At 45.0% G+C, this 144,179-nt stretch overlaps 1 protein-coding gene across 1 annotated transcript; it reads left to right on the top strand.

The window, feature by feature from the left end:
- The first annotated feature begins 42,618 nt into the window (after window positions 1-42,618).
- On the top strand, window positions 42,619-107,850 carry LOC115458282 (insulin receptor substrate 1-B-like). Its single transcript, XM_030188146.1, has 3 exons — window positions 42,619-43,988; window positions 62,465-65,164; window positions 107,779-107,850. The coding sequence occupies exons 1-3, from the start codon at window positions 43,631-43,633 to the stop codon at window positions 107,784-107,786; spliced, it is 3,066 nt and encodes a 1,021-aa protein (XP_030044006.1). The 5' UTR covers window positions 42,619-43,630; the 3' UTR covers window positions 107,787-107,850.
- Window positions 107,851-144,179: the final 36,329 nt, after the last annotated feature.

The following is a 144,179-nucleotide window of genomic DNA, read 5'->3' as shown; positions in this document are numbered from 1 at the left end:
GTCAATCCTGGTCCCCCCCCCTCCTTGGTTTGATTTCCCTAAGAAAAACACGGTTGTAAATCCAAGAATTGGATTGGAACAAAACCAGGACCCCCCATCAGCCTGTCAGGGTTGACCTGGGTCATGCGGTAGCTTTACATACACCTTTGGCCTTAGGCATATTAGCTCTCCCCATGCACAAAATCCACAGCTCAACACAAACATCAGTACAGACAAGTGTATCAGAGTCTGTGTGTATATACACAGTGCCGTTTGTGCAGCTCTGGCTGGTCCTGCCAGGTTCTGGGTGTGCTACTACAGGCCTGAAGCATTTACACCCAAGCACAACCTGTGGTTGGGATCAGGTGAGAGAGATCCTGAGGGTTATAGATAGACAAACAGACACTGTCAAGGCAATGTACAAGACTCATAGGGACCCTCATATTCTCAGCTCCGTTTTTGGAGAGTTCGGTGCAAAACAGAGCTTCTGTTAAAATCTCCCTTTCTGCAAAACAATGTATTCATTAAGCCAGAGAGGCTTCAGCGTTGCCACTGGAAAACTCTATCGCTGTTGCAGGGGGCTCAGGGAACTCGGATTCTAGGGCCAGACCCTGTGTCATGAAATGAAAGAGAAGGCTGCCTGTTGCTTCCGTGGACTTTATTCCAGCGTAGATTGTAGGAGCTGGGTAAAGTCCACACTGAACAAACAAGAATGAAGCAACACTGTTACCTGTTCCCGGCATCTGCAAGAGCAGCCATTCAAATTACTCGTGCTATTTGAGGTGGCACCAGCCTCTGGCCATTAATCAGAAACCAGTGGCAGAGAGAACCCGGGAGCCATTTCCAGGAGACGGGGGACACAGAGCCTCTCATGTCTAGGACTGAATGGCTCAGGGAATGAGTGCGAAGATATGAAGGACAATTCTAGAACTAAGCGTGCATGATTACACGTCCCTTAACCCCTGGATTCTATAACAATGCACTCAGTTTAACAAACTAATGAAAGGGAGTGGGGCTTGATATACTGCCTTTCTGTGGTTTTTGCAACTATATTCAAAGCGGGTTACAAAGTATATACAGGTACTTATTTGTACCTGGGGTAGGGTTACCATATTTTGTCCCCCCCAAAAGGAGGACACATGCCCCGCCCCTTTCACGCCCCATTTCACACCCTCACTCCGCCCCCTGTCACATTTTCCCCTCCCCCCTGTCACACACCCCGTCACCCCCCCTCCCTTTACCTTACTACTGCCCTGGTGGTCTAGTGACCTCTTTGGGGCAGGAAAGAGCCCTCTCTTTCCTGCCTGGAGTGCTGCCCTGCCTGCATCCTTCCTGTTCGTGATCTTGGCGCCGATTCAAAATGGCCGCCAAGAGTTGAAGTCTCGCAAGGTCACTTCAACTCTCGGCGGCCATTCTGATTCGGCGCCGAGATCACCAACGGGAAGGATGCATGCAGGGCAGCACTCCGGGCATGAAAGAGGGGGCTCTTTCCTGCCCCGAAGGCGGAAGAGGTCACTAGACCACCAGGGCAGTGGTAAGTAAGGGGAGGGGAGGCTAGCAATCTGCCCATTTGTCCAGATTTCTGGACAAACGGGTAGGCTGGCGAGCGGGCCGTCTGCCCACCAGCCTGCCCGTTTGTCCAGAAATCCAGACAAACGGGCAGATTGGCAAAACCTGCCCGGTTGCCCGGACATGCCCTCAAAAAGAGGACATGTCCGGGTAAATCCGGACATATGGTAACCCTACCTACAAGAGCACGAAATCAACATTGATCTTATCAAGGCAGACAGAATCTGGTCCTCCTTTAAAACACCTACAACCGACACAATCAAAACACTACCAACAAAATACGCACATGCTGTCTACTAAACAGCTGCCCCAACTACAAGATCAAAAACCCACCAGACTGCTTCATTAAACGCTTCACTGAACACACACAATACATGTTCTCGATGGGTCATTTCCCCTCCGATAAGGGCAACATTATACTCACCCCAATCCCTAAAAACACCCATAATAAGATCAGTGACCTTACAAACTATAGACCAATGGCTTCAATACCATTAATGACCGAAACGACAGAGGGTCTAGTAGCAGAACAATTAGGGGTCCTATTACTATGATGTGCTGAAAAATGGACTGCGGTAGTGTAGGCGTGGGTTTTGGGCCGGTGTAACTGCAGGCACGTTAATGTTAGTTGTGCCGATACCAGGTTATACTCGATTTCTTAAATGACTCCTGGGCACCCAGGTGTCGTTATCCAATACACTCCTATTGCATGTTATTGGCGCACCTAACTGGAGGTGTCTTGTTATAGAATTTCTCCCACAGGCAGGGATGCCAACAGCCAGGACGGGCCCCGGAGCAGAGAAGTACACAGGCCCCTATATAGGGGGGTCCAGAGCTGGCATAACCTGGCAATGGGTTGACGGGTCCCCATGGGTCAAAAACTTAAAATTACTAATTACGATAATTCAAATGTAAACATGTTCTCTTCCCTCACGCCCCCAGATTTGTGATGATACATTATTGTTGAAGGGGCTGCAGCCTGTGGGTGGCTCAGGACCGAGTGCACCAACTCCACCAAGTCAGCAGTTGCCGGTGTGCAGAGTGTCGTAGATTGGCAACAACCAGTTGTAGCTGCTGTCTCCATAGGATTCATGTAAGGACCCGACATTGCACGCAGGGTGAGATAAGGCCCTGGCGAGTCTCTGGTCTCAGGACGGACCTGCACTGCATGTTTTCACATTTTAAAAAATTATAGTTAGGTGCAGTGGCCTGGGTCCCGGGGTCCCAGTACCTCACTGCCCCCCCCCCCCCCGTTGTCAGGCCTGCCCACAGGGCCTTTCACCTCTAGGACTGGGGTCTCAGGGGATGGACACAGGAACATCGAACTAGTCACCTCTGACTGGGAGCTCAGGGAATGGCTACAGGTACATAGCCAGTCACCTCTAAATAGTTCAGTGGGTACAGGGATACAAAGTCTATCTCAGGGGATGGGGATGAAGATTGTGAGCCTAATACCTCTAGGACTGAATGGATGAAGGGATGAGCAAAAGGATACAGAACCTGTCACAAGAAAAGAGAGATTCTTTAGATTCTGACTGTCCAATATGTACAGTGCCTTACGTGTAATAGCATAATGGAAATATTACATAGCAGTAATAGTAGAGGGACCTTCTTAGAAATAAAAGTCAGGCACTGTTCTCATCCTAAGCATACCCTCTCTCTCTCTCTCCTGGTTGCAGCATTCCAGCCCTTTGAGATATACATATGCTGTGCTTGGCACCTGCAATCATTTCAAAATGTGCGCATACACACACACATCTATTTCCCCTTCCTACCACCTCTCCCCCCCCCCCCCCCCACACACTGTACAACCACAATGAATAAAGGTCACCTCATGCTTTTAACAGAACATCTGCAATAGGGAATACGGAGTTATAGCTGCATCTTGTGCGACCCACCCACCAGCTCGACCCACCCCCTGCCTTGCCCTCTTTGCCACTGCTAATGAATGGAGACAGTGGGCTCAGAGCAATTCTTGTCCCTCTCCATATCTGTGCCCTGTGTATCTGCACCACATGCACAGCCCTTGGTACGGTGCCGCTTCATACTCAGCACTAAATAGCCTTCAGTGTGTTTGTTTTGTTAAATCAGCCTTTTTTTCCAAGGATACACAGTCCCACATGAGGGTGACATTGCACAGTGCCATATCAGGTTAGGGATATTGGATGCACTGAATCAACCTTTCCGCTTTGCACTATCTCTCAATTAACTTTCAGACTCCCGATAATTAAACTCAACAATTGTGACCAACCCAACATTGACCATCCCAGAACAATCTTGCAAAAATGCATAATTGAACACTATCCCCCCCCCCCCCCAATTCTATAAATGGTACCCAATTTGCCTGTGCAATTTAATTGAATAATGAGACAATTAGCACCAATAATCAAGAGCTAATAATCAATTATGAGTGCTAATTGGGAACAATTGAACTTACGTGTGCATCTTGCTAGATGGTATTCAATAAAGATGTGCCTGCTACAGCAACACAAAAGAGACGTCAAGTTTTTCTAAAGCTCCGCCCAAGGGTTCTACAGTTAGGAGGATTATTTTGGTTAAACTTTCCCTGTAAACGCGTGGTAAAAGTTAATTCAGTTAAATATATTTTCTATGAAGCAATTCAATTGAGTAATTTTCTAGAGTCTAAGTTAGCTGCCATACCTAGTCAACAATCTGTGGCTTTGCTTACATCTACTCGGTAAAATTAATAGGACTAGGCATATTATGATTTCTCGTCTATTTCTAAGCTATGTACTTATAGAAAACGTCTCATGGAATTTTACCTTGTCTCCCTCTATATTGTGGACTTGAAATGGGCGAGACAGAACTTTATTACCTTATATGAATTTGTATTGGGAAAAGATGTATAATTTCTTCCATTTTTTCCAAGTCAAGAGTTCTTGTAAAAAAATTGTTAATACTTATAAATAAATAATAATAATAATAATAAAGATGTGCAATAGAAAAGGGTGTGTGGCCAGTGTTGTATAGTAACTAAGTAAATGTATCTAGTTACTATACTTAAGTAAAAGTTACAGTTATTTGACTTATAGAAACATAGAAACATGATGGCAGATAAGGGCCAAATGGCCCATCCAGTCTGCCCATCCTCGGTAACCACTAACTCTTCCTTTCCTAAGGGATCCCACATGCCTGTCCCACACTTTCTTAAATTCTGACACAGTCTCCATCTCCACAACCTCCACCGGGAGGCCATTCCATGCATCCACCACCCTTTCGGTGAAAGAGAATTTTCTTAGATTCCTCCTAAACCTATTTCCTCTTAAATTCATCGTATGCCCCCTCATTCCAGCGTTTTCCTAAGCTTAGCCGGTGGTGGGAGGCGGGGCTGGTGGTTGGGAGGCGGGGATAGTGCTGGGCAGACTTATACGGTCTGTGCCAGAGCCGGTAGTGAGAGGCGGGGCTGGTGGTTGGGAGGCGGGGATAGTGCTGGGCAGACTTATACGGTCTGTGCCAGAGCCGGTAGTGAGAGGCGGGGCTGGTGGTTGGGAGGCGGGGATAGTGCTGGGCAGACTTCTACGGTCTGTGCCCTGAAAATGGCAGATACATATCAAGGTAGGGTATACACAAAAAGTAGCACATGTGAGTTTATCTTGTTGGGCAGACTGGATGGACTGTGCAGGTCTTTTTCTGCTGTCATCTACTACGTCATCTACTATATTTGAAAAAGACTCACCTCCTACTACTACTACTTAACATTTCTAGAGCGCTACTAGGGTTACGCAGCACTGTACAATTTAACAGAGAGACAGTCCCTGCTCAAAGAGCTTACAATCTAATAGATAAGAGTGAGACAAATATAGGACAATCAAGCCATTGTGACATCACTGATGAGGTTGGCTCTTAGGCATTGGTGGAATGAGGCGTTATGACATCACAATCTCAGCTCTGGTTAAATCACTGCTATATGTAATACTACTACTACTACTTAACATTTCTAGAGCGCTACTAGGGTTACGCAGCACTGTACAATTTAACAAAGAGAGACAGTCCCTGCTCCTGTATATTGACGCCACTGAGGTAGTTAAATGGCCCGTGATTGAAGCCTATATAGGTGTGTCCACTTAGTTGGTACCCTTGGCTGATGAGGCCTTTTATTTAAAACTTTCATTGTATCTATTTTTCAGAGAAGGCACAGATAGTCTTTCAGCCTATTTAAGAGCATATTACATATTTTAGTTTCGCAAATAAATAAATAACATCAATTTAAAAGAATTCCATAGGCTAGCTGCCTGATATGAAAATAGAGACACAAACAGATTTTTTGATAAATTACTCAGAAACTGAGAAAAAAAAACAAAGAAAGGCTACGAATGTTATTTTGTTATCTAGATAGCGAAATGCATACCAGAGATGTCATGTATCGAGGAGTTGTTCCTGAAATGATCTTAAATACCAAACATCCTAATTTAAACAGAACCCTAGCCTCAGTGTGATGAGAGAAGGAGTTATCCTGCCTGATTTTTTTTAAAGACAAGATTGTGCGTATTGCCACATTTTGGATAGTCTGAATTCTTCTCAACAATTGCTCAGCTATCCCTAGATACAGAATATTACAACTGTCCCATTTACTTAACACGAAAGATTGAACCACCAGTTTAAACATATCTTCCAACCGCCATTCCCAATTCTGTTCTGACTTAGATACCGACCTCATCATTGGTTTTACTTATCCCTCCTCCCCATTCCCCCTCTATGCATCCCATCCTTCTCTTCTCCGTCTCCCCTTTATTATACCCTTCCTTACCCCTTTTCCCCCAACTTATACTATCCTATCTACCCTATTTTATCCTAATCATACATTATCAAACTTAACTTATCATACACCATTCAAGCTCAACTTCATAATGTTTCACTACCGTTTTGAAATTTCTGTTATAAGACTTTGTATTTCGAATTACTATGTAAGCCGCATTGAGCCTGCATTGTGTGGGAAAGCGCGGGGTACAAATGTAGTAAATAAATAAATATTTTCTGATACCTTTCAGTTTTCTCATTACATAAAATGAGCTTCTTATGAGAGCATTAATCTGATCTTCCATAGATTACCTTTCATCCAACACCACGCCCAATAATGTTTTGTCACTTTTACTTGTAAAGAAGTACAGAAAACATTGGTTACTTTTACTTTTACTGAAGTAATAATTTCACCAATTTTTACTACTTTTACCTAGTTACATCCGATGCTTGCAGTTCAAAGTAAAAAGTAAAAGTGGAAGCAAGATGTAAATGATGATTCCTCAGTAAACAAAATAAAACAGCAAAATCCAAAACCTCGTCGCACAGGGTCTCGTGCTCCTAGGGGCCCCACATCTCTGGCACATCCGTCCTCCTGTCTCGGAACACCTCTCTGCTCTGTACCTTAATGTGCATCCACATTTCAGTAGAGAGCATCAGGCAGCGGCAGCGATTTTCATATCCTGTCAGCTGCTGAGCCCAGAGCCTCCTCGCTGCTGTGTCCCTCCCCCTTTTGATGTCACTTCCTGCTTCCGCAAGGGCGGGATGCTGCAGCGAGAAGGCTCTGGGCTCGGCAGCTGACAGGATATGAAAATTGCTGCCGCTGTCTGCCGTTCTCTACTTAAACATGGTGGATGCATATCAAGGTATGGAGTGAGGTGAGGTTCTGACCCTAAACCTCCTTTTAAACTGATAAATTATGGCTTATGGTGGCGAGTGCGGGCGGGGGAGCCCACTGAACTGGTCTGCACCGGGCCCCGCAATTGCTGAGACCGGCCTTGGCAGAAGAGAGGGATAAGAGTGCTGGGTTTGGGCTGAAAATGAAGAAAATGGTTACTGAATGTTCAGCAGGTGACAATTAGTCACTTTATATTAAGGATATACCCTCCCCCTCACTATTCTCCATATATACAGTGGTGGAAATAAGTATTTGATCCCTTGCTGATTTTGTAAGTGTGCCCACTGACAAAGACATGAGCAGCCCATAATTGAAGGGTAGGTTATTGGTAACAGTGAGAGATAGCACATCACAAATTAAATCCGGAAAATCACATTGTGGAAAGTATATGAATTTATTTGCATTCTGCAGAGGGAAATAAGTATTTGATCCCCCACCAACCAGTAAGAGATCTGGCCCCTACAGACCAGGTAGATGCTCCAAATCAACTCGTTACCTGCATGACAGACAGCTGTCGGCAATGGTCACCTGTATGAAAGACACCTGTCCACAGACTCAGTGAATCAGTCAGACTCTAACCTCTACAAAATGGCCAAGAGCAAGGAGCTGTCTAAGGATGTCAGGGACAAGATCATACACCTGCACAAGGCTGGAATGGGCTACAAAACCATCAGTAAGACGCTGGGCGAGAAGGAGACAACTGTTGGTGCCATAGTAAGAAAATGGAAGAAGTACAAAATGACTGTCAATCGACAAAGATCTGGGGTTCCACGCAAAATCTCACCTCGTGGGGTATCCTTGATCATGAGGAAGGTTAGAAATCAGCCTACAACTACAAGGGGGGAACTTGTCAATGATCTCAAGGCAGCTGGGACCACTGTCACCACGAAAACCATTGGTAACACATTACGACATAACGGATTGCAATCCTGCAGTGCCCGCAAGGTCCCCCTGCTCCGGAAGGCACATGTGACGGCCCGTCTGAAGTTTGCCAGTGAACACCTGGATGATGCCGAGAGTGATTGGGAGAAGGTGCTGTAGTCAGATGAGACAAAAATTGAGCTCTTTGGCATGAACTCAACTCACCGTGTTTGGAGGAAGAGAAATGCTGCCTATGACCCAAAGAACACCGTCCCCACTGTCAAGCATGGAGGTGGAAATGTTATGTTTTGGGGGTGTTTCTCTGCTAAGGGCACAGGACTACTTCACCGCATCAATGGGAGAATGGATGGGGCCATGTACCGTACAATTCTGAGTGACAACCTCCTTCCCTCCGCCAGGGCCTTAAAAATGGGTCGTGGCTGGGTCTTCCAGCACGACAATGACCCAAAACATACAGCCAAGGCAACAAAGGAGTGGCTCAGGAAGAAGCACATTAGGGTCATGGAGTGGCCTAGCCAGTCACCAGACCTTAATCCCATTGAAAACTTATGGAGGGAGCTGAAGCTGCGAGTTGCCAAGCGACAGCCCAGAACTCTTAATGATTTAGAGATGATCTGCAAAGAGGAGTGGACCAAAATTCCTCCTGACATGTGTGCAAACCTCATCATCAACTACAGAAGACGTCTGACCGCTGTGCTTGCCAACGAGGGTTTTGCCACCAAGTATTAGGTCTTGTTTGCCAGAGGGATTAAATACTTATTTCCCTCTGCAGAATGCAAATAAATTCATATACTTTCCACAATGTGATTTTCCGGATTTAATTTGTGATGTGCTATCTCTCACTGTTACCAATAACCTACCCTTCAATTATGGGCTGCTCATGTCTTTGTCAGTGGGCACACTTACAAAATCAGCAAGGGATCAAATACTTATTTCCACCACTGTAAGTTAATGACTTACACTGCATAACTTTGTATTAAGGATAAAACACCCACACCCTTCGCTGTCCTTGATACACGAGTATTTGAAATCACCTCAGAAGCCATCGCTGGTGAACTTTTCACAGTCTTTTGGGTTTTTTTTTTTCCTGGCCTGTTATTTATATGCAAACATATCTTGTTACAATGATAACACGCTATCCTGCTCAACCGTTCATCAGTCCTTGCAAAAACTTTCCAGAGGCAGTGAAATTTATCAGCAACAGACATGATGCAGCCACCTCCCCAGAGCTGCAAAACAACAGAGAGAGCAGGAGGCCCTGTCTATGGCAAAACAAAACCACCCAAGCTTCGAGGAATGAAAAAAATTGACGGTTTAAGGAACCAGACGGACAGATAGAATCACCTGTCAGGGGTGAGCTGGAAGCTAGGGATGATTTTGAGCTCTCAGGTTCTAGATTTGGGGAAACCATCCCTAGTTAATAATAATTAATCAACTTACCTCAAAGAAACACTAAATATGAGGCAAGAACCTATCTCAGACTACACCTCCCAACTTGCAAAAAAGTGATCTACAAAACTGTCCACTCTGCAGACTTCACTTACCTAGGAACCAAATGGCGGAACTCCTTACTACCCAAAATAAGAAATATACAGGAATATACTAGATTCCGCAAGATCCTCAAATCGTTCCTATTCAAACAAACCCTCACAAAGAACAACCGTATCTCAAACAACTAATTATTACCTGAATTGGTTATTACTCTATTTACCATTAACTTTCTCTTTGCTTCATGTACAATTTCTCATTCATAATAGATTTTCTAAATGTTAAATCCATAGCTATCCCAGTATGTTTATGATATTATATTGTAAAATTGGATTTTTACAACAAATTACTTTCTTTTGCATTATTCTTTATGTATCCTATACTGTTTACAGTGGCGTAGCAAGGGGGGGGCGGTCCGCCCCGGGTGTCAGCTCAAGGGGGGTGCTCCCTGCCAGCTCCCCCCCCCGGGTACAGCACAATGACACCCCCCCCCCTCGGCGCATCAACACCCCCAGACCCAGTGCCTACCCTCAGCTCAGTCCAACCAGCTCCCGCACCCTACATTTAAAGAAATTTCGGAAGCCGTGGCGAGGCGCAGTGCCTTGCGCCTGCATGTAAAAGAAGTGTGGATTGTCTCATCGGGCCTTCCCTCGCTCTGTCTGTCCCGCCCTCCGCTGATGCAACTTCCTATTTCCGCAAGGGCGGGATAGACAGAGCGAGGGAAGGCCCGATGAAACGATCCACACTTCTTTTACATGCAGGTGCAAGGCGCTGCGCTTCGCCTCGCCACCGCTTCTGAGAATTATTTAAAGGTAGGGTGGGGGAGCTGGTTAGACGGAGTTGAGGAGGGTAGGCACTGGGTCAGGGGGGGTGTTGATGTGCCAAGGGGGGGGGGGGGGTGCAACGGCGAACCGCCCCGGGTGGCAGCCCCCCTTGCTACGCCACTGACTGTTTATTGTAAGCCACATTGAACTCAAACTTATTTGGGATAATATGGGATATAAATGTCACAAATAAATTAATAAATAGTTCCCACCTGCACTTCTTCATATTACTGCTGAGAGGATAGGGATAGGGGTGCCTAGGCTGTGTTGCTGCAGCCAGAGTCAATTTAATTATTACAAGGTGTTTCATTCCTGTGGGATGAAGACAGGTCTTTAGATTTTAGCTAACATTGTAAAGAATTTTTTTAATGTTAAATTGGAATTATGAGTATATGGAAGCAGTGGGGGTAAAAAAAAACAGGACTCACCCCAGCTGTGGGGGTAAAAAAACAGGACTCACCCCATTTGTCCCTGGTATCTTAGAGTCAGCTGATGATTCAATCCACAAGCCGTATATTAATTTATGTATTGCTGACTTTATGTTATTATGGAGTAAATATTCAGCAGACAGCGATGAGGATTTTTCTGGCCGCTGGTGTCATTATTCCTGGATATTCAATGCTGGGCCATGTCCTGGTTTATGCTAGGGCTGCCGAGAGACTGAGCCGGGCCCGGGGCAAGGCCGCCTCCGGGGCCCCCTTCCCCGCCCCCCAATCCCTACCACTGTCGCCTCCCTCTCCTGCTCTCAGGCTGCCGGTGCTATTGCTATTTGCTTGGACAAACACACAGTATTAACCGCCCTCAGTGCAGAACTGGTGTGCTTGCTCTAATTAGTGCCCTTTGCCCTTCAAATTTGCATATGATTAACTTCCTGCATCAGTGAGCAAAAAATGGCTTTACGGATTACGTTTCTATTAGAAGCTGTTCGCTCTGCCATCAGCACACGGCTCTCTGCATTGGCCCCGGGAGTCAGTTGTGGTTTTAATCTCCCTTGTGTCTAATTTCAAGGTATCTAAGCAAGAACTACAAGTGTCACAGTGCATCAAGAAGAATAAAATCACAAAACTCATCCTGTTTATAAGCCTACAAATGATAAGATAAGATGTTTCCAGATTTCCTCACCAGCTTGTCTGATATCCAGGCTATCCACAGACTGGGCTGGCAACCCAGGGGAGCCTGGTTCAATCCCGCAGTTGCTCCCTGTGATTTTGGGAAAGTCGCTTAACCCTCCGTTGCCTCAGAAACAATTAGGGGCTAATGCAGAAAGCCTTGTGGTAGAACTGGCTTAGTGTACATCTCTACTGTGACATTACTGACAAAAAAATATATATATATCACAGCATGCAAATTACTGCCATGTTAAAATTGTAGTAGTAATTTAAGCTCATTTCAAAATGTCAGTGAGCAGTGATTGGTTCACACACTGACAGGAAGGGTGACATTAAAAAAAAAAAATAAAAACACAAGCTGCCAGCATCTACATCATCACCCCTCCCCTCCCTAAACAAACGTCCAATGCCTGGTATCTAGCAGCACCCCCCACCTTGTCCCCCTGGCTGAATAATAAATTCTCTGGTGTTTAGCAGCATCCCCTCACCTGACAGGACCCTCCTCCTCCTGTACCTCAACTAAAAAAAAATAAAAAAATTCCCTGGTATTTAGTGGCACCCCCTACCCAGCTGACCCCCCTCTCCAAGTTTTACCTCTTGCTTCAACCTCCAGCACCATCTTGAAAATGGTGGGGGCCAGTCTGCCATACATGGAAGTTTTTCCCTTATTTGGTAGTCTATGCCCAGCTTACCAAATTAGGGGGGGAAATCCCTTCTTTAGCGGGCTGACCCCATTTAGTGCATCCCCAGGGTGCAACAGGCAGGAGTCAGATGCCATTATTCAAGATGGTGGTGCAGGAGACAGGAGTGAATGAGCCTCTTTTAAGTTATGACCTGGGGGTGGGGTCAGGAAGGCCTGGGTTAGGGGTTGAGTGGGTGGAAGGTGCAACCAGTCACCAGGGAATGGCTTTTTTTTTGTCAGGGGAAGGGGGAGGGGAGTCATGATGGGTATGTATGGGGGGGGGGGGACAGGGGGAGGGGGTGCCACTTCATACCAGGGATTTTTTTTAAGTAGTGAGGAGGAAGTTGGGGGGGGGGGTTCCCTATGCACTGGGATATATATATATATATATATATATTAATACAGTTGAGGGCGACACTATGCAGAAAGCTATGAGATGAGTCAGGGAAACTATCAGATGACAGGGGACTCATAGGTCAGGAGAGGGGCTGATGATAGACAATTATCAACTCTTCTACGCTACCTTGCACCTGGCTCAAAATTTGTCATGTTGTACGCCTGTCTAAATTCACTGTACTATACAGTGCACTGCAGCAGGATGCTTAATAGGCTCATTATCATGTATTTTAATGTGGTGTGTGACCATGCTTTCCATGTGAGTTAACACCCATGCTCAACCCCTCTCTGTATTGCTTGGAAGGTAACATGGGCGTATAACACATGGTAGCCATGTGGTTGGGCTGATGGTAGCTTTCTGTATCCACTCCCCACATTGTGAGCCCTCTAGGGGCAGGAAAATACTTTGTGTGCCTGAATATGATTTATCTTGAGCAACTACTGAAAAATCCACAGCTAAATCCAAATTTAAAAAATAAATATTCAATAGGAGACATTTGCATAGAATCTGGCCTAAGACATGGGTAGGCAACCCCATGGACACAATTCTATGATTCCCTGATGTGTCTGTTCATATATATTTCATTGTAAATAACTTCACTCTATATTTGAATTAACCTAACTTGAATTAACTACTATTATAAATTCAGATCCAAGGACAATAATTACCTGTTATTATCACTTGCCTTTTTGATGTTTAATTGTTATTTTATATCTTATTCTCAATTTGTATAATTGTTCTTCTTGTAATGTAGCTTGCACTACAGACTTTGTAAGCCACTTTGAGCCTGTGATCAGTGGGAAAATGTGGGCTATAAATGTAATAATAAATAAGTAAATAAATATTTGTTTCTTCGGCGTAGGTGGCTATCGCCTCACGGCACTATGTAAGCCACATTGAGCCTGCAAATAGGTGGGAAAATGTGTGGTGCAAATGTAACAAATAAATAAATAAATAAAATCTGCTCAGATTTTCACTGTATCCCTAATGAATATGCATGAGAAAGATTTGAATGCACACTGTTTCAATAGTATGCAAATGCATTGTAACAACAAATGAATCTGCTTAACTGGATTCTGTTGGGTACTTGTGACCTGGATTGTCCATTGTTAGAAATCAAATCTGGTGTAATAATATATTTTACACATTTTATTTAACTTTGTTTTGACTGTTTTCTATATGTCAGTCATTATTCCTCTGATTCGATAAAGGTTGCAAAACATTGCGTGTACAAAATTAGGCATGGCCCAGATTTGCACGTGCGATTTGATAATCAGCCAATTAGTGCCAGTAATTGGCTATTTAACAAGCAATTATTGGCACTAAATTAGATTTAATTGGGGATTATGCGCATAAAGTTAGGCACGGTAATTTGCGTACGGCACGAAAAAGGGGGTGTGGAAATGGGAGGGTCATGGCCATTTAGGAGCACATCAGGGGCGTGGTTTTGAGTTACACACGTAATTATAGAATAACGCTGCTTTGCGCATAAATTTAGCCGTGGGCGTTTGCACCACATTTTCGATGGTGAAAAGGGCGGCACCTGAACTCTTGTGTGACCTGTCAGCTAAAGCAATTATTCTATAAACCACACCAGACTTTAGGCGTGGCTTGTAGAAAACTGTTTAAGCATGTTTTTTCTGCCCCATATATAGACTCTAGCCTTATATTTTTTATTTTCCGTGCAACGCTGGGTAACCTGGCTAGTATATAAATATATTTATACAGAACCTGATAGATAAAGTACATAAATAATGTACTTTATCCATCAGATTCTGTATTGTAGAAAATCTATAGAAAAGAAAAATAAAAAGGCAAAAAGGCTGCTTACTTATGTCAGATATACAAACACAAAAGCAGACTAAAATAAAAACAATAAAATAAAAATAAAGAGTGAATCTTTATTGAAAACAATACCCGACGTGGCCACGTTTCGCTCTCAGGCTGCGTCAGGGGTAAAGGTCTATGAAAAAGGGGTTCACAATGTACCCTTATTTTCCTTTTTTTTAAGTAGAGAGGTGTGGTAGCCGTGTTAGTCCACTCTTAAAGGTTATCAATAGCAATCAAACAAAATGGAAAAGAAAATAAGATGATCCCTTTTTTATTGGACATAACTTAATACAAGCCCCCACTCCTGTGGTCCAACACTTTACAAGACCAGAACACTGCACCAGTGATTTCACAGTAAGAATACTGAAAGGTAATTTTAAAACAATACAGGAACTAAGACCTTTGAAATAAGAATGATTGAATATTTTAACACCCAACAGACATGACTTAACAAGGATCTGGGTTTTCTAACCCATTATAAACCATAAAGTTGTATTTCTCTGTCTATTTCTCTGTTTATTACCCTCCTCTCACCTACCAACACCCATCCTGTTAGAATATCAATGAAATGCTTTGATGTCCCCATGCATACCCCCACCCTCCCACTCTGTCAGACTGTCATAGTAATGCTGGAATGTTTTCACTTATATACACTGTCAGCTAGCACATTTGCTTATTTCCGATCTGACGAAGAAGGGCAACCTTCGAAAGCTAATCAAGAAATGTATTAAGTTATGTCCAATAAAAAAGGTATCATTTTATTTTATTTTCCATGTTTTATTTTGTTTGATTCCTATTGATAACCTTTTAAAAAAAAAAATATACCTTTCATCACGTCTTGATGCTTAGTTTGTCATCACCGGAACTTCCTGTGATGACAAACTAAACTAAGCATCAAGCCATGATGAAAGGTATATTAAAAAAAAAAAAAAGGAAAATAAGGGTACATTGTGAATACCTTTTTCATAGACCTTTACCCCTGACGCAGCCTGAGGGCAAAACGTGGCCACATCAGGTATCGTTTTCAATATTCATTCTTTATTTTGTTTTTATTTTAGTCTGCTTTTGTGTTTGAAAATCTATAGAATCATATCTATGTTAATTGAATGTTCTAAGGCATGCTTATTAGGTGTATCATTAGTACTATGCTAATATTGCATTAAATCTCTGGTATTTAAATTCCAGTGCTGTTAAATGTGTATATTTTTTATATTGTTTCACAGAATTCTATTATTAGGTTTCAATTTATTGTTTTCAAGTTTTCCTCATTTATTGTATTTAACTTATTCTTGGCTATTTTACTATTGTTATGCTGTTAACAAAATTGTAAGTTTTATGTTAAATTGTACCTGCTCTACACCGCCTTGGGTGAATCTCTTCAGAAAGGCATAAGTACATAAGTAATGCCACACTGGGAAAAGACCAAGGGTACATTGAGCCCAGCATCCTGTCCACGACAGCGGCCAATCCAGGTCAAGGGCACCTGGCAAGCTTCCCAAACGTACAAACATTCTATACATGTTATTCCTGGAATTTTGGATTTTTCCAAGTCCGTTTAGTAGCGGTTTATGGACTTGTCCTTTAGGAAACCGTCCAACCCCTTTTTAAACTCTGCTAAGCTAACTGCCTTCACCACTTTCTCCGGCAACGAATTCCAGAGTTTAATTACACGTTGGGTGAAGAAATATTTTCTCCGATTTGTTTTAAATTTACTACACTGTAGTTTCATTGCATGCCCCCTAGTCCTAGTATTTTTGGAAAGCGTGAACAGACGCTTCACATCCACCTGTTCCACTCCACTCATTATTTTATATACCTCTATCATGTCTCCCCTCAGCCGTCTCTTCTCCAAGCTGAATAGCCCTAGCCTCCTTAGTCTTTCTTCATAGGGAAGTCGTCCCATCCCCGCTATCATTTTAGTTGCCCTTCGCTGCACCTTTTCCAATTCTACTATATCTTTCTTGAGATGCGGCGACCAGAATTGAACACAATACTCAAGGTGCGGTCGCACCATGGAACAGTTAATAAATCCCAGTAAATAAATAAATAACTAGGTTGCCCAAAGTTGGGCCCGCAGTTTTGAGTACGGATCACCAGTCCGTGTGTAAACTAAGTAAACAATTAGGCGATAACAGTCAATTGTTGTTGTTTACAAGCACTTAATTGACAATGATTAGGACTTCTGTGCAGATCTGCCCTATGCCAATTCTATAACATGTGCACCTAAATTTCATAGCGCTCAACTCCATATGGGGCGTGGCCAAGGGAGGGGCATGGGCAGTCCATGGGCGGTCCCAGAAATTAGGAGTGATGTTATAGAGTACCTGCATTTCTGTGCCTGCCTTCAGGGGGGCGTGAGCATTTACATCAGCTTTTGGCAGGCACATATGTTTGCACCCAAAATTAGGTGCGATTTGACCGCTAAGCTGGTATTCTATAAAGGTCATTCCATGCAGAGCATCCTTTACAAATACAGTAATACCTCGGTTTTCGTTGACTTCGGTTATCGTCGGTTTCGGTTTGCGTCGATTTTTTCCGCGAAAAATTTGTCTCGGATTTCGTCGGCGTGCCCACGTGACCTCACTGCTAATTTTGCGAAAACAATGTGTTGTCCTGCTCAGTGTGGCGTTGTTTCTCGTTGTGTGAACATCATCCCGCGCGAGTGCTAATACACAGTGTTACTAGGTACGGTGAAGGTGCGAGTTCATACAAGTCTGGGGCCGAAAAATTTGTGTCTGAATTCAAAGATTATGTAGAGGCTGAAGGATTCATCCCCCAACTATGATGAAACTGGCCTCTTTTGGAAGAAAATGCCAAAGAGGACGTTCATTACACAGGAGGAAAAGGCACTGCCAGGACATAAGCCTATGAAAGATAGGCTAACTCTTTTGTTGTGTGGTAATGCTAGTGGTGATTGTAAAGTGAAGCCCTTACTGGTGTACCATTCATGAGAGAGATTTTGAAGGGTTTGAGCCTTCCCCTGATGACCCTACACAACATGTGGTGCAGTCAATTGTTGATTTAGGGAAGTCCATGGGTTTGGAGGTGAGTGCCATGTTAAATGTTCATTTATTCTTTACATTAGTCTTTTATATTCATTTTATATTAATTTCTTATTGTTTTTAGTATTAAACACTATATTTATTCTCTATAAAATGTGTTTTTGGTATGTATTTTGGAATGTCTAGAACGAATTAATTGGATTTACATTGATTCATATGGAAATAATGGTGTCGTTTTTTGTCGGTTTCAGAGTTCGCCGATTGTTTTCGGATGGATTATCAACGAAAACCGAGGTATCACTGTATTAGCTTAGCACGGATCATCCTAATGCCTATCTCTGGGCACTATTTACTGAATTTCTCCCTATATGTATTGTGGCATTGAACATAAGAGTAGCCATACTGGGTCAGACCAATGGTCCTTCTAGCCCAGTATCCTGTTTTCTAAATATTGGCCAAAGCCAGGTCACAAGTACCTGACATTCCGGAACCCCAGTAGTAGCAACATTCCAGAACCCCTAATAGTAGCAGCAGTCCATACTACCAATCCCAGGGCAAGCAGTGGCTTCCCCCTGTCTGTCTCAATACAGACTATGGACTTTTCCTCCAGGAATTTGTCCAAACCTTCCTTAAACCCAGATACGCTACGCTGTCACAATTTAAATGCTATAGAGGGAAGATAGGTATGAGAGGCATAGTAGTGCTGGGATTGGAACGTGAGGCTACACATTCCCCTGCAATGTTGACGGCAGATACGAGTTGAAGCCTAGGTTGGCAATTCCACACTCTTAGCACGGAGGCACACAGGGAGATTGGCAGTAGTGGTGGGACTGGAATGAGCCACTGCAGTTTTCATATCGGTTCCTTTGAGGTTCAGTAAATATTTTCCCCCTCCCTTTTCTCTCAGGTTACTTGCCTGGCATAAGTCGGCAGTGGTAGGTCTCTCAGCTGTTCCGATGGCTCAGGTCAGACAGAGGTTAGAGAAGTAACGAGAGGGTAGATCAGAGCTTTGTTGTGCTATGATTACAATGGGCAGCCCACTTATGGTGACAGCCCCTGACTTTGTCCTTCTTATGCAAAAACTACTTGTCTAGGAACCAAACTCAAATGATGCCATTTACTACAGAAGAGAATGGATAAGCTTGTGCTTACAGAAGAAAACCTTGAACATGTAAACCTCACTAATGAAAGAGCTTCACTGGCTACCCATTGAACAGAGGGTACAATTCAAATCGATATTTATCAAATTTAGGGGCCCTTTTACTAAGCTGCACTAAAATGTGGCAGTAAAATGGCTGTGTTTCCTATTTCCCCCATTAAAGGCCACACACTATTTTCCCAATAAGCACATGGCCATTAGCGTGTGAGCCCTTACAGACATCGAGTTTGTAGGTGGTAAGGACTCCTGTGCCAACCATATATGGCAGGAGTGGAGGAGTGGCCTAGTGGTTAGAGCACCTGTCTTGCAAATCAGAGGTGGCTGGTTCAAATCCCACTGCTGCTCCTTGTGATCTTGGGCAAGTTACTTAACCCTCCATTGCCTCAGGTACAAACTTAGATTGTGAGCCCTCCTGGGACAGAGAAATAGTCAGTGTACCTGAATGTAACTCTCCTTGAGCTACTATTGAAAAAGGTGTGAGCAAAATCTAAATAAAGAAATAAGATTCTGGAATCTTAAAGAGTGACAAGATTCCATGCAGAATCTCAAAGAGTAGCGACATTCCATGTAGAACCCCAAAGATTAGCAAGATCCCAGAGTGGAGGAAGTGGAGGCGTGGCCTAGTGGTTAGAGCACAGGTCTTGCAATCCAGAGATGGCCAGTTAAAATCCCACCACTGCTCCTTGTGATCTTGGGCAAGTCACTTAACCCTCCATTGCCTTAGGTACAAACTTAGATTGTGAGTCCTCCTGGGACAGAAAATTTCCAGTGTACCTGAATGTAATTCACCTTGAGCTACTACTGAAAAAGGTGTGAGCAAAATAAATGTAGCTACACTAACCAATTAGTGCTGGGCATGCCTACCTTCTGCCTGCAATGCTAAAAAATAAGAAGTATTTTTTAGCACATAGATTCCAAAACTACTACGGCATGCCTGACTGTGCCCCATGATACTGCATATTACCGCACGGTAAACACGCGCTAATGCTTACCACAGCCTTAGCAAAAGGGCCCTTATTGTCTCTTTGTATTGCTGGTTCCTGCCGCTGGGGTTATGGGTTGTGGGTACTGGTCAACTGGGGAGAGGCAATTGCCCCTAGGCTCTAACCAGTGATGTTCCTAGGTTGGCTGCTACCCGGGGCAGTTTGCCGCTGCATCCCCCCCCCCCCCCCCCGGTGCATCCCCCCTACCAGTAAATCACCTCTTCCCCACCACCTCACCTCCCTCCCCCAAGTGCATCGCTCTTACCTCCTGGGGGTGCAGGGATCAGTCACACGGCTGTCAGCTCCGCTGGTTCCCTGCCCTGGAACAGGAAGTTAACGTGAGAGGGAGCAGGGAACCGGTGGAGCCGACAGATGTGTGACTGCTCCCTGTACCCTCTTTCAGCGTGCTCCCTTGGTATGCCACTGGCTCTCACTGCCTGATCACAAACATGCTCTTCTTCAAATCTGTCCACCAAAACCTGTCCAGTTCACTGTAGTCTGTTGGTGGTGGATGCCTGGAATGCCCTTCTGCGGGATGTAGTGGAAGCAAAAATGGTAAGTTCAAGAATGCTTGTGATAAACATAAAGGATTCCTATATGGAAAGAAAATGGAATCAAAACAACTTAGCTGAGCTTAAGTGGCCAGGGCCGCCGAGAGACTAGGCCGGGCCCGGGTCAAGGCCGCCCCGCCTCCGCCCCCTGTCACTCCCCCCGCCGCTGCAGTCTGCGGTCTCACCTGCCTGCCTCCACGGCTCCAGGTCCCCTTCATTCAAAGCGGCAGTTGCAGATCACGTCTCTTCTGGCCTTCCCTCCCTGTGTCCCGCCCTCGTCTGATGTAACTTCCATTTTCCGTTTTCCTTGGAGGCCCGGGTCCAGAGAATTTTGCCCCTCCTGCCCCCCCCCCCTCTCGGCAGCCCTGTAAGCAGCAAATCCAGTAGTTGGGAAGTAAGGCTAGTGCTGGGCAGACTTCTACGGTCTGCATTCTGATTATGTCTAGATAGAGCTGGTTGGGCTGGAGCGGCTCCGATGGCAAATCCGGTAGTTGAAAATTAAGTCAGTGTTGGGCAGATTTCTACAGTCTGTGCCCTGAAAACGTCAAGGAAGCTCAAGATCAAGTAGGCATATGTTATCATATCATATACTAGGATGCTAGGCTGCATATCCAGTAGAAGAAAGGAGGTGTTAATGCCTCTGCATAAGTCATTGGTGAGGCCCCATCTGGCAATTTTGGAGACTGTATCTTGCTAAGGACATCAAAAGACTTGAGGCAGCTCAAAGGATGGCTACAAAAATGATATGGGGCTTGTGCCAAAAGATGTATGGGAAGAGACTTGAGGACCTGAATACGTGGAGGAAAAAAGGGCTAGCGGGCTATGATACTGATATTCAGGGCTTTTTTTTGAGGGGGTACTTGCGGGTACTGAGTACCGGCACCTTTTCCAGTGTCTGCTAAAATTGACCCATGGACCACAAGTTTTAATGAAAGAGCTCAGGCTCAACACACCAATTCTGCCTTGTCATAGATTCTGTGACTGGTTGCAGGGGGCCTGGCTATTGTGGGGTGGGTCCCTCAGTGATCACCCCACCCCTGAAGGGTGGCCTGGCATTTGAGTACCGGCACCTTTTTTTGCTAGAAAAATTGCACTGCTGATACTTAAATATTAATATGCAGACTAATCTTTCTCAGAGATGGGGAAGCGATAGAACTAGAGGTCACGATTTGAGGTTGCAGGGTGAGAGACTTAGGAGCAATGTCAGAAAATACTTTTTTCACAGAAAGGGTGGCGGATGCCTGGAATGCCCTCCGGCAGAGGATGTGAAGACAAAAACAGTGGCATAATTCAAGAATGCATGGGATAAACATAGAGGATCATTATACAGAAAAAGGATGGAATTCAATTAAAGCACAAATGATCTCATAGCTGGAGTGAGCTATGACAGCAGCTTCAGTGGTTGGGAAGTAAGATCACTGCTAGGCAGAGTTCTATGGTCTGGGTCCTGTAAATGACAAAAACAGATCAGGATCAAGGCTGGAGTGGACTTCGATGGCGACTCCAGTAGTTGGGAAGCTGGACTGGCGCCAAAATTGGCAAGGAAAGACGGAGATGTGAAGGGGCATTTTCGATAGGACGTCTAAATCCAACTTTGGATGCTTTGCTGAAAAGTCCAAAAATCAAACGGTGAACATGGCCATTTTCCAACTAGAAAAACGTCTTATCTTTTTGTTTCAAAAAATGGCCGTTTCCTGGATGTTTTTAGACCTTTTGTGTCCAGTGCGTTTTTCTTTTGTGACTATTTTCTAAAATATAAAAAAAAAGTCCAAGGAAAAATGCACAAAAACAAGCCCTTGGGATGTATTGGGGGGGTGAGGGAGGGGAGCAGCATTCTTAGTAAAGTGGCCACACAGGCATCCTAGCAGAGCAGTGGGTCACTGCAGTGCACTTCACATAAAATGTACCAGATACATATCTGATATTACCCCTTTATATTGTACGGGAAGCCCTCCAAAACCCTACTACTGCTACTTATCATTTCTAAAGCGCTACTAGACGGACGCAGCGCTGTACACTTGAACATGAAGAGACAGTCCCTGCTCGACAGAGCTTATAATCTAATTAGGACAAACAGGACAAACAAGAGAAAAAGGAATATTAAAGTGAGGATGATAAAATAAGGGTTCTGAACAAGTGAATAAGGGTTAGGAGTTAAAAGCAGCATCAAAAAGGTGGGCTTTTACTGTACACCACCACTATAATCCTTATGTCTGCAGGTGTCACCTATACATAGGTACAGTAGGTTTTGGGTGGATTTTGGACAGCTCACACGTTCCACCACAAGTGTAAAGTTAAGAGTGGGATATGGGCCTGGGTCACCTTTCTCTACAGTGCACTGCACTGACCACTAGGCTACTCTAGGGACCTGCTTGCTACTCTAATAGGACTGGCTATAACATCTGACGCTGTCATAAAGGCTGGTATGTACTCTTTCTTTCACATCTTTGGGCAGTGGGAGGGGGTCAGTGACCACTGGAGGAGTAAGGGGGGGGGGGTTCTATCTTAATCATGGAGGAGTGTGGCCTAATGGTTAGAGCACCAGTCTTGCAATCCACAAGTGGCTGGTTCAAATCCCACTGCTGCTCCTTGTGATCTTGGGCAAGTCACTTAACCCTCCATTGCCTCAGGTACAAACTTAGATTGTGAGCCCTCCTAAATGTAACTCACCTTGAACTACTACTGAAAAAGTGTGAGCAAAATCTAAATAAATAAGATTCTGGAATCTTAAAGAGTGACAAGATTCCATGCAGAATCTCAAAGAGTAGCGACATTCCATGTAGAACCCCAAAGAATAGCAAGATTCTGGAGTGGAGGAGTGGCCTAGTGGTTAGAGCACCAGTCTTGATGTCCAGAGGTGGCTGGTTCAAATCCCACTGCTGCTCCTTGTGATCTTGGGCAAGTCACTTAACCCTCCATTGCCTCAGGTACAAACTTAGATTGTGGGACAGAGAAATAGCCAGAGTACCTGAATGTAACTCACCTTGAGCTACTACTGAAAAAGGTGTGAGCAAAATCTAAATAAATAATCCCAACATCTGGTCATTTAGGGCACTTTTTTATGACTTAGTTGTCATTAAAACAGGTCCAGATCAAAACATTCAGCTTTTAACCCTGGATGTTTTTGCTTTGTTCCATTATGTCAGAAAAACATTCAAGTTCTGGGAATGCCCAATTCCCGTCCCCAACACGCCCCCCTCTTTCTGATTTGGATACATAGAAAAACATCTTTAAAATGTGTTTCAAAAATAGCGATTTGGATATTTTTTGCATGAAAAATGTTCATCTGCCGCTTTTCTATTTCGAAAATGAGCCCCTAAGTATATCAGTGTTTAATCATGAAGACACGGAACCTGTGCAGAGTGCCAGATTCCATTCTGTCCATCTCATTGGGTAGACTGGATGAACAGTGCAAGTTTTATCTGTTGACATTTACCTCAACATCAATCTCATATTTCTATTCAGCACTTGGGTTAAGTCAAAATATTGCAAAAATTCTCAAGCTCTCCCAGGATGCACCAAGGGTTGGTTCCTCACAGATCAGCATTAACTTCCACTGACGGGATGCACCCTTTTAGTCCCACAATACTTCGAGGATACCATTTTCCACACAACTTACATAAGTAATGCCACACTGGGAAAAGACCAAAGGTCCATCGAGCCCAGCATCCTGTCCACGACAGCGGCCAATCCAGGCCAAGGGCACCTGGCGAGCTTCCCAAACGTACAAACATTCTATACAATCAAGCCATTGTGACATCACTAATGAGGTTGGCTCTTATTGGTGGAATGAGCCACTATGACATCACAATAGGTTAAATCACTGGTCTATGTAATAAAAGTGAGCCAAGTAGAGGACATAAGTACATGCCACACTGGGAAAAGACCAAAGGTCCATCGAGCCCAGCATCCTGTCCACGAGAGCGGCCAATCCAGGCCAAGGGCACCTGGCGAGCTTCCCAAACGTACAAACATTCTATACATGTTATTCCTGGAATTGTGGATTTTTCCCAAGTCCATTTAGTAGTGGTTTATGGACATGTCCTTTAGGAAACCGTCAACCCCTTTTTAAACTCTGCTAAGCTAACCGCCTTCACCATGTTCTCCGACAACGAATTCCAGAGTTTAATTATGCGTTGGGTGAAGAAAAATTTTCTCCGATTTGTTTTAAATTTACTACACTGTAGTTTCATCGTATGCCCCCTAGTCTTAGTATTTTTGGAAAGAGTGAGCAGACACTTCACCTGTTCCACTCCACTCATTATTTTATATACCTCTATCATGTCTCCCCTCAGCCGTCTCTTCTCCAAGCTGAAAAGCCCTAGCCTCCTTGGTCTTTCTTCCCTTGAAATCTTTAATTCTTGAACTGGGCTCCTCCAGTTGTACAGTGTAGCATTTACAACAGGAAAAGGACAACCTTCAGACTCTCTTTCGTCTGTAATAAACCCCCCCCCCCCATCTTTTCCTCTGTTAGGCCAAGCTGGCCTATGAGACCTCATTTCCTAGTCAAGCCTAGTCAGCCATGAAGAAAAAGCAACTAAATATTTCTCTACAGTCCTTGAGCCAAAAAGAAAACTGAAACTTATTACGCAGTCCTCCGAAACACAGACAGGAAACATCCATTTCTTTATATGGACACTTTTGCCTATTCTGTATTACCTCATATCATTACACGTGGAGGGGCATTTTTGAAAGGGAGGTCCACGTTTCGATTTGGACGTCCTTGCAAAATGTCCCGATCCAGGGGTGGGGGAACCTGTATTTTCGAAAATACTGTTAGGGACATCAAAATCCTTAAATTTGGTCGTCCTTAGAGATGGACGTCCCTAGACATGGTCGTTTCTGATTTTCAGTGATTTTCAAAACCAAGGACATCCATCTCAGAAACGACCAAATGCAAGCCATTTGGTTGTGGGAGGAGCCAGCATTTGTAGTGCACTGGTCCCCCTCACATGCCAGGACACCAACCGGGCACCCTAGGGGGCAATGCAGTGGACTTCATAAATTGCTACCAGGTACATAGCTCCCTTACTTTGTGTGCTGAGCCCCCCCCCCCAAACCCACTACCCACAACTGTACACCACTACCATAGCCCTTACGGGTGAAGGGGGGCACCTAGATGTGGGTACAGTGGGTTTGTGGTGGGTTTTAGAGGGCTTGCTGTTTTCTCCACAAACGTAACAGGTGGAGGGGGGGGGGGGGTATGGGCCTGGGTCCGCCTATCTGAAGTGCACTCACCCACTAAAACTGTTCCAGGGACCTGCATACTGCTGTCATGGACCTGAGCATGATATCTGAGGCTGGCACGAAATATTTTTAAAGATGTTTTTTAAAGGTGGGAGGGGGTTAGTGACCACTGGAGGAGTAACGGGGGGTCATCGCCGATTCTCTCCGGCGGTCATCTGGTCAGTTTGGGCACCTTTTTGTGCCTTAGTCATAAGAAAAACAGGTCCGGGTGAAAACGTCCAAATGTTCGTCAGGGACGTCCTTCTTTTTTTTCGATTATGGGTCAAGGACGTCCAAGTGTTAGGCATGCCCAAGTCCCACCTTCACTACACCTCCGACATGCCCCCTTGAACTTTGGCCATCCCTGCGACGGAGTGCAGTTGGGGACGTCCAAAATCGGCTTTCGATTATACCGATTTGGATGACCCTGGAAGAAGGACGTCCATCTTCCGATTTATGTCGAAAGATGGGCGTCCTTCTCTTTTGAAAATGAGCCCATTAGTATAGACTAGGTGTAGGGGCTCTAGAACTTACCCCTCTCAAAGTACAGGACATTTTGAGAACCTCGCTACACCTATATACCATCCCTCAGCGTCGTTCATTTCATCAGGCACTGTTGGTGATAGCTACATATACACATATTAATTTGTTTCTGTAACTACATGGACAACTTTTCATTGTAAATGTCCCGCATCACTATATCCAAGTTACGGTTTTCAATGTAATCCCCGGCACTAAAGACAATTTACTTATATAAATAAGTGAAATCCTAAGGAAGGTTTTGTATAGCAGTAATTACTATTTCTTCAGAATATAATGTATAGACGGGGGAGGCGGCAACCTGGCTAGAGGATTGGCAGAAACTTAGAGCTTGGGTTAGAGAATCAGAGATTTTGGGGACTGAATAGGAGAGTTGGACGTAGGGGTTGGGTGGGAGAATGGAGACATAGAGGAGCCCATAGGTATTTACTGATTGAATGGGGTGGGAGGAGGCAGGGCACAGAAGGGTAGGGAAGGGTCATGAGAAGGTGTGAAAGGGGGAGATAAGAGGCAGTGGAAAAGGATGAGTCTGTGAAGGGGACAAGAGAGGGTAACAATTACTGAATAGGGATAATGGAAGGCTAGGTAGGGAATAAAAGTCAAAAGAAAGGGGCTTGAGGCAGGGAGGGGATGAGTGACAGGGAAGGAGCTAAGAGTAATGACGAAATGAGAGGCAGATGAAGTAAATGAGGAAGGGGAGGGGATAGGTGAAGAAGTGAAAGACAGAGAGAATGGAAGGAATAGGAAGGGGTAACAGTGGGAAATGGAAAGCTCATAGATGAGAGATTTTCAATGGCTGGAATATATCAGCTTTGGAAATGTGAATCTCTAAAGGAGAGGAAAATATACTGGATAGTGTAGATGGGCAGACTGAATGGGCCATGTGGTCTTTATCTGCTGTCATTTTCTCTGCTTGTCTCTGTATTTCCTCTGTGTAATAACAACAACAATAATACAGGTACTTATTTTTCACTTCTTACCAAAAAGGTTTAGAGCAAATTATTTATTTATTTATTTATTTATTTGTAGCATTTGTATTCCACATTTTCCCACCAATTTGCAGGCTCAATGTGGCTTACATTTGCCGTAGTGGCGGTTGCCATTTCCGGGTAACAAAATTACAATAAAATATCTCTGAAACACATAATAGTCTCTTTATAATGGAAATCACTAATCATTACAAAAAAAAATCTCTTAAATAAGAAAACTTTCAGAATTTTCCTAAATTTAAGATACAAAGCGGTCCTTTTAGTAAGATGCACTAACAGATTTAGAATGTGCTAAATGATAAGTACATAAGTATTGCCATACTGGGACAGACCGAAGGTCCATCAAGTCCAGCATCCTGTTTCCAACAGTGGCCAATCCAGGTCACAAGTATCTGGTAAGATCCCACAACAGTACAATACATTTTATGCTGCTTATCCTAGAAATAGGCAGTGGGTTTTCTCCAAGTCATTTTAATAATGGCTTATGGACTTTTCTTTTAGGAAGCTATCCAAACCTTTTTTAAAACACCGCTAAGCTAACAGCTTTTACTACATTCTCTGGCAACGAATTCCAGAGTTTAATTACACACTGAGTGAAGAAATATTTTCTCTGATTCATTTTAAATTTACTACATTGTAGCTTCATTGCGTGCCCCCTAGTCCTACTATTTTTGAAAAGAGTAAACAAGCGATTCACGTCTACCCGTTCCATTCCACTCATTATTTTATAGACCTCTATCATATCTCCCCTCAGCCGTCTCTTCTCCAAGCTGAAGAGCCCCAGCTGCTTTAGACTTTCCTCATAAGGAAGTTGTCCCATCCCCGTTATCATTTTTGTCACCCTTCTCTGCACCTTTTCTAATTCCACTATATCTTTTTTGAGATGCGGTGACCAGAATTGCACACAATATTCGAGGTGCGGTCGCACCATGGAGCAATACAAAGGCATTAAAATGTCATTTTTGTTTTCCATTCCTTTTCTAATAATACCTAATATTCTATTTGCTTTTTTAGCTGCTGCCACACTCTGAGCAGAGGATTTCAACATATCATCAACGATGATACCTAGATCCCTTTCCTGGTTGGTGACTCCTAATGTGGAATGCCGCATTACATAGCTATAGTTCGGGTTCCTTTTTCCCCCACATGCATCACTTTGCACTTGCTCACATTAAACGTTATCTGACATTTGGATGCCCAGTCTCCAAGTCTTGTAAGGTCCCCCGTGTAATTTTTCACAATCCTGTTGCGATTTAACAACTTTGAATAACTTTGTCATCAGCAAATTTAATTACCTCACTAGTTACTCCCATTTCTAGATAATTTATAAATATGTTAAAAAGCAATGGTCCCTGCACAGACCCCTGGGGAATCCCACTATATACCCTTCTCCATTGAGAATACTGATCATTTAGACCTTAGACCAGTTTTTAATCCACAATAGAACACTACCTCCTATCCCACGACTTTCCAATTTCCTCTGGAGTGTTTCATGTGGTGCTTTGTCAAATGCCTTTTGAAAATCCAGATACACAATATCGACCGGCTCACCTTTATCCACATGTTTGTTCACCCCTTCAAAGAAATGTAATAGATTGGTGAAGCAAGATTTCTCTTCACTAAATCCATGTTGGTTTTGGTCTCGTTAATCCATGCTTTTAAATATGCTCAGTAATTTTGTTCTTTATAATAGTCTTTATCATTTTGTCTGGCACCGATATCAGGCTCACCGATCTAAAATTTCCCAGATCATCTCTGGAACCTTTTAAAAAAAATCGGCGTTACATTGGCCACCCTCCAATCTTCCGGTACCATGTTCAATTTTAAAGACAAATGACATATTACTAACAATGGCTCTGCAAATTCATTTTTGAATTCTATCAGTACTCTGGGATGAATGCCATCCAGTCCAGGCGATTTGCTACTCTTCAATTTGTAGAACTGCACCATTATAACTTCCAGGTTTATAGAGATTTCATTCAATTTCTCTGACTTTTCAGCTCTGAATATCTTTTCTGGCACTGGTATCTCTCCTAAATCTTCCTCGGTGAAGACCAAAGCAAAAATTCATTTAATCTCTGCTATGGCTGTCTTTCCTGAGTTACCTCTTGGTCATCTAGTGGTCCAACTGATTCTTTTGCCGGCTTCTTGCTTTTAATATACCTAAAAAATTTTTTTTACTAAGTATTTTTACCTCCAATGCAATCTTTTTTCCAAAGTCCCTCGTTGCCTTCCTTATCAGCGCTTTGCATTTGACTTGCCATTCCTTATGCTGTTTCTTATTATTTTCAGTCGGATCCTTCTTCCATTTTCTGACGGATTTTCTTTTAGCTCTAATATCTTCCATCACCTCATTTTTTAACCATGCCGGCTATCGTTTGGTCTTCCTTCCTCCTTTTTTAATACACGCAATATATTTGGCCTCAGCTTCCAGAGTGTTATTTTTTGAACAGCATCCATGCCTGATGTAAATTGTTGACCTTCACAGCTGCTCCTCTGTTTTGTTTTTTTTTTACTGTTCTTCTCATTTTATCGTACTCTCCTTTTGAAAGTTAAATGCTATCGCACAATCATTAGCGCACCTTAGTAAAAGGATCCCTAAAGGCTCCTCTGTAATCATGGGTGGTAGGGAATTCCAAAGTTTGGCAGCCTGATATGAGAAGAAAGCAGTAAAGACTCTGGTGTATCTAATATTTTAACTGCTGGGAAATGTAATAATAGACAATTGTTTCTACGTAAAATTCTCAAAAGGTTTAAAGAAAAACCAAACTAGAAGCTAAAAACTAAAGTAGAGGTAAAAATCTGAGATGTATTAATTTTCCACAAATGCCAGCTGAAGGCGCCTAATGAATCTGTACTACCAGTATCTAGAGCTTACTATCTCCCATTGGCGAAGAAAAAGGGATGGGGCAGCGTATGCACCTTTTTTGGAAACGGATAGTTTGAATTTAACAGATTTTCTTCAAAGGTCTGACTCTAAGGGGTCCTTTTACTAGGCCGCGCTAAAAAAGTGGTCAGCACTGCTGTCAGCGTGTGGATTTTCCCGTGCGCGGCAGCCGCTTTTAGCGTGGCAGTAAAATGGTCGCATTCAGGGGTATTTTTTGTCGAGCGGAGAACTGTGAAGTTACTATAAAAATAACAACGTGACTTGACGGACTTCAGGAAATTATTGAAAAACGTACTTGTTCGAAGAAACTTACAATACGAATCATCCTTAACGATTTGATTATTCTGTATCTAAACCAACCACTTTCTGATCCCTCTGAATTGATTATATTAATAATATTATCATTATTGGTCATTATATTTTACCGCTTTTTATTATGTGTTATGTAAATCATTCTACAAACATATCTTTCGTATTTCTTACATAGAATTATGTTAAATTAAAACAAACCTCTTATACTGAGTTTATCTTGTTGGGCAGACTGGGTGGACCGTACAGGTCTTTTTCTGCCGTCATCTACTATGTTACTATGTTACTCTGTTCATAATTATATCTTTTGCAATATAATGTAAGCCACATTGAGCCTGCAAATAGGTGGGATAATGTGGGGTACAAATGCAGCAAATAAATAAATATATAAATTTGTAACTGTCCCAAAACTAGCCCTGTCACCAAGACCCTGAAGCAGCAGCACGAAATGCTGGCCACCGTCAGCTTGGAGCAAGGGGGCGAAGATAGCACGGCACAGCACGTGAGTTCACGGTGCTGACAACAGAAAGTACCGACATTGAAAGATAAGTGTCTGTATTTGCATTAAGCAGGAGTAAATGTATCTGAGTGAAAAACAAAACCAAAAAAATAAAAACAAAAATATTATTTAAATAGTAGGAAGTTGACCTCAAGTGGAAGGTTTTTTTCGGCCGATGATGAAGGGAAGATCATATGGATCTGGTTAGCTCTTTGAGGCCTTTTTTCCTTCCAGAGGTTTGAGCTACATGATCCACAGACAGTGGGAGTAGCATTTGTATAAATATATAAGCTAACCAGGACATTTTCAAGTTTGTGGAAATTTTTTGCACATTGTATTCTTGCGAGGTTTCATTTCCACACCCTATTAGGTTCATATTTTTTGTAACAGCCACACGTTAATTTCCCCATTAGCACATGGCCGTTACCGCCGGAAGTCCTTACTGACACCTATTTAGGAGTCGGTAAGGGCTCCTGCGATAATTGGGTAGTACGGTAATGTGCCCACGCTACCCAATTAGCGCAGGCACAACCTACTCTCAGCCCCCAGACAACATCCCATGCTGGAAAATAAAAAATAAGCAGAACATTACCACAGGATGCCTCAGCACGACCTGCCCTAGGTGTTCTTTCAGGGGTCCTTTTACTAAAGGGTTGGCATGTGGTAACCAGGGGCATAGCTATGTGGGGCCACGGGAGCCTGGGCCCCTGTAGATTTGGCCCTGGACCTACGTGCCGACGACCCTCTTGACCCCCCCCACCGCCAACCCGGCGTCGCCTACCTGTGCTAGCGGGGGACCCCAACCCCCGCCAGCCGAGGTCCTCTTCTTCCTTCGTTCTGTTTCTGAGTTTGATGTCCTGCACGTTGTACGATCTGCAGGGCTTTGTTCTGTTTCTGTGAGTCTGACGTCCCGCACGTTGTACATGCAGGATGTCAGACTCAGAAACAGAACGAAGGAAGAAGAGGACCTCGGCTGGCGGAGGGTTGGGGTCCCCTGCCAGCAAAGGTAGGCGACGGCGGGGGAGGGTTGGCGGCGGGAGGGGGGGTCAAGAGGGACGTCTGACTACGCCCCTGGCAGTAACAAGCTTGAACTACCGCCGGGATACTGTGGGAGCCTGGTGGTAGTACCCACCCCCCAGTGTGTGCTGCTTACCGCTGGGTTAGCGCGGGAGCCATTACCGACACCTCAGTGGGTGGCGGTAAGTCCTTCCCCCCCCCCCCCCCCCCCCCCCTAGAAATGACCGTGCAAGTGGTTCAGCTACTGTACGGATATTTCTTTTCCTGAAAAAGACAGCCTTGCTTTTCTTAAGGAATAGAAAAAGCAGGCACTGGAGTAAACCCAGGACTGGATCAACCCTGCCCTGCGAATCTAGATCCAGTTGGCAGCCTTATCCTTAACCAGCTGTCTTCAAAACTCTGCAGCTTCTTCTTCTTCCTTTTTTTTTTATTTCATTAGATTATATTTTCCTCCTTGGTTCCCAAGAAACAGTGGGAGAAAGTTTAGATATGGCCTTGTAGAGATTGATATTTCCTGTAACCTTTGTCTTATTCTATTTCATTCAAAGTTGTTTCTTTGAATGTTAATTTAAAATTGTTATAAATAAAAAATGAAGACAAAAAATATGAGCCCTCCAGGGAAAGAAAAATAACTACCGTACCTGAATGTATGACATCTGGAAGCCTGAAGGCTATGGAAGCAGTATATATATATTTATTTATTTATGGCATTTATACCCCGCTCTTTCCCACTCGGTAGCAGGCTCAATGCGGCTATATTATATTCAGGGACAGTAGTTATTTTTCTGTTCCTGGAAGGCTCACAATTAAAAAAATAAATAAATAAAAAGAACTGAACTGGGATTTGAACCTGGGTCCACAGTCCACTACTCTAATCATCAGGCTACCTCTACTCTGCTATTTTGTAAGATGGATGTTTCTATGTTGCCACACAGGTGTCCATATTCCTTGTTTTCCCCATTCATAACCTGCACATTTCAGGGGTCCTTTTAATAAGCCACGTAAGCATCTATGCACGCTCAACCTGCGCCACAATGGAGTTACTGCAAGGCTGGCCTTTGCGGTAACTTCATTTTTGGCACGTGGCCGTTACGTGCGCCCAAAAAACATTCTTTATTTTCTGGCGCGGCGCATAGGTTATCACCATCCAGTTACCGCGTGAGACTTTACCGCTAGGTACACTCATATCACCCCTCTCCTCAAGTCACTTCACTGGCTTCCAATCAGGTACCGCATACAGTTTAAGCTTCTCCTTTTAACCTACAAATGCACTCGATCTACAGCCCCTCCCTACCTCTCTACCCTCATCTCCCCTTACATTCCTACCCGTAACCTCCGTTCTCAAGACAAATCCCTCCTTTCAGTACCCTTCTCCACCACCGCCAACTCCAGGTTCCGCCCTTTCTGCCTCGCCTCACCCCATGCTTGGAATAAACTCCCTGAGCCCATTCGCCAGGCCTCCTCCCCGCCCATCTTCAAAGCCTTGCTCAAAACCCACCTCTTCAATGTCGCCTTCGGCACCTAACCATCATACCTCTATTCAGGAAACCTGGACTGCCCCTACTTGACATTTCGCCCTTTAGATTGTAAGCTCCTTGGAGCAGGGACTGTCCTTTATGTCAATTTATGTTAATCTGTACAGCGCTGCGTAACCCTAGTAGCGCTCTAGAAATGTTAAGTAGTAGTAGTAGTAGGAGGAGGTCAATGGCTGGCAGTAAGGTCTCAGACCCAAAATGGACGCGCGGCAATTTTTCATTTTGCCGCACGTCCATTTTCGTCCAAAAAATTTTTTAACGGAACTTTTTGCAGGCGTGCTGAAAAGTGGATCTGCACGCGCCCAAAACACGCGCCTACACTGCCACAGGCCATTTTTCGGCGCACCTTAGTAAAAGGAACCCTCAGATTGTAAAATGGACATTTCCAGTCCGTGGATGGCCTTCTCGCATGTATTTTAGAACAGCCTATATCCTGTTCTAAAATACATGTGACACACACATCCATTTGTGATGTTCTTTCTAAACTACCACTTTACATGGGTAGCAATGAAGAGAACGGCAAACACAGAAGAAAGCGGACCTCCGCAATGGAAAAACCAAGAAAAGAACGCAGCGAAGGTGACAAGATGGATGATGCCAAACAAACTTCTACTGGACTCAGAAAAAAGTTCAAAATGTCTATGCACTGCAAAGCTTAAAATGCTAAGCAGCTTACAAAATCAACACATGATATAAAAACACAGGCTATCAAACAAAATAGACAGAACAAGAATCTCCTAAGCTAAAATAAAGCATAAAACAGACAAGCAAAATATAAATATAACTGCTAGACGAAGAAAAGGCTCCTTTAGAACCATAATCAATACATCACTGCTGGGGAAAGGCCTGTTAAGAGAGAAAATCCAACACCAGAATTTGAATATATTTTTGTACGATAGATGGTAAGGAAACAAGTCCTAGTTCTGCTCTGCGTCCACTGTTGGGAGGGGAATTGTGAAAGAGTATGTTTACACGAAACAAGGTGTGTAATTTACATTGTTTTGTGAGCAAGTGCAAAGTGATGCATATGGAAGGAGGAAACCAAACTATAGCTACGTGATGAAAGAGGTTCCACGTCAGGAGTCACAACCCAGGAAAAGGATCTAGGTGTCATCGTTGATGATACGTTGAAACCCTCTGCTCAGTGTGCCGCGGTGGCTAAGAAAGCAAATAGACTGTTAGGTATTATTAGGAAAGGAATGGAAAACACAAATATTGTGTGCAATTCTGGTCACCGCATCTCAAAAAAGATATAGTGGAATTAGAAAAGGTACAGAGAAGGGTGACGAAAATGATAAAAGGATGACTTTATATGAGGAAAGCTAAAGTGGCTAGGGCACTTCAGCTTGGAGGAGAGACGGCTGAGGGGAGATATGACAGAGGTCTATAAAATATTGAGTGAAGTGGAACAGGTAGAAGTGAATCGCTTGTTTCTCTACCAAAAATACAAGGATTAGAGGGTATGCAATAAACCTACTAAGTAGCAAATTCTAAACAAACCGGAGAAAACATTTCTTCACTCAATGTATAATGAAACTCTGGAATTCGTTGCCAGAAAATGTGGTAAAAGCAGTTAGCTTAGCAGGGTTTAAAAAAGGTTTGACTAATTTCCTAAAAGAAAAATCCATAAGCCACTATTAAGGGGAAAATCCACTGCTTATTTCTAGGATACGCAGCATAAAGTGTATTTTACTGTTGTGGGATCTTGCCAGGTACTTGTGACTTGGATTGGCCACTGTTGGAAACAGGATACTGGGTTCGATGGACCTTTGGTCTGTCCCAGTGTGGCAACGCTTACGTTCTTATTGGATTCCTGCCCTACCCTGAATAGACTTCAGACCATTCCTATATGGAAGGATGCTACTGAATATTGTATTGAAGGCCCTTATGCCTTTTCTTGTAGTTTTATTTTTTGTTATAGTCAATTAATAGGCAGGGGCCATATTGTAAGGACAAGGCCAGTTTTAGGGATGCATAAGGTGCTAGCCTAACTAAAGCCCTCCCCTGCTGTAATGTTAAGACCATCAACAACGAGCAAAAGTTAAAAATGTAAATTCAGCATAGGGCCCTAACTCAGAATGAGCTTACAGGGCCTGATTTCTCTACCCTTAAGAGCTTTTTGTTACCTAGGAAACAATGCAGAACCACCTGTGGGCACCTACTGCCTTTATTTGCTAAAATTTGATTACATGCTCTCACAGCATAAAGAGCTGAGCGTGATGAGCAGTAAAATCAATAACAAATTGCCTCATAAAATATTATATACACATTTTGAAAATATATCATAAAATAATAAAATGAATAGGTGAGGCCTAACCAAAGCCAGCCCCGTCATAACTGAAATATTTCAACTTGACAAACTAACCAAGTTTCGGTACTCATTTACTTTTGGTCTCCGCTGCCAAGGATCCAGTGGGGAGGACACCATCTTGGTGCCACACTCCTAAGACCTCAAGGGGAGCCCCTCCCCACTGTTCATAGGCTGCTGAGGGCCCCATTTATGGAAATATCAGTTTGGCTTGAACCCCTCCATACTTAGGGGTCCTTTTCCTAAGCTGCGGTAAAAAAGTGGCCTTAGTGCGCCCTTGCGCGGGTCTTTCCTGTATGCTAAGGACATTTTTACCGCAGCCCTAAAATGGCCCATGTGCTAACGTTGCCATTAGCACATGGCTATTACTGCATGAGTACTTACCATCACCCATTTGATATGCGGTAACGGCTCACATATTATTCCTGTGCTAAACAGTGCATGCTAATGTAGATGCGCTGTTTAGCGTAGGAACGCCCACTCTCCGCCCCTGACACAACACTCAAACCCCCACTTTAGTGCATGATTGGCACACACCAGGACATCTGTGCGCATCTAGTTTGCCATTTTAAGCTGTATTAGGTATGTGTTAGTAAAAGAGCTCCTTAACTTGTCTCCCTATTGCGCTCTCCCTCACCAAATATTTTTGTTGAGATGCCACTGCCTTGAGATAGTCTTCCCTATTATCCTTGCTTGAAGATATATCACGTAAATTTTACACACAGGCAACAGACTCCTTTGAATCCAAGTACTGCGATTTAGAGGGGCATAATCGAATGGGGGCGCCCATCTCTAAGGACGGCGCCGCGAAAGTGCGGGGCAACCCGCATTATCGAAAGATGGGCGGCCATCTTTTGTTTTGATAATACGGTCAGGACGGCCAAATCTCAACATTTAGGTTTACCTTAGAGATGGCCGGCCTCGATTTTCACCTATAATGGAAACCGAGGATGCCCATCTCAAAAACGGCCAAATCCAAGCCCTTTGGTCGTGGGAGGAGCCAGCATTCGTAGTGCACTGGTCCTCTCTCACATGCCAGGACATCAACCGGACACCCTAGGGGGCACTGCAGTGGACTTCACAAATTGATCCCAGGTGCATAGCTCCCTTACCTTGGGTGCTGAGCCCCCCCAACCCCCCCAAACCCCACAACTGTACAGCACTACCATAGCCCTTAAATGGTGAAGGGGGGCACCTAGATGTGGGTGCAGTGGGTTTCAGGTGGGTTTTGGAGGGCTCCCATTTACCACCACAAGTGTAACAGCTAGGGGGGGAGATGGGTCTGGGTCCGCCTGCCTGAAGTGCACTGCAGCCACTAAAACTGCTCCAGGGACCTGCACACTGCTGTGATGGAGCTGGGTATGACATTTGAGGCTGGCATAGAGGCTGGAAAAAATGTTTTTTAATTAGTTTTTTTGGGTGGGAGGGGGTTGGTGACCACTGGGGGAGTAAGAGGAGGTAATCCCCGATTCCCTCCAGTGGTCATCTGGTCAGTTTGGGCACCTTTTCGAGGCTTGTTCGTGAACAAAAAGGGACCAAGTAAAGTCGGCCAAATGCTCGTCAGGGACGCCCTTCTTTTTTCCATTATCGGCCGAGGACGGCCATCTGTTAACTACGCCCCCGTCCCGCCTTCGGTACACTGCCGACATGCCCCTTGAACTTTGGCCGTCCCTGTGACGGAAAGCAGTCGGGGACGCCCAAAATCGGCTTTCCATTATGCCTATTTTGCCGGCTCTGAGAGGACGCCTATCTCCCGATTTGTGTCAGAAGATGGGTGCCCTTCTCTTTCGAAAATGAGCTTGCTCACTTAGAGAACTCCTCCCCCCCCCCCAAATAAAAACGTTTAACAGTTAGCTAAGCAGAGCTGCTCAATTCCAACAGGGAGATTTTCGGTCAGCCCTGGATTTCTGACAACTCCACTTTAGGCATTAAGGTCAGATTCTATATATGGTACTTACAAAATCCTTACGGTAAACATTTCCGCCTAAGCGTATTCTATAAGATTTAGGCACGGTACATAGAATATGCTTAGTCGATATCCCAGCACTTGAAACTACACGCCTCCGTTTACACCAATGAAAATGTGGCGTAAATCCCTGGGCGTAGATTTATGTGCACTGGGGCATATTCTGTAACTACGCACGTAAATTTGGGAACGCCCATGACCAGGCCCCTTTTGAACAGCGCACATTAGAATTTAGATACAGTCCATTACAGAATACACTTAGCAAGTTATGCGCATAAATTCTAATTATTGTCAATTATTGCTTGTTAGGTGCTGTTAATAATGCCAATTAGCTTGGTAAGTGCGTTGTTATGGAATACGCTTAGATTTCAGTGTGGCACACTAGGTAGAATCCAGCAGTAAGGGAGGGAAAGGGAAATGGGACTCGATATACTGCCTTTCTGTGGTTTTTGCAACTACATTCAAAGCAGTTTACATATATTCTGGTCCTTATTTTGTACCAGGGGCAATGGAGGGTTAAGTGACTTGCCCAGAGTCACAAGGAGCTGCAGTGGGAATTGAACTCAGTTCCCCAGGATCAAAGTCCGCTGCACTAACCACTAGGCTACTCCTCCAGTAAGGGGCCTGCAGCACCTATTTCAATAGGTTAAATCAGGGACTACAAATTACTTTGCGCATCTTGAGGTATGTTCGTAGCTACTAGGAGGCCCCCCCCCCCCCAAATTGGATCCAGGGCCCCTGGTTTGGCTAGCAGCGGGGTCCCCAACCCCCGTGAGCATGCACATGACATGAGAGGAAGCAGGGCAGGCAATGCACAGGAGAAAGTTTTCAGCTGGTGGGAGTTGGGGACCCCCGCCAGGAGTTGCAGCAGGGAGGTGAAGCCCCCACTTTGGGCTCCGGACTCCCCCCCCCCCCCCTCAACATTGAGGTCTAGCTACGTCCCTGGTTCAGAGCGAAGACCGGGGCAGAAAATCTCCCTCCTGGAACAGAGTAACACAGCTCTGCATCTACTTTCTGTCTGCTCCCTAGTCCTCTAAGTGTTCCCACAAACATGAGGTGGATCATTCTGGCTATCTTGACCTCACTGAAGATCTGGTAAAAAAAGAATTACACACAGACAGATTCACTCACTAAGTAAATGCACAAAACGCAAAAGATACAGTGAATCAATACAAAGGCAAGCCCACTTGTTATTCAAGGAAAAAGACCTCGTCAAACTGTGGCAAGCTGCAGTTTGTAGAACCGGACCGCTAAGTCAGCTGATCTTCCTGCACACAGTTAAATCGTCAAAAAACCTCCCATATAGTCCAATGGTGCAAGCAAAAATTAAAGCGTGCAAACTAAATCAAACAAAAAACTTTCAATGCAAAAACTATCTTAGTAACATAGTAAATGACGGCAGAAAAAGACCTGCACGGTCCATCCAGTCTGCCAGTACCGCCATACTGGGAAAGGAGTAAAGGTCTATCAAGCCCAGCATCCTTTCACCGACAGCGGCCAATGCAGACTTCAAGAACCCGGCAACCCCCCCCCCCCCCCAAAAAAAAAATTTTTTTTAATAATGTTCAATGGACTTTTCCCTCAGGAATCTGTCCAAACCCCCTTTAAACTCCATAAGGCCAGCTGCTGTGACTACATTCTCCGGCAACGAGTTCCAGAGTCCAACTACACGCTGAGTAAAGAAAATCTTTCTCCTATTTGTTTTAAATCTACCATCTTCAGCACATTAGTGTCATACAATGTCAATCAATCAATATCAATACCAATGTGGAGTGGAGGAGTGGCCTAGTGGTTAGGGTGGTGGACTTTGGTCCTGAGGAACTGAGTTTGATTCCCACTTCAGGCACAGGCAGCTCCTTGTGACTCTGGGCAAGTCACTTAACCCTCCATTGCCCCAGGTACAAATAAGTACCTGTGTACAATATGTAAGCCACATTGAGCCTGCCATGAGTGGGAAAGCACAGGGTACAAATGTAACAAAAAAAAAATCACAAAACATGAGCACTTATCTTTAATGGTGCTGTATAACAGTTCATCATCACTCAGTCTTAACAGGGTATTGATCAACAGTGTGGTCCCGACAGACCCGTTTCGCTCCAGCTTCTTCTGGAGACCGACACTGTGCCCCAATTCGAAAGGGTAGTTTCTCCACTGCCTTTATATCAATTCACTGTATCTTTTGCTCACTGAAGGTCTGGCCAGGATTCCCTGCTGGGTTGCATCTAAACATCACATCCCTGTGCCAGTCTTCTCCTATGACAGCAAGGCAGTATCCCTGTAAGAATGGCAAAGTCTCCTCCCTTGAAAGTCTTGTCCCTGTAATAAGGAGGGCAGGTTCCCTGAGAAATTTGTGGTAGTGAGTGGCAGACACAAACCCTCTTCACAATACCCCAAACTTTACAAAACAGGCCAGAAAAAAAAAACCTAAGGGCTTCTCTTACAAAGCCGCGCTAGTGATTCCTGCATGGCAAATGAGAGGAAGCCCGTTCAATTCCTATGAGCTGCCTCACATTTGCTCTGCAAGAATCGCTAATTCGGCTTTGTAAAAGAAGCCATAAGCGTACATAAGATGTCTGTTATGGTCCCCAGAGTTCAGATGTCAGCTTTAGCTTTGGTCTGGTTCTTGGTTCCTTGCTCTGGTCCCGGGTCCACTTCTCAGGAGCAGTGGGTTTTGTAGCACAATAATACAACAACACACAAGTAGTACTACTACTACTAATCATTTCTATAGCACTACTAGATGTACCCAGTGCTGCACACATTATATGCAGGAACTTTCTTTGTCCCTAGAGGGCTCACACTCTTAGGTTGTTGTACCTGGGATAATGGAGGGTTAAGGGATCCTTTTACAAAGGCGCGCTGAAAAATGGCTTGCGGTTGTGTAGGCGCGGGGTTTGGGCGTGCACCGATCCATTTTTTAGCGCGCCTATAAAAAAGGCCTCTTTTTTTGCCGCAAATGGAAGTGCGGTAAAAATCAAAATTGCCGCGTGTGCATTTTGGAGTCTGAGACCTTGCATTTTGGAGTCTGAGACCTTACCGCCAGCCATTGACCTAGCGGTAAAGAATCTGGGCGGTAATGACCTATGTGCGTTAAATGCCACTTGGCGTGTGTCCGTTACGTGCGCCAGAAAATAAAAAATATTTTTCAGACGCACGCCAAAATTGAAATTACCACAAGGGGCCATGTGGTAACTCCAGTTTGGTGCATGTTTGGCACGCACGGGCACCTATGTGGCTTAGGACCCCTAAGTGACCTGCCCAAGGTCACAAGGAACTGCAGTGGGAATTGAACCCAGGTTGCTAGGATCAAGGCCTGCTGCATTAACCATTAGGCCACTCCTCCCTTGGAAAAGGTATTTTATCTAGAAATAGGCTTATAGCACTCAGGGAAGAAAGATAATACAGCACTGCTTCTGTGCGACTCAGGGTTTGCCTGATGTCAGTGAATGAGTGCCTGCCTCTGTCAGGGCTGAGAAGGGAGTGGCTGCAGGTAGGATGGGGTGTGGTCTGAATTAATACTTATACATATCCAGTGTACCTGAATGTAACTCACCTTGAGCTACTACTGAAAAAGGTGTGAGCAATATCCTAAATAAATAAATAAGTAAGCAGCTTAATGGTTAGCACAGTGGCTTGAGATTCTGGGGAACTGGGTTCAATTCCCACTGCAGCTCCTTGTGACTCTGAGCAAGTCACTTAACCCTCCACTGCCCGCCCAGGCACAAGATAAGTACCTGTATATAATATGCAAACTGCTTTGATTATAGCCACAGAAAGGTGGTATATCAAATCCCTTCGCCCTTTCTCTAAAGAGAACCAGGTTGTTGGCTGACGCCTTTAATTTACAGAATAGGGAACAAATAGTGTAGTGAAAACTGAGAACTTTTTAGAAAAATGATAAAACATTTCATGTCGGGACTGAGCCAATGATTCAGGAGCACTGCAATGGATCTAGATTTGATTTCCAGGTCAGGATCTTATGCTTGGATTTGCAGATGCTGTAGGCTCCCGGGGAAAGGGAGCCTGCCACCCCTGATGCATAGGGTACAAGCATACTGAGCCGTGGAGGGAGCCACAAAAAAAAAACTAGATCCATTTCACCTCCTCAGCTATAAATATCTGCTTTTACATCTACCTAGTTGCAAAAATGTAACTTACAAGACTGTTTATACAGTTGGTTTTGGATATCAAAGTTCTACATGGGGAAATCTCATTGCTAAAGAAATCACAAGTATAAGTTCTTATCTTCCATTTCGAAAAGCTTTAAAAACATATCTGCTCAATGTAATTATTAACTATGTAAGCTGTTATCCATTGTTTCGTTGTAAGCCACACTGAACCGAAATTGGGGTTTTGTTTTTTTTGGATAATGTGGGATAATAAGAGATCAAATAAATGAATAATATAATAGTAAGACAGGCGGACTGGTAACACGCAGAGAGCGCGCAGGGGCTGAAAATGCCAGCGCAGCGTGTATGCGCAGGAGGCACTGCAGACCGCGCCGGTGTTGTTTAGGACCCAGCAGGAACCCCAGCCTGCCTTTAGCTGGAGTCTATAAATGCTGAGAATAGCAGCCAGGAGAGGGGTGGGGGAAAAGGAGTGGAAAAATATTGCCAGTTGCGGACAGCCTTCTTGCACACCCCCCTCCCCTCAAGTTAATTCCCTTCTCTTTTTAAAGTACCCCCGGGTAAAAGAAAAGGAGACCGAAACGCCTTAAAATAACAACAACTGGCTTCAGCTGCAGTGGGTTCTTTCTCTCTCTTTTTTTTTTCTTTAAATCTTTGTGGCTTTCCAAGGGATTTCCCCCCACCCTGCACTTCTCGCTTTCAGCATCTGTAGCCTTGAAACCAAGAAGAGGGAAAACCACCGCAAGCCTTTAAGTAACTCTGCTGCATTTTTTCAAGTTGGAGCCATGTGGCACTCACTCTTTATGCATTGCCAGAACTGACTGATTCAGGCCAGAAAAGAGGGATTGAAAAAAAAAAAAAAGACATATTGTTTTAAAATGCATGTCAGCTGCAGTTTTCGTCAAGCCGTTCGTCCCCGAAAACAGCATCTGCAGAAAGAACAACAAATTATACATAAACAGATCTGATTTCTGCCTATACACGGACGGGTGCATTTTTCTGTCTACAAGTTTTGGAAAAAGATCTGTGAAGTAGTCGTTACTTTATTTATTTTTTTCCCCCTTCTAAGCAACGTGTGTTTCGTTTGCAGTCTGAGGACGGGGATGCATGCCTAGAAAAAAAATTATAATCCGCTAAAAGGAAGCATGTCGACTTTTCTACACATGTGGAATAACAAAACCAAACTTACGAAGCAGTAGTTTGCACGTGAGTGATCTAAATGTGGTTTTTTTCCCCCTCCTCTCAGTTTAACTGGATGCAGGAAGAAAACTTAAAAAGGAGGGTAAGGTAATTTGGCTAAAGAAAGAGAGAATTGGAACTGAAGGAAGCCTACCATTGCAGAAGGTGACAAGCACACGGAGCGTTTAAATGGCTTAAACTTGTCAGTGCCTCAAATTCAAGAATCCAAGCTGTCCAAACCACAAGGACAATTAAGGGACTTAACAAACAAATCGGATCGGTCAGACGTGGAAGATGAGAAGGGAATGCATTAGCCTGAAAACGTGGGAAAGAGACCATCGAATTATTATATTTGCTGTTTGCACGTGGACTCATATTTTTATTTTCTGTTGCACGCTTAAGATGGGCTATAACAAATTAAATGAACGCAGCGTGAATGCAACAGACTGACGGGGCAGGGTACTGATTTTGACTTTTGAATGCACGCGGAGAATTTGGAAAAGACCGATTTTAAGTCCTCCCGCTTACACACGTTCCATTGGCAATTTTGGGGGACTTGGATAATACAACTCACCATCAAGCAATGTTCAATGCAACAGCAGAAGTGAGGATCCAAAACTGGGTTCCTGTTTTCCGCACCCCTTACTTATACTGAGGTGTAAATGGGACATAGTACTACTCATTTTATTAGAGAGCTGCAAATGAATAGGAATGCTGCAAAGGGTTTGAACTTTAATGGAAAGAAATTAAATGAATGAAGTGTGCATAACAGTCAAGTTGCAACATCATCAAGATGGGCAAAAGATAACTGGATATCTGACTTATCTTTTAATGCACAGTACAATGTAAGGGTGAGCTGTGCAGGCTGAAAAGAGTTCATCCTGGATTACAGATCATTTGTCTTTTCCTTCAGTGCTCACTAGTGCCTTTTGCCGGGATGGAGCAGCAGACGCTCCCCGCGGACGTCAAAAAGTGTGGCTACCTGCGGAAGCAGAAGTCTTCGCGCCGGCGGTTCTTCGTCTTGCGCTGCGCCAGCGCGCTGGGACCCGCGCGCCTGGAGTACTACGAGAGCGAAAAGAAGTTCCGTGCGGCGGTGGTCGGAGGAGGAGGCGGAGTGCCGCCGCGGCGGAGCGTGCCGCTAGAGGGCGCCCTAGCAGTCAACAAGCGGGCGGACGCGCGCCACCGCTTCCTGCTCGTGCTCTACGGGCGCGACAGCAGCTTCGGCGTGGCCGCCGACGGCGAGGAGGAGCAGCAACAGTGGCACGCGGCTCTCCAGGAACTGCTGTGCGCCGGCGGTAAGGGGAAAGGGGGGAAGGCGGAGTTTGGGAGGGAGAGGTGGCTCTTAGAGGTAGTTCCCTGAAGCATGGGGCGGGGCCAAGAATGTTGGTCTGGGGGGATATGGGGCGGGGCGAGCGAGGATAGGGCGTGTGGGAGGATCGACTGCAAAAGTAGGCGGTGCTGCTGCAGGGGCTGCGTGGCAGTGAGAGGTACAAAGGAGATATTGCTGAAATGCTTTTTACTTTTCCAGTCCAAAGACAGTTTCCAAGTTATTCGGTTCCAGGAGGGCGATTTGGGCCCAATCTTGCCCTTTATTTATTTGTGACATTTATATGATATCTCACATTATCCCAAACAAGTTTGAGTTTAGTGTTTTCTTACAATACCAGGGGCGTAGCCAGACACACAATTTTGGGTGGGCCTGGGCCCAAGATGGGTGGGTGGGCAGAACTCCGCTCATGTGATTTGGGGTCTCCCTCTCTCTCTCCTGCATGCCACATGGTCTCTCAAACATCCCCTCCCCCGCATACCTTTTAAATAGCAGATTTTCACAGGCAGCGAGCAGCAACTAATACACACTGCTCATGTTGGCCCCACAGCCATCCCTCTGATGCAACTTCCTGTTTCCGCATAGGCAGGAATACATCAGAGGGAAGGCTGTGGGGCCAGTGCGAACAGTATGTATTAGTCGCTGCTCGCTGTAGGCGAAGATCTGCTATTTACAAAGTATGCAGGAGGGACAGTTGTTGGGAGTTTTTGGCTGGTGGGGCTTGGGGATCCCTGCCAGTCACGTCATAGGTGTACTGCTACTGGGTGGGCCTGAGCACAAAGTGGGTGGGGTGGGCCTGGCCCATCCAGGCCCACCCTTGGCTACACCACTGCAATAAACAGTATAGGATACATAACAAAGAATAATGCATAAGAAAGTAATTTGTTGTAAGAATCCAATCATATCCTGATCAATATTCTCTCGCTGGCTGATGTGTGCATGCATAGGAGCCAACCTTTCAAAATTATTGGGGGTGCTAAGCCCAGTGGAAATAACCCTTCCTGGACACATACAAGGAATATTCTCAATATTGGAGGTGCTGAAGCACCCACAGCACCCACAGAGTCGGCTCTGTGGAAAATATGTACAAGTTCTCAGCCTCAACTGGATGTGTGCGTTATAGCTTATATTCACAATAAGGAATGCCAGCAAACATTTTGTGCGCGCAGTTGCTAGGCATGTGCGCTTTTTCTGATCCATGTGCATGTGCACAGCTTAGAGGGAACACTGCATCGTGGGACTTGCAGACAGAGCCGGTCAGGGTATGAGGCCAGGTGTGGGTTGGTCCAAGGGTAATGGTCACCCTAGGCAAAACCTAAGCCTTACGATCTCTGCCTCTTCCCCCCCCCCCCCCCCACCGAAATACATCGTGCTTCCAGCAGGCTGTACCTCCTTCAGTTTCAGACAGGTGTGAAGCCCTCAGTGGGATGGGGGCCTTGGGCAGTTGCCCTGTTTGTTTCCCATAATGCTGCCCCTGATGAAAGGGATTTTCAAAACTCATTTACCCAGGTAAATGGTTTATTTGAAAATGTTCTACCTTGCTATCTTTCCTACAGATAAGCTTGCATTGGTAGTTGTTTGCGTTTATGTGGCTATCTGAGTCTATTGTTTGCTTTGACTGTAGCTGTGGTAGGCGACCATGTAGTCTTGCTCAATGATTTAGGCTGGCCCTGGCTAGGTGAGGCACTGGCTGAGGGCACTAATCTCAAAAGCATGAAAAGCCAACTTCACTGGTTCACCACACTGGCAAGAGCATGCTGTTTGCACTCACTGCACTGTGCTCTCTTCCTCCTAGAGATTTAAACGTGAGAACAGGTGCTTCTAGTCTTGTTTAAACTTGCAACAGTGCCAGTAGCAACCCAGGGAATCTGAGGTGCTCCAAAATCACTTCCTTCTGGTAGACCTCAAATGCCTGCTGGTCCTGTAGGCCTGACATGGGGGAGGAAAAAGTGTAAGCCTACCATTAATGCTCCTCCCCCAACCCCGCCTCACCCCGACATCCTCCTGAAATTCTGACTCGCCCTAGAGGTCCTGGGGGTGAAGGAGAAAGAGCAATCCCTATTCACTCCTGCCCAGGTGGCTGCCTTCTTCAAAACAGCACTAACTCCTAGTGGAAGTCTTGCAATATTACCGCTAGGCAGGGTTGAAACTGACATATATGGACTTTTTTTCCCCTCGTATGGCAATTTGCACTCACTGACAGTAGTACAATGAGACAGCTGCTAGGTGTTGGCAGGGCCATTTTTAAAAAAGACAGCCATCAGGGTGGGATCAGGGTATGTTAGGGTTACGATGATGGGGAGAGAGCTGGGGGGGGGGGGGGATTTTATTTATTTATTTATTGCATTTGTATCCCACATTTTCCCACCTATTTGCGGGCTCAGTGTGGCTTACAATACATTGTAAATGATGGAAGTACAATTTGTTATAACTCAGTTATGGATTACATTGTGAAAGTTATGTGAAGACAGAGTCAAGTATCGTTAGGGAATAGGACGAAGGAAGAGAACAATGATGACTTGCCGGAGGCGAGCTAATGCAGGGTGAGGTGGGGGGGACAAGGTGGCTGGTTACAGAGCTGATGACTGGTGCGGGCAGTGTTGGGTTGCCAAAGCAAAGCTGACTAAGGGTGCCAAGACTCCTTGATCGGCCCTGCAGCATTGATTTTAATGGGTAGAATCGAGACGTGTAAATTACCATGCTACTTTAGGATGTATGTTCAAAACCAGGCCTGGGTCCGTTCTCCTTTCTGGAACTGGGTAACCTGGAAGCCCTGTAAAGAGGAGTAGGACGGGAGGGATGTGGAGGAGCCAGTCAAATTGTGTGTCCTTAGCTAGGACGGGAGGGATGTGGAGGAGCCAATCAAATTGCGTGTCCTTAGCGCTATGGAATTGAAACCTGGGTGTGTAAGTGATACAGTTTTGTACACTAGAATTAAAGGAGCAATGTCAGCGTTAAGAACCGGTTAATACTGGACTAGCGCTGGCGTTAATCTGTGCAGAATGCTCAGAGGGCTTTAGCGCAGGAAACAGAGGCATATTTTCAAAGCACTTAGCCTTCCCAAGTTCCATAAATAGAAACCTATGGAACTTGGGAAGGCTAAGTGCTTTGAAAATATGCCTCAATGTGTGCGCCAAAGATGGCCGCAAATTGTATTTAAAATGTAGTAAAAATGGATGCTAATGGGGTCATTTGCTATGCCCTCCCAACGCTCAGAGAACAGTGCACAAACGAACCTTCTCTTCTCGCTGGAAACCTACCATCAGCTTGGAGCTGGCATTGAGGGAGGGGGGAGGTTTGAAGAGAGGATTTCTTACTATTTTCTGTTTAAATTCTGCTGGGTGTGATTTGTTTCGGATGCAGAAGGAAGCCTGTGCAAGCCTGTAAGCACTGGAACTGTGAAAGAAATGTGTACAAATCCTAGTAAACCCGAAAGTGAAAGCGCACGGCACATGTTTTCTGTGCTTAAATATAAGCCTTTCAAGTGAAAAAAAAAATGTGAACAGCTTACATTGAAGGCACAGTAGAATGGCACCAATAATGTGCTTCACTTCATATGATACAGGTCTATAAAATATTGAGTGGAGTTGAACGGGTAGATGTGAAGCTTCTGTTCACGCTTTCCAAAAATACTAGGACTAGGGGGCATGCGATGAAGCTACAATGTAGTAAATTTAAAACGAATCGGAGAAAATTTTTCTTCATTCAACGTATAATTAAACTCTGGAATTCGTTGCCAGAAAATGTGGTAAAGGCGGTTAGCTTAGCAGAGTTTAAAAAAGGTTTGGACGGCTTCCTAAAGGAAAAGTCCATAGACCGTTATTAAATGGACTTGGGGAAAATCCACTGTTTCTGGGATAAGCAGTATAAAATGTTTTGTACATTTTTGGGATCTTGCTGGGTATTTGTGACCTGGATTGGCCACTGTTGGAAACAGGATGCTAGGCTCAATGGACCTTTAGTTTTTCCCAGTATGGCAATACTTATGTACTTACTTATGCACTTCAGGATTTGCCTGGGCATACGCACACACGAGCTGTGCTTACCACGAAACTCTTACGCACATGTGCCAGACATATTTCTCCCCTTCCTTTTGCTCTGATGGCAGTTCTGTTAGTTTTGAACATTAGAGCAGTGGTTCCCAAACTTGGTCCTGGAGGCACCCCAGCCAGTCAGGATTTCAGTTATATCCACAATGAATATTCATGAGATAGATTTGCATGCCATGGAGGCAGTGTGTGTAAATCTCTCTCATGAATATTCATTGTGGGTATCCTGAAAATCTGACTGGCTGGGGTTTGGGAACCACTGCATTAGAGGGTTATTTTTCTGCACTGTTCACTTTAGCACCACAGCTTTGAGCATCAGGTCCACAGATTGGTGGTAGTAATAGAACTCGACTCTTTAGCAGTATAAAATGTTTTGTACATTTTTGGGATCTTGCCGGGTATTTGTGACCTGGATTGGGCACTGTTGGAAACAGGATGCTGGGCTCGATGGACCTTTGGTCTTTCCCAGTATGGCAATACTTATGTCGACACACGCTGTCACGTTCATAGATGCAAATTCTTAAGTCCTTACTCCTTGCATTGATCATACCTCTCCATTGTATCCAGTGTGGGGTAATTCATGTTTCGCTTACCACCCCGAAAATCTTTTTTTTTTATTTTTATTTTTTTTAAAGCTGGTCCTTATTGTCACAGGGAGATTAGTTGCAGTGATGTGAGAGGTGTCATAGCTGTGCTGAGTTTTAGAGGCCATTCCTTTGTGTAAATTGGTGTTTTCTAAGTCCGGTCCCGGAATACCCCTTGCCAGTCAGGTTTTAGGCTATCCACAATGAACTTGATTTGCATACTCTGCCTCCATTATATACAAAGCTCTTTCATGCCTATTCATTGTGGATAGCCTGAAAACCTGACTGGCAAGGGGGTACTCCAGGACTGGACTTGGGAAAACACTGGTGTAAATGAACAACTTGATGAAAGAAGGGAGAGGCAATGTAAGATAAATGTTCAGATGTTAGTAGATCTCAGTAAATTACACGGAGTGTCTTCTTTTAAATAGATTCTAAGAGGCTTTTTTTTTTTTAATGTTCCCCTTCCTGTCAGTGCCTGAGCCGTTTTAACATGTCAGTAATCTGCGTACTCATTGCATACTAGGACTAGGGGGCATGCGATGAAACTACAGTGTAGTAAATTTAAAATAAATCGGAGAAAATGTTTCTTCACCCAACGCATAATTAAACTCTGGAATTTGTTGCCGGAGAACGTGGTGAAGGCGGTTAGCTTGGCAGAGTTTAAAAAGGGGTTAGACGGTTTCCTAAAGGACAAGTCCATAAACCGCTACTAAATAGACTTGGGAAAAATCCACAATTCCAGGAATAACATGTATAGAATGTTTGTACGTTTGGGAAGCTCGCCAGGTGCCCTTGGCCTGGATTGGCCGTTGGGCTCGATGGACTCTTGGTCTTTTCCCAGTGTGGCATTCCTTATGTACTTATGCTTACAGCATGCTGCGTTACTTTTTTGTTCGCTAATATCGCTGTAGAAGCTGCGTGCTGAGCTGGCTCCACCATGAGGCTTTTTGCAATAGCCCCACTATTCCCCAGTTTTGGACAGTCAGGTGTTCTTAAGTGCCAGGCAATCTAGCTGAAGCAGCCAGAAGTGAGAGTTAGTAATGGGGGCTGTGGGCCCTGGCAGTGACGCTTTGTAGCAAAGGATATCTTCACTCCAGTGCTATATAGTACTGCTTGCCCTGGGGTTTGTAGTATGGAGTCTTGCCACGATTTGGATTTCTGTCAGGTACTTGTGACCTGGCTTCGCCACTGTTTGGAAAACAGGATACAGGGCTAGATCTTGGACCATTGGTCTGACCCAGTATGGCTACTCTTAAGGGATAATTGATTTCTGCATTGTTTGTTTGTAGTGTTTTTGAGCAGAATTTCCCCATCCTAAAACCTGAAATCCCCTCCTGCATTTCCCCTCCTTAGACTTCCGCCTCTCCGGTTCCACCTCTCATTCCAATTGCAGTTTTCTCTCCCTCCCTCCAACTCCCAGCAAGACCTCTAATTCTGTCTGCCCCCAAAGTCTTCTCCTGCGTGCTATACCCCAACCTATCATTCTCCCCTCCCCAGCACATGTTCTGACCTCTTATTCTTTCTCCTCCTCTCTGTCAGCATACAGCCCCATCTTTCGTTCTTTCTCCTCTCCCCAGCTATCACTCTATCTCTCCCCCTCCCTCTCAATGGCAGATGGATCTCCCATCTCTCCCCAAATGCAGTCAAAGTTTGAAGAGCCCTGCTCTAATCAGATCCCTTTTTAATGGTCAAGACTTCGCTCCTTCTGTCTTGCTGCGCCCTACGCCTGGAATAGACTTCCTGAGCCCCTATGTCTTCCACATCCTTGACCATCTTTAAATCTAGACTGAAAGCCCACCTCTTTAACATTGCTTTTGACTCGTAACCACTTGTATCCACTGGCCTCCACCTACCCTCCTCTCCTCTTTCCTCTGCACATTAATTGATTTGTTTGCTTTATTTTTTGTCTACTAGATTGTAAGCTCTTTGAGCAGGGACTGTCTTTCTTCTATGTTTGTGCAGCGCTGCGTACGCTTGTAGCGCTATAGAAATGCTAAATAGTAGTAGTAGTCAAGGGCTGTAACAAGGTCAAACTATGATAAAAGAATATTACTCTTTAAATAAGCGAATCATTTGTTTTCATTAATCACATTAATATAAAATTTATCCTTAAACTTAAAATTTCTCTTCTATCCCAAGATGTAAGTTGTTAAATCTCCCAGCCAAGTAACGTTCGCTTACTGAGGGAGGCTTCTGCTCTCTGAACTTCTCAGAAAAAAGGATGTCCGAGAAGACCGTCAAGCTCCCCCCTCCCATTTCTTCCACCTGTCATCACCCCCTCCAATTTTATCTATTTTCTGCTCTTATCCCTGCACTCTCTGTTCCAGGCATGTTCAAATTGTGTCACAGTTCTAACATCCAGTACCCTCTTTAAAAGTAATAGTTCTTCTTTTAATTTTTTTTTTTTCATGGTTTTCTTGAACTTCCCCTCCCCCTTCTTTCCTCCATTGGCTGGATATAAACTTGAGATTGAACATTGCCATTGTTCAGTTTCATTTATATAGTTAGGGCCTTGGTGGGGGTGGGGAGGTTAGTGCTGGAGTGAGGGGAGTCTCATTATCAACTTGTTCTTGTGAGAAGCAGCTCTTCGGCACATGGAATAAAATCTAGTTGGGAAATTATGTGGTGCACTTAATTCACCCCCTCACCATCATTTTCCCCTCTAGCGTTTTTACCTTTATCTCCTCTTTCCTCTAGCCTTCATTCTTTGTGTCTTTTTTTTGTTTTGTTTTGTTACATTTGTACCCCGCGCTTTCCTACTCATGGCAGGCCCAATGTGGCTTACATAGGGCAATGGAGGGTTAAGTGACTTGCCCAGAGTCACAAAGAGCTGCCTGTGCCGGGAATCGAACTCAGTTCCTCAGTTCCCCAGGACCAAATTCCACCACCCTAACCACTAGGCCACTCCTCCACTGATCCTAACCACTAGGCCACTCCTCCACTGTTGCTACTATTTGAGATTCTACATGGAATGTTGCTATTCCACTAGAAGTCGGCCCTTGCAGATCACCAATGTGGCTGCGCAGGCTTCTGCTTCTGTGAGTCTGACATCCTGCACATACGTGCAGGACGTCAGACTCACAGAAACAGAAGCCTGCGCAGCCTTCTACATGGAATGTTGCTAGTGGAATAGCAACATTCCATGTAGAATCTCCAATAGTAGCAACATTCCATGTAGAATCTCCAATAGTATCTATTTTATTTTTGTTACATTTGTACCCTGCGCTTTCCCACTCATGGCAGGCTCAATGCGGCTTACATGGGGCAATGGAGGGTTAAGTGACTTGCCCAGAGTCACAAGGAGCTGCCTGTGCCTGAAGTGGGAATCAAACTCAGTTCCTCAGTTCCCCAGGACCAAAGTCCACCACCCTAACCACTAGGCCACTCCTCCACTTGAGGTTCTACATGGAATGTTGCTGTTCCACTAGAAGTCGGCCCTTGCAGATCACCAATGTGGCCGCGCAGGCTTCTGCTTCTGTGAGTCTGACGTCCTGCACGTACGTGCAGGACGTCAGACTCACAGAAACAGAAGCCTGCGCAGCCTTCTACATGGAATGTTGCTAGTGGAATAGCAACATTCCATGTAGAATCTCCAATAGTAGCAACATTCCATGTAGAATCTCCAATATTCCATGTAGAATCTCCAATAGTAGCAACATTCCATGTAGAATCTCCAATAGTATCTATTTTATTTTTGTTACATTTGTACCCTGCGCTTTCCCACTCATGGCAGGCTCAATGCGGCTTACATGGGGCAATGGAGGGTTAAGTGACTTGCCTAGAGTCACAAGGAGCTGCCTGTGCCTGAAGTGGGAATCGAACTCAGTTCCTCAGTTCCCCAGGACCAAAGTCCACCACCCTAACCACTAGGCCACTCCTCCACTCCTTTGTGTCTTTACTCCTTCAGCACTTATTCCTTCTTTGTCTCCTACTGTAATGTTGTAGCATGTCTCAGACTGGGTTCACTTTGTCAAAGGACACCATTATCCTCCCCTCCTTGTATAATCACTTTTCCCAACTTCAGGATCATCTCCGCCTGTGGGAGCAATCTGGCAAGTAGAGTTTTCTTTTTTTTCTCTTCTGATAGCTGCTTTTCACTTTTGCTGATTTCCCAGTGAAGCAGAAACTGTTTTAAGGCCCTGTAATATCACCCAGTTTACTCCTGGACTATTCCTGCGCTACTGCGCATCGCAGAACTTGCATAGAATTGTTTCCCTCTTACGCAGAATTCTTTGCAGCTACAAGGAAGCAGTGGCAGTAGCCTTGCCAGCTTGCTCTTTTCTCTCTGTTTCCACCCCACCCTCCACAGCAACACCTCACACAAACACACATACAAATCCACACTCTCACTGCCGCCCACCTAGACCTCTGCAGCCTGCTCTTCACAGGTCTCTTCAGTCTTTTCAAAGTTTTGCTGCGTTACTATATCTTCTCCCTATGTTACTTCACTCCTATCTGATTCCTCATAGAGTTCAAACTTCTCTTACTCACTTCCAAGTGCATTCATTCTGTAACCTCTCTGTCTTATCCCTCCCTGCTCTCCTCCTCAGGGATGCCATTCGTTGGGTAAGTCACTCTGTGCCCTCCTCCACCGCCAACTCCAGACTTTGGTCCTTCCATCTTGCTGTGCCATATGCCTGGAATAAGAGTTCTTCAGTTGGTATTTCATTCTCCATCTTTGGCCCTTTTCAAATACAGGTTCAAAATCAAATTTGTTTGAGGCTGCTTTTAAATCGGGAAACCCCTTATTCACCTATGTTATACCTGTGTTTTAATCCATTCCCATATCTTCTTTGTTCACTTTGTCATCCTGAATTTATTTTTATTTTTTTTATTTTTGTTACATTTGTACCCCGCGCTTTCCCACTCTTGGCAGGCTCAATGCGGCTTACATGGGGCAATGGAGGGTTAAGTGACTTGCCCAGAGTCACAAGGAGCTGCCTGTGCCTGAAGTGGGAATCCAACTCAGTTCCTCAGTTGGACCAAAGTCCACCACCCTAACCACTAGGCCACTCCTCCACTCTGTCTAACAGGGATAATCTCTTATGTGTTTGTGTATAGTGCTGCATATGTCTTGTAGTGCTATAGACAAGGTTTTTTTGAGGGGGTACTGAGTACCGGCACCTTTTCCATTGTCTGCAAAAATTGACCCATGGACTCCAAGTTTTAATGAAAGAGTTCAGGCTCTACACACCAATTCAGTCTTGTCATAGATTCTGTGACTGGTTGCAGGGGGTCTGGCTATTATGGGGTGGGTCCCTCAGTGATCACCCCACTCCTGAAGGGTGTTCTAGCATTTGAGTACCAGCACCTTTTTTGCTAGAAGAAACGCACTGGCTATAGATATGCTTTTCCTTGTCATCAGCAGCAGGTGAATTGAGATGTGAGTTATGACCATCTACCAGCAGGTGAAGATACAGTACCAAACTGAACTCTGCCACATAGGGCAGTATGCTCGTTGGTCAGTCAGTATTCTCTCTCTCCAGTACGTGGTAGATGGTCTCTTACAAACTGGTTTCTCCTGCTGCTGTGGCTCCTGCTCCGGGTTCCCTGATTCTTTTGAGCTTGGGGGTGTCTAGGCTGCTAGAGGTGCCTGACTTGGGGTACACCTGATGGTGCCAGGTCCCTCCCCCCACTTTCCCTCTCTCCTGCCACTTCCCTTCTCCTTCTCTCAGAACTTTAGGGGGGGAAAAAAGAGCAAGATTTCTGCTTATGTGGTATTTTGGAGGAGAGGGGGTGTCTCTCTGCTTCTGTAGCTGTCTGGATTCAGCCACTTGATTGGAGTCAGAAGGTCTTCCCCTTTGCCGAATTTGTGCTGTTCAGGTTTGTGGTGGTACGCTATTTCTTTTAGTAGCCTGTGTGGTGGCTTGGTTCTGTTTTTGGTACAATACCATTTGGGCCAGTGCAGGAGCAAATTTTGGTGCGCTTTTTAAAGTACCTCTCTTCAGTCAGCAGCAACCACTTGGTCACAGGCTACAGTAATGTATTGCTCTTTCTCCTTTTCTGTTTTTGTTGCTTTCGGGCTGTTGTGGTACAGACAGCGCTGGTTTCCTTGAATGGCAGATGTTTTTGTCTGCCTTTGTGGTCTTGGGTCTAGGCTCCTTCACACATGACTAATTCCCTCACAGAAGAAGCCTGGACCTTTCGGCTCCCAGGTGACTCTTGGTTTCTTGGCTGCCCGTGCAGCCTTCTCTTCAGCGGCCTTTTCCAGGCTTCTGGCTACGTTTTCAGTCTGCAGCTCACTTCTCTTTCTGAGGCCTTGGCTATGCTGGCATGGGCTATCCTTTTTTCCTGAGGGGTGTGTGTTCCCTTCTCGCCTCGAGGTAAAGGGCAATGTCTCTTCATAGTTGCCTGGCCTGCTCTTTCACGGCTATATAGACAGCCTTTGGCTTGTGCCCGCACTTGCAAGGGTATTTTCTCCCTCAGCTGCATTTACTCCAGGTACTGGATTGTAGGGTTCTTGTTTTGGGAGCTGCGGGGCTCTATGCCTCTTGGACTGTTTTTTCTCCTTCCTGATATGCGCTGCTTGTGTCTGCATGAACATTTAGTGGCGTGCTGCTTCAACGGCCACCTTCAGGGCACGTCAGTCATCCTGGCATGGCCTCCCTAAGGCGGCGATCCCATGTGGCGTCTGGTGCCCTTAGGTCTGACCTGTTTTTCAGTCCCTTGCAGCATTGTTAGCCTTCAGTTCCCAACAGTATTCGGGGACTTCAACTTCAGCATATGTTGGCATTTCCACCTTGCAGCTCTTCGCCAGCTTTAGCCACCTTGGGGCTATTCTGGCATGGGCACTTGCTCTTCAGATTATTTAGCACCTGGAAGGGAATCTTCCAGTGTGACTTGAGTGAGTGCTGGGTGAAGGAAGCCGCGTGCCTGACAGATGTAAGTTACCTACGTAGATAACTTACGTCAATGGAGGGTGGACCCAGGAACAACAGACTGACGTCTGAGAAGGGAGAAGCAATTGGCGATCAGATGTTTTATCCCGTGCAGCACCTTCGCATACAGGTGAGAGGCGCTGCACGGGACGGTAATGTGGAGGGGGGGGAGGTCCGGTGGAGGGTGGGAGCGGCGGCGATGATCCCAGGGGGCGGGGCACGGGGGCGGAGGTGGAGGATGGCGGGAGGTGGAGCCCTGGAGCAATGGACAGGAAACACAGGAAGGGAGGGGGACCTGGGATGAGAACATTTGGAGATTTGTTTTTATTAAAACCAGCTGAAGCGGGGAACAGTGGCGATCTCGGGGGGGGGGGGGGCAAGGGCGCCCATACAGGACGCTCCTGACGAGCGCCTTTGCCCCCTCCCGATCTATTTGAATTTTATTTTGTTTTGGTTAGTGCAGGGGGAAGTGGGGAGCTACCGGTTTGCGTTTTTATATAACTTTTTTTTTTTTTTTTACATGCCAGCTTGCATTTTTAAGGTGCAGGAGGGAGCGGGGAGATGACAGCTCAGGCCTGAACGACAGGTCTGAGAGCTCGCTAAATTTGTCACGTTAAATGATTCGTTAGAATTGTCGTTATGGTTAGTGCATAGCGAATTGTCCACATTTCAATGGTAGTTTCTGGTTTGCATTCCGTTTTCGTTATCTGCTAGTGGCTTCAGAAAAAGGCCTATAATGCATGCAACGGTCGCAAATTTTGTCATTAGAGGGTCATTAAAGGGTCGTTAGAGTTTTGTGCATCTAGGACTGAGTTCGATTCCCACTTCAGGCACAGGCAGCCCTTGTGACTCTGGGCAAGTCACTTAACCCTCCATTGCCCATGTAAGCCGCATTGAGCCTGCCATGAGTGGGAAAGCGCAGGGTACAAATGTAACAAAAATAAAATAGATACTATTGGAGATTCTACATGGAATGTTGCTATTCCACTAGCAACATTCCATGTAGAAGGCTGCGCAGGCTTCTGTTTCTGTGAGTCTGACGTCCTGCACGTACGTGCAGGACGTCAGACTCACAGAAGCAGAAACCTGCGCGGCCACATTGGTGATCTGCAAGGGCCGACTTCTAGTGGAATAGCAACATTCCATGTAGAATCTCAAATAGTAGCAACAGTGGAGGAGTGGCCTAGTGGTTAGGGTGGTGGACTTTGGTCCTGAGGAACTGAGGAAGTGAGTTCGATTCCCGGCACAGGCAGCTCCTTGTGACTCTGGGCAAGTCACTTAACCCTCCATTGCCTCATGTAAGCTGCATTGAGCCTGCCATGAGTGGGAAAGCGTGGGGTACAAATGTAACAAAAATAAAAATACTAAGAAATTTGTGAACCCAAAGTGTGAAAATTACAAGCTCTTATTATAATACTAGTAAAGAAGGCCCGTTTCTCAGAGCAATGAAACAGGCGCTAGCTTGTTTTTTTTTTTTTTTTTTTGAGGGGGGGGGTGACTCACATACGGAGAGCAGGAGCATCCAAATGGATTTCTTCTGTCAGCGCTGTTCGTGTTGTCGGTGCTGCAGTGTAAGTGAGCGGTTATGTGTTCATTGCTGCTGGCGCTCTGTTTCGTCCAGTGTTAGTGCTCCGCCCTCGTCGTCATCACGTAGTGACGCGAGGGCGGGGCACACACTGATGAGGAAAGCTGATCTCGACGCCTCAACTTCCGGTGGGGAAAGCTGATCTCGACTCCTCAACTTCCGGTGGGGAAAGCTGATCTCGACGCTTCAACTTCCGGTGGTGGCTTCATTTAGAACGTTGGGGTTGTGAATTATATAGATAGATCCTTGTATAACTGAAACTGTAGGGGGGCAAAACTTGCACTGCCACTGAACTTGCAAAACTTGATTTGCACTGCGATGACCACTAATTTGTATAAGAACGAGTGTCAGGTGACGCTCGGCGCGCAGTATCCTGAGTCTGAACTTAGTACTGTGACAGCTAGCTAATAAAAGTTGCCTTGCTTTGGAAGTCAGCATCTCGGCCTCCTGATTTTCTTGCTAATTAGTCCTGTTTCAAAACCAGTCCTTTTTTTTTTTTTTCTCTTGCGTAATAAAAGGATATAAATTAAACGGGCTAGTTTCTTGAGATACAGTAGAAACTATAGGACTAATTTGGAATCGGTGGGTGAGATAGAAGTGAATCCCTAGTTTCCTTAACACAATTAAGTGACTAATTCAAATCGGTTGCTTAAAGAATTGGGATAACAAGTAAAACACCCTGCAGAATTATCCTGCATGACTTGAGTTTGGGCACCCTGTCGTATGTACTGTAAAAGTCTGAAAGGGTTTTGAATTTGGTCTTCGCCATCGGTTTGTGGCAACGCATTACGTTAGGATCAAAATAAATGTCAGAGGACCCATGAAAAAAACATTGTTGATGCTCATCTGTCTGGGGAGGGTTACATTTGGGGCTCCACCCATCCAGGGTTGCCAGGTGGAAAATTTTTTTCCCACCCAATCCAGCCTAAAAACAGCCCAAAACCCGCCCAAACTCAAACCCCGCCCCTGACACCCCCACCCCTGCGTCATCACCCCCGCCGTCACCGGCCCCGCCTCCCCCATCATCGGCCCCGCCCAGAACGTCACTAACCCCGCCCCCCGCGGCCGAAAAAACCGCCCGAAAAACTGCGAAAAAGAAAAAAAAGAAGCCCAGAAAACCGCGACCCGCCGCGGGCAAAAATTTCCCGCGGCGGGTCGCGGAAAACCGCCCAATTGGGCGGTAAAACCGCCCACCTGGCAACACTGCACCCATCCACTACTAGATGTATATATCCTGCAAATGAAAAAAAAATGAAGACTACACTGGCTCGACCTGGAAGCAGTCATCCTGCCAACATTATTCGAAGAGAAAACTGGAAAATGATTCGTGAAGTTACGAAGAACCCCGGTGTAAAATCTAAAGATCAGCAGGTCTCTCACTGCAGCTGAAGTGAGAGTTGGGTTGACTATCAAGAAACACTGAATGGGAGTGAAACCTCTGCGTTCTAAAAAGGATATTGCTACCTGCCTCAGGTAGCCATCCTCCTGACCCCCAAGACTTCTGGAATAATGTTTTCTGAAGAGATATAATTGAAAAGATCAGTTTTTGACTTAACATTTATTTGGCAAAAGTCAAACACTGCATCCTGACTGTCAAGCGTAGGGGGCGGAGGTATTGGGGTGTGAGGCCTTATAATCAAAACGTTTTTTAGAGGAGAGTGCTAGGTCTTCCATCCATGAGCTGAAACCAACCCAAAAGTTAATAACCCGTAAATGTTCCAGTAAATCTACTATGTAATGGCTGAAGAAGAAAAGATTTTCATATCTTTTTAACTGGACAAACCAAAATGCTGATCGAAACCTTATTGCAAAGTTGTAAGGCTTGAGCAGGCCTTGTTCATGTGAAGAGGTCCTGAAATATCAGAGTTGAAACGCTTCTGTGTGGAAAGATGGGACAAAATTCTTCAAGCACCTGTGAAAGATGATAAACAAGTTACAGGAAACATTTAGCTGAAGTTATTGTTCCTCATCGAAATGCCACCAGTTAAATGAAGGGGTTCGTACTCTTTTCATGTGTAGATACTTATTGAATCAATAAAATAGCCACGTTGAGTGGACAAAAGGGGTATCTTTGTTAGGATTTAGGTTAGGGGTCTAATCCATGCTTTTGAGTATAAATTGTGTTAAAATATTCAGACAATCCTGTGGTATAACTTTCTCAGCACTAGTCTGTGTGGTTTTTTTTTAGGGGGGGGGGATTTACACTTCGCCTTGCAGTGCTATCTTTCCTAAGCCTAGTGTCATTCTTCATAAAAAGCTTGCATAAGCTGTTTGGGATAACATGATGATAAACACCGAGATAAGGGAGTAAAGGTGCCTGATCTATAAGCTGCTTGGGTAAACATACTGTGATTATCAGCCTCTTAATTGATAGGTGGGAAGAAACCTCTCTGTGGTGTTGGTGTCTGGTCCAGCGACCACAGTCAGATAAATTTTCTGAGGGCAGGCAGCAGCTCAGCCCATGACAGAGGTCAGGGTGTTTGTACCTTGTCTGGCTCTTATACCGAAATATCCAAAGGTCGCAGATAAGCTCATCTGTATTACAAAATGGGGTTCTAGTTTGCTTTTTTATGAAGCAGTTTTAAAGCCAATCTGCAGCATTGTAGCAGTACACCCGTTGAATTCTTGCTTGGAAGTTGAGACCCCTCACATGCTTTTCATAGGTCTCTTGTACGCTTCACCTTTATATTGGACAGCAGCCTGTGCTAGAATGTTCCAGGGCCCCAGCTTCCAGCCTTGATGGTGCAGACTTCTCCAGTTTCACACAGCGCTATATGTGTTAAGAATAAAATCCTAATCCACTCCCATATTACTGTGCCTGTGCACCTTTTTCATCTTAGGGGGGTTACAAGCCCCCCCATCTCCCTAGGTGTAAGGAGAAAATGCTTCCATAGGACTGAGGTTATTGAAACCTCTCAGAGGGGCCCTTTTACTACTTATGCCCAGGTAAAAAGTGACCTGCGGTGATGTGGATGCGTGTTTTTGGTGCACACTGGGCCATTTTGTTACCGTGGCTGGGGAAAAAATGGGGGCAGTAAATAGCTGTGTGCTAAATTTTAAAAGTAGTCCATGGCTATTTACTGCCTGAGTCCCTTAACGCCGCCCATTGATCTAGCTGTAACGGTTCACGTGCTACACTCACGGTACTCATGCAGCGCGCGCCAATGTGATCACGCTGCCGAATCCCGCCGGGAAAGCCCCCTGTGGCAGAAAATAGAAAAATATTTTCTATCGTAGAAAACAAGCGCGCACAACTTTGAAATTACAGCCACGTGGGCATACTAACTGAGCGGTAGTGTCAATTTTGGTATGCGCTACACGCTCTACTGCCGCTTTGTAAAAGGGCCCCAGAATGAATGAGGATTTTTTTTTTTTTTTTTCATTTTTTTCACAAAATTGCCAGTGCTGGATATAAATACATAAGTAATGCCACATTGGGAAAAGACCAAGGGTCCATCGAGCCCAGTATCCTGTCCATGACAGCAGCCAATTCAGGCCAAGGGCACCTGGCAAGCTTCCCAAACATACAAACATTCTATACATGTTATTCCTGGAATTGTGGATTTTTCCCAAGTCCATTTAGTAGTGGTTTATGGACTTGTCCTTTAGGAAACCGTCTAACCCCTTTTCAAACTCTGCCAAGCTAACCGCCTTCACCACATTCTCTGGCAACAAATTCCAGAGTTTAATTATGCGTTGTGTGAAGAAACATTTTCTCTGATTTGTTTTAAATTTATTACACTGTAGTTTCATCGCATGCCCCCTAGTCCTAGTATTTTTGGAAAGCGTGAACAGACGGACTTGCCATATCAGAGACAAGTATGTAGGTTTAGTATAGTGAAACATCCCTACAGTGATTAACAGCACTATAGATCTCTTCAGAATGCTTTGAGAAGAGGGAAAATAGTGTGTTCAATATGCATAAATAATTCTTAATTTCTTTTCCCCGTCTTCCTCTGCAAGATTCTTGCATTCTAGAAATGAGGGCTCAATGGACCTTTTGGTCTGGCCTAGTATGGCTTGCTCTGTTTAAATGTATATACAGTAGTAAATGCCTTAATCATTCTGTTCACACTTGCTCCTGAGCATCCTTGCATGTATCAGTACTAAGAGCAGGGCTGTGGAGTCAGTACACCAAACCTTTGATTCCAGTTCCTCTACTTTTCTACTGTTCGGCTCTGACTCCTACTGATAACTAGGTTTTAATTTTTTTGTGCTAGAAGTAAATCGCTAGTTTACCAGGAATTTAGACCCAAAACAAAGAGAGATATTTGTATCCCACATTTCCCCACCTAATTGCAGGCTCAGTGTGGCTTACATAGTACGGTAAAGGCGATCGCCAATTCCGGTATGAACAAATACAAAGTGATGTAGTGGTAGAATAATGTTCATGTGTGACAGACGCATTAGGGAATCATAAAGGGGAAGAGTTAATTTATGTCCAGTACTAGCTTTGGTTTCGTTGTGTTGCAGTTGTTCAAGCATTTAAGTTGGGTTGGTGGGGTATGCCTTTTTTGAAAAGTTGGTTTTTAGTCATTTCCGGGAGTTTAGGTGGTCGTATGTTGTTTTCACAGCGTTAGGTAATGCGTTCCATAGTTGAGTGCTTATGTAGGAGAAGCTGGATGCATAAGTTGATTTGTATTTGAGTCCTTTGCAGCTTGGGTAGTGGAGATTCGTGTTGATCTTGTACTTCTAGGTGGTAGGTCTACGAGGTCTGTCATGTATCCCGGGGCTGCACCGTAGATAATTTTATGAACCATAGTGCAGATTTTGAACGCGATTCGTTCTTTGATTGGGAGCCAGTGCAGTTGTTCTCGGAGGGGTTTGGCGCTTTCGAACCGCGTTTTTCCAAATGTAAGCCTAGCTGCCTTGTTTTGGGCAGTTTGAAGTTTCTTTATGATTTGTTCTTTGCATCCCGCTTAGATTCCATTGCAGTAGTCTACATGGTTTAGTACCATAGTTTGTATCAGGTTACGAAATGTTTCCCTCGGGAAGAAAGGTTTCACGCGTTTGTTTCCACATTGAGTGGAACATTTTCTTTGTTGTAGACTTCACTTGGCTCTCTAGCGTGAGGTTTTGGTTGATTGTAAGATTTTTATTTATTTATTTTGAAACTGGAGTCCGTCGTTACATTTTTTTACTGACTCTGACTCCACCCAAAATTGCTTCTGACTCCACAGCCCTGACTAAGGATCCCCACCTTATATGCAGAAATCTGCCGATAGTGTGCTGTAACTATTCCAGAATGGAGACAGACTCTTACAGAGTATATGTTGAGGCCACTTAGGAAGGAGTTCTGTGTATTGATGAGCATATTTTGATCTACTTTTTCTCTTTTCCTGCAGGTACAGCCCCTGCTGAGAATGGGCAATATGGCCTCCCTGCCCCAGGACCAGCATTTAAGGAAGTTTGGCAGGTAAGCCTGCGACCTAAAGGACTAGGACAGGCTAAGAACTTGGTGGGGATCTACCGGCTCTGCCTCACAGCCAAGACCATCAATTTTGTGAAGCTGAACTCTGATGTGGCAGCTGTTGTCCTCCAGCTCATGAATGTCCGGCGATGTGGGCACTCAGAAAATTACTTCTTCATTGAAGTGGGTCGCTCAGCCGTGACTGGACCTGGCGAATTTTGGATGCAGGTTGAGGACTCTGTGGTAGCTCAAAACATGCACGAGACTGTCCTGGAAGCCATGAAAGCACTAAGTGATGAGTTCCGCCTGCGTAGTAAGAGCCAGTCGCTTGCGTCCAACCCTATATCTGTGCCACCCCGTCGCCACCATTCTAACCCACCACCTAGTCAGGTGGGGTTTTCCCGAAGGTCCAGGGTGCCGCCTGAGGCCCCCAATTCATCTCCAGCCCTCAAGCATGATTCCCAGAGGATGAGTATGGCCATTGAGGATAATTGTGGATCTAGACTAGTACCAGAAGAGGAAAACCCAGCCAGCTCTACACCTACCCTTTATGCCAAGTCCCTTAAGGGAAGTGGAGGCACTAAGCTTCACCTTCCTCTGAACAATAGGACTACTCCAGTGCCTTCAACTTCTTTGACCTCCCTATCTAGCCCAGTCATGGCTAACAGTCTTGGTCCAGATTGCATCTACACCCAAACCTCCAACATTTCTGTTTCTGAGTCCCCCAATGACTACAGCTTTATATCTTCAGATGAGTGTGGATCCAGTCCCAGTGACTACTCCAGGGCCTCCTATGATCCGCTGAGCTACCTACCTTCGTCTTTGGAAGACAGTAACCTCAATTATATTACTATGGCCATACGAGGCTCCCTTTCTCAGGAAGGACAGTGCCATAAGCGATTGTCAATGTGGACCCCTGGTAGAGATGGCAGAACAGACCGGAACATGAACAGGCAGGCATCTTTGGGGAGGGTAACATTGAACATGCCTCAGAGACAAGACAGTGGAGAGTACACCATGATGGTGAGGACACCAAGCAGGGAATCCTTCACGCGCCCTGCAAAACTAGTGTTGCCATCTGATCCAGATTCTGTAGATGTGAGCCATGGAGAGGCTCAACAAGAGACTGGCAAGATTGGCCTTACAGATAATGGCTACATGGCCATGCTTCCAGGCATCTTGCCTGTTGGCCAAGGCAAGAGTGATGACTACATGCCAATGACACCCAACAGTGTGTCACCTCCCCAGCATATTGAAGGTACCAGGTCAGAGGTCAGTGGCTACATGGTGATGTCTCCCAATGGGAGCTGCTCTCCGGACATCATCACCTACCGCCGTAGCTGGGCTCATGGGGACAAGTTCTCCGTAGGCAGCAATGATAGCAAAATGTCTGGTAGTGACTATATGAATATGTCTCCTCTGAGTCACTCAGCATCCAGCACCCCACCTGATGTCAGCCCTCACCTGGCAGATGATGCCCCTAAGATGGTATATTCATGTGACTCGCTGCCACGCTGTCACAAGCAGCCCTCAGTAGAGATGATGGCCCGTCCTTCCAACCCGTCCATCAGCTCCTCTAGTCAGTTCTCCTGCTCTTCATCCACTAGTAGTGACAGCCTGGATGACCCAGACCACCACCACAATTACAGCCAAACACAGCATTACCTTGCAAAGCAGGGTGGAAAAACTGTGCCCAAGAATGGGAAGGCACACCGGCCAGTCAGCCTTTTTATCGATGTCTCTAAAGCCAACACCCTTCCCAAAGTTCGGGGAGCCCCACTACCTCCAGAACCAAAGAGCCCAGGGGAGTACGTTAGTATTGCTTTCAAGGCAACGGTTCCCAGGCGACCTCTCCCACGTCCTGTTTCCTGCATAGGAGGCTTCCAGGATTTACCTGCAGTGGCACTCTCTTCTGAATATATGAACATGGATTTGGGCTTATCCAGTAGTTCTCAAATACATGGAAAGACAATTATGGACAGTGACCCACAGAGGAAGCCCTATGGAGCTATGCTGGAGGAATGTTTAAGTGCAGAGGACACTGAATCCTGCCTTACCTTAATCAAGTCACCTACATTGAATGACTACACAGAGATGTCCTTCAGTGCAGGGGCTGAGACTCCGAAGTCCTCTTCACCTAAAGAATCAGAAACCAACCTGATGGAACACCTGGGGCCTCTTTCTGCCCAGAGGCTCAGCCCCAACCCCAGCCAAGGGCCCAAACTGATTCGAGTGGACTCTCAGAGCCGGAGGCGCCACTGTTCTGAGACCTTCTTGTCTGTGCCAGCTGGTGCTGCCACCCTCGCACCTTACGCCGATCATGCCAAGCGCCACAGTTCTGCCTCTTTTGAGAACGTTGGGTCCAAGGCTGAGCCAGGTGGCACACCTGCACCCACGATGGCAAACGAACGACTGGGAAACATCCCACGCTACGTCCCCGCAGTCCTGGAACATGGCTTGAACTATATAGACTTGGATTTGGCTAAGGACAGTTTCCAGGAGGTCCCTCCTTTGCAGTCAAGGGTCCAGCTTCACAGCAACAGCTGTGGGGTTGCTGGTCTCAACTCCTATGCCAGCATTGACTTTAATAAGTCGGAGGAGCTCCGAAGCCAGAAGAGTAGCAAGGACGGTACAGGTAACTTTTCTCTTTTTTTTAAATAGAATTGGGGCGTTGGTTGCAAAGGAAGGAGAGTTGGCTTAATTAAGGTACTGTCAGTACATTTGAACAAGTACTAACCCATTGTCCCAGCATGTGTTAAGAGTCGCTCTTCTCTATGAACCAGTCTTAATCCAGTGTCCCAGCATGGCATTACAGGGGCATTTTTTTTTTCTGTCTGAACCTGTGCTTGCCCAGTGTCCCAGTCATTTGGTGAAGAATTGTAAATGATTTATATATTGGCTTGTTTTGAACGATATCCTTCCTGTATCCTTGCTTTTAGTTCTGTGTTGTATTCATGTTTTTTTTTTTTTGCTGTGGAAGCCATTAAGCAGATTGAGCTTTATAAACAGTGATATGTTTTCAGTAATGAAATTAACAATGGGTCTGTGTTGACACTCTCGGTTCCAGCTGAATTCTCTCCAGCACTGCAGCTTTCATGCAATCTGTGTAGGGGGTAGGGTAAGGGGGTTGACTGGAAAGTGGCCCAGCAGAGAGAAATTCTCTGGTTTAAATAAAGCAGTGTAATTCTATTTTCTTGGCAAAGTGATCTGCTCTGGCATGCTTCTGGTGCAGGAGACATGTTCTGGCCGAACAGTTAAAGAATCTATGTCTGATTTACCCTTGTGATTAAGGGTATGGGTCATTTGGACTTATGAGGGTTTTCCAACCTCAGCACTGTGGTCTACGTTTTCCATCTGTGTGTGTTTTATATTTTTGTATTGCTTTGAGCTCATTGATGTGAGGTTCTTTTTTTTTTTTGCTTCCTATCCTCTTTCTGTCTGCCCTCTCCTTGATCTCTGCAGTCAGGGCTGCCGAGTGGAGGTGGGGCGGGGGGGAGGGGGTAAAATTCCACAGGCCTAGCCTCGGGCCCACCAAGCTTCTTCCTGCCTGCTTCCGGGTCTGTCCTCTTGCCTGCTTCCGGGTCTGTCCTCTCCTGCTCCTGTGTGCCGCCCAGGACCCGAACGATTACATTAACGTGATATCACATTAATGCAATCATCCGGGTCCTGACTCCTGGCACACAGGAGCACTGGAGCAGGAGATGACAGAGGGAGGGAGCAGCTCATCAGTGATTCCTAGACAGAAAGGGGCAGGGGGCAGGCAACGGTGGCCGGGGGGGGGGGGGGGGGGGGCACACGAGATGGTCCAGTCCTGGCCCGGCTGGGTCTCTCGGCGGACTTGTCTGCAGTTACTCTATCTCTGGTGGTGTTGCTATTCTGCTGGGTAGGGCAGTAGACCTTGTGTTGTATATGGCAAGTGTTGAACCTGGTCTTGTGTTCAGTTTCTAATGAGTCTGAGTCCCTGGGGTGGACCAAACATTAGGGACAAGGTGGCTAAGGGTAGTAGATGTTTGTTCCCATCTCAGGACGTGCCCTGTGCATCCTTTCTCACAGCCTTATTTGTGTATACACCAAACAAGGCAGATAAAAGGTGTTCCAGTAAATTAATCAGATGAACAACATGTGTGTCAGATACATAAATATTAGGGCTAGATTTTGATTAAAATTGATAATCGCAATTCATCACACGATTAAAGGTATTTTAATTTATTTCCTACTGCAGCTCCCTGTGACTTTCTAGGCAAGTCACTTAATCCTCCATTGTTCCAGGTACAAAATAAGTACTTGTATGTAATATGTAAACCAGTTTTGATTTGTAACCACAGAAAGGTGTTTTATGGACTGATAATCTCCTTGCCACTCCCCAAATCTCTCCCTTTCTCTTCCTTCCCTCTCCCCCAGGTCTATTATCTCTCCTTCTTGGGGTCCATCATCTCTTTTCTCTTCCTCCCTCCCTTCCCTCTATCCCCATGAGCAGCAGCATAGAATGGGTGGGGACCAGCACCAAGCTCTTCTTTTAACTACTGCAGCTGACTGCCTGAGCCATAGTCATAGCTTTCAGTGGTAACCCCTCCAGTTCTACTTGCTTGTCTGCAGCTCACTCCGCTCCCCCCATCCGGGCTTTGGCATCTTCCCCTCCGCCCCCCTCGCTGGTCTACCTTAAAGGTGGTCTTCTGTTGGCCCCTGGAGGTGGCAGCATTGCACATATACTGCCCGCGACCTGCTCCGAAGCTTGCTGCATGGGCAGGAAGGAAAACTTTGGGCAACGGTGTCGCTGCCGGGGACCAACAGAAGATTATCATTAGGGGTGGGGGGGAGGTGTCAGATTTTGCCAAGGACAGGGTTTGGGAGTGGAAGCGAGCGGAAGAGATGGTTTGAAAGAGACGAGACATTGTAATATAATTATTTTTACTGCGTTAATCGCAGAGTTAACTGTGGTTAACTTGCAGCCCTAATAAATATGAAAATCATCTGACCAGGTATCCGATTTATTTTATTATTTACTGGAACACCTTTTATCTGCTTGCTTTGTTGTTGTACCTACTTGTTTGTGCGTTGTGTTTGCCTCTCATGTGTCTGCTTCAGCCTTATTTGTATCAGAGGTCCGATAAGGTGGGGACCCTGTAACTTAACATTTCTGGCAAGTCTTATCTCACATGCTATCTCACTCTTTCGTAACTTATACAAGATGCTCGTGCAATACAGTGGCAAGGGTCAGATTTTGAATCCCCTGTTGCAGTATTGTGGAAATCCAGGGGCAGGCTGTAGTGCAGGAAACCTCCCTCCTTGTTCCCTTTCTTTCCCCTATTGATCACCCAGGGCAGCTGGCAGGAAGAAGAGCATTTGTTGTCCAGGGGCAAGCAGGATGACAAGTTTTCACACTGACATCCAGGCTGAGTCTGTGTGGGGAAAAGCTTCTAAGTTAGTACATTTCTAGAAGCTTTTCAGTCTACCTACCGTGCACAGGCATCCTTTCCCGTGCTGTATGCCCCAGTCTTTTGTTTTCTGAGGTGCCTTATGGATGTGTTTAATAAGGCATACATACCACAATGATCCATCCTAAATACCAGAGAACAAAATTCATACCAGAACTGCACAAAACGGAGCTCTCTATCCCAGACTGTTTAAGCTAATTTATCATGACTGAACTTTAACCCAATGCCTTTTATTTCTCATTACGAAAATGAATTCTCTTTACCTGATTGCCTAATCCACTCTACTATTACAAATCATTTCTACAGCGCTACCAGTCATGCGCAGCGCTTTACAATTGAACATGAAGAAAAGACAGTCCCTTGTCACCTGCTTTATAACTATATATTTCTAATTCCGTAATTGGCAATCGCCATTACGGAAAAATGTAAGCCACATTGAGCCTGCAAATAGGTGGGAAAATGTGGGATACAAAAGAAATAAAATAAATGTGTTAGCCATTGGCTCCACTCAAGCATTACAGTCTCAATTTATTTAACTTTGTGGCGTATTTTCAAAGCATTTAAGACTTACAAAGTTCCATAGTAATCCATTTTAATCTGTAGAATTTTGTAAGTCTAAAGGGCCCTTTTACAAAAGCGCGTAAGGACCTACATGAATGCGACGTGTGTCAAATCAACATTAGCGCCTGGCTAGCGCATGCACCTGGCAGTAATTCCGAGTTTGGCGCACGCTGAAAAAGCGCGGTAGAAAATAATCTTCAATTTTCTACTGTGGGGTGTTCCTGGTGGTAATCCGGTAGTTGGCGTGCGCCGGACGGTTACTGCGCAGGTTACACGTGAGCCCTTACTGCTAACTCAGCAGGTGGCGTTAAGGGCTCAGGTCGTAAATAGACGTGCGCTGGTTTTCATTTTGCCGCGTGTCCATTTCCTGGCCCCCCAAAACCCCCACCTTTTTGTTTTTTTCCAGATGCGCTAGAGAAGTGGTCCAGCACACGTCCAGTACACGCGCCCACACTACCGCAGGCCGCTTTTTGACGTGCCTTTGTAAAAGGTCCCCTCAGTGCTTTGAAAATGAGCCCATAGGGGTCTCATTTTCGAAAGGGAAAAAATTGTCCAAAAAGTGTCATAAAGCACCATTTGGATGTTTTTCTTCTCAAAACGTCCAAGTCGGTATTTTTGAAACCTATTTTATTTATTTATTTATTTATTTATTGTGAACATTTATATCCTATAATGTAACAGAGAGAGGGAACTAAGTACAAAAAAAGGTCCAAGCAGAAAAACAGCACAAAGGGCCTTTGAAAACAAAGGGAACACAGTGCTTTCATCAAAAGAATCCTTTAATAGTAGAATTTGATTGGAGGAAAACCCGACACGAGCCGTGTTTCGGTGCTACCGCACCTGCGTCAGGGGTCACACCAATGACAAAAGAGGCTTCAACAGACTAATTTCAACCGTCTGATGTTTTCCACCATTAGTGTGAGTCTCAATAAGATAAGGGTTTTTTTTTAAATCTTATTGAGACTCACACTAATGGTATGCGTGAGCCTTGCATTGCACAGACATTCAGAGGAACACTTTGGAAAACATCAGACGGTTGAAATTAGTCTGTTGAAGCCTCTTTTGTCATTGCTGTGACCCCTGACGCAGGTGCGGTAGCACCGAAACACGGCCCGTGTCGGGTCTTCCTCCAATCAAATTCTACTATTAAAGGATTCTTTTGATGAAAGAACTGTGTTCCCTTTGTTTTTAAAGGCCCTTTGTGTTGTTTTTCTGCTTGAACATTTATATCCCACATAATCCCACTAAGGCAGGCTCTGTGTGACTTACAACATTTGATGAAATGAACTACATAATAACTCTAGTACAAAACAGAGAATAAGGCAGATGAGGGTGAGGGAAGGAAACAGCGGGAGACATTGTAGTTGACTTTGTATGTTAATGTGGTCTCGGCAGAAAATGTAAGAGTTTAGATGTGATTTGTTAATGTTGTAGGTGTCGAGCGTAAGTTCCTCCTGATGAAGGTTTACCGAAATGCGGTCTCGCATTGAGGAACAAGATTGAATAAAACCTACGCTTGGCAACAAGATTGAATTAAGCCCATGCTATAATTTGTACTACGTCTAAATCACGGGAGGGGGGGGGCTTGTTGGGGCGTTTTGAAGGTGGGATTAGGGCGTGCCTAGCGCTTGGACGTTTTACAACCATAATGGAACAAAACAAAAACATCCAGGACTAAAACCAAGACATTTTGGCCTAGACCTGGTTTTTAGAACAAGTAAGGCACAAAAATGTGCCCTAAATGACCAGATGACTACTGGATGGAATCAGGAATGACCCCCCCCCCCTTCCCAATACCCTCCTAATGGTCACTTACCCCCTCCCACTCCCCCAAAAATGTGAATAAAAATATGACTTACCTGCGTCTATGACAGCCTCAGATGTTAAAGTCAGGTCTATTAGAGCAGCCTGCAGGTCCCTGGAGTAGTGTAGTGGTCGGTGCACTACACAGTGGGGAACCCAGGCCCCTATCTCTGTCCACCAGTCACACTTGTGGTCAGTGGCGTTCCTAGGGGGGCTGACACCCAGGGTGGATCGCCGATGCCCCCCCCCCCAGTGCAGCGCCCCCCCGGGTGCACGCCGCTGGGGGGGGGGGGGGGGTTGCCGCGCGCCTGTCCGCTTTGTTCGTTTCCATGCTCTCTCTGCCCCGGAACAGGAAGTAACCTGTTCCGGGGCAGAGGGAGCACAGAACGAACGTAGCGGACAGGCGCGTGGCACCCCCCCCCCCCCCAGCGGCGTGCACCCGGGGCGGACCGCACCCCCCCCCCCCCCCTTGGTACGCCACTGCTTGTAGTAGAAACTGTGACCCCTTCACCCATAAGGGCTATTGTAATGTTGTACAGTTGGGGGGGGGGGGGGTTGGGGTGCTTAGGGGACAAGATAAGAGAACAAAGGTGAGAAGTATACCTGGGAACATTTTTATGAAGTGCTCTCTAGGGTGCCCCATTGCTCTCCTAGAATGTCTGGGGGACCAGTCTACTAAAAATGCTGGCTCCTTCTACATCCCAATGGCATGAATTTCTACGTTTTGCGTTTATCTGGTTTTTTTTTTTTTTTTTCTTCAAAAAAACATCCAAATCACAAAACCTTGTTCAAAACAGTTTTTTGAAAAAAAAAAAAAAAGAGAGAGACTTTTTCGAAATTTTGGACGTTTTGTAGAGAGGAAGGGAAAGGAAAATGAAGGGCTGAAAAAGGACCAGAGGAGTGCAAGACAGCTGTCGGCAAAGGGGATGGAAGAAGGGAGGGCTAGCTGTAAAAGGGGGTACTGGCTAGGAGATATACTGCTGTGAGGATCTGGGGGAGTAACCAAAAGAAGGAATCTTAGCTGGGAAAGGGGATGATGATGAAGATGAAGGTGTGTCTACTTTTCTCCCTCTTCTTCAGCCCTAAGTACTGAGAGCTGGAAGCGAGGTGAGGAGAAGACATGGACTGTGAAAGGGAGAACAGAACTGAATGCAAGATAGGGGCAGGGGCTTGAGCTGTGATACAAAGACGTGGGTGAAGTGTTTGCTGAAGGAAGAGAAGCAGAGAGTTAAAGAGGAGCTGTGCTGGATTTGGTGACCATGGGGGAGAAGAGAGGGATGGAAGTGGAAGAAGGGGGTGAGATAAGGAAGAGAAAGTTAAGAAAAAGCAAAAAAAAGTAAGATGGATTTGAGCCGTAAGCCAAAATAAAAACATACCCTTATGTCCCACAGGAAGTAGAAATGGTGGGCCTTGCAGAGGCAGACATACCAAGTCACACGCATTGGGCCCCTGACTCCAGTTCGCACGCCAAAGCCCCCTCCTCTCATGCATCGAGAGGAGGTGACTTTGGTGTCTGGTCCATCAGCAGCGATCCCCTAGTCATGCCCAGTGTGTCCCTTCAATCTCCCTTTCCTACTATCCTTGCAGCTACTGAGCTGCAATGTTTGTTGACCTCAGCAGCAATCCACAGCCAGCCGCCGCTACCTGGGCCGGCTCTACAGTTGAAAAAGGTGGCAGCGAACTCTCGTGAGACTACTTTTTAAACTGTGCCAGGTAGCATCCGCTGGCTGAGGATCACTGCTGGGCTCAACATACACTGCAGCTCAGCAGCTTCAAAGAAGGTGGGAAAGAGAGGGACATGCTGGGCATGAGGAGGGTAGAAGGGGAGATTGGAGGGACCCGCTGGGCATGAGGAGGGAGAGATTGGAGGGGACACACTGGGCATGAAGGAAGGTGGAAAGGGAGCTTGGAGGGACACACTGGGCAAGGAGGAAGGTGGGAAAGGGAGATCAAGGTGACACATGAAGATGGGAAGAGAGATTGGGGGGGTGGGGGAGGAAGGTGGGAGGGGAAGATTGGACAACATGCAGGATATGGTGGAAGGGGAGATTGGGGGCATGCTGGGCACAGAGGAATGAGGAGAGATTGGGGAACATTCTGGGTATGAAGGGTGGAAAGGGAGATTGGGGGACATGGTGGAAGGGGAGATCAGGGGACGTGCTGAGCATGGAGGAGGGTGGAAAGGGAGATTGGGCTGACAGCTGGGCATAGAGTGAAGGTGAAAGGAAAGATCAGGGGGAGGTGCTGGAGAGGAAGGAAGGTAGAACTGGAAACCAGGGGGGAGATGCTGGACAGGAGGGGAAGGGAAGACTGGAGAGATGCCTGGCATGGGTGGATAGGGAAGAGGGAAGAGGGGAGATGTTAAAAAATGAGTGGGGGAAAGAGATGGAGAGCTAGATAGAATTAGTAAAAAGAGGGAGCTGGAAGAATGGAGGATGAGAAAGAGGGATAAAATTTGAGAGGCAAAAAAATGTGTCTGAGGAAGATGAGCATGAAAAAAAAATTCAATGTTTGAGTGGAAGAAATTAAAAAGATAGGATAGAAAAATATGGCAAATTGATAGGATGCCCTGGATAGCGATCTAAGAAAGAAGGAGCAGAGACTGGGACCACTATGCTTAGAAAAATAAAATCAACAGGTAGAAAAATAATTTTATTTTCTATTTATTGATTGCAATATGTCAGTTTTGGGAATTGACATCTGCAATCTTTTCTATTTCTCTGGTGTTTTAAACTAATTGATTTCTACTCTTAGGGGCCCTTTTACTAAAGTTTAGTATGCGCTAATGGGAATTAGTGTTCCCTGTGACCCAAAGATATAAAATAGAACGTGCAGCATTTAGCTCATGCTAATTCCGTCAGCACTCACTAAGCTTTAGTGAAAGGGCTCCTTAGTTTGCGGTCACTTAGCCTGTATTTGGAGAGGGTTTTATTTGTGTTTGCATGTATGACCAAGGCCAGATATTTTGTTAGTGTTGATTGTTAGGCCCTGCAGTACTAGTAATCCAGCTTGTTTAATTTTCCCAATAAGTGTATTGATGCTCTGAACTCACCTTGATGTTTGCAATGCTGCCTTTTCTTAGGATGGCCCTTTGTTGGTGCTGTTATGGAGTGGTAGATTTGTGTCATACAGGTCCTGAGTGACTTGTGGGGTTTTGTATACATTCATAATATGCCTGCTACTGGAGAGAGGTTATGTTGTTGTTCCTGAGAAGAAACCAGAATCAGACTGATGTGGACCAGGGGCGTAGCCAGACTTTGGCGGGAGGGGGGTCTAGAGCCTGAGGTGAGGGGGCACATTTAGCCCCCATTAGCCATTGCTGGTGGAGGGACCCCAACCCCCGCCAGCCGAGGCCCTCTTCTTCCCAATCCCGCGCAACGCTTCGTTCTGTTTCTGTGAGTCTGACGTCCTGCACATTGTACGTGCCTTGCGCGGGATTGGGAAGACCTCTGCTCAGCTGGCGGGGTTGGGGTCCCCCACCAGCAAAGGTAGGCAACGGCGGGCTGGCGGGGGAAGGTCAGGCTGGTTGGCGGCAGGGGGTTCCAGGGGCAAATCTACGGGGGCCCAGGCCCCCGTGGCCCCATACTGGCTACTGGCTACGCCACTGATGTGGACTATGTTTTCTTTGACTTGGCACAATTAGAAAGATTTCTTATTGATAGCTAAGAGGTGTATTATTGTGAGTTTGGTCATGATGTTCCAAGTTTGATGAGAATATTAGTAGTATCCTTGATTTCCTTAGATTAATGTTTGTTTTTCTCTTCTCATTGATGTGGACTTTGTGATGTTTGATAATCTCTTTTTAAGTAATGTGCAGTAAATTTTCAAATAAAAAAAAAAAAAAGAAAGAAAATTACCAAGCAAAGGGGGGTCTTTTACTAAGTTACGCTAGTGTTCTTAGCTCACAGTAAAAAAACGGTGCTATAAATATAACGCTGAGATGCCTGTAGGAATATAATGGGCATCTCAGCGTTTAACAGCAGCTGAAAACGCTCCCAAAGGTAGGAAAAAATGATTTTCCATTTATTGATTACAATATGTTAGTTTTTGGAATGCACATATGCTAGAGCTGCTTTAAGACTTGGCAAGGACCCTCATTGGCCTTTAAATATCCAACATTGCAGTTGCAAAGGACTCAAAATACAAATCAACCTATGCATCCAGCTTTTCCTACATACGCACACAACTATGGAACACAACTTATCACCTAAACTTCCGGAAATCATTAAAAACTAACCTGTTCAAAAAGGCATACTCTATCAACCCAACTTAAATGACTGAACCCTGCAACACAACGAAACCAAAGCTCATAATGGACATATAATAACTCTTCCTCTCTACGATTCCCTAATGTGTCTGTACACACGAACCTTATTCTATCACAACATTACTGTATTTGTTCATACTGGAATTGGCGAACGCCTTTATGGTACTATGTAAGCCACATTGACCCTGCAAATATTACTACTACAAATCATTTCTATAGCGCTACCAGTCGTACGCAGCGCTTCACAATTGAACATGAAGAAAAGACGGTCCCTGCTCAAAAGAGCTTACAATCTAAATCAGGACAGACAGACAGGACAAATAAGGGATAAGGGAAGGACAGACAGATAGGACACATAGGGAAAAGGGACTATTGAAGAGAGGAAGACAAGATAAAGGTTATGAGCAGGTGACAAGTTAGGAATCGAAAGCAGCATCAAACAGGTAGGCCTTTAGCTCGGATTTGAAGGCGGCCAGGGATGGAGCTTGACGTAATGGCTCAGGAAGTTTATTCCAGGCATAAGGTGCGGTGAGATAAAAGGAACGGAGTCTGGAGTTAGCGATGGAGGAGAAGGGTGCAATTAGGAGATAGAGGTGGGAAAATGTGGGATACAAATGTAACAAAATAAATAAATCTCCAGTTTTGGGATGGGCAACCCCTGGCTTCTCTGCAGAGGCACTGGGCTGTTTGAGCAACAGCAGCAGTAGGAAAAGGTGACAGGAGACTATTGGCAGAGTTTATAGGGGGAGGGAAGGAGGGCAACAGGCATATTGCTCTCAAACTGTGCATTTCCTGTCTTGGCTCTTCTCTGTTCTCGCTAAAACGCTGCTGTCACCTCCCAGATATTGATGTCTCTCTGAGCTGGACCTTGTTCCTTGGCCACTGGTGCAGCAATATGCAGGCAAGCAAGAACACAGTGGCTTAGTATGAATGAATACTCCCATGACCTGGGCTGCTGCTGTTCTCCCACTCTATAATATCCCAGGTTTCAAGCTGTAATGCTTCCAGGACACTAGGTGGGCATGTGGCAAAGAATCTCAGGGTGGACACTGCAGGTAGGGGGTTGCTGTTGGCCTGGAGTCTTGAGTATCAGGAGAAATCCTGCAGTGCAGGCGATAGGGAAGCTGGATCAGTCACAAAAAAACAAGAATGTGCCCAGGGCCAGGGAGAGCAGAGCAAGGAAAGGATCCAGTCTGTGGCTTATGGGGAGACACAAATTGAGAGATGAGTTAAAACCTGCCAATGAAGGGAGTATCACCTGCAGAGCAGAATGAGAAGTAGTCCTTAGTGGAATGCAGGGCACGGTACGAGAGGTAACAGTGTTGTACTCGCTGGGAAACAGTGATCATAACATGATCAAATTTGAGCTGATATATGGAGTGAAGTTACTAAGGAAATCTACTGTAGTAGCATTTAATTGTTGAAACAGCAACTATGACAAAATGAGGAAAATGGTTAAAAAGAAGCTAAAAGAATTGGCTGCAAAGGTTAGGACTTCAAATCAGGCATGGACATTGTTCATGCAACCCCCTACCATTGTGGAAGTCCAGACCAGATGTATTCCACATATTAAAAAAGATGGAAAGAAGAGCAAATGACAGCTAGCATTGTTAAAAAGTGAAGTGAAAGAGGCTATTGCAGTCAAAAGAACATCCTTCAAAGAATGGAAAAAGGATCCAAATGAAGAAAATAAGAAGCATCATAAGCACTGTCAAGCTAGATGTAAAGCGTTGATAAAGAAGTCTAAAAGAGAATATGATGAAAAACTCGTAGTAACACCTTTTTCAGGTGTATCATAAGCAGAAAGCCTGTGAGAGAATCCTTGGGATCATTGGATCATGAAAGAGCAAAAGGGGCAATCGGGGAGGACAAGGCTATGGTGGAGAATAAATTCTTTGCTTCGATCTTTATGGAAGAAGATGTAAGAGATATACCTGTACCAGAAATGGTTTTCAAGGGTAAAGATTCAGAGGAAAGAAATCTCAGTGAGCCTGGAAGACGTACTGAGCCAAATCGACAAGTTAAAGAGTGATAAATCACCTGGACCGGATGGCAAAGAACTCAAAACATGAAATTGCTGATCTGCTGTTAGTGATCTGTAACCTAACAAAAAAAACAGCACCACGGGCCTTTAAAAATGGAACACAGTTCTTTAATGAATGAGCCTTGACAAAAAGACCCGACATGGGCCGTGTTTCGGTGACTAGCACCTGCGTCAGGGGTCACAGTGATGACGTGGAAAACTTGGGGAATAACTCGAATATATTCCTCTACAATATATTATTCCTTACCCCACGTCTCATATAGTAAAAGCTACAAAGCACCAAGGCACTTTCACTTTCTGTATCCAAAGACTGTGTCGGGTCTTTTTGTCAAGGCTCATTCATTAAAGAACTGTGTTCCATTTTTAAAGGCCCGTGGTGCTGTTTTTTTTGTTTGGACTTTAGTTTGTACTTCATTCCCTCTCTTTTGTTATATCCAAGTGATCTGTAACCTACCATTAAAATTGTCTGTAGTACCTGAAGATTGGAGGGTGGCCAATGTAATGCAGATTTTTAAAAAGGGTAATAGGGAAATTACAGACTGGTAAGCCTGACTTCATTACTGGGCACAAAAGTGGAAACTATTATAAAGAACAAAATGACAGAACACATAGACAAACATGGTTTATTGAGACAGAGTCAGAATGGGTTCATCCAAGGGAAGTTTTGCCTCACCAATTTGCTTCATTTCTTTGAAGGTGTGAATTAACGTGAATAAAAGTGAGCCAGTTGATGTAATGTACCTAGATGTTCAGAAAGTTTTGACAAAGTTCCTCATGAGAGACTCTTGAGAAAATTAGAGTCATGGGATAGGAGGCAATGTTCTGTTGTGGAATAGGAATTGGTTATTAGACAGAAAACAGGGTAGGGTTAAATGGCCATTTAATGAAGACAGGTGAATAGTGGAGTGCTGCAGGGATCTGTTCTGGGACTGGTGCTATTTAGCATGCTTATAAATTGTCTGGAAATTGGAATGATGAGTGAGGTGATTACATTTGCAGATGATGGAAAACTGTACAAAGTTGTCAAAATACATGCGGATTGTGAAAAATTGCAGGAAGACCTTAGGAAACGAAGACTGGGTATCCAAATGACAGAGGAAATTTAATGCGGACAAATGCAAAGTGATGCACATTGGGAAGAATAATCCAAAGTATATTACAGAGAGGGTTCAAAGTACAGAACAAAGTCCAAATAGCAAAAGAAAGCACCAAGGGGGGTCTTTTACTTAGGCGCACTGGTGTTTTTAGCGCACGCTAAAAATAGACACTCGCTAAATGCTAGAGATGCCAGTGTATACCTATGGGCATCTTTAGCGTTTAGCGTGCGCCTATTTTTAGCGCATGCTAAAAACGCCAGTGTGCCTAAGTAAAAGACCCTCCCCCCCCCCCCCCCCCCGAGCCTTCAAAAATGGGACAGATTTCCTTTAATCACATAACTTGGACAACAATCTTTCAAAATTGACCCGACATGGGCCGTGTTTCGGCGCACAGTGCCTGTTTCAGGGGTCTGCATCACATACAAACAAAAATACAATTAAAACATAAGAAATAAAATGCATCAATTGAGAAACCAATGATAAAATCCAGTGACCATATAATAAAAAATCATAATATGTGGAAAAATTATTCATATATAATAACACATATTTCTATATATAAAAGGCACCACCAACGTTCTAAATGAAGCCTCCAGCCAGAAGTGTGAAGGGGGAGAGATATCCGGTTTTCCCATGAGTGTCTGCCCCGCCCTCGCTCTCTCTGTAACACAAACAGTGAAGGAAAACACAGCAAAGCACGAAATCAAATCGCTCTCTCTGTAACAGTGAAGGACTCAGAGGGTTGAGGGGAGAGAGGGCAGAGGGCAGGGACACACACACTCCCCACATGCACACAGAAGAAAACCTTGCTAGCCCCCGTTTCATTTGCATCAGAAACGGGGCTTTTTTACTAGTAAATATATAAAAGATTTATGTGTATGGATGCAAAATGAACATATATGCATGTGTATTATTTGAATAAAAGAACACACGAAGTGTTATCTGTCTGCGACTAAAATATACTTGTGTGGTGATTTTAAGTGCTTTATTAGTTGATGTGAAAGCGTATAATCACGATGAAGGTGGTGTTGTCTACATAATAATATAGATGGATAAAAAAATCTTACAGAAAGCATTGCATATTTGTTAAAAACCTCACCGTAAAAGTTGAAATGTCTAAATGTGCAATAGCGAGATTTGCTCCTTTTGAAGATAAAAAAAACAGAGCAAACTTAAGCAGTGTTGGAATTTTTATATGATAGATTAAAGTGCGTTATTAAATATGCCCAAAACAGTTGCATGTCTCAGATACTTCACTAAAGGCACATAAAGAAGAAAGACTAAGGAGCAGATGCCAATCTTAATAGTGAGTACTTTAAACTGAATACCCCAAACTAGCTACGTATTTCAAAACCATTACTATTAGCATATGAAGGAGAAAACCAAGGGCTAGATGCACTAAACAATCGTTAGAGCCCTTCCCTTACCGATTCCCTTAGCGAATCTATAAGGAACGGGCATGCATCAAGGAATAGGAATGCAAATGAGCTGCGGCCGGTCGAGCATGAGCAGAGCAGCCAAGCGTTTATGCTGGCTGATATGCGCGTGCCAAGGATGTCCTTTATGGACGTCCTTCGCCCCCTCCCCCTGAGATCGCTGCCGCTTGAGATCGCCGCCCATCCCCCCTGAGATTGCCGCTGCTCGAGATCGCCGCCCACCCCCCTCCCCCTGCATTGAAATGACAGCTTCCCGCAGCCCCGGCCTCCCTGCCATCCGAGGCACCTCTGAGGCACCGCCCCCGCCGCCCCCCTTGAGGTCGCTGCTCCCCCCTCCGTCTGCCACCGGGCCGGGCCCTCACAGCGCCTCTCACATCCGTGTGAAGGCGCTGCAGCAGGCAACAGCTGATCGCCTCCCTTCGGACTTCCCTTCTTTCGTCCCTGGCCCGCCCTCGTCTTATGTCAGATGAGGGCGGGCCAGAGAGGGAATGAGGGAAGTCCGAAGGGAGGCGATCAGCTGTTGCCTGCTGCAGTGCCTTCACACGGATGTGAGAGGCACTGTGAGGGCCCAGCTCGGTGGCAGATGGAGGGCGGCGGCTGGGGGTGTTGCCTTGGATGGCGGGGAGGCTGGGGCTGCGGGAAGCTGTCATTTCAATGCAGGGGGGAGGGTGGATGGGCGGCGATCTCGTTTATGGCTTGTTAATTGCTCGTTAAGTTTAGTGCATCTGGCCCCAAGTGTCTTTGCTAAAGAACGTCCATGCTAAAATGAAAGCACCAAGCCGTATACTAATTAATAAAAAAAAAAAAGTATATAAAAAATATATAAAACTGCCAAGAAAAGCTCTGCTACAATATGCCAATGCTGGTAATAATTTGCTATTAAGAAAAAGGCTCCAAAATAACACTTGTTGGTGGTGTGTGAGTGATTTAAAGATAAGCAGATGTAAATCAATATTGCAGAAATAAGGCAAAGCATGCTTAAGAGACGCCAAATGAAACTGCTTTATTGGCACATAAGACCAAGAAACAGATATCAATCTTAATGGTAAAAACGTTGAATTAAATATGCAAAGCTGGCTGCGAGGCTCATTTTCAAAGCACTTAGCCTCCCAAAGTTCCATAGAAACCTATGGAACTTAGCCTCCCAAAGTGCTTTGAAAATATGCCTCTCTGTATCTTAAAATCATTAGCAGATGAAGAAGAAAAAACAAGATTATTACAGAATGCAAATAAGATACTTTTCATTGATTAGCGCACGGTTTGATGCTGTTACTTTAGTGCAGACGCTCTTTAACACAGTTTCATTTGGCGTCTCTTAAGCAGTGGGTCGCCTTATTTCTGCAATATTGTTTTACATCTGCTTATCTTTAAATGGTTATTTTGACGCCTTTTTCCTAATAGCAAATCATTACCAGCATTGGCATATTGTAGCAGAGCCTTTCTTGGCAGTTTTATATATATTTTTTTATTATTTAGTATACGGCTTGGTGCTTTCATTTTATTTTATTATTTATTGCATTTGTTTCCCACATTCCCTCATTTGTTAACATTATCATTTCAGGATATCAGATATAGTTAGTAATGTGTAGCGATCAAGGAAGGGAAGAGAAAAGAAGGAAGAGAGTGATTAGGGTAGTTATAGAAATTTTAGCATGGACGTTCTTTATTTATTTATTACATTTGTATCCCACATTTTCCCACCTATTTGCAAGATGATTGGTTTTCTCCTTCATATGTTAATTTATTTATTTAATTTATTTATTTGTAGCATTTGTATCCCACATTTTCCCACCTATTTGCAGGCTCGATGTGGCTTACATTTTCCGTAACGGTGATCACCAATTCCGGAAGAGAAATACATGTTTAAGGTGAAGGAGACAGAGAGGATTAAGTATACAGTTAAAGAAGGTACATTTTCATAATCAGAAATAATAGATATTGGATTAACTTCAGTCGTGATAGATTTACTTAAAACTATCAGGAATATTAAACTTCAATCTTAATTAGTATAGACAGTCGGGAGTACAGGCAAAGTGAAGAATCAATATAAAATTTTAATCAACTGGTGTTTAGGAGGGGGTATTATTTTTGAAATACGTAGCCAGTTTGGCGTATTCAGTTTAAAGTACTCTATTAAGATTGGCATCTGCTCCTTAGTCTTTCTTCTTTATGTGCCTTTAGTGAAGTATCTGAGACATGCAGCTGTTTTGGGCATTTATTTTAATAACACACTTTATTATATAAAAAGTCCAACAGTGAGATTTTGAACAAATATGCAATGATTTTTGTAAGTTTTATTTATTTATTTATTTATTTTTTAATCCATCTAGCTGCATGTTTGGTGTAAGGGTTAGGGTTGTGGTAACTGTATTGATGAGTTGCGGGTTTGAGTCCCACTGTCGGGGTTTTTTGGTGGCTATTTGCACCAGTGGTTGAGAGGCGGGGCTAGTGCTGGGCAGACTTCTACGGTCTATGCCCCCAAAATGGCAAGGATAAATCAAGGTCAGGTATATACATATAAAGTAGCACATATGAGTTTTATCTTGTTGGGCAAACTGGATGGACCGTACAGGTCTTTATCTGCCATCATCTACTATGTTACTATCTATTAGGTAGACAACAAAACATTCATCGTAATGATTATGCACTTTCACATCAACTGATAGATTAAAATACTTTAATCACCACACTTGAGTGTATTTTAGGCAAGGTCAGATAACACTTCTAGTGTGTTTTTATTCTAATAATACACATGCATGTTAATTTTGTGTCCATATAAATATATTTTGTATATATTTATGTGTTATATATGAATAATTTTTTCACATATTATGATTTTTTTTATTATGTCATTGGATTTTATCATTTGTTTCTCAGTTTATACATTTATTGATACAGATCCCTGATGCAGGCGCTCTGCGCTGAAACACGGCCCGTGTCAGGTCATTTTTGGAAGATTGTTATCCAAGTTATGTGATTAAAGGAACTCTGTCCCGTTTTTGAAGGTACTTTCTTTTGCTAGAAGAATAATCCAAATCATAGTTTCATGATGCTGGGGTCCACTTTAGGAGTCAGCACTCAAGAAAAAGATCTAGGTGTCATTGTAGACAGTACGCTGAAATCCTCTGCTCAGTGTGTGGCAATAGCCAAAAGAGCAAACAGGATGCTAGGAATTATTAGAGAAGGATGGAAAATAAGACCAATAATATTATAGTGCCTCTGTATCGCTCCATGGTGTGATCTCAATTCTGGTTGCTGTATCTAAAAAAAATATGTGGAGGCGTATTTTCAAAGCACTTAGACATACAAAGTTGCATAGTAACCTATGGAACTTTGAAAATCTAAGTGCTTTGAAAATGAGCCCCATAGTGTAATTAGAAAAGGTTCTAAGAAGAGCAGGCAAAATGATAAAGGGGATGGAACTCCTCCCATATGAGGAAAGGCTAAAGAGGTTAATCCAGCTTGGTAAAGAGACAGCTGAGGGGGGGGGGGGGGGGGGGGGGATGATTGAGGTCTACAAAATCCTGAGTGGAGTACAATGGGTAAAAGTGAATCCATTTTTTTACTTTTTCAAAAAGTACGAAGACCAGGGGACACCCAATGAAATTACATGAAAATAGTTTTAAAACAAATAGCAAGAATATATTTTCACTCAAAGGACAGTTAAGGCTCTGGAACTTGTTGCCGGAGGTGGTGGTAACAACGGTTAGCACATCTGGATTTTAAAAAGTTTGGGCAAGTTCCTAGAGGAAAAGTCCATTGTCCAACAGTTCCAATTTGCAGTTATCATTGCTTTTTGCAAGCCTCTTATCCTCTGACTCCTTTTCACACCTTCGATAGATGCATATCGTATTCCACCATTGAATAATCTCAGTAAGTTCTGAAGTATCCTTCCAGTGATTTATAATCAGTTTGAGCACTAGAACAATAAAAAAAAAAAATCAAAAAGTTGACCTTTACTTTGTTGTAATGAGTGCTCCAACCCCACCAATTTCCATATCAATATTTTGTATTTAAGCAGTTCTGCTATATGGAACAGTTGCAAAATTGTACTCCACACGACTGACCAGTACATCTGCAAGCTGGGTAAAGAGTAGATCATATGTTCAGAAGTTCAGATGTCTGATTTACAACTCCAACAACAGTTCTTGGTGACATTTATTAGATGAGGTAGTTTATAAGGCGTCCATGGAGCTGCAAATAGTTGTACAGAAGCAGACCGAAGTTGACGTGGGATGCCATACTAGACTCCATTTTAGCTCTTCCAAGGTATTATCCAGCAGTTGTTCCCAATAGCATTCAACTCCCCTAATACTGTGTAACCTACACCTCTTGTAGAAACTGGATCCTGCATATGGAAGGAACCTCGTTTTTACCACCAGCTGCTTTAATGTCTGTTCCTCTTCCCGGTCAGAGAGATACAGCCCACTATATTGCAAGCATGACACAACTGAATCCAGCGCTAACCTTGGGACCAGGGAAAGTGATACTCCCGCTGCAAATTTTGGAAAGGTTGAAAAGTACTGTCCACATACAACTGATCGACTTGAAGCAAATACCTTGCACTTGCCATAATAGCCAGCTGCTGGCTGCTTATTGATTTTTAACAGGCTTGTGATATTCCAAATAAGGGCTTGCAGTGACCATCTGTCTTCTTCATCTGTGACTTGTTGGAGAGCATGAAAGGCCTGGACTAGAGAGTAGTACCAGTTGGGGTGGATTGAGATGACAATGTTCCCGTGGTTTTGAGTGGGTCAACTCTTCCTGCAAGGAGAACTAACTTGGTTGACTTTGGAAGGCATAGTGCATACCCAGCAACTACCTTGCCTCAACAAAAATGATGCATTGTACTTTCTAAAATCTATAAAGTATATCCTGCCCAGATTTCTTTGCGAGTATTTTAATTTCTGGGGCGCGGTACGAGCAGGCTGCTTTCTGTATGGAAAACTAAACATCAGTTTCTCCAATACCTTATATAATGCTGAAGGAAACAAATACAGGTAACATCTGCAGCATATAATTAAATTCTGTGCATATGGGCTTCATGGCACTTAGCTCATGCTATTGTCTGTTCGTGCGCACTAAGCTTTAGTAAAAGGGTCCCTTTGGAACCAGTGCCCCCCCCCCCCTTGTAAAGGTGAAGGAGAGACTAGCTACCAACAGCTTTTGAAATCATAGATCAAATACTCCCCTTTCTTATTAATATCCTCCAATGAGGGAGCCATCTTAATTCCTAGATATGTAAGGGTATCTTGCTTAATTTGAAAGGGAAACTAGTCCGATAGGAAGTGTATTTAGTCTTAGCATGACCTCTGATTTCCCCCATTTTATCTGATAGCCAGAGAATGCAGCATCTGAAATAAATAAGGCCATTCGATATTATTGAAGGCCTTTTCTGCGTCCAATGATAGCATAGCCCCTGACACTTCATGTTTTGGAGCAGTGGTTCACAAAATAGATGAGTTATCAGATCTACTGGGGACAAACCCAGTTGCCCTTTATTGACATAGAAGGCAGAGCAACAGCTACACACTGGGCCAGAATTTTTGAATACGTTTTACAGTCTGTATTAATGAAATAGACCTATAATTTTTCACTAGCCCTCTCCTTAAGTCACTTCACTGGCTCCCTATCTGTTTACGTATTCAATTCAAACTTTTCCTATTGACCTATAAGTGCATTCACTCTGCCGCTCCCCAGTACCTCTCCACTCTTGTCTCCCCCTACGTTCCCCCTCAAGTACTCCGTTCTGTAGATAAATCTCTCTTATCTGTCCCTTTCTCCTCTACTGCTAATTCAAGACTCCGTTCCTTTTATCTCGCTGCATCTCACGCCTGGAATAGTCTTCCTGAGCCTGTACGTCTAGCCCCGTCTTTAGCCGTTTTCAAGTCCAAACTCAAAACCCACCTCTTTACCATTGCTTTTGACTCCTAACTCACTTACCCTGTCCTTTATCCTCACCTCTTTATTCTCTTAGCCTTAATTGTTCTGTCTGTTTACCTGTCTTATTTAGGTTGTAAGCTCTTTCAGCAGGGACTGTCTTCTGTGTATGGTGTACAGCACTGCGTATGCCTTGTAACGCTATAGAAATGATAAGTAGATAGATAGATCCTGGCCTGGCTTTTTGTGTACCACAGTTGTGGCTTCTGCCAAGCCCTCCAAACACTCTAATGCCTGGAAGACATGGAGTAATTAATTTAGGAATGAGTATCTTTGACAAACCTTAAAAATTGTGACGGGCAGCCCATTGGGCCCTGGGGTCTTAATGTGAGGATAAAGACAAGGACATCATATATATCTTCTGCTGTTATTGGTCTCCAGATTATTTCTCTGTATTTCTATTAAAGTGGGATGAGGAAGTACATTAAAAAAGGATACACAATATACCCCATATCTCTGCCCTTTTTGGCCTTTATAATTCAGCATCATTTGAAACTGTTCTAGAATTTCAGCATTACTACTGCTGCTTATCATTTCTATAGCGCTACTAGACGTACGCAGCGCTGTACACATTTAGATGTAGGTACTTTGTCTCTAGTGGGCTCACAATCTAAGGTGGGTTTTTTTTGTACCTGGGGCAGTGGAGAGTTAAGTGACTTGCCCAGGGTCACAAGGAGCTGCAGTGAGCTGAGATCCAGTTCCCAGGATCTCTGCTTCGCTGCACTAACCATTAGGCGGCTACTCCACTGTACAAATACCATTAGGGTGAACAAATTGATTCTGGGTTGTCTTGATGGAATGAATATACTGTCAGTCCTTCCCCTGCAGGTATTGTGCTATTAAATGTCTTATTCTTTTGGACTCCTTGTAATAACTGTCCACCTGGACAAAAATGGAGACTCTTGTTAAACACTGTAAATCCGATTTATACTGGTATCGAAGCTTCTGAAGATGCAGCAGCAGTGAATTGTCTCTGCTACGATTATGTACAGCCCCAGTTCTTTTATTTCCTTGTCTGATGTAATAAGTACCATATTCTGTCACTTATGCCTTCCGTGGTATTTTATCTCTCCTAGATTTACAGTGGTGCCTGTTGAGGTTTCCAATGGAATAGGTCATAACACCTCTTATAATTGTCTTAAAGGTGTCCCACCAGTTTTGGACATTTATATCTGCAGCATTATTATTTTGAAAATATTCTTCAGTTGCTTTATTGACTTATTAATTAACTAGCTAAGGGGTCCTTTTACTAAGGTTGGCTGAAAAATAGCCTGCAGTAGTATAGGCACGGGTTTTGGGCGCACGCAGATCCATTTTTCAGCGCACCTGCAAAAAAGGCCTTTTTAAAAATTTTTGCCGAAAATGGACGTGCGGCAAAATCAAAATTGGCGTTTGGCCATTTTGGGTCCGAGACCTTACTGCCAGCCACAGAAAGGCGGTATATCAAATGCATGACCCATGCCAGATAACCCACTCCTCAAAAGACTGCTTGATGCCATTTTATAGACAATGGACATGTGGAAGATGGAGCAGAATCTGAGCGTTGCTGGGGTTATGAAGAGGATGATTCCTCTGTTTCCCTTTGGACTGGTCTACTCCTTAAAACGTTTTATATATGGAATGGCTATAGTTCCTTTTCTACAGAAGGAACCCAGTACAGAAATCCCCCCTCATCATTCCCCCTCCCCCGCCAGAGAAAGGTGGAACAATGTCCATTTACAAGATCTGAAGGATACAGATGTGGGATCCCCAGCTTTCTCTTTTTGTGCATACTAAACCAAAAGGTCGACTTCATCTCTAAGTCCAGAATGATCCTGGATTCAGCAAGCATCAGCTTCCTTGATGTTGTATAATCAAATCTGTTTTCAAGAAGGTTAAGAGCAATAGACTCCACTCCTTACTGCCATCGGGGAAGGATACTCACACCTTGGTTGGACTCAGATGTTTTTTTCTGAATGTTAATACTTGAATAGCTTCTCACCAGCTGTTCTTGAACCAATAAATGTGTGATACTTTGTGTAAGACTGAGGCATTCATGGACTTTCTCCTTCAGGAGAAATCCATAGAACTCAAGTCACCTGTGGGCAAGGGGAAGAAGTGTGGAAAGCACCCTGCATTATGGCATGAAGAGAACAATTTTAGAGAGAAAGTTAAACAGGCAGTTCCTTATTGTTTCTCCTAGTCCAGTCCATACCAATAGGTTGAGTCCCCCTTACCAGTAGATGGCAGTAGAAATACTGAATTATTCCAGTGACAAATACTTCTCTGTATTCACGGACGAAAATCCTGGAGAAGGACCGTGGTTGGCTGCCGAGAGTATACCTGGGAATGGAGTGGATATTGTGCCGTTCACGGAAAAAAGTGTTTATAAGTGGTAGTGGACAAAGCTATGGGGCTGGATGGGATACTGACAGAGCTGAGAAGTCATGGTGGGACCTCCAGGATTTATTTAATAGATCTTAAGAGACAGGAGAAATTCCTCAGGACTCGAGATGATCTGATGTGATCCCTCTTCACCAAAGCGGTGACAGGGAAGAAGTGGGAAACTAAGGCCAAGAAGCCTTACGTCTGTGGTAGGAAAAATAATGTAGTCGCTGCTGAAGGAAAGGATAGTTAACTTTCTAGAAGCCAACAGATTACAGGATTCAAGGCAACTTGGGCTTTACCAAAGGACCTCCAAACATTGGAAGGAATGGTCAAAGGTCTGGCGGTTAAATTTTAATGCAAAGAAGTGCAAAGTAATGCACTTGGGGTGCAAAAATACAAAAGAGATGTACCAGATAGGAGGGGAGAGATTCGTAAGCTTGGCTCAGGAGGAGGGACCTTGGGGTGATGGTTTCTGAGGATCTCAAGGTGACGAAACAATGCAACAAGGCGGTGGCTGCAGCCAGAAGGATGTTAGGCTGCATAGAGAGGGGTATAACCAGTAGAAGAAAGGAGGTATTGATGTTCAAGTTGTTGGTGAGGCCCCACTTGGAGTATTGTTCTCAGTTTTGAGGCCATATCTTGCTAAAGATGTAAAAAGAATGGAAGCAGTGAAAATGGTATGTGGTTTGCGTCGCAAAATATACCAGGAGAGACTTGATGACCTGAAATATGTATATCCTGGAGGAAACGAGAAGCAGGGGTCATATGATACAGATTTCAGATATTTGAAAGGTATTAATCCACAAATAAACCTTTTCCAGAAACAGGAAGGTGGTAGAACATGAATTGAGGTTGAAGGGAGGCTGACTCAGGAATAATGCCAGGAAGTATTTTTTCACCAAGAGGGTGGTGGGTACTTGGAATGCCCTCCCGTGACAGGTGGTGGAGATGAAAATCGTAGCTGAATTCAAAAATGCATGGAATAAACACATAGGAATCCTGTTTAGAAGGAATTGTTCCAAAGATGTTTCGTTTAGAGGAAACTTGGTGGCAACACTGGTAATTAGGAAGCAAAGCCAGTACTGGGTGGACTTCTACAGTCTGTGCCTTGATCATGGGAGAAGTGGTGACAGGGCGATCCCGAACTCGGACAAGACGCACCGGAGCACCTAGGTTTTAGAGAAGGGAAAAAGAAAAAAATTTTTTTTCCTATTTCCCTCCTCTAAAACCTAGGTGCGTCTTATAGTCCGAAAAATACGGTACATTGCACCACGCAGACGCAGCAGTCACATCAGCAAAGCTGCCATCGGGACGGGCTTCCTTCTCTGCCTGTGTTCCGCCCTTGTGTGACGTAACGCGGCGAGGGCGGGACACAGGCAGAGAAGGAAGCCCGTCCCGACGGCAGCTTTGCTGATGTGCCTGCTGCGTTTGCGTGGTGCGATGTAAGTTCAATAAGAAAGACAGTGCTCGGGCCAGGTGGAGGGGCGGCGGTGGCAGCGACTCCGGGTGGGGGGAGCGGTAGCAGTGACCTCGGGGAGGGGGAGGGCGGAGCGGTTGCGAGTACGTCTGCGGCATGCGCAGTAGAGACTTACCGCTCTGTCCCGCCCCCTTCATCACATATTGATGCAGGGGCGGGGCAGAGAGGGAAGTCTGTACTGCGCATTTGCGAGTGAGTACAACACTCGCATTTTATATGTTTGACTAGTAAAAAAGGCCCGTTTCTGTTTGAAAGGAAACGGGCGCTAGCAAGGTTTTCCTCTGAGTGTGTATGTTTGAGAGAGTGACTGTGTGAGAGAGGCTTCTGTTCCTGCTGCTGTGCATTCCCCGTGTTGTGCTGATTCGCTGCTCCCTGTATCGTGGCTCCGCCCCTCTCTCTTCTACTGGCCAATCTGGTGTGGGTTGTGTGACATCACTATTATCTACTCCAACATGATCCATGGTTCCAGGTAGCCTCAAAATGTTGGAGGTGAGAATTATTATATTAGATAAGCCCTGAAGTAGCCATTTTTTGTGGGGTTCAAATCGCTCTGTGACAAAGAAAATATAATGATTGCATATACCCAGCTGATGGTATAACCCTATTATTCTTAGACCAAAGATGTACCCATTGTTGAGATGTAGCATGAAAGTGGAGATCATTTTCTCATATTGATTGTAAACTTGATTTGTTATGATCTTTTTTTTTGTTATAAAAAATTTGTATAATGTGATACAGCATGGCTCTTATGACAAAGAATGGACAGAAAATCATGAAGATTCAGGGGCGTTGTGCCCAAGCGAGAAAGTAATTTGTTATGAGTTAAGCAATGTTTAATCTGCAGCCACTTAAAATATTGATTACCTGGAAGAGCGAATTTAGAACATATTTCTTTCAAAAGAGATGATAGATTTACCAATGAATATGTGAGCTATTGTCCAAATTCCACATTTAGACCACACTTAATGTTTAATTTGACAATTTAGGTCTTTGTGATTAAGAATCGCCACACCATTTTTCTTTTCCTTGTGAGGAAGAGCTAATTGTTAGATTAATCCAATTAGTATTTTTAGCAAACAATTCTACCTCAGGAAGATGGGTTTCTTGTAAGAAAATCACATGGGCATTCATTCTTTTTAAGACAAGAATAGTCTTCTTTCTTTTTATGGGGTGTCGAAGACCATATATATTCCAAGAAACAAATTTACATGAGAGAGTTTATGCCATTGTTGGAGAGAAAAAAAGAAAAAGGGGAATATTATTTATGCGGTACATGTTGAAAGTATGGCACATAATTTTAAACATTAGTGAGGGAATGCAATTATAGTGCATGGAAAGACATGAGACGGTCAATATGCAGTCATTTATACTTAAAAGGAGAAACATCCTGACAGCGAACAAACAAGTAGAGCTTGCACGAAAAAACATAAACATCAAATAGAGCTAAAAAGGCTCAAGCTATATAAGAATACAGATGGGTGTAGAGGTGCTTATGAGGGAGGGGAATGGCATGGAGAGAGAGGAAAAGATGAGATTTCCCCAAAAATAAGATAAAGAGAAACTTGAATAACAGCAGTAATTTATACATCAAGATGTCTATTCCTGTGTTAGATTAGGAAAGGATATAACTCCTCGAGAGGAGCATTAACGATGAAATCCAGACAAAAAAAGAGTCCATCAGCCGTTCATTCCAGTGGAAGATTTCTGGTCTAGAAATGCTTGCAATGCAGCAGGCGAGTCGAATGTTTTAGTTGTATTGTGAAGTGTGACCATCATCTTCGCCGGATATTGTAACCCGTATCTCGCGCCAAGATCTTTTAAGCGAGGTCTAAGCTGTAGAAATTGCTTCCGTTTAACAGCTGTCGATTTAGCTAGATCTGAAACAAACAAAATTTTCCGTCCTTCATAGAGTAGTGGAGGAAGAGATCTGGCCGTTGACAAAGCTTGAGAGAATCTCAGTAACTTTGCTACAATAGGCCTAGAAAATTTACTATTAGGCTCGGGCCTTCCCGGTGATCTATGTGCTCGTTCGAATTCAAGCGGAAAATCTAATTTTAAGTTGAGGGTTGCTGGAATCCATGTTGTAAGGAAAGTAATAATGTCCTTCCCTTCTGCCCCCTTAATAAGACCCAGAATTCTAATATTATTACGGTGACTTCGATTTGCGAAGTCTTCCAAGTGTTGTTCCAGGTAAGCAAGTTTGTCTGTGGTTACGTTAGAAAAGTGTTGCAGATTTTTAGCGGTTTGATCCAGTTTTTCTTCAGCTTGCAACATTCTGTCTTGAAAATCAGTTACTGCAGTTGATAAAGTGGCAAGATCTGCTTTCAAAGTACAAGTGGTGTCATGGTAAGATCTCTGAGAGCTTCTGCTCGAAGTTCTTCCGTTATGATTTCTGATGGAGTGATCTGTGTAGTTTTGAGCGGCGCCATTTTGTCTGGCTTGGATGGATCACATTTAGACCTTTTTGCAGCCATCGAGGGGATGGAGGGAGAGTCTAGTTTTTGAGATTTGGAATGGGACATCTTCCAAATGTGATTTCTGAAGAAATTGAAATGAGAAGAGTCCAAAATCTGCTGTTGTATCGATCTTCTTGCGTGTATGGGAAGGAGCTCATGCGTCCATCTCTGTTGCTTGCCTCTAGCGCCCCCACACAGAAATACTTTTAAAACAAATAGGGGGAAATATTATTTTTCACTCAACAAATAGTTAAGCTCTGGATCTCGTTGCCAAAGGATGTGGTAACAGCGGTTGGCGTATTATATTACACGCATTCTTATATTCCACAAATCAGGTTTTATGCAGATTACATAAGAGATCTAGCAATATCTGGAGAATAACAAACAGAAACCAACATGTGAAATACAATAATACAAGTCATAGCCTAACAGCCAGTTAAAAATCGCTTAAAAAAGTAAGTTTTCAAAGCTTTCCTACGAAGAATAGCTTCAGAATGATCTAATTTCAGACTGAAGTTCATGCCAAGTAAAAGGAGCTTGAGGCATTATAACTGCTCCTGCATTTCAAGCCTTTTGGTCTAGGAAAGTGTAAAAGCACAGCATTGTGAATATGATAGTTAGAAGACTGTAAACAGATTAAATCATACATATAAACCAGAGCCAAACCATAAAGTATTTTATAAACCATCATGCAAACTTTAAGATGAGCTTTCATAGGGAGCCAGTGCAATTCAATCAGTAGAGGAGTCACACTATCAAATTTATGAGCTGAAGAAAAAGTCAGACAAGCTGCAGTATTCTGAATAAGTTCTAGTTTCCTAAGCTGTAGAAATTCCTGCGTAAATGTTACAATAGTCTAACAAAGAGAGAAGACACCTTTGGACTACTGTATGGAAAGCAATTATCTCCAGAAGACTGAGGATTCGTTTGAGATTTTTCAGAATTAGAAATGATTCCCTTACAGCTAAACTACCCTGAGAATCCAGCTTCAGTGTACCTGATAGTGTAATTCTGGGTTTGGACAAGTTCCTGGAGGAAAAATCCATAGTCCTGCTATTCAGATAGAGATGGGGAAGCCACTGCTTGCCCTGGGATTGGTAGCATAAAATGTTGCTACTATTTGGGTTTCTGTAACATAGGGCTCCTTTTACCAAGCTGTGGCAAAAGGGGGCCTGCACTGGTGTCGGCGTGAGTTTTTGACGGGGGGGGGGGGGGGGGGGGGGGGCTCCAGCAGTAACCGGGCAGCGTTTGGCCCTGCCCGATATCCGCAAGGCGCACACAACGCACTGGGGGTGAGAAGTACCGCCGGGCTCATGCGGTAGCCCAGCAGTAATTCCTTTTTAGCGAGCAGTAAGCCCACGTTGGGCTTAGCGCCACTTTGTAAAAGGGGCGCATAGTAACTTAGTAGATGACGGCAGATAAAGACCTGCAAGGGCCATCCAGTCTACCCACATGGTATATGCGAGCTTTATTTATATGTATGCCTGACCTTTATTCTGCCAGGTACTTTTGTGACCTGGATTGGCCAGTCTTGGAAACAGGGCGTTGGGCTAGATGGACCATTGGGTCTGACCCAGTATGGCTATTATGTACCCCTCCCCTCCCCCCCACCACACCATACACAGTCCATCCATTTTTTCCCAAGCATTCCTTTCCTCCCTCCCTCCCTCCCTCCCTTCCTGCTTATGCACCACTACAGCACAGCTGCACATCAGGCTGCTTCCTCCTCCTCTGTCATCTAGGGTTCCCCCCCCCCCCCCCCCCCCCCACTGTTTCTTTGAGCCGCACAGCTGATAGAGAAGGAGGAAGCTGCCCAATGTGTGGCTATGCAGCTCCTCTCTTGCTGTGGGAAAGGCAGAATTCTGTGTGGTCTGCAGAGGGGAATTCTGCGCATATTCTGCATTGCTCAGTAGTGCAGAATTGCTCCAGGAGTAGACTTCAAAATGCAGATTTGTGCAATTTTATACAGAATCTTTACTCTTCAAACATATTCTGAAGTTGAAGTGATGCAGGCAACTTAGGGTCTGTAATTTATAAGTTGGTTTTGAAATTCCTGGGAGTAGCCATTGTAGCAAGAGTCACCGTCAACCTCATGGGCTCTCCTTGTATCTCCCCATTTGGCTGTTATTGTAAGGCCTTGTTCCTTACCCCTTCGCCTCACTCCTTCCCACCTAGTCCTCATATTTTCTTCTTGTGAAGCCTTTCTCCTACTCTTCATCTGGCTGTCTTCAGGGACCTTCGTGCTACACAACCTCTTTTCTCACCATGTGGTTACAGGAAGAGGAGCTGTACTGCTTACACGCTTGATATATAGAGATAAGGATCCTTGTAGGGTCCTCTCTAGGCCCCGTATAGTTTTGTTCAGGACTATACCAAGTTAGAGTAGAGAGGAGGTGCATACCATCTCAGCATCCCTCTCCTGGGATGGCTGCAGTGGTACTGACTGCCCTTATATAGGTCACAGACACTCCTGGTGGTTTGGAGTACTTGTCAGAAGAAGTGGTGTGTGTAGGGCCCAGCCTTTGGGTCTCCCTTAGTTTTGTGTCTGGTGTGAAGATTCCTTTAACCTTTTTTGGTTTCATCCAGTGTGAAGTGAACATGGCAGGAGAGAGATTTTACTAACGCCCTACTTGTGAGGGAATTCTGTGCTGCTGTGCAATGCAGAATATGCTCAAAATTCCCCTCCGTAGACTGTACAGAATTCTGCCTTTCCTGTGCAAAACTCTATGCAGTCTGCTGAATATGCTCTTTCCGACTGGCTGGCTTCCTCCTTCCCTCTCTGCCTACCTGCACTCGCACCACTATAGCAGGGTAAGAGAGGAGCGGTACATCAGGCTGCTTCTGCCATCTCTGCTGCTTTGGGGACAGAAATCCAACCCGTCCACGCCACACGTAATGTCCATCCCAGCCCCTGCCGCACCACAGTCACCTTGCTCCTCCCCCCCCCCCCAACCAAGAAAGAGATCTGTATGAAATGTTTTATGAAAACCCACTTGTCCCTGAAACATGCTCAAAACAGAATAATCCATATTTGTACAAAAGAGATGAGGTGACGATGTGATTCCATGTGCCCCAAAGAAAGGAGAGTATAATTTTACTTCCAATCTTTATAACACCAGGCTTCCCAAGGCAGATTACAAGATAACCCATCAGTAAATAGGATATCCTTACTGAACTTTGGCCATATATTACTGTATTGTATAGAACAGTGTAGAAAAATAAGTATTTCCATACTGGGACAGACTGAAGGTCCATCAAGCCCATTATCCTGTTTCCAACACTGGCCAATCCAGTTCATAAATACCTGGCAAGATCCCAAAACAGTACAATACATTTTATGCTGCCAACTCTTGTAATTACAGATAGTGTGCAGAATTTTGAATTATTTTGTGAAGAACTCCCCTAGGAGTAACCCCTCTGCCTGCTATTTATTCAGGGAGTGGAGCAATAACTTGGCCCTTAATATGAAGGGACCAGGAGAGAAAAGCCCCATTTAGGACCTGGACTACAGGAGGAGGTACAGTTTACTAGATACTCCTAAAGAGAAGAATGTATGGAAGTGGATCCCAGGAAGGACTGAAAATTACTGAAAGGGATCACAGGCAGAGGAAGAGCGTGGATTATTAGTGGTTTATTCAATGCTGTGTGCACCTTCAGAACAGAAAAACTACCTCTAAGCAGTAATTGTTTTGCTCTTAAGTCCAGAAGAGTTGGACCACCCCATATCTGTCCTTTCAGAAAGACTTCTACAGCAGGGCCTTGAAGGGAAATCTCTTGTCTCTGGAGAGAACCTGCTCCCTTTGATAGAAACGTGTGTGCTTGAAGTGAGAGAGGGGAGAGGACTGGCAAAAAATGTTCTGGGGAGGGGTACACCTGGGGTGTGAATCGGTGATGGATCAGCCAGTTACAGGACCCCTCTTAAATATACATCTGTGAACAGAATCCTTTTGGTTTGGCCAAGGCCCGAACCATGTACTGTCCAAAGAGGGGTCAGGTAGCAGGTCCTTAACCTCTTCATACTGTGCTCATGGTTCCATCCGTTCGTTTAAATTTTAGTCTAACAGAGACAAATTATAAAATGTTTTGTACTTTTTTGGGATCTTGCCGGGTATTTGTGACCTGGATTGGCCACTGCTGGAAACAGGATGCTGAGCTCGATGGACCTTTGGTCTGTCCCAGTATGGCAATACTTCTGTACTTGGGATTCTGAATGGAATGTTACTACTCTTTGGGGTTCTACATGGAATCTTGTTACTCTATAGGATTCCGGAATCTTGCTATTGTTTGCAGTTCTACATGGAATGTTGCTACTCTTTGGGATCTTGCCAGGTATTTGTGACCTGGATTGGCCACTGCTGGAAACAGGATGCTGGGCTCGATGGACCTTTGCTCTTTCCCAGTATGGCAATACTTATGTACTTTGGATTCTGAATGGAATGTTACTACTCTTTGGGGTTCTACATGGAATCTTGTTACTCTATAGGATTCCGGAATCTTGCTATTGTTTGCAGTTCTACATGGAATGATGCTACTCTTTGGGATCTTGCCAGGTATTTGTGACCTGGATTGGCCACTGTTGGAAACAGGATGCTGGGCTTGATGGACCTTTGGTCTTTCCCAGTATGGCAATACTTATGTACTTATGTAAACATGATCTGTGCCACTGGACCTGTGATTGGTGTCAAATGCTGCTGTTGGGTTCTCCTCCTCGATACTGTCTGGCTCTTAAGATGCTTTTTATGATGCTTGGCCCAAGATTGGAGGCAGGAGGAATTTCCAGGAAATGGTCAATGAGCTAGAGTTACACAGGCCAAAAACGGCTTCATCTATGATCATACAGTTTCCCTTCCCTGGGCTGGCTATATTTACCCCCAAGGAAAGCAGAGACGCCAAACCTCTGTTTCTAACAAATATTACGTTAAATTGTATTTATTATTTTTTTTAAGAATCTGTGGTTATAGAACTTAAGCTGATTAAGCACAAAGCAGGCTGTGTTAAAGGATCAGTTAACACATTGCACAAGCAAAGAAGTAGTGACAGCTGTCAGCCCCCTGCCAAGACTGTGAGAAGCCTGGGACTGCCTGGCGCTGTTGGTGGGGGAGGGGGGACCAACAGGGGAGTCGCTGGACAAAGTAAGGGCTCAGGCAAGGGGTTGCTTTTTGTGTCCCCCTTCCCATTCGGGCTCACAAGAGCGGCATGGTGTCCCTTCAGCTTGATACACAGGGTGGTTGTCCTTCTTGTAGGCCCTAGAAGGGGAAGGGCTGTGTGGTGGATGCTGACAGTTCTGTAGGCCTAGTACGTCTAGTAGTGCTATAGAAATGATAAGTAGTAGTAGTAGTAGGTCTGGCTGGGAGGATCTGCCGAACTTGCATGCAACAGGACTTGCTGTTGCTTCAGTTCCTGATAGTGGCAGACCCCGTTGGCAGTTACTGTTAACAGAATTTGAATATTTCTTATTTAAGTAGTTGAGGGAAAGCAGCTGTTGCTCTGGGCCATTGTAGTATATGTGGGGAGCCTAGTTGTTTTTTTTTTTTTTTTTTTTTTTGCCTGTCGTCATCTTTAAACTGTCCTAAAACTTCCTCTGTCCTCATTGTGTGGCTAAGGCAGGCAGAGCCTCGAAGATGGTGCTTTGGGTTACTTTTCAGCTTTTGTGTCCGATTTAAAGTTCTCCTGGAGTGAAAAACTACAGACAGCTCAGAATACGGCTGCCAGGCTCATTTATGGTGCATCTGGATTTGAAAGTGCAAGGCCTCTGCGAGAGAAACTGCACTGGCTTCCTGTCAAGCACCGTATCACTTTTAAAATTTGCGATCTGGTGCATAAAATCGTCTACGGTGAAGCCCCTGCATACATGGACACCCTAATCAACTTGCCACCAAGGAACTCCCACAGATCCTCAGGAACGTACTTAAACCTCCATTACCCAGTATATAATGGACTTAAATACAAAAGCACCTACGCATCAACTTTCTCCTACTCTAGCGCTCATCTCTGGAATGAACTGCCTAAACTGGTGAAACTTACTACTGATCACCCTACTTTCAAAAAGCGCCTCAAGACCTTTCTATTTGGCAAAGCGTACGCATCACTCCCGCCAGGCATCTCTACCTTCTGATCTGTCGTACCCCGGTGTCACATTACTCACCGCTGCTCTTTCTCTGTTACTTTACCTCGCTTTGCCTTTTTCCCATTATACTTCTAGGACATTAATTGTTTGACCCCTGACATGCTGTGTTTTTATGTAGATTGTTGTAAGCCACATTGGGCCTGCCTATGGCTTTGAAATTTTTTTTTTTTGTTACTTTTGTACCCCGCGCTTTCCCACTCATGGCAGGCTCAATGCGGCTTACATGGGGCAATGGAGGGTTAAGTGACTTGCCCAGAGTCACAAGGAGCTGCCTGTGCCTGAAGTGGGAATCGAACTCAGTTCCTCAGTTCCCCAGGACCAAAGTCCACCACCCTAACCACTAGGCCACTCCTCCACTGTTGCTGCTATTCCATGTTGCTGCTATTCCATGTAGAAGTCGGCCCTTGCAGATCACCAATGTGACCGCGCAGGCTTCTGCTTCTGTGAGTCTGACGTCCTGCACGTACGTGCAGGACGTCAGACTCACAGAAACAGAAGCCTGCGCAGCTTTCTACATGGAATGTTGCTAGTGGAATAGCAACATTCCATGTAGAATCTCCAATAGTAGCAACATTCCATGTAGAATCTCCAATAGTATCTATTTTATTTTTGTTACATTTGTACCCTGCGCTTTCCCACTCATGGCAGGCTCAATGCGGCTTACATGGAGCAATGGAGGGTTAAGTGACTTGCCCAGAGTCACAAGGAGCTGCCTGTGCCTGAAGTGGGAATTGAAGTCACTTCCTCAGGACCAAAGTCCACCACCCTAACCACTAGGCCACTCCTCCACTGTTGCTACTATTTGAGATTCTACATGGAATGTTGCTATTCCACTAGAAGTCGGCCCTTGCAGATCACCAATGTGGCCGCGCAGGCTTCTGCTTCTGTGAGTCTGACGTCCTGCACGTACGTGCAGGACATCAGACTCACAGAAACAGAAGCCTGCGCAGCCTTCTACATGGAATGTTGCTAGTGGAATAGCAACATTCCATGTAGAATCTCCAATAGTATCTATTTTATTTTTGTTACATTTGTACCCTGCGCTTTCCCACTCATGGCAGGCTCAATGCGGCTTACATGGAGCAATGGAGGGTTAAGTGACTTGCCCAGAGTCACAAGGAGCTGCCTGTGCCTGAAGTGGGAATTGAAGTCACTTCCTCAGGACCAAAGTCCACCACCCTAACCACTAGGCCACTCCTCCACTGTTGCTACTATTTGAGATTCTACATGGAATGCTGCTATTCCACTAGCAACATTCCATGTAGAAGTCGGCCCTTGCAGATCACCAATGTGGCCGCGCAGGCTTCTGCTTCTGTGAGTCTGACGTCCTGCACGTACGTGCAGGACATCAGACTCACAGAAACAGAAGCCTGCGCAGCCTTCTACATGGAATGTTGCTAGTGGAATAGCAACATTCCATGTAGAATCTCCAATAGTAGCAACATTCCATGTAGAATCTCCAATAGTATCTATTTTATTTTTGTTACATTTGTACCCTGCGCTTTCCCACTCATGGCAGGCTCAATGCGGCTTACATGGGGCAATGGAGGGTTAAGTGACTTGCCCAGAATCACAAGGAGCTGCCTGTGCCTGAAGTGGGAATGGAACTCAGTTCCTCAGGACCAAAGTCCACCACCCTAACCACTAGGCCACTCCTCCACTGTTGCTACTATTTGAGATTCTACATGGAATGTTGCTATTCCATGTAGAAGTCGGCCCTTGCAGATCACCAATGTGGCCGCACAGGCTTCTACATGGAATGTTGCTAGTGGAATAGCAACATTCCATGTAGAATCTCCAATAGTAGCAACATTCCATGTAGAATCTCCAATAGTATCTATTTTATTTTTGTTACATTTGTACCCTGCGCTTTCCCACTCATGGCAGGCTCAATGCGGCTTACATGGGGCAATGGAGGGTTAAGTGACTTGCCCAGAGTCACAAGGAGCTGCCTGTGCCTGAAGTGGGAATCGAACTCAGTTCCTCAGTTCCCCAGGACCAAAGTCCACCACCCTAACCACTAGGCCGCCACTCCTATAAATAAATAAATAGTGTGTGTCCAGGTTATTGGGACTTTAGACACTGTCTCCCTCCTCCCCCCGATATTCAGCTCTATTTAACCGGCCAGAACGGCTGCTGACCAGTTAAATGGTGCTTAACTGGCAATCCGCCGATATTCAATGGGGGGGTAACCAGCTGTCACCCAGTGAATATTCCCAGTTAGCGGCTAGCCTGTTATATTATGTGATACTAGTAAAAAAGGCCCGTTTCTGACACAAATGAAATGGGCGCTAGCAAGGTTTTCCTCGGCTCCCCTCCAGCCACCCATGTCCAGCGACCCTCCTCTGGACATGGATCAGCTGTGAGACATGTTTTATTTTCCCCCCCCCTCCCCCGGGTTCTGAAGTTGACATCATAATGGCTACCGTGATGGTGCCTGATCTACAGAGCCTAGCAGACCAACTCGGAATGAGCCACGGTCCCAGGCAGCAAGTCAGAACGTTGGAGGTGAGAATTATTATATAGGATAACCGAGTATTTGCGGATTTTTAAAGCGAGTTTAGCAGCCGTATTTGGCCATGTGACACCATGGAATAGCCCTGGCCAGTTTCAAGATAACTAGCTAAGTCTGAATATCAACTTAACTGATTATCTTGAATCCGGCCAAAAATAAACCGGATAGTCGAATGCCGGTCACCGGAAACGGCCACGGAATTGAATATCCGGGCTCGGGGCTGACCGCGGGAGTTAACGGGTCAAACTCCCGCGGTCTGAAAATTAGCCTCGACCTGCAAGTCCATAGATGCACTGGGGGGAGGGGAGGGATGGGAAAGGTAAAAATAGTCTCAGCTCAGCCTGTCTCGGTGACCTGGAATCACCTGATTTACCGTACAGTGGGATGGTCAGGTGTTTGATCTTCCAAATTGGGCCCAGGGCTGTGGACTGTCTCCAGCAACAGAGGGAAGTCACGCATCTGTATTTTAGACGGCCTTGCCTGTAGCTGCTTGTGTGCTCTGGATTTTTACCTTAGAACAAATGGATGAGTGCATAGATTTAATTATATAATGTGTTCCTGTTTTTGCTCTCAGCTCCCATTACAGCTTGCTATGGTTTGAGGCAGAGACCAAGTTGCAAGACTGGGCTGAATCCTTTTAATAAAGTCAAATACTTCTTGTCTTTGCCTTTTGAGACTTGTTAATTAGAGGTCTGTATGGTAAAAATATGATGTGCAGAGGAGTCAGATGTGGTTTTGGTTAGGGATTGTAGTAAGTCTTTCGTTGATGTCATGGAATGGCATGCCAGTCCTGTAGTGAACAAAGACCCCCTAGAGCAATTAGATTCGTAGTGTTTTACTAGGGGTGGGGGGTGGGTGTCTGAAGGTGTCTAGCTCCTGACGCTGCCGCAGTTCCCTGATTAAGAGTGAAATCTGGGCCTCGTCTCATATGAACAGACTTGTGTAAGAGCAAGTTTGTAAGGTGTCCATTGTAGCAGCGGTATTCTGGCTCTCTACTTTTCCCTTCCCTGGGAACTCCAGACTATTTTTAGTTTTCCCTATACCACTTTGATGACCTCCTACCACTAAGTATACCTTCATGGAAATAAGTTTATGGGAAGTTTTGTTTTCCCAATATTAGATATATATCCTTCCATACTAGGCTCAAGAGCAGAATGGGATTGCTGTGTATTTGGTAGTAAAGCAGGTAGGGCGGGGCAGGTCTGTTTTGCTGGGTTACATGGATCTGTCTGCTGCTCCATGGTGGAGGGCAGTGGCGTAGCGAGGGTGGCTGGCACCCGGGGCGGTTTGCCGCTGCACATCACCAAGGCCCCCCCCCCCCCAAGTGCATTCTTGCCTGCCATGTGCATGCCGCTGGGGGGGAGGGGTATCGGTTCCGCTGGTTCCCTGCTCCCTCTGCCCCGGAACAGGAAGTAACCTGTTCCGGGGCAGAGGGAGCAGGGAACCAGCGGAGCCGACACCCCCCCCCCCCCCCCCCAACGGCGTGCACCCGGGGCGGACCGCCCCCACCGCCCCTCCCTTGCTACGCCACTGATGGTGGGTAATTTGTGGCCTTTTCTGCCAGGTACCAGGCATAGTATTTGGTGGTCTCCATGAGAGTCACAACTGTGCTGCGAGTTTTTTTTTTGCAGGGGGGAGAGGTGCAAAAGTACATAATTTTAAAAGATATAGCTTTTCATTTAAGCTGTGAAGAAATGCAGTATGTGTTAATCCTCCGCCTACCGTCTGCTCTAATTTAAGAAAGTGAACTTGGGAAACTAGCCCATATTTTGTGGCACAACTTCCTCCTTCCTTTCTCTCTGGCCATTTCCTTCTTTACTTGTCTTCTGTCTCTCTCTGTGCATGCCTCTCATTCGGTACCCTGTCAAAATAGCCCCGACAAAAAAAAGCTCCAGGCATAATAACCCCTGACAAAACAGCCACTGCCAAAACGGCCTGCCCACAATATAACCCTTGACAAATTAGCCCCCTGACCAAAGGGCCCGATGAGGCTGCCCAGAATATAGCACTGTATTTTTTTTCTAGGGGGCTATTTTGTCAAAGGTTATTTTGTGGGAAGGGCCATTTTGTCAAGGGCTATTTTGTTACCAGCCTGTTTTGTCAGGACTGTGGGGTGCCCTCTCATTCTGTCTCCTATTCTAGCAGTGAGCTCTCTTCTATACCTACCAGTACCAACTACCAGCATCCAGTTTTCCATAGTTCCTCCTCTTACATGTAAGCAGAAATGGACAATCCCAGTCATGCCCAAGAACAGTGGCGTAGCAAGGGGGAGGGGCGGTCCGCCCCGGGTGTCAGCTCAGGGGGGGGGGTGCTTCCTGCCAGCTCCCCCCCTCGGCAAATCGACACCCCCCCCCCGACCAGCTCCCGCACCCTACCTTTAAAAAGAATATCGGGAGGTGCAGCGCCTTGCGCCTGCCCTGCACGTAAAAGAAATGTGGACCGTCGGGTCTTCTCTTGCTCTATCTGTCCCGCCCTCCGCTGACGCAACTTCCTATTTCCTCAAGGGCGGGACAGACAGAGCGAGAGAAGGCCCGACGGTCCGCATTTCTTTTACGTGCAGGGCAGGCGCTGCGCCTCGCCTCCCGATATTCTTTTTAAAGGTAGGGTGCGGGAGCTTGGGGGGGGGGGTTTCATCGGGTGGCAGCCCCCCCTGCTACGCCACTGCCCAAGAATTCACATCAGTCAGAGCTTCTGTCTGCTCAGTCTGTATTCTTGTGGCAACTCTGCAAGCTGGGATCAAAAGTACAGAAAATCTTACTGGTAGAAGGAACATTTTTACAGAGATGGGTGGTAACGAAGTACTTGTACTTTGTTACATTACTCGCATACAATTGGCAGTACTTTTACTTGTAACAACTTACATTTAAGCTGTACTTTTGTACTTAGTAATAAAGTACTTGGAATGGATAGTGACAAAAGAAAGAGGCCTCCCAAGAACTATCAAGGAAAGATACTGGAATGAACATGGAACTGAATGAAACTGTGAGAGATCGGAAGGCAGTGGTGAACGCTGATCCATAGAGTGACCGAGAACCATACTTGACTGACTGGATAAGGAAAGGAGAAAGAAACAAAGTACAAATTTGGAAAGTAGTTTAAAAAAAAAGTGTTTTCCATCCCTCTGCTTTCCAAACGATGTCAGATGCGGCTTTGCATCTGATTGGGCCTGAACTTCTGGTCCCCAAAACAGCTGAGCTGGGACTGGCAGTTCTGGCCCAATCAGATGCAAACCAGGGTCTGAAATCACCTGGAAACCCTAGTCCCCGCCCTCTATACCTGCCCAGAACTGCTCTTCGTTGGCTATTCCTTTGTTGTAGTCAGGCTCAGCTGCCTCCCCTGCCTGAACCGCACCTTCACTGTGTGCAGGGGCCGCTCCCTTTCCCCTCCCGTTCATCATGACTCTGCAGCACCGTTTGCTCCCTCCCTCCCGTTGCACCTCTGCCGGACTCGTGTTAATATACTACCATGGGAGACGTGTGAGACCCGGCTCTCTGCGGTTCTGCTAATGCTGCCTGCGCCAGGCCCGCCCCCTCTGATGTAAACTTCCACGACTGGCACAGGAAGTACTAGCGGTGCTGCAGAGTACTGGGCTCCCCTCCCCCCGTGTCTCCCATGGTAATTTTATTAGCACCTGGCAGAGGTGCCCAGGAGGGAAGGAGACTGTGTGCTGAAGGGCCACAGTGGATGGGGGGGGGGGGGGGGGGGAGGGAAGAGAGAGAAATTAGCCAAGACTGGCTGGATGGGGATGGAGAGAGAGTGACAGAGAGAGAGATGGGGTGGAACTGGATAAAAGTGGGGGAGGGACAGAGGCTATGGGCTGAAGGAGACAGAAATTGGGCAAGACTGGATGGGAGGGGAGGGAGAGGGAAAGAGAGAGAGAGATGGAGTGATACTAGGTAAAGGGGAAATAGAGTCTATGGGCTGGGGAGAGTGAGAGAAATTGGGCAAAACTGTATAGGTGGAAGCATTGGAGTCGACGTTTCAAAATGATTGGGGATGCTAAACCCAAAAGAAATTACCCCTCCCTGGACACAGTCAAAGTATTGAGGGTGCTCAAGCATCCACAGAGCTGGAACAGATCCGTGTTGGAGTTGGTTATAGTGGAAGAGGTGAAAAAGAATGGAAAAAAATGACACGTGGCCAGGAGACCCTTGGATAGAGAGTTAAAAGAAATCAGGAAAACAGTAACCAGAGACTTGAAACACAATTAGAAAAATTTAATGGCCAGACAGCAAAAGTAGACAAAAAAGAAACTTTTTTTTAAGGATGTGGTAGCCGTGTTGGTTCACTTTAAAAATAAATAAAAGAAAAATACAAAAAAAAAAAGGTGACACCTTTATATTGGACTATATACGATTTTTATTAACTTTGGGAGACCAAACCCTACTTCTTCAGGTTGCGACAGTATACTGCTGTAATAGTATGCTTGTCCTGACGTAAGGAAGGAAGTTTTGGCCACCAAAAACTAGTCAACAAACGTAATGTCAGTCCAATAAAAACGCATCACTTTATTTTCTGCTTTTGTTTTATTTGTTAATTTTTAATGTAGCAACTGAATATGTAAGTTTTTGAAATGTACATCTCTCGTTATATTTTGCATGGTACAAAGGGACATGTCGCTGTTTGTTTCTTTGGTTTTGCACCGTATGGCTTCTCGGCGGTTCAGTTTAATTTGTGTCTACATATTTCTGTTTTTAATTTGTGGTTACTTATTCTATACATATTTCTTCAACAAGGCCTACAATGAGAACCTACAGCCCCACTAATCCACCTCACCAACCCATTCAGTTATGAAAGCCCACCTTCTAGAAATACCCTAATAAATCCCTTCCTTCCTCTTTCTTCCCTTAATTAATCTCTACACAATACTAACTATACCTGATATACTTGATACTGGAAGAACTATGTTAACAATACTATGTAAGCCACTTTGAACCTGCAAATAGGTGGGAAAAGGTGGGATTTAAATAAATAAATAAAATGAAAAAGGCCAGGTATTCTGTGAGCATCAAGTGTCTGTGTCGGGCGTATCTGCGTGGGGCCACAGGGGCCTGGGCCCCCGCAGATTTCGCCCTGGCCCCCCTCCCCGCCGTCAACCCTCCCCCGCTGCTTACTTTTGCTGGCGGGGGGCCCCAACCCCCGCCAGCCGAGGTCTGACCCGCAGTCTTCATATTTTGTCTTCCTCCGTGGCCATGCTGCAAGGAAGTAACGCTGCAGTGCTGCTTCGTTGAATCCAGTTCGGAGTCTGACATCGCAGCACGTTGTACGCGCGTACAATGTGCTGCGACGTCAGACTCCGAACTGGATTCAGCGAATTAGCACTGCAGCGTTACTTCCTTGCAGCATAGCCATGGAGGAAGACGAAATATGAAGACTGCGGGTCGGACCTCGGCTGGCGGGGGTTGGGGCCCCCCGCCAGCAAAAGTAAGCAGCGGGGGAGGGTTGACGGCAGGGAGGGGGCGGGGGGGGGGGGGTAAGGGAGGCAAAAATGTGCCCCCCCCCTCTCTGGCTCTGGCCCCCCCTACCGCTGGATTCCAGATACGCCCCTGGTCTGTGTAGGACTGATCTGTACTAATTCAGCTTGTTTTGTTTTCCAATAGGTGTATTAATCTTTTTCTGCCCACTGCAATGTTCAGGGTGTTTTTTTTTTTCTAGGGAGGGCCTTGTGTAACTCCTTGGAAGTTAGCTTGTAAACATACTTTTCTGTGATCCAACTTGTTAAGAATACTTTTTGTTGTTTTAAGAGCTGTACTTTATTACTTGAGTAAATGTTTTGGATAAGACTTTTCTACTTTTACTTCACTACTTTTGAAGCCAGTACTTTTACTTGTTTACTAACAAACCCATCTCTGTGTTTTAGTACACGGTCCAGTAAGATGTGGAGGCGGCCATTTTGTTCATCTGCACTATTGCCAGTGACATTGGCTATGTTGTATGTGTGTGTGTGGTTTTTTTTTCTTTGTGTGTTGTGGGCAATAGAGGGGCCCTTTTACTGAGCTGCGTTGTGCTAATGCATGCCTAATGCAGCTTAAAATGGCATCCTGCGGTAACTGCCAGATTAGCGTGCACTAACCATTAACTGGTTAGTGCAGGAATGCCTCTTGAGCCTGTACTACCCACAAAATGGGCAGCAGTAAGTGCTCACGTGGTAAAAAGTTTTAATGGCCTGCTCATATGGCCATTAGTAGAAAAAACACAAAAAGACCATTTTTTACATCACTTAAGGGCGTGCAAAGGCCACTTTTTGCCGCAACTTAGTAAAAGGACCCCAGAATGAGGAAGACATTTTGCATGGTTTTTTTTTTGGGGGGGGGAGGGGGGGTATCTTTTTTTTTTTTTTTTTTGGAATATTAACCCATATTTCTTGATGCTCTGCATAGCTTTCCAGCATTTTTGTAATTCAGGTGGAATAAGTACCTGCCTTTAAAAGCTTACAATCTAAGTGGCTTCCTGAGGCAAAAAGAGCTGGACTAATGCAGAGGCTGGCTGTGTGACAGCGATGATCTTTCATGTCCACAACATCACGCTCTGAGCAGACTTTTTTAATGGTGTGGTTCTACAGCACCCTCCACTGAAAAAGTAGATCTATCACTTTTATACAGAGACGTGATACCGGACATGCTTCCCGAGATAGCTGTTCCTTGCTTAATCACGTTGTATGTGTGATGGAAATTGCATAAAACATAGTTGGACATTGCCAAATTGCTCTTCAGAACTGAAACCCAAACCCCAGGAAAAGACCCTGTAGCCTGCTGTTGCTCATAAATTTAACTGCTTGGGAAGGAAGAAGGCCAAGGGTGCTGGAGCTCCTGACTAGGTGCTTAAAACTGTGATTTATTACAGTAGCAGCTGCATTGTCAAAGCCCCCCTTGCTGCGAGGGCCATTAATTTCTCCAGTTCCTGTAACCCAGCAGGCCTGGAGCTGAGCTGTGACACCTGCCGGCCCAGGTTCCAGGCTCCCTGTGTGATCTGCCAGTCTGTAGCATAAGACCTGGTTAAACTTTTTTGGGAGCAGCTCCAGATCCAGTGCAAATAAACAAAAGCTGCCTTGGCTCTTGCACCAGGGTAACTGAGCTATCTCTTAATTAAAAACTCATGAATCTCATTTGCCTGGTGTGTAGAGATTTCATAATCGATTTATGGTTCTCATCCCTCAGGGCTCTGCCCTCCTCTACCGCTTTGCCCTCCCTCCCGTTTGGTTGGTTTCAAGAGTCTGGGCTTGTTCTGGTTGGGTGGCTTCTTTTGGAGACCTATTAACTTGAAATGCTGGAGGCTGCAGACATTTAGGATGGAAGGGTGTCTGTGCCCAGGCTCTTACGTGAGATAACACAGCTGCAGTGTCTTTGACTATTCATTTTCTTAGAGAGTACGCCTCCCAACAGCTCTGCCTGTGCACCTCAGCACAATACTACAGCATAGAGGAGGTGGTCGGAGTGCAGTTTGTGCAATGGCTGTGCTGTGTTAGCTGGGTGGGGTGCTAGTGTACTTTGGCAGTGTCTCCTTGCCTGTTTGTCTGCCTTGACTGTTTTGAGTCGCTTTTATTAAAGGCTGCCAGTGCTGGGGATGATTTCTTCAGATCTCTGTAATGTGTTCAGCAGTATCCCTGTCATTAAGCCTACCAACTTTAGTTCACGTGCTAAATGCTGTTCTGTAAAATTCTTTTTGGTATCCATGCTAATCCAGATTTTTTTTGTTCTCTTCTCTCCCCTCTTTCTCCTGAAAAGAATGTTGATGTTTTCCTTCTGCAGATGATTGTCCGCTCCCTGTCTGCCTTCATGTCGGTGGTGGTACGAGAGAACTGTACAAATCAGAAATGTTGGTGGGAAAGGGACGCAGCCCACCCTCCTCCAGGAGAGAGAAAACAGCCTCTGAACTGGCTCTGTGCCTTTCCATCTTCTTTGTGAATTAATTTTTTTTTTTCTTTGGACATTTTTTTTTTCCTGTGCTGAGCTTTGCCATTGCCAAAATCTGTGCCTGAACTGTTCTAAAAGGCCAAAGTGTTGGGTTTTGTAGCCCAGTTGTTCAGTTATTGCTTGAAATTTAACATTTTAATTTGTATTTTATTTTTTTTGCAGGAAAGAGCCTTTCTTTTAAGTGCCTTTTATTTCTCGCAAATTCAAAGGCAGCTTTTTCTGGGATGTTCTCCTCCATCCTCTCTGGACCCTTTACCCTCCTCCCTAAGGACTGGGAAATTGGGCTGGGGGGGGGGGGGGGGAGGAATGAATCTGTCCAGGGTTGTCCTTGAAGGGGATGTATCTTTCCCTCGCTTCTGGAATTAATGTGCTGTGTACGTTTGGGTGTTGTAGACATTTCTGCAACAACCGTGATGTTCTCAAGAAAGGATATATTTTTTTTCTTGTTTTGGTTGGGGGGTGGGAATAATGAAGGAGGGGAAGGGGTCACTATATCTGCAACCCCTAGATAAAGTTCTAGCCTGAGCTGTTGAATATGAAGCTTTAAAACTTTTTCTTCTAATCTTGGGTCTTATTTTAAGAGTTTCAACCATATAATGATAACACATGGGATTCTTGTATGGGATTATTTGGAATTTTGGGCTCCTAGGTAATAAGAATATGGACTGGGATGCTCCCTTTCATTTAGTCTCTTACAACAATGTTTGGTTCACCTATTTCCTCCTCTTCCTCCCCCTCAGCAAAAAAAAGAGACACAGGTGATAAATTCTAAGATGGTGTTTAGAAAGAGTTGTCCCATCTGGCTTTAACAGCAGCAGAGCTTTGGGCCTGCTGAGGACCAGATTTGCTCTGTTTTGGTGGTGCTTGTGGTGATGGGGAGATTGGTAGGAAGTAGGGTTACCATACGTCCGGATTTCCCCGGACATGTCCTCTTTTTGAGGGCTATGTCCGGGGCGTCCAGCGGATTATGCCTGCGCCCACGTTTGTCCGGATTTCTGGACAAACGTGGGCGTGGGTGCGGGCAGGCGCGTGCGTGCGGTGGGCGATCGGCGCCGTGGGTCTGGTCTCCCGTCCCCTCCCCTTCCTTACCATGTTCCCTGGTGGTCTAGTGACGTCTCCGGGGCAGGAAAGAGCCCCCTCTTTCCTGCCCGGAGCGCTGCCTCCCCTGTCTATCATCCTTCTCGGTCTGCCTGGGGATTCAAAATGGCCGCCAAGAGTTGAACTCTCGCGAGGCCGCTTCAACTCTCGGTGGCCATTTTGAATCCCCAGCCATACCGAGGAGGATGCAGCAGGCAAGGGCAGGCAGCGCTACGGGCAGGAAAGAGGGGGCTCTTTCCTGCCCCGAAGAGAAGACGCTACTAGACCACCAGGGCTAGATAGTAAGTGAGGGGGGGTATGTGATGGGGGGGGAGGGGACTATGTGACGGGGGGGGGGATAGGGGCGGAAAGAGGACCTGAAGGGGCGTGGCAGTGGCGGGGCATGAGGTGTGGCGGGGGCGGGTAGGGGGCGTGACATGTGTCCTCTTTTTCAGAGGACACAAAATGGTAACCCTAGTAGGAAGTGGGAGTTATTCTTCCAAGATTCATTTTTCAGTGGTTGTGACTTAAAACTGCTGCTAAACCGCTGCTGAGGTCCTAAAGACAAGGGTAATAGGTAGAAAAAAAATCTCAATTGAAATGTTTACTATTTGATTGATCAGCTCTCTGAAGTACATTGCTGCCACAACCCTTAAAATGAAACTACCTCCAACGATGAGACTGATTTTTTTTCCTCCCCCCTCCATTTGAGTAGTAGCCTTGCTATAGGTAGCTTCATCTCAGCTGGATCCAGGCTAAGCCAGATCTGATTTTGTTTTGTTTTTTTTAAACACCCAACATCGTTTGCGTTCTGAGAGTCCCTTTTCAGTAGGCAAACTAGAATTAAGCGTTGGGCGAGGGGCTTCCTTAAGCCTGCCTTCCCAATAGCTGATTCAAGCAATTTTCTGGGTCTGGCCTGATTTTTGACATCCTCATTTTCTTAGGGAGACTCATGAGTCCGAGACCAGTTATATGTCCTGTTGTAAAACATTCCTTTACTGGTCGGACGGCTATGGTGCTACCCTGCCAGGATGTAGGTACAGTGCCAGCTTCTGCTTCTTTCTGTCAGCAGTCAGTACAGCCCAGAGAGAAACCCCTTTATATAACTTGTTGCCTTGGCAAAGGCTGAAAATATTGACGGTAATGGCTCGTTTCCAGTCAAGATGCAACAGAAAATGTGTGGCCGTTTCATTTCTTGCATCTGAATTTATACTGGGAATCGTTCTGGGACAGGAGAAAGAGGTGGATACAGGTTGACCAGTGCAAAAAATGGTTCCCGATCTTCAATTCTAGCAAGGGAGCTTTATGTTAATATTATTACTCAGTTATTGGGACCTTGTGAGAGCCTTACAGCTACATCATAAAGCTTTAACATACATTTATAGTTCATATATTTAGTGTGTTGTAATAGTAGTTTGAAACTGCAGACGATAAAGGCAGACCCTGCAAGTCTAGTCAGTGATTGACCAGGGTTAGAGAGGTTTCCTTTGGAGTTCCCATGTTGCTTAAATATTGTGCTAGGGAAAACGTGATTGCTGTGTAAAAATTATGGGCCAAATATTCAGCCAGTGGCAGTTGGCATTTTGCTGACCGCTGCCAGCGTTAAACATGGAAATGCAGTGCCGGGCCATGTCTAGGCACCAGTATTGAATTTCCAGGTTTGCTGAGCCGGTTAACACGTAACCAGTTAAATGTGATATTCAGCCCTTAGCTTGCTATGGGCTACCACGATAAAGATAGGACTTGCTTTGTTCGTGGTCCTATTTATGTGGTTAACCTGGCCCCTTAAGTGCTGAATATCGGCACTTAACCAGCCAGGTGCTGACTGCGCCCCCGGAACACCCCCAAAATAGTCAATTTTCAGTTCAGGGGTAACCGGTTAAGTGCCATTGAAAATTAGTGGTTAGGTTCAAATAGGTGACTTAACAGCCAGGATCTGTTTCTGGCTAGTTAAATCGCATTGAGTACTGACCCATATATATTTTTTAAAAAATAAGTACATTCTTATAGCCATAAAAGGAGATACTCAGGCACCATTGTAGCTGCCTTTGCTTTACAAGGAAGGCTAGAATCTCTGGGTTTACTGTCCCCTTACCACTGAGATCAAGTATTGGGGTTTGGAAGGGAATACATTGAAAGAAATACATAAATATTTCCACCCCGAAATCAAAGCCTTATTACTTCTACCTCCAGACCTCAGTTCCACTGATCAGTATTTTGGGTTCTGCTGGCGTTAAGCGCTTCAGGCTCTCCTGTGCCTACCAAATCCCAGTCCCCAAGGAAGAGGGGGGAGAGCTGTGCGGCTGAACAGGTTAAGGGCACAGCGGCTCTCGGGGAAACTGAACGGCTGCTGCTATACTTCTGTCCATTCAGATGCACAGGGCGAGCCCTCTAGACACATTTCTCATTTTATGTTGCCTTTCCTAATGCTGAAAAAGAACCTTGCAACCAGGGGCGTAGCTAGGTGGGGCCACGGGGGGGCATGGGCCCCCATAGATTTAGCCCTTGCCCCCCTGCTTTCACTCCCTCGCCACTGACCCTCCCCTGCTACGTTCGCCCCCCCCCCCCCCGCCATCCCTCTCCCGCCTTCGCCGTCAGGTACCTTTGCTGGCGGGGGTCCCCAATCCCCGCCAGCCAAAGTCCTCTTCAGCGCCGGTCTCTGGCGCGTTGCTGATCTGGATTCTGTTTCTAGGAGTCCTGACGTTCTGCACGTAGGAACGTGCAGGACGTCCGGACCGACAGAATCCAGATCAGCGAATGCGCCGGACTCGGAGACCCGGCGCTGAAGGGGACTTCGGCTGGCGGGGGTTGGGGACCCCCGCCAGCAAAGGTACCTGGCGGGGGAGGATTGGCGGTGGCAGGAGGGGGGTCAAAAAGGGACGGGGAGGTCAAAAGTGGCGTGGGGGGGCTAAAACGTGCCCCCTCACCTCGGGCTCTGGACCCCCCCCCCCCCACCGCCGAAGTCTGGCTAGGCCCCTGCTTGCATCCTGTCAGTATATTTTTAGGCCTCGATTTACTATCCTCGTATAATAAAACCAAACAGTTACTACCTCCTGCAAGGGCTGAGGTGGCAACGCCCTTCTGCTTTTTTCTGTTTTAAGTCCCCAAAGCATTCTGATATTTGTGGTTTTTCTGTATTCACAGCCAGCAGATCGGGTCTGTCCGGTATATCGCTGTGCACATGGCCAGGCCGTGCAAATGCAGATACTGATTGTTTCAGTGTGTTACAGGGCTTCTCGGCCCTGTGCGTAGTTCCTGCTATGTTATGGCAAGATTTATTTTGTTACTTAATCTTCTTTTCATGCTTTAGCACTTAATCAAGGTTGGCGACTGCCGTTAAACTTATTTAAAGTCATAACATGTTTGTAAAAAAAAAAAAAAAAAATCTTTTTGCGTTAGGATAAGCACGAGAAGCAGCAGGGCTCCTCTTTGGTATCATAGACTTATCTGTCAGGCTGGAGTACTCGGAAGTAGGGAATTATAATGAATCGTGTCATGGTAAAAGTCCAGGTGTGTACAAAATATATTTGGTTCTTCTACACAGTCCCAGCTATCTCTTGGCAGGTACCATTGTAGGAACATCTAGTCCTTCTAAACACTCCTCGATATGTTGTGCTTGGTTTATTAACTAAGGGCCTCTTTTACTAAAGGTGCGCTAGCGTTTTTAGTACGCACTAAATGCTGAGATGTCGGTGTTTAGTGCCAGCTGATTTTTAGCGTGTGTCGGTGTTTAGCGCCAGCTGATTTTTAGCGTGAGCTAAAACTGCTAGCTCACCTTAGTAAAAGACCCCCCCCCCCCCCCACCCCCTCAAAAAAAATTTTCTTCCTAAGAAACTAGAAATAAAACCATTTAGATGACGTCCCTCTTTGTCCTCTTAATCTGCTATGGGGCTCGTTTTCCCGAGCGCACGTCATTTCTGGGGGGGGGGGGGGGGGGAATAAAACCCCTGGAAACGGCTTCTGTGGCGAGAACCTGGCGGGGCATCACCGCTCTTTGCCTGGTTACCGCCTGCTTAGCGCGGGAGCAGTAATGGCTCCCTGGCGCATAGCCATGCAGTAAGAGTTCTCTTATCGCATGGCCATATGTACTGGGGGACTTTTTTTTTAATCCGCTGCAGTAAAAAGGGCCCTGGCTCGTGGGAAAAAAATGCTCCCTGCCGCTAGCGTAACCATCCAGTGCACGCCAACTGACGATTTACCGCTGGGAGCTCCCCTAAGGTAGAAAAGGAACTTTGTAAGTCCGAGGGCCCTGTTTACTAAACTGCTCTAGTGTTTCGAGCACCCGCAAAATGCTAGAGTCCCCCATATGTTCCTTTGTGCGACTTGGTGTTTAGCTCGTGCTAATCATTAACGCGTGTGATAAACACTAATGTGCTCTTAGTGCTACATAGTAAACAGGGCCCTAAGCAGGGGCGTAGCTAGGTGGGGCCACGGGGGCATGTGCCCCCACAGATTTAGCCCTGGCCCCCTCTACTTTTGACCGCCGCTGCCCAGGTAACTTTGCTGGTGGGGGTCCCTAAGCCCCGCCAGCCGAAGTCCTCTTCAGCGCCAGTCTCCGGTGCGTTCGCTGATCTGTTTCTGTGAGTCTTGACTCCTGACGTCCTGCACATAGGAATGTGCAGGACGTCAGGAGTTAGGACTCACAGAAACAGATCAGCGAACGCGCTGAAGAGGACTTCAGCTGGCGGGGGTCCCCAAGGTACCTGGCGGAGGTGGGGGGGGGGCCTAAAGTGTGCCCCCTCACCTTGGGCTTTGTACCCCCCCTCCCGCAGAGGTCTGGCTACGCCCCTGGCCCTAAGTGCTTTGAAAATACGCCTCCACGTCACCTAGACTGTAAATTGCAAATCATATGAATGGTATGCGATAACGATTGCTTTCTGTATGTTCTAGTCATGTTGGATTTTGGGACTTTAGTACAATTGTGAACCTTAGTAGCCGCATAGGTGGTGAAATTCAGGTTTTTAGGCCCATTTGCGCACCCCGTCTACTGTGGCTGTATCCTCTGGACCTGCGCCAGGGCATCTTGGATTTGAATGCTAGCTTTCACTACCACCATCTTCAAAGAACTGGGACAAATGGTCAATTTAAAACTCATTATTGATGAGGTGTTTGTTTCATTAGTTCTGTTGGTTTTGTTTCTGGGTTTCTCTCTTAATACGTTCTTTACTTCATTAAAATAATAGTTATATCCAGTGGCGTGGGGGGGGGCGGGGCGGTTCACCCCGGGTGCACGCCGCTGAGGGGTGTCGGCGCCTCGCTGGTTCCTTGCTCTCTCTGCCCTGGAACAGGTTACTTCCTGTTCCGGGGCAGAGAGAGCAGGGAACCAGCGAGGCGCCGACACCCCCAAGCGGCGTGCACTCGGCGGATTGGCTCTCCCGCCCGCCCCTCACCGCCTTCCAGGTATGTTCTCGGCGGGGGGGGGGGGGGGGGAGAGTGCGCCGCGCTGCACCCGGGGGGGTGTGCAGCGGCGACCTGCCCCGGGTGTCAGCTGCCCTCGCGACGCCACTGGTTATGTCCCTTTTTTAAAAGCAAAACTGAATCACCGTTTTGCATCTTCGAACTGGCCATGCCGCATTTATTCTTCACCACTTTTGGGGCGGGGGATGAGCTCCGATGGCTCTGCTGTTATGAAATTAAGTAAATTGAAGTGGCACAACTAACCAGGAGAAGTCTTCAGCTTTTCTAAAACACTAAGGGGGCCTTTTACAAAGGCGCCCCAAAAAGTGGCCTGCGGTAGTGTGGACGCGTGTATCGGATGCACGCTGGACCATTTCTCCACCGTCTCTGGAAAAAAAAAAAGGACTTTTTTTTGGGGGGGGGGGAATGTGCCGCAAAATTAAAACCAGCGCGTGTGTATTTACAGCCTGAGCCCTTAACGCTATCTGTTGACGTAGTGGTAAGAGCTCATGCGTTACCCGAGCGGTAACTATCCAGTGCACGCCAACTGCCGATTTACCGCTGGGGAACGCCCCTGCAGTAAAAAAAAAATGATTTTGTATCGTGTGTTTTTGGCCCACGAATTACCGCCAGGCGCATATGCTAACTGGGCAGTAATGCTGGTTTGATGCGAGCTGCGTGCACATAGGCTCTTAACGTGCCTTTGTAAACGGACCTCTAAAATTTCTTAGACTGTGATATAAGCGCAAGTCTTGGATCGTTTTCATTACTGCTACATTTAAACATTGTCCTAATACTGCTCCTTTTGAATTTTATCCATAATTCCTCTCTCTATATATAATCCTACCCTTTAGCTTCTGTCCTTTGTTCATTTTATGCCATTGGACCCAGAATGTGTTAATGATGCCTTTTCTGCACCACCACCAAGCTCAGATGCTTGAATGCCGATTCCAAGGCTGAAACTGTACAGATGCAAAAGCCTGAATTCTACCCATGCCTTAAGCCGGCTGCCTCACCCCCTTTTCCCTGGTTATCTCAGCAAAACTTGCCTCTTGCTTTATTCTCTTGTGTTACTTCCCCCCTCTCCCCTCCCCAAATTCTCCGTGTCTAGTGTATCAATAAATAAGTTGGAAATAAGTGAAGGGTAAAGGGGGAGGAGAATGTGGTAGAAAAAAAAAGAGGCTCCTGTCCAGGGGCGTAGCCAGACACACAATTTTGGGTGGGCCTGGGCCCAAGATGGGTGGGTGGGCAGAACTCCGCTCTGTCCCACATGTGATTTGGGGTCTCCCTCTCTCTCCTGCATGCCATGTGGTCTCTCAAACATCCCCTCCCCCGCATACCTTTTAAATACGAGCAGCAACTAATACACACTGCTCATGTTGGCCCCACAGCCATCCCTCTGATGCAACTTCCTGTTTCCGCATAGGCAGGAATACGTCAGAGGGAAGGCTGTGGGGCCAGTGCGAACAGTATGTATCAGTCGCTGCTCGCTGCAGGCGAAGATCTGCTATTTACAAAGTACGCAGGAGGGACAGTTGTTGGGAGTTTTCGGCTGGTGGGGCTTGGGGATCCCTGCCAGCCACATCATGGGTGGACCTGAGCACAAAGTGGGTGGGCCTGGCCCATCCAGGCCCACCCTTGGCTACGCCACTGCTCCTGTCCAGGACTTTATTATTCAGTTGGGTTAGAAGATGAAGTTACTGCTACATATTTTGCTGGATGATAAATTCTTCCTGTTGCTGCTGCTTGTTTTGCTGGATGTGGAGTGTTTTCTATGTTTTATATGTCAAATGATGACTGTTGCAGCTGGTGTTTTTGGTGTATCTTGAATGGTCACTTCTGTTGCTGCTATACATGCTTTGTGGTATGTGGAACAGTAGCTGTTGGGTGTTGTATGCTAAAATGAATGTTTCTGGGGAAAAAAAACATTAATTTATTTTTTGAGGGGGGGGGGGGGTGTGAAAAGCAGGGTGATGTTTGTTTCAGGGAGAACTATTTACCCTTCTGATTTTACAGATCCAGTTTATCAAATTAGGATTTTTATGTAGCCATATCATGCTGGTCGAAAAATGTGAGAACGATCCATTGAGGTGATTTCCAGCAAAGATCTGTGTCGCTTTTTTTTTTTTTTTTTAACATTACTAATAGGACTATATAACTTGAGGTGAAGTTCAGGCTGTGAGTATCTTGGTTGTGATATCAACCAGTGCCTAGTCGGTGACTGGCTAGGCGAGGACCTGGGCAAATACGCTAGACTGCATTCATGGACTGTAAAAACACTTACTTTCCAATACAGTAACCCCAGACGACACAATGTGGTGGCATATGCTTATTGCCTGATGGTTTGTAGGCATAGATGAATGTTGAGGAAACTGTACAGTGTTTTGTAAAGTTAGCACAATGTATAAGATGCACCTTTCTTACCCAGGGGAGCCTTTTAAAAAAAAGATGAATATTTTTCTGCTTGTCTGCTACCTTCACCGTACTTTTAAAATCTGTTTGTTCATTTGTGTCCTTCTCAAATGATAGATTTACTTGCCCCAGAAACCTCTGAAAGAGAGAAAACAAACAAAAAAAAAAATGATAGTTTTGATCACATTGAATGCACCCCAGCCCAGATAATAAAGAAAATAAATGCAAACTAACAACGGGTTATGCCATTGGGCCCTTATCAGTCTTTTCCTTTGTTTGGGTGCTGAATTGCTTCAAGAGGCGTCAGAAATAACAACATCACATACAAAGTCCACTTTTGATGTCCTTTGTCATTACTGGTACAGATATCATGCAGGAATGTGAACCAATTACACTGCCCCGGTTGCCAAAGCCATTTCTGATGATGTCATTGTGGGCCAGTGTGTAGTGACATTTCAGGCATGGCAGCCCCCAGCTGGAAATTAAAAAAAAAAAAAAAAATTCCAAGAACTGGAGAGTGGCATTGGGAAGATGGATTCCTGTTGCTCATTATGTCAGCTTCTTAAGGGCTGGAGGCCCGTTTCTTTGAAATAGCTTAATAAGGTGATATGTACATGTGGTATCCTTGCTTTCTGAATGATGATGATTGAATGGTACAAGTTTTTTTTTTTTTTTTTTTTTAATTTCTCAGTACTTGATTGTGTCTTAGAAAATGCCAGCCATCTCTCAACTGCTGGTGGAGGAATGGATCTCTCCCTGGCATTAATTTTGCCTGTGGTGGTCTTTTATGTGAGTTCTCAAAAAAAAAAAAAAAAGTCTCCTTGTTCATTTTGTGTTTTCATTTCAGTGCTGTATTGACATTTTTTTCTCTTGTTATCCTGAATGGATGTTGTGGATCTCAAGTGTCCTTATCTTTGGAGTGGGACACAAAAGTTGGGTTATCATTTGTAAGGAGACTCTACCGATGCACTTTGGTGACTTTGGGTCCTGATGGTTCCAGTAAACTCAAATGGTCATGGAGTCCCTTTTAGAGCTAAGAACCTGATTTCTCTGTGTCCTTGGGTTTCGATTGATGATGAACATGAGTGGTAAGAAGGACCAAAGCTTTTGACTCCAAATGGACTTTAATAACAGTGGACCTCTTTGAATCTTGATGGTCCTAAGAACTGGCTTATCTAGCCTCCAAAGAATTTTGTCTAATGCTTGACCCCATGGTTATTCATGAATGCCATAATACCTTCAATAACTTTTAGTTTGATTCTGAAGGCCCTTTCAGTTGACATCAAACTGGAAGAACTTTGGTATATCCCCTTAGCATATCAGCTGTGTAAGAAATATTCCTGAGCTGTTGTAAAGTTGTTCACTGTTGCTCTCTGACTTCCCAGCCTTTCCTCTTGACTCATCTATATAACATTAAAATGTTGGTGAAAAAAATGTGGATCGTGTCACTTTGTCAGGGTGCGTCATGGTGATCAACTATATTGCAAAGGATTAGCTTATATATGGCTTTTTCTTCAAAATTTTAAAGGGGATGGGATTTGATATACCACCTTTCTGGAGTTAAAATCAAAGCAGGTTACATATTACTATATATAGGTACTCATTTTGTACCTGGGGCAATGGAGTGGAGGAGTAGCCTAGTGGTTAGTGCAGCAGACTTTTGATCCTGGGGATCTGGGTTTGATTCTCACTGCAGCTCCTTGTGACTCTGGGTAAGTCACTTACAACCCTCCATTACCCCAGGTACAACTGTATGTCCAGTTTACTATGTAAGCCTTTGAATTTAGTTGCAAAAACCACAGAAAAGCAATATATCAAATCCCATTCCCTTTCCCGTAAGTGACTTGCTCAGAGTCACAAAGAGCTGCAGTGGGAATTGAACCCAGGTTCTCAGGCCACTGCACTAACCATTATGCCTGCTCCTCCACTCAAAATTTAATTATACATCTCAGAAGGTCCTTCAGACTAGAGGCTTAATTACAATGATGTCGTTATGAAACACCCCTGGCCAGAATGGACAGACATGATGAAATACTAACAGAAGTGAGATAAGCTAACAAATTTGGCAACAGAACAGTAAAGGGTGATTTCAGTTACTTCAGTACAGACTGTGTAAATGTCACATTAGGACATGCTAGGGAGGTAAAGTTTTTAGATGAAATTAATAGCTGCTTCATTCAGCAACAGGTTCAGGAACTGAGAACAGAGGAAGCCATTTTAGACCTAGTCTTTAATAGGGCGCAGGTTAGGTGTGAGAGATAATGGTATTGGGGGTCAGTTGGTAGTACTGATCAAAATTGATTTAATAACTGAAGGGAAGTTACTAAAGAAATCTATTGTACTAGCATTTAACATTCAAAAAGGAAACTAAGATAACATAGTAACATAGTAGATGGCAGATAAAGAACTGTATGGTCCATCCAGTCTGCCCATCAAGATAAACTCATTGTATGTGATACTTTATTTGTATACCTGACCTTGATTTGTCCTTGCCATTTTCAGGGCACAGACCATAGAAGTCTGCCCAGCACTGGCTTTGCTTCCCGATTATTGGTGTTGCCACCCAGTCTCCGCTGAGCTTCTGTGGATCCATTCCTTCTAAACAGGATTCCTTTGTGTTTATCCCATGCATTTTTTAATTCCATTACCGTTTGCATCTCCATCTCCCAAGGGAGGGCATTCCAAGTATCTACCACCTTCATGAAAAAATAGTTCCTGATGTTTTTCCCTAGTCTGCTCCCCTTCAAACTCCATTGAGGTCCTCTAGTTCTACTGCCTTCCAGTCTCCGGAAAAGGTTTGCGGATTAATACCTTTCAAATATTTGAATGTCTGTATTAAGTCACCCCTGTTTCTCCTTTTCTCCAGGGTATAACATATTCAGGTTAGTAAGAGGGGCATAATCGAACGGGGACGACCATCTCTAAGGACGTCCCGGTGAAGGGGCGGGGAAACTGCTATTATCGAAACAAGATGGGTGTCCATCTTTCGTTTCGATAATACAGTTGGGGATGCCCAAATCTCAACATTTAGGTTGACCTTAGAGATGGTCATCCCCGGTTTTCGGAGATAATGGAAACCCAGGACGCCCATCTCAAAAACGACCAAATCCAAGGCATTTGGTCATGGGAGGAGCCAGCATTTGTAGTTAACTGGTCCCCCTGACATGCCAAGACACCAACCGGGCACCCTAGGGGGCACTGTAGTGGACTTCAGAAATTGCTCCGAGGTGCATAGCTCCCTTACCTTCGGTGCTGATTCCCCCCAACCCCCAACCCCCCTCCCAAAAAAACCCCCACTCCCCACAACTGTACACCACTACTATAGCCCTGAGGGGTGAAGGGGGGCACCTACATGTAGGTACAGTGGGTTTTGAAGGGCTCACATTTACCACCACAAGTGTAACGGGTGGGCCTGGGTCCGCCTGCCTGAAGTGCACTGCAGTACCCACTAAAACTGCTCCAGGGATCTGCATACTGCTGTCATGGAGCTGGGTATCACAGAAGGCAAAAGTAGAGACTAATAGACGATTCACCACTGGAGACGTGAGTCCAACAGTCTTTATTATATCAGAGATAACGACCCGACACAGGCCGTGTTTCGACGCTAAAAAGCGTCTGCATCAGGGGTCAATAAATACACCAAGTAATGAATGCAAAACGAAGAGTCCTACTTGTATATGTTTAAACGTTGAAGACGTTCTATTGGAAAACTCAACACGTTCTCCCATGGTTGAAAGGTCATGGTAAGCCTGGATACCAAAATCCAAAATATAGAACAGGAAAAGTTCTCTACGATGGAGCTGGGTATAACATTTGAGGCTGGCAAAAAAAAAATTTTTTTTTGAGGGTGGGAGGGGGTTGGTGACCACTGGGGGAGTAAGGGGAGGTCATCCCCGATTCCCTTTGGTGGTCATCTGGTCAGTTTGAGCACCTTTTTGAGGCTTGGTCGTGAAAAAAAAATGGACCAAGTAAAGTCGACCAAATGCTCGTCAGGGACGCCTTTCTTGTTTCCATTATCAGCCGAGGATGCCCATGTGTTAAGCACGCCCAGTCCCGCCTTCGCTACGGTGCCGACACGCCCCCGTGAACTTTGGTTGTCCTCCACCTCTTCCGCCCTCTCTGTCCTTCTTAAAAAGATTATAGCCCGGTGTATTCACATCCCATTCATAGGAATCGTTGAACCATGCCTCTGTAATAGCAGGGGCGTATCTGGACTCTGGCGGTAGGGGGGGGCCAGAGGGAGGGGGCACATTTTAGCCCCCCCCCCCAGTGCTACCGATCCCCCCGCCATTTCCGGACCCCCCCCGCCACTGCCAGTCCCCCCCTCGCCACCAATGACACTCTCCACCCCCTCCCGCCGCCGCCAACCCTCCCCCGCTGCTGTCACTTACCTTTGCTGGCGGGGGACCCCAACCCCCCGCCAGCCGAGGTCCTCTCTTCCATGCAGGCTGCAAGGTGCAATGCTTCCTGTTCTTCTGAGTCTGACGTCCTGCACGTACAACGCGCAGGACGTCAGACTGAGTTCCAAATTCTGAGTCTGAAGTCCTGCACGTTGTATGTGCAGGATGTCAGACTCAGCAGAACAGGAAGCGTTGCAACTTGCATCCTGCACGGAAGAGAAGACTTCGGCTGGCGCGGGCTTGGGGTCCCCCGCCAGCAAAGATCGGCGACGTGTTGGTGGCGGGAGGGGGAGGTGGAGAGGGTCAATGGTAGGGGGTCCAGGGTGAAATCTGCGGGGGCCCAGGGCCCTGTGGCCCCACGCAGATACGCCCCTGTGTAATAGTAACAATATCCAAGTTTTCAATTAAGCAAAATGGTTATTAAAAAAAAAAAAAAAAGATTCATGAAGGTTAAGACTTTATGCATCTTGGAAACCCAGACCAGATGCATGCCACATATTAAATGAAGTGGAAAGAAAGCCAAATGACTTGCTGGCATGGTTAAAAGGTGAGGTGAAAAATGCTAGTGTTGCTAGAAAAACTTCATTAAAAAAAAAAATGGAAAATGGATCCAAAATGAAGAAAATAAAAAAAATTGCATGAACTCTGGTAAATCAGATGCAAAGCACTGATAAGATAGGCAAAAAGAGAATTTAAAAGAAGCTTGCCATAGAGTCAAAAACTCCATAATACCTTTTTCAGGTATATTTGAACTATAGAAGCCTGTGAGTAAGTCAGTTGGAGCGAAAGGGGCACTCGAAGAGGACAAATGCCATAGCAAAGAGACTAAATGAATTGTTTACTGAGGAGGGGTTAAGGGGGATACTGATACCAGAAATGGTGTTTATTGTTGTTGGTTACATTTGTACCCCGCGCTTTCCCACTCATGGCAGGCTCAATGTGGCTTACATGGGGCAATGGAGGGTTAAGTGACTTGCCCAGAGTCACAAGGAGCTGCCTGTGCCAGGAATCGAACTCAGTTCCACAGGACCAAAGTCCACCACCCTAACCACTAGGCCACTCCTCCACTGTTGCTACTATTTGAGATTCTACATGGAATGTTGCTATTCCACCAATGTGGCCGCTAAAGGCTTCTGCGAGTCTGACGTCCTGCACGTACGTGCAGGACGTCAGACTCACAGAAGCCTGCGCAGCCACATTGCTGATCTGCAAGGGCCGACTTCTAGTGGAATAGCAACATTCCATGTAGAATCTCCAATAGTATCTATTTTATTTTTGTTACATTTGTACCCTGCGCTTTCCTACTCATGGCAGGCTCAATGCGGCTTACATGGGGCAATGGAGGGTTAAGTGACTTGCCCAGAGTCACAAGGAGCTGCCTGTGGCTGAAGTGGGAATCAAACTCAGTTCCTCAGGACCAAAGTCCAGCACTCTAACCACTAGGCCACTCCTCCACAATTGGTGATGATTTCTAAGAAACTGAACCAAGTCTTAGTGAATCTGGAATGTGTAATAGGGGAAATTGACAAATGAAAGAGTAGCAAAGCACCTGGTCTCACTAGTAGATAACCAAGCCTGAAAGACTTCAAAAATGAAATTACAAATCTACTATTTGTAATTTGTAACCTCTTGTTGTTGCAAACCGTATGAGGAGACACTTGCCGACCTGAACATGTATACCTTGGCGGAAAGGAGAAACAGGGGTGACATGATACAGACGTTCAAATATTTTAAAGGTATTAATCCGCAAACGAACCTTTTCCGGAGACGGGAAGGTTGTAGAACCAGAGGACATGAGGTTGAAGGGGGGGCAGACTCAGGAGTAATGTCAGAAAGTATTTTTTTCACAGAAAGGGTGGTAGATACGTGGAATGCCCTCCCGCGGGAGGTGGTGGAGATGAAAACGATAATGGAATTCAAACATGTGTGGGTTAAACAAAGGAATGGATCTATGGAATCTTAGCGGAGAAGCAAAGCTGGTGCTGGGCAGACTTCTACGGGCTACGTCCTGATCGTAACTGAATAGATATGGATGGGCTGGAGTGTAAATTTTAAGGGGCTTCGATGTTAGCTTCAGAACTTGTAGTACAAGAACAGTGCTGGGCAGACTTTTACGGCCTGTGCCCTGAGAAAGGCAAGGACAAATCAAACTCAGGTATATATATCCTATATAATAATTCTCACCTCCAACGTTCTAATCTTGCTGCCTGTGTCCATGACTTTCTGCTAGGCTCCGAAGCCCTGGCTGATGTCACCGGAAAGGAGACACCAGATTGGCTCCCCCCTCCACCCCCCTCAAGGTCGCCGCAGTCACTGCTCCCCCTTCCACCCCCCCCCCCCGAGGTCACCGCCCAGGCCCACCAACTTTCCCTCCAGGCCCGCCCACCCAAACAGACCTGCCAAGTCTCCCGCAAAACACGCGGTGCCACCTCCCATTTCCGGCCACTGCTGCTTCTGATGAGCAGCAGCAGCCGCTACAAAAACAGTTGTTTTTAAAAAGCAAGTGCGGTACCGCAGGCAGCCATCAGGCATTGGCTGTCGGCTCTGCAGCCGCTCCTCTCGCCTCTCACGTCAAGTCGCTGCGCTCCTCCCAGGTCGTCCTCCAGGGGCAGTAACGTGAGAGGCAAGAGGAGCGGCTGCAGAGCCGACAGCCAATGCCTGATGGCTGCCTGCGGTGCCATGTTTGCTTTTTAAAAACAACTGTTTTTGTTTTTGCTGCGGCTGCTGCTGCTCAACAGAAGCAGCAGTGGCCGGAAATGGGAGGTGGCACCGCGTGTTTTGCGGGAGACTTGGCAGGTCTGTGGTGGGCAGGCCTGGAGGGAAAGAAGGGGATAGAGAAAGAGACACGCGATGGGAGAGGGGGGTAGACGGATGGAAGGATAGGGAGAGAAAGAGGGAAAACGGAGGGAGGGAACAACCCTGGAACTGGGAGGGCACGGCCTTGGAACTGGGAGGGAGGGGCCGGGGGCCCATGGCACACACACTCATTCTCACACACACTCATTCTCACACACACACGCTCACACCCAGTCTCACTGTCTCTCTGTCACACACACTCGCACATTCACTCTCTCACACACAGTCACTCTCACACACACTCAAACATACACACTCCAAGGAAAACCTTGCTAGTGTGTCAGAAACGGGCCTTTTTTACTAGTATATATATAAAGTATCACATACCGTGTATAATGAGTTTATCTTGTTGGGCAGACTGGGTGGACCGTTCCGGTCTTTATCTGCCGTCACTTACTATGTTACTCTCTATAGTACCTGAAGATTGGAGGGTGGCCAATGTAATGCTAGTTTAGAGTGTCAGGGGCTGATTGAGAAAGTACAGACTGGTGAACTTGTCATCAGTGCAGGGCAAAATGGTCGAGATGATTAAAAAGAACAGAATTACTGATCAAACATGGTTTACTGGGACATAGTCCGTGTGCATTTAGCCAAGGGAAGTCTTGCCTCATCAGTCTGTCTTTTTTAATATATTTTTTTAAAGGTTTGAATAAATACGTGGATAAAGGTGAGCTAGTTGATGTGGGGGGTATTTAGATTTTCAGAAAAGTTTTGACAAAGTCCTGTTCTGTTGTAGATTGGGAACTGATTAAAACATAGAAAGCAGAGAGTAGGATTAAATGGACAATTCTCTCAGTGGAGGAGGGTGGAGTGTCACAGTGAACTGGAATGAGTGCTTTTTAACACATGTATAAATGATCTGGAAAGGGGAATGTGTGAAGAGATCAAATTTTTTCTCATGCGGGAGTCGTCCTATCCCCTTTATCATTTTTGTTGCCAATTCCACTATATATTTTTTGAGGTGGTGACCAGAATTGAACACGATATTCAAGGTGCGGTCACACCACGGAGCGGTACAAGGGTATGACCTAGACTACATCTCCCACCTTATCCCATGTCCCATCCCCCTCCTGCCTCCTCTACCCCTCCTCCAATGCTCACCTACCCTTGCCACGGTTGCCAGATGGGCGGTTTTCTGCAACCCGCCGTGGGAAACTTTTCGCTGCGGCGGGTTGCGGTTTTTTGGGCTCGTTTTGTTTTTTCTTTGCGGGTTTTGGGGCGGTTTTTCGGCCGGCAGGGGGTGGGGCTAATGGCGTCAGAGGCAGGATTTGTGACATTTTGGGCGGGGTTTGCTGACATATTGGGCGGGGCGATGATGGTGGGGGCGGGGCTGATGACGGCGGGGGCAGGGGTGATGACGGAAGGGGTGGGGCTGATGACGGCGGGGGCGGGGTTGATGACGGGGGTGGGGGTGATGACGGAAGGGGCGGGGTTGATGACGGCGGGGCGGGGTGGGTGTGGTTTTTGGGCGGGTTTTTGACGGTTTTGTGTGGGAATTTTTTTTTTTTATTTGGCAACCCTGACCCTTGCTCATACCTCTCCTGCTCCCTTCACCCTTGCCCATTTCTACCTACCTATCTCTTTTATTATTCTGCTATACTTATATTTTCTCTATCAATACTTTGTAGTCCCTATTACTGTGTAAGCCGCATTGAACCTGCTTTAAGTGGGAAAGTGCGGGGTACAAATGTAATCATAATAAATAAATACATTTCCAGTGGCACAAAATTATTCAAAGTTGTCAAATTCCACATGGACTGTAAAAACAAAACATGAGGGTCTTATGCAATAGAAAGATTGCACTTTTTCCACATTAGGTATTCTAATGGCAAAAGACATTTTGGGATGTTTTTTATTTGTACCCCGCACTTTCCCACTCATGGCAGGCTCAATGCGGCAGGCAATAGAGGGTTAAGTGACTTGCCCAGAGTCACAAGGAGCTGCCTGTGCCGGGAATCGAACTCAGTTCCTCAAGACCAAAGTCCACCACCCTAACCACTAGGCCACTCCTCCACTAAAGGGTTGGCGTGTGGCAACAGGCTTGCCGCAAGCCAATCCAGAACTAGGCCGGACTATCACAGGAGCCCAGTGGTAATTCTCAGCCCCAGCGCTCGGCCTTTCCAGCGCTACAGGAATTTGTTTCAATTTTTATAGCACCAGAACTTGAACTGGTGATAATCGTTGCCCAGTTACTGCTGGGTTAGCCTGAGAGCCCCTACCCGCCATCTCAATGGGTTGGCGGTAAGGGCTCCCCATTGAAATGGCTGTGTGCTAAGTGGTTCATTTACTGCATGGCCATTTCTTTTCGGCAAAAATAGCCTTTTACCCACTTCGCTGAAAGGGGGGCCTCACAGTGCATCGAGAACGCACACTGATTGCTAGAGCAGGCCCCCTTTTACCACAGCTTAGTAAAAGGCAGGGGCGTAGCCAGAGAGCCAATTTTGGGTGGGCCTGAGTCCAAGGTGGGTGGGCATGGAATTCATGCTATCCCCCCGTCCCTAGCCCCCCCCCCTCTGCTCTTCAGCTCTCCACCTGCAAGGCCACAATATTAAATACCTGAGCAGGAGAGGGGATCTACAAACCCCGCCAGCTGAAGATTTCCTCCTGCTCAGAAAGTCAGCACTCTTCCAAACAAGCAGGCTGTGCATGCATGAAAACTAAGCATGTGAAGAGGGGCTGGTGTTGGTTTCAGCTCGAAGGCAAGTGCTGCCAGCTGCTGTTTGAAAGAGTACTGGCTGCCTGAGAAGGAGGAAATCTTCAACTGACCTCTGTAAGCCATAGCAAGGGTGCACAATTTTGGGTGGGCCGGAGTCCAAATAAGGTGGGCCCTGGCTCACCCAGGTCCACCCATGGCTACGCCACTGGTAAAAGGTCCCCATTGGCATTAATAACCCCTAAAATATCTACATGATACTAAATTCCCACAGTAGGCGGCCATCACCAAGAACTAAGATCTTGGCGTCATTGTAGACATGGAAATCTTCTGTTCAGTGTGTGGTGGCAGCCAAATACGACGAATAATGTTAGGAATTATTAGGAAAAGAAAGAGAACCAAAGAAAAAAATATCATGCTTCTTTCTCACTCCTTGGTTTCACCGAGCCTTCAGTATTGTGTTGTCACACCACAAAAAAGATACACCAGAATTAGAAAAGATACAGAGCAGGGTGACCAAAATTATTAAGGGGATGGAACGATTCTCAAATGAGAAAAGGCTATAAAGGCTGGGGTGGGGGGTGGGGAGATATAATAGAGGTCTATAAAATCCTTAGTGGAGTGAAACAAGTAAATGTGAATCAATTGTTTTAAAGAGTACATGAAGTTGCAAAGTAATATATTTAAAACAAATGAATATGCACGAGATCTATTTACATACAATGGAGGCCGTACATGTAAATAGATCTCAAGCATATACATTGATCACAACAAAAATGAGTATTCTAATTTCAATCTAGTTACACTCAAATAATGTTACACTCCTAGTAACCACTATCCACTCTTAAAATCTATTCAAAATACTTTATTAAACATTTCTTATACTACTTACAAAATATATCTGTCTTTATAAAACACAGTAGTCTCCTCACTGCACACAACCTTCATTCGTACCACTCACACTCAAACATCTCACTTCAGAGCTGCAGATCAGGATATTTCTATTCAAACATTTATAATTCAATATCTCTTCCTTAATATGGGTGCTGACAACTTGTCTGTATGTGGACGTTGAACTCGAATAACAGCGAGAGCGAGGAAGAGGGCTGTTTTGTAAGCTTTATTTGGCGGCGCATTTCAGATTGCCAACTCACAGAGTTACGAGTTGCAAGACGTTATGTTGTGACGCAGTGGTTAATTGAATTGAGTTTCTGAGCACAGTTCGGGAGCTTGAATGAACAATTTCTATTGGTGATTCTGTGTAACAACTTATGAAGGGAAAACACAATATCTTGTCCTCACCTCACAACATAACACAAAAAACTTCTCCACCATAACCACACCATACTGTTCTCTGCCTGTTTCTCAAGACTTGAAAATCCTTTGAGTCACAATTGATCGAAACCTTACTCTTGATGCCCACGTCAAAAACACGATGAAAAAGATGTTCTATTCCATGTGGAAACTCAAAAGAGTGAAATCTTTCTTCCCGAGACACATATTCCGTACCCTGGTACAGTCAATGGTAATAAGTCATCTTGATTACTGCAATGCACTGTACGCAGGCTGCAAAGAGCAGAACATCAAGAAACTCCAAACTGCCCAGAATACTGCTGCCAGACTCATATTTGGAAAAACGAAAAATGAAAACGCAAAACCCTTGAGAGAGAAACTTCACTGGCTCCCACTTAAGGAACGTATTGCATTCAAGATCTGTACGATGGTACACAAAATCATTCACGCAGACGCCCCAATCTACATGCTAAACCTCGTGGACCTGCCTCCCAGAAACGCCACAAAATCATCTCGCAAATTTCTCAACCTGCACTTCCCCAGCTGCAAAGGACTAAAATACAAGCTGATGCATGCTACCACCTTCTCTTACATGAGCACGAAGATATGGAACACACTACCCAGAGACCTGAAAACAATCAACGAAACAACTAACTTTCGCAAATCCCTCAAGACATCTCTCTTCAACAAAGCCTACAATGACAACCCAGAATTTCACTAATCCACTTCTGAAAAAACCCACCTTCTACTACATCTAATAGATTCCTTCCTTCTTCTCTTTACCTACTTCCATTAACTAATCTCTGCTCAATAATAAATGTACCTGACATCCAAGATTACATGTGTTAACAAACTATGTAAGCCACATTGAGCCTGCAAATAGGTGGGATAATGTGGGATACAAATGCAATAAATAATAATAATAAATAATATTGCCCAGTGAGATGAAGAGGGGACTGTTCATGTTGACGTTGGACTATTCTCTTTAGCTTAAATGCTCAATTCTTATAATAACAGTGTAAATCGGAAGAGATATTGAATTATAAATGTTTGAATAGAAATATCCTGAGCTGGAGCTCTGAAGTGAGATGTTTGAGTGTGAGTGGTTACGAATGAAGGTTGTGTGCAGTGGGGAGACTACTGTGTTTTAACAAAGATGGATATATAAGTGGTATAACAAATGTTTAATAAAGTATTTTGAATAGATTTTAAGAGTGGATAGTGGTTACTAGGAGTGTAACATTATTTGAGTGTAACTAGATTGAAATTAGAATGCTCATTTTTGTTGTGATCAATGTATATAGGCTTGAGATCTATTTGCATGTATTCCCTCCATTGCATGTAAATAGATCTCATTCATATTCATTGCGGAAATCCTGAAAACTCAACCTGGTGAGGGCCGAGGTTGGGCACCCCTGCCTTAGAAGGTTGGTCATCACTAGCAGTAGATGGGCCCTCATAGCTCAGAAAGAAAATTACTTTTTGGGCTGAAGAAGTCTAAGGAGCAAACACTTCCATTACTACTGTGTAACATTTCCAAGAGGAAGACCTTTTCCTATTTCTGGTTCCTGAGCATAGGATCACCTTCATACTTTTATGGGATTCGTAGTGTCTCTTTCTGCCATGTTAAATCCTAAATATGGGAGTCAACTACCTTGGGAGCTCGGAAAGCAGGACCATTTTTCTGGGGTTCCGCTGTTGGAGGACACTCAGGAGTTTTGGTATGATCAAGTTGTGCCATATACTAAAGCAGACCCTGTGGACTTACGTTGGTACAGTAGGTATGGCCAACTTATGTGGGAGGCCTATGGAACAGTCTGACTGAAGATGTCTGGCCCAGAGGATTAACTGCTTCCGTGTTTTTGCGTGATAAGACCGATTGAGTCCTGGCTTTACTCTAGTTGTACTTTGTAATGATGAATTACAGTTTCAGAGATGGAATGGAGATAAAACCAAGCTTAGCTCAGCCTGGCCCTCATGGTCTAGCACAGTGCTTGTTTTCACAGCCCTAGGGGTACACCCAGCCAGTCAGGTTTTCAGGATATCAACAATGAATATGTATAAGATAGATTTGCATTTGCTGTCTCCTTCATATGTAAATCTCTCTTATGCCTATGTATTATGGACAGCCTGAAAACCAGACTGGTTGGGTGTGTCACAAGTAGTGGGGTTGAGGACCACTGGTCTAGCACCAGCTATGGATTGCATTATAGGTGCATCTAAACTTTGAGCAAGGCTTTCCTAATTTGCAGATCCTGGGACAGGATATCATGCAACAAGCAGCCGTTATTCTTATGTTTACCCAAGACATTTCATTGCCAGATGATTGAAAATGTTCTGGTATCTTTTGGGTTAGTTATTACTTTAGATATAAACGAACAGTTGTTTCTGGAGGGAGAAGGAGGGATTGTGAGCTGGATTCTTAAATGCTTTCAGAGCCATGAGAGAAGAGCTCTAGAGGCATAATTTCAAAGCACTTAGACTTACAAAGTTCCATAGGTTACTATTATGTAACTTTGTAAATCTAAGTGCTTTGAAAATACACCTCATTGTTTAATATTATTAACCAGTCATAATCTGGGCCAGTGAGGTGCAGAGAGATAAAGTGACTCTGGCTAAGGTAATGTATGGAGTTAAAGCTGTGGATTGGAACAGAGGCATAGGAAGGTAAAAAAGACTAACCTGAGGGCCAACACTGGAGTGGAGGAGTGGCCTAGTGGTTAGGGTGGTGGACTTTGGTCCTGGGGAACTGAGGAACTGAGTTTGATTCCCGGCACAGGCAGCTCCTTGTGACTCTGGGCAAGTCACTTAACCCTCCATTGCCTGCCGCATTGAGCCTGCCATGAGTGGGAAAGCACGGGGTACAAACAGCCTGCCTTGAGTGGGAAAGCGCGGGGTACAAATGTAACAAAAAAAAAGTGAGGCAGAGCTGGGGATTACAGTTGAGGAATAGGGAAATAGAGAGACTTGACATCATCCACATACAGTCAGTGACAGAGACCAATTGAATAGATTAGCATTTTTTGCCAAGTTTCACTCTGTATTGTCACCTAGTGACCTTGTACACTATGGAGACCTAGTGTCAGCAAGGTAACCATTATTTAAATATGAAAAGAAGCAAGCGAAACTCATACTGACTGCTCTTCACCGGGATAAAATAGAAAGGCCAACCATTACGACTAATGATGGTGTTAGACAGGGTGCTGCAGGGGCGTAGCCAGATCTCGCAGTGGGAGGGGGCCAGAGCCCGAGGTGGGGGAGCACAATTTAGTCCGACGCCTTGCCCCCCACCACCACCTTGCCGCTCCCCCTTACCTCCTTGCCCCACCCCACAGTAGCAAATACTTTTGCTGACGGGGGTCCACAACCCCCGCCAGCCGAAGCTTTCTTCAGTGCCGGTCTCTGGCACTGCCGCTGCCGCATTCGCTGCCTTGCTGACATCCTGTGAACGCTCCTTTAAGTGAAACTGAGCATGCTCAGTTTCACTTAAAGGAACGTGCAGGCTGTCAGGAGGAAGAACGAGCACAGGGCAGGGAACACGGCGTGCTGGAGACCAGCGCTGAAGAAGGCTTCAGCTGGCAGGGGTTGGGGACCCCTGCCAGCAAAACCATGGGCCTGGATGAAATTTGGGGGGCCCAGGCCCCCGTGGCTCCACCTAGCCACACCACTGGGGTGCTGATTCTTCAGATGAAGATATTGCTACTACTCCTAATCATTTCTGTAGCGCTACCAGATGTACTCAGCACTGTACACATTTATATGCAGGTACTGTCTGTCCCTAGAGTACTCATAATCTAAGTTTTTGTATCTGGGGCAATGGAGGGTTAAGTGACTTGGCCAAGGTCACAAGGAGCTGCAGTTAATAAGCCATGGTGAACTTGTTCATGCACCCGCAGCAGAAGCAGCAAACAGACCAGAGTAACTAATGAAAAAAGTAAGAGGCCTAAATATAGCCATGTGAACTCTGAAGATAAAAAGAAGATGATGTATTGCTATTTTTATGCAATAAACCTCTTCCCTAGAGAGTACACAAAGACTACAGCAAAAACTGGAAGAAAGAGCAATAGCATCAAAGGAAAAGCTGGCAAACATAACTGATGGTAATTTAAATTCTCTGCAAAAAAAAAGAAGTACATAATATCTTAAACAACTGAGGGGTCTCATAGAAAGAGAAATAGAGGGCAAGAGAGGAGCCTCAGCAGAAACCAAAGTGATTAAAAGACATAATAATGAGACACTAATGAATGGATGTTTGGTAGTGTATCTCAGTGGCGTAGCCACAGGTGGGCTGGGGTGGGCCAGGGCCCACCCACATGGGGCTCAGGCCCACCCAACAGTAATACACATTTAGTAGTAGCTGGTAGGGATCCCAATCTCTGCTAGCTGAAGACTTCCCCCTGATAGTAATGAAAATGCTACTCCCACGAAACCGACACCTGCACGTTCTCAGTTTTCAGCACCTGCCTGCTGCAGACTGCCATGGTGGAGAGAAGCATTGATGCCCACCCACTTCTTGCCTAGGCCCACCCAAAATTTGCTGTCTGGCTACGCCCCTGGTGTATCTCCCTGGTGTATGTCTCTGAAAGCATTTAAGAATCCAGCCCACAGTACCTCCTTCTCCCTCTAAAGACAACTGTTTGTTTTTCTTGTGTGTATTTTTATTTATATATGATTTAATGTATTTTAAGGTATTTATTTGCACTTGATAATTTTATGTATTTTTATTTTATTAATCGCACACCATCTTACTGTGGTGTAAGTGAAAGGTGGTTAATCAAATTGAATAGTCATAAACATGGGAGTTGGTAGTCAGCTGGTGGCGGTGAGTGGTTTTTTTTTTTTAGCTGCTGCTGGCATTGTTCCCAGATACTCAATGCCAGGCCCTGTCCGGGCACCGACATTGAATATCTGGGTTTATATGGCTGGCTATCTGTTAATGTAGTTAAGTGAAATATTCAGCACTTAACCACATAAGTGACACCGGATAAAGATAGGACTGACGTTTATGCGGTCCGATTTGGCCACTAAACTTAGGTGCATAAGTGCCCACTCCCAGACTGCCCACAAAATAGCCGACTTTGAGCTTAGCGGTCAGTGGTGACTAGGGGCGGCCCAAGGTAGTCTGCCGACTGAGGCAGCAGGGATGAGAGGCCGCCCCTGCCTGGTCGCAGTCTGGCATCTCCCCTCTTCCCTCCTCAACCCTCTTCACCACATTTACTTTCTTTCTTTTTTTTTTCTTTACCAAAAGTTGGCAGCGGCAGCGATTCCCATAGGTTGCCCTGCCGCTGGCACCGGCCTCATCACTCTACTGTGTCCTGCCTCTGAGGAATCAGGAAGCTATGTCAAGAGGCGGGCCACAGAAGGGAGAAGAGGCCGGTGCTGGTGGCAGGGTAGCCCATGGACAGCCAGACTGTGACCAGGCAGGGGCGGGCTCTCATTCCTGCCTCAGGCAGCAGACTACCTTGGGCAGCCCCTGGTCACCACTGACCACTAAACTCAAAGTTGGCTATTTTGTGGGCAGTCAGGGAGTGGAGTTGGCACTTATGCACCTAAGTTTAACGGTCAAATCGGACCACATAAAAGTCAGTCCTATCTTTATGTGGAGAGTGCTGCCTGAGGCCCCCGCCTCAGTTGGCCTAATGGAAGGGCCACCACGGGTGGTGACATTCAGTGGCACTAACTGGTTAAAAGCTGCTGAATATCAGCGGATAACCCCACATAAGCAATTTAACTGTCCAGAAGCCGTTTCAAACTGGTTAAATCACTTTGAATACTGACTCATTGAATGATAGGAGGGCAGTACAAAGATATACCAAGGACTTGAGCTAAGAGAGAAGGCAAATGAGAGACCAAGTGGAGGAGTGGCCTAGTGGTTAGGGTGGTGGACTTTGGTCCTGAGGAACTGAGTTTGATTCCCACTTCAGGCACAGGCAGCTCCTTGTGACTCTGGGCAAGTCACTTAACCCTCCATTGCCCCATGTAAGCTGCATTGAGCCTGCCATGAGTGGGAAAGCGCAGGGTACAAATGTAACAAAAATAAATAAAAAATAAAATACTTCTAGTCGAGCTCCTGAATTGCTACAGAAATGGACAAATAAGCTGGAATCTCAGAGAGGAAAAAGCTACTTGACACCCAAAGTGGAAAGTATGATCAGTAGCAACAGCAAGACGCTTGTCTGTATAAAGGGAACATCTGTTGATGTTACAGAAATAAATAGTATTGCACTGTGGTGGAGCAAAAAGGTTATGTACAAGCGTTTGCCAACGTGCAAGGCCAGAAGAAAAGAAGGAAGACAACGGGGAGACAGAGTCCTTAGCTTCCCCTGCATCCACAGCCATGGGACGGATCCCAAAAGCCAGCCCTGCCTGCAGAGTTGCCAAGAGAGACCGAGGGTTGGAACATTGATTGTGGCAGCAGGTCTGGTCTTAATTTATAGATAAAACAAAGAAGTGGAACCACGAAGCTGGGCGGAGAGCAGAAAAGGGTGGGTGAAGAGGGGCTGGATTAGGGAACAGAGCGAGTTAAATCAAGTTAGGAGTACAATCATCAAATCAGTGAATGATATAAACTATACTTAGATACACAGAAATAACACATTAGCTAAGTGACACAGACTTCACAAACTAACTGAGGACAGAAAATGAATCACACAGAAAAGACAATATATCTACTAAGTATCACCCTGCTACAACCATCAACAACCCTCCACCCCCAAAGACCAGTTCATAAAAATATGTTTTTAATCCATCTCAAATTTCTTTTGTCTCTAGCCCGATGGATAGAGGCAGAGAGTTCCGTAATAAAGAAAGAAGAATGCCAGCCCACGCCACTGAAAGATGGTTGCCATCTTCAGAGCAAATAGAACGTTTGCATTTGAATATTACAAGACCTGGCATGTTTTCTGTAGGCAGTCCCTCAGAGTGAAACGTGCTGCCCTTAGCACTGAAGTCACTACAAAATGTGGCATCTTTAATTGATGCTAAAGTGTTCACCTGTTAAGCCAAAGGTTTGACCTGCCACGATGTGTCCGTGTCTCACTGATTCTACTTTCTTGCATTGGGTGTTTGTTAGTTGTCCGTTGATTATATTGTAATTGTGTACATTGTTTTGTTGCCCACCTTGGATAAAGGAGGGCTATAACAAATAAAATAGAAACAGCTGATAGGGTGCAATTAGGGTTGACCGTGGAAGCGCTAACAGAAGAATTTTAAATTGGGTCCTGAAAAGAACCAGGAGCCAGTGATGACCTTCCAGTAGCGGCGTTACGTGATCATATTATTTCATGTAGCAGAGGAGTCTTATGGCAGTATTCTGGGAATGCTGAAGGCTCTTTTTCTCAGTCCCCTTGAGGTCACTGTACTCAGAATTACAATAGTCTATACATGAGGTTATTGTTTGGATCATAGTATGACCTTTGGAAAGGTATGGAAAACAGGTGTGAGGATGTTATAATGCCGTTATATCGCTCCATGGTGCGACCGGACCTTGAGTATTGTGTTCAATTCTGGTCGCCGCATCTCAAGAAAGATATAGTGGAACTGGAAAAGGTGCAGCGAAGGGCAACGAAAATGATAGCGGGGATGGGACGACTTCCCTATGAAGAAAGACTAAGGAGGCTAGGGCTTTTCAGCTTGGAGAAGAGACGGCTGAGGGGAGACATGATAGAGGTATATAAAATAATGAGTGGAGTGGAACAGGTGGATGTGAAGCGTCTGTTCACGCTTTCCAAAAATACTAGGACTAGGGGGCATGCAATGAAACTACAGTGTAGTAAATTAAAAAAAAAAATCAGAGAATATTTTCTTCACCCAACGCATAATTAAACTCTGGAAATCGTTGCCGGAGAATGTGGTGAAGGCGGTTAGCTTGGCAGAGTTAAAAAGGGGGTTAGACGGTTTCCTAAAGGACAAGTCCATAGACCGCTACTAAATGGACTTGGGAAAAATCCACAATTCCGGGAATAATGTTTGTATGTATGGGAAGCTTGCCAGGTGCCCTTGGCCTGGATTGGCCGCTGTCATGGGCAGGATGCTGGGCTCGATGGACCTTTGGTCTTTTCCCAGTGTGGCATTACTTATGTACTTATATACTTCTGGTTATATTAAATAGAAACAGAGAAAATGACAGCAGGTGAAGACTGTATGGCTTATCTGGACTGCCTATCCATACCAACTACTAATCCTTTAAATCCCCTTTTCTCCTTCCCAAACGTACAAACATTCTATACATGTTATTCCTGGAATTGTGGATTTTTCCCAAGTCCATTTAGTAGTGGTTTATGGACTTGTCCTTTAGGAAACCGTCTAACCCCTTTTTAAACTCTGCTAAGCTAACCGCCTTCACCACGTTCTCCGGCAACGAATTCCAGAGTTTAATTATACATTGGGTGAAGAAATATTTTCTCCGATTTGTTTTAAATTTACTAAACTGTAGTTTCATCACATGCCCCCTAGTCCTAGTATTTTTGGAAAGCGTGAACAGATGCTTTACATCCACCTGTTCCACTCCACTCATTATTTTATATACCTCTATCATGTCTCCCCTCAGCCGTCTCTTCTCCAAGCTGTATAGCCCTAGCCTCCTTAGTCTTTCTTCATAGGGAAGTCGTCCCATCCCCGCTATCATTTTAGTCGCCCTTCGCTGCACCTTTTCCAATTCTACTATATCTTTCTTGAGATGCGGCGACCAGAATTGAACACAGTACTCAAGGTGCGGTCGCACCATGGAGCGATACAATGGCATTATAACATCCTCACACCTGTTTTCCATACTTTTCCTAATAATACCCAACATTCTATTCGCTTTCCTAGCCGCAGCAGCACACTGAGCAGAAGGTTTCAGTGTATTATTGACGACGACACCCAGATCCCTTTCTTGGTCCGTAACGCCTAACGTGGAACCTTGCATGATCTACTTTTCAAAAACTTCCAGATCTGAGTTTTGCGCTGCCCCCATATTCATGGGGCGGAGGACATTATTGTGTATATTTAGTAGAAATATTATTTGTATAGACAGCACTATTTACTGGGGCTTCCCCTCCTCCTCTCTGTAGTTACAGAGTCTTGTGATTGGATCCTTGTGAGCTTGAACCTATTGATTGTTAGCTCTGAGCTAAGGCCAGCCCTCTTTCTTTGCCCCTGCAAGCTGTGTGTGACAGTGTGAGAGGCTCAGTCTGTGACTTGCATGCCATGCGCTAGTGTCACGGTTGTGGCCGTGCCCTTATGTTCAGACCTGCTATTTCTTTGTATCTAGCTCTGTGATCTCTCCAGTCTGCTTTTTTTTCCTGTTGTTCTTCCTGTTAGCCAAACCTCGCTTTGGTGTCCCTGAAGCTGTATGGCATAAAGGCCATGAAAAGGTGCAAACCATACATATTTCTAGTTTTTATTATAAGCTGTTTTGCTCTCTTTGAGCTGAAAGCAGACTTAAAAGTTGCAAGAGAATTAGAAATGTGCTTTTTCTGATAAATACTTTTCTAAGGCTGTGGTCTGACATTTGACCTATGCTAACTTGTGATAAGTTGCTGGTCAGAAGCTAAGAGCCAGAGACTCCTATGACTAAGGACGCCTGCTGTATCCAGATAAACAATCAGATGGAGAAGTAAGGGGTGTGGGTACAACTGTAGATTAAGCCAGAGGGTGGAGGGGGCTAGTAGGATGACTGTGCATACCAAGGACATAGTTCAACTCATATTACTTTTTTTTTGTGTATACCCTACCTTGAATTGTACCTGTCCTCTTCAGGGCACAGACCGTATAAGTCTGCCCAGCACTATCCCCGCCTCCCAACCACCAGCCACGCCTCCCACCACCAGCTCTGGTACAGACCGTATAAGTCTGCCCAGCAATAACCTGACTTTGATCTTCCTAATGGTTTTACCCACATATATCAGTCCACAGGGACATAGAATGAGATAGACCACACTTTCTGTGTTGCAGTCAGAGGACTGCTTTAGGGGATATGCTTTGCCTGTCTGTGGATGAATGAACACTTGAATTCTTAGAGATGAGCTGTACACTGAGCATGAACCACAGGGTCCCAGTATAAGATGGTATTCTTAGTGGTGCAACAGGTATCTAATGAAAACTTATGCTTATATGCATGACAGGCCCTAACTGCCAATATAATAAGAGAATAAATAATAGAATTTGATTCATAACAGAAAACAGAATATTTTGGAAAGATGCATATTCATTAGGTAGGAAGGGTAATTATAATTAAGATAATGAAGAAAGGAAGAAAAAAGTATTTAAGAGGAAACAGAACTGAGGATGGCGAGGCTCAATGTGCCTACACTAGCAGGTGGACATATTGACAACTCCCAGGTAAAACTCTGTTTTTATTTGCTACATATTATACTCATAGGCGCCCGGTATAAGAGGCTTGGGGAGGCTATGCCTCCCCAGCCACAGCAGGATGGATCAGCTGTTTCTATAGAAATGCTAAATAGTATTAGTAGTTGTTCTCCTGGGAGTCCTGCTACTCTGGGGGGGTTTAAATAGCAGCAGTGAAAGCCGTCTCTAGCCTTGTGTATAACCAGTTGTAATTTGATTATCTTACTGCTGGGAGAGCAGAGCAGGGGGGTTGGTTGGAGGTGTCCTGGGTTGCCAGGGAGATATTTAACTAGGATCATGAATTCCTGCACATGAGCAGTTCACACCAAAGAGACTTGCACTGACCCCTGAAATTTTAAAAGTGCTAAAAATGAGTTTTAAAAGTATTTGCATTAAATCTAATTGCAGAATTTAGGTGCTAGGAAGTGGGATTGGTATGCTATGTACTCAAATTTGCTCAAGCCATATGCAAATTAGTCCGTTTTTGGGAGGTTCTCATTTGCATATTTATGGGTAAAAATTGTTGGAAATGTTTACAGCCTTAATGTTAGGGCATGGCTCTGATCAAAAATGTGAACTTTGATCCAAAAACGAAGGGTTTAGCTAGTGTTTTTGACTAAAAATTCCCATTAGAGTGTCTGTATGTTAGTCTGCATTCAAATAGAGCTCTCTGATTGGATGAGCAGTTCCTGTTAGAAAATCTGCCCGGGAACAGAGAGGAGAGGAGAGAATCAATGGGTGGGTGGGTGTGGATGGCTGGAGGGTGGGCAGGGGAGAGGAGAGAATCAATGGGTGGGTATGGATGGCTGGAGGGGGGGCAGGGGAGCGAGGACAAGAAATGAAGAAGAAAGGCAGAAACTAGTAAAGAAATAAATGGAAAGGAAGCCCTGGAAACGCCTTCTGTCTCGCTGCACCCTACGCCTGGAATAAACTTCCTGAGCCCCTACGTCTTGCCCCATCCTTGGCCACCTTTAAATCTAGACTGAAAGCCCACCTCTTTAACATTGCTTTTGACTCGTAACCACTTGTAACCACTCGCCTCCACCTACCCTCCTCTCTTCCTTCCCGTTCACACTAATTGATTTGATTTGCTTACTTTATTTATTTTTTGTCTATTAGATTGTAAGCTCTTTGAGCAGGGACTGTCTTTCTTCTATGTTTGTGCAGCACTGCGTACGCCTTGTAGCGCTATAGAAATGCTAAATAGTAGTAGTAGTAGTAGATAGCAGCAGAATCGGATACTGGGCCAGCATGATCAGAAAAACAAAATCACCAGACAACTAAGGTAGAAAAGATCATTTTATTTCATTATAGTGTTTGGAATATGTCCACTTTGAGAATCAGGTGCTCAACATTAAATGTTTATATTTATTTACTTATGTATGGCATTTTATCCCACATTAAACATGAATTAGGATGTTTTGTGGCTCTACATGAGAATTGTGATATTATGATCCTTGTTTCATATTGTTGACGGTCTGCATTTTCCGTATGGGTGGTATATTGGTGTATTAGGTTCTGCCCAGTGTAATATTTATGCTACAGTAAGGTTCTGAGTGTGGTTTTGCACAAAGTTGTGCATAGTGTTTTGCAGTTGAGCGATTGTGGTTAGTATATGCTTTGAGCAACCACTTTATTCTTTGACATATGATACATATCTAATATCTAAATTTAATAAAAGGTATTAATTGTGACTTGGAGTGGAGGAATGGCCTAGTGGTTAGGGTGGTGGACTTTGGTCCTGAGGAACTGAGTTCGATTCCCGGCCCAGGCAGCTCCTTGTGACTCTGGGCAAGTCACTTAACCCTCCATTGCCTGCCCTGAGTGGGAAAGCGCGGGGTACAAATGTAACTAGAAAAAAAAAAATTATTTATTTTTTCTGTGTGTTATCAGACAATTATGGATTTAAGCTCCACCCCTGGCCCCACCCCTAACCCCACCCCTTTTAGCCTCCCCAAACAGTTGGGCCACCGACCGCCTATGATTATACTGTATTGGAAGTTTATTTGTTAATATTTCAATAATTAGTGATTGGCTTCTTTGACAATTTGAATAAATATTTATTATGTCTAATAGTTACTTAGTAGCTTGCGTTTTTTTCTTGCCTGGAGAGTAAAGATTTACTCTTTCAGAACGTTACTTCTGTTGTGCAGGCAAGACAGAAGTGAACATTTGGTGCCGAAAGCCGGGACGTGAAAGGTGCATTGCCTCAGGTCTGTGACCTCCGTCCTCAAGGTAACTTTGTAGGCGAACGTCCCCATTCAGTCCTTTAGCTGACAAGAAGGGTTTAAGGGTTCAGATAAGTAAAAGGTTGAGCATTGTGAAAGTAAAATGTTGAGTAAAGGAAAAGGTTAATGTTGTTGTTGAGAATTCCGGCCGAAGACGCTTGGTAAATGAAATATTATAAAGGAAAAGGAAAATTGAAGGAAAGCGTGATATGTGATTATTTTTTATATTTTTCTGTCTTTCCCAGGCAAGTGTGATATATATTATGTTTAGTATAAGTACATGTAATTATGCTGAAGTCTCTTTCTTGCTTTGCTGCCTTCTTCTTCCATTTTTGTTATCAAATTGTCAGTTAGAAGTTTATCAGTATGACTTCCCCGTTAGAGACTGTTTGCGTAGCAAATCCAGAAGAACAGAGAGAGATTATAAAGTACAGTGAGAAATGAGTTAAGCTAAGTGAAAAGGATCCTTTCAATGAAATAAGACAGGTAGCGTGTTGCTTAGAGATTTGCTCTGCCTTCTTAACTTGCTCAAGAAACATGAAAAGGGAAACTCATTATTAGAACATTTGAAAATGTTTAATTTGTGGAAGCAGGAGTCTGATAAACTAATGAGAAATAAATCTCCCCCTTTACAGCCCTTCAGTAAACAGTGCTTCCTCAAAGCCAGGGTTGTGCCCAGTTCTGACAGAGATACTATAAGTTGCTGAAGGTTACAAAGCCTATTTTGCTTGATGACAGTACATCTGCTTCCCCAAAATTATCTGACATAACTAGCAGTCCAGTAGGAAGTCTGCAACAGGGACCGATCACTTTATCTCCAGCTATGGGAAGTATGGGCCCTGTTCCAGCCTCAGCTGCCTCTTGGCTGAGTTCAGTGGCCCGATGTAAAAATAAAAGTTGCTTTCGGATACTAATTACCCTTCAAAATCTTCTCCATTTCAGCTGTGCTAAAATCTGCACTTCAGCCGTACTGGAAAAGATTAAATTACTTTTTCCTCTATACACTTATGTTACTGTTTCCTTTGTGTATCTGGTTTTTTTTAGGTAACAATTTTGTTTCCCTGATAAGCTTGTTTTTACGAGACTGATAGAAAAACATGTAGTTCCTCACCATCTCTTTTATAGGGAGCTTTTAGTTTTAAAATTAGACTAATGGGCTAAAGGAATTAATATACAGTGAGTAGTTTCCTAAAAACAAATTAAATTCTGTAGATTTCTGCATATAGCAAGAAGCTCCGACAATTATATGTTAAAACAAAGTGTTAATACCACCGGAACTAGGAACCAGAAAGGTTCATGCTGCGTTCAGCTCATTTTGTACTTATTGTTGCCTCTTTGCCACAGTCATCCACAAAGGAAAGATATTCAACATAAAGGGATCTTTCACTTGCTCATCTTCCAATGTGGTATATATCATTCAGTGTAAAAAATGTAACGAAGGATGCTATATTGGAGAAACAGGCCAGATGCTTAAGACAAGATTCAATTTACATAGACATCACATGAACAATACTGGTGCCAGTAGGCCTCCCACCCTTGTTGGTCAGCATTTTACAGGACCAGGACACTGTACCAGTGACTTCACAGTGAGAATCCTGAAAGGTAACTTTAAAACCATACAAGAACATAAGACCTTTGAAGTCAGAATGATTGAATATTTTAACACCCAACAGAAAGGACTTAACAAGGACCTGGGGTTCCTAGCCCATTATAAACCTTAAAGCTATATTTCTCTGTTGATCACCCCACCCCTCACCTATCCACACCCATTCTGTTAGAATATCAATGATATGCTTTGATGTCCCCATGCATACCTCCTACCCACCCCCATCCTCCCACCCTGTCAGACTGTCATAGTAATGCTTGAATGTTTTCACTTATATACACTGTCAGCTAGCACATTTGCTTATTTCCGATCTGACGAAGAAGGGCAACCTTCGAAAGCTAATCAAGAAATGTATTAAGTTATGTCCAATAAAAAAGGTATCATCTTATTTTCTTTTCCATGTTTTACTTTGTTTGATTTCTACTGATAACCTTAAGAGTGAACTAACACGGCTACCACACTCCTCTACCTTTAGCTGGTAACTATACCTCGTTAAAATGTACTAAATGTGTTTTACCTTCCTCTGTTTGTTCAGAGGCATCTGATATTCTACTATAAACAGATAGAGGTATTTTAGGAAAGACTAAGGGGAAATAATTGAATGATTTGTTGCTCAGACACCAGACTTGTTCGGCTTGTTTTATTCTTTGTTCACAGGGATTTTACATACTATTGTTGAAAGAAATGGTGTGGTTTTAAACACGTGCATGTGTATCCTAAGAATGACATAGCTAGAACAGTGGAGCTATATGATCTTTGTTAATTAATTTTTAATTGTCTTTTTTTCCATTTTTCAGAATTTTGAATTATAAATTTAGGCTTCTTGTGGAATCAGGGTTTTATTCATACATGGCCATCCTTTTAATTTTTATTATATGCACTCCACTGAGACTTTTTTTTTTATTAATTGCAGAAATAAAAAAAAAATCTCCATGGAGCATTTAAACAGTATTGCTTGTGACGTTTTTACTTCTGAAGTGGCTATGCTATGTTCATTTCTGCACATAAGAAGTACTTCTTGCCCTAGGACATTGTTTTGGTCATCCACTTGGATAGCATACATAAGGTTAAGCCCAGTCCTGAATTAAAATAGACTGATCTGATCTACAGCCTCTTAGGTCTTTGACTTCTGTTTATTTGTGGGTGTTTGTGTTACTCCTTACATGCAATCACTATAGGTGACCATTTTTGAATTTCTTAAATGGGTAGTACAATCAGTACATACATGTAGTTTCTCTCCTGAATACATATTAGATGTCTATACAATGTAACAAAAGATTTCTTTTATGAATTCCCTAGAAGGCATGTTAGCTACTTAGATTCTGTCTCTTATCACCATTTTTAGTGCATTAGTTACAGCTAAAATGTAATTTCTTCACATTCAGTGCAGAATTAGGGTCTCTCTCTATGGTGTACTTTTCCTTAAAAATTACTTTTACCTGGATACTATCTTTGCCCCAACTTGATTGTAGAGACCTGTGTGCTATATGTCTTGCCTGATCTATGTGAATCTTGTAAAGGTCAGTCAAGAATGCACCTTTGTCTCGCTAGGATTGGTACTTTTTTACAGCTCCGTTTTATTAGATTGGGTTCAAAGCTTGTTATTATCTTCTCTGATCCTATGTAGTAGGTTTTATAGACTGATAACTTATATATTAACTGTGAGATTTATTGAAAGGCTCATGCCTGTATTTTCTGTTATGTCTACATGTTGCGCACTTTTACAACATATGCATATGTGTCTGTATCCCAGGAAGAGTGAATCTAGATAGAAACATGACGGCAGATAAAGGCCAAATGACCCATCCAGTCTGCCCATCCTCTGTAACCCCCAATTCTACCTGTTCCTAAGCGATTCCACATGCTTATCCCATGCCTTTTAAAATTCTGGAACAGTCCTCGACTCCACCACCTCCACCGGGAGGCCATTCCACACCTCCACCACCCTTACTGTGAAA

The sequence above is a fragment of the Microcaecilia unicolor genome, chromosome 14 (assembly GCF_901765095.1).
Source record: "Microcaecilia unicolor chromosome 14, aMicUni1.1, whole genome shotgun sequence".
Taxonomy (NCBI): Eukaryota; Metazoa; Chordata; class Amphibia; order Gymnophiona; family Siphonopidae; genus Microcaecilia; species Microcaecilia unicolor.
The sequence above is the reverse complement of the archived record's forward strand: the minus strand, read 5'-3'. Positions and strand labels throughout refer to the sequence as shown.

Coding starts and splice junctions, on each gene's coding strand:
- LOC115458282 (XM_030188146.1), top strand. CDS start 43,631: ATGGAGCAGCAGACGCTCCCCGCGGACGTCAAAAAGTGTGGCTACCTG. Junction 43,989..62,464: donor GGAACTGCTGTGCGCCGGCG/GTAAGGGGAAAG, acceptor CTTTTCCTGCAG/GTACAGCCCCTGCTGAGAAT.